Here is a 121,896-nt window from a genome sequence, read left to right on the forward strand (position 1 = left end):
TTTAAAAAAAAGAGGAAAAATAGCTGATAATTAATGGACATACAGCACACAAGATACACAGACTATTACATGATCTGCTTGATTTTTATCTGCGTATTTTGTTCTTCTAATGAATGAGTCTCCTGATGGTTTCCAAAATTCAATTTCGAATTCCATATTTCAACATCTTCTGGGAAGGCAGCACGTCACTCCCGACAGTTTATAGTTCTTTGGAAGACAATCTGGAGGAAGCACAGATGTGAGGTGCAGAATGCGGAAAAAGTCCTGAAAAGCGTAGGACATTTTCTGTTCTTGTGAATTGTTTTTCATCTCCCACATCCTAAGTTAACGACTAAGCAAATTAACGGTCCTGATGAATCTCGGTTATGAGGCTGTTTTATTGGTGATGAAGCAGGCGAGGTTTGCAACAAGGTCAGCAGCGGGGACATGTGAGTAACAGGACACTTCTTACCCGGGACAAGTCGTGGTGAATCACTACTATCTCATTCAGTAAGCACTTTTCTATTTAAGAGATCATGAACGTACACTCACCAGCCACCTTATTAGGTGCATCCGTGCAATCTCATGCAATCCAATACAGCAGCTCTGCCATAAAATCTACATTTCCAAAGCTTATTCACTTTTTGTTGACATAATCAGAAAGGTGATAATTCTACTTTATAGAGAGAGATGTTCTACTCGTTAACATACATGAAGGGGGCAAAATATGTACCTACACTTTACTTAATAAAGCGGCCGGTGAGTGTATATAAAACAGTAAATCAACTGATTTTGGCTTTGGGATTTCACATGAAAATACCTTCTTTGTTCCTGTAAGTATCACCGAGTTCTCTGGTAATCTGTTACTGTGTGATTCACAATGATGACAGTATTTCTGCTCAAGTTGACTGTTAAACAGAAGACAAAACAGATAACGATCCCAATGAATCTCATATATCCGAGTTTTTTTTTTTTGGTGAAGCAAGTGAGTGTTGCAACAAGGTCAGCAGTCGGGACATGTATGTAACAGTACACTTCACAGCCAAGTCATGTTGAATCACTACTATCTCATTCAGTAAGCATTGAGTGACTTATGATACTTTTTTTAGCAAACAGTTTGTGTACATAAATCAATGACACAGCTGAATTTAGGCTATGGAATTTTCCAGGAAAACACTTTGTTTGTGTCTGTACCTACCCCCGAGTTCACTGTTAATCTGTTGCTATGACTGCATGATTCACAACAACATGAGTGTATGTTTGTGTCAGTGTGAGTATTGTGAGGTCTGTGAACTGATGAATGATGGTTTTTTTTGTATTTATGAAGTTTAGGATTCTACTCGCAGGTGTTGCATCATGGCTAATGATGATTAAATAGACAAGAGTTGGTAAATGACTCTCCTAATCAGCTTTAGTAAATATGAAAATGTCAGTCATGACATTAAGGGGTCATTAAGTAATCTAGGATTTTTATCAGAGTCAATTAGCACCCAAGACTATTTTCACAACGGAAACAAGCAAGAGTGAGTGTTTTTTTTAGAGCAGACATCCAACAGGAACATGCAGTGAACCTCACAGTTTACAGGCCTCTCTGAGGTGCCTTAAGGCTGGTGGGGCGAAAGTCACCTTATTGCCCTCTGCTGGTCACATTCAGACCTGAGAGAAGGAGGTCTGACTGCACTTAAGGGCAGAAAAGGACATTAGCTAACATAACATTATAAATATATCCACAAATCTGGGTCACATTAGTCTCAATGCCAATTAGAAGCCTTTGTCAGAAACGTGAGGTTTTGAAGCAACGAGGGACAAAACAGCATCAAAGTCACCTGCACTCAAATGTTGCAGGTGCACCTGTCAGAAGTCCTGCAACATTTGTGTTGGGTGAAGTATTTAGATTCTTTACTGAAGGAAGAGTACACTAGTAGTATCAGTAAAATGTATGTCAAGTATTAATAGTACATGTAATAACTTTGCAGAATGGCCAGTGTTCAGTGGTTGGTGTTATATTATTATTTTACTGATGTCAGCAACATTTTAAGGTTGTAGCTTACTTAAACTATTTTTTTTATAAACTTTTTAAAATCATTTAAATCTATTTTATGACATGTAATGAATAGATTTGGTATGCAATTAAATATCTGAATCTGCAATATCTACAGTATAGCTGTGAAATAAATGTAAAAAGTATAATATTCCACTCTGAAATGCAGTGAAGTAGAAGTATACAGTAATATGAAATGGAAATATGAAGGTACAAGTATACATATGTGGATAAATGTATCACTGTATTTAATACACTAAACACAGACTTAAATGATAAAAAGGGAAATCTGTTGAAGTTGAAGCTAACCTTCAGTGATATGATGGATAAACTGTCCACAATTTAAATAGAGTGGAAAAAAAGCTAATTAGCAGCCTAATTTGACTCTCCTTTGTTGCAGCGTTTACCAAAATTAAATTAATTCTTCATTAAGTGTTTACATTATTTTGTCTACCCCCTGTGCTGGATATGATATTATATTTAATAAAGAGTGATTATTTTTTTTTTTTTTTAAAAAAACATCTCTCTTTACAGAGAGTATTTCATGGCAGCAGCTTGTAGCCGAGGCTTTAAGCGGCTTTACTGCAATGAAAGTAATTGCAGGTTATAATATTATGTTCATCTCATAACATCATGCTGGTACCTATTCAAAACCATCATTCATTTTCATGCAATTAATTATTCATGAAATTAATTTGCATTTGGCGCTGGGAAAAATGAATGTTATATTTTTTTCTTTCTTATTAGTAATCCACCAGCAGGGGCAATAATGGCTGCTTTCTCTGCCCGCTGCGGTCAGCTTTCACAGGGCATAAAACGCTCAATGTAGGTCAGCCATCCATCACTGCCCATTACTGGAACTAGACTGACCTCTACATGCAGGGCCGGTAAACATACTGAACACATGAACACATACTAGTTTTATTCCACTTCTTTAGTCCTCTAAGCTTTTTACAGATGTTACAGAGAAGATAAAGAAAAACAAAGCTCTCTTTGCTGAATGAGTGAGGTGCAGTTTAGTGTTAAAACCAGCTTTTCACAGAGGGACTCCGGGGTATTCAGTGGCCTCCGTTGGAGTAAACTCCGGGTCTAAGTGGGTGGTTTACCAACTGATCCCCCCTGCAGACGTCTCATCCTGTTTACTGTTATGTCTCGGAGTGTGTGTCTGTCTTGGCTCAGACCCCCAACTCTGTACATAAAAAGATTAACATCCGTCTCCTTGCGTAACTCTGATGTCACAGGAAGGATGATCAGGGTTTATGTAAATGTAGCATGTTTGATCATGTTTCTTCTGTGTTTGTGTGTGTCATGTTTTATCAACCAGACATCTTTCTGAACAGGTCCGGTGTGAGTCAGAGCTACTTTTATTTGTTTCCAGATAGACCACTAGAGGACATTATTGCAAAGAGCACTGTAGAAATCAAAGCCACCTTTGGCATGCACTCACTGATAATGGAGTGGAAATGGAAATTAATTGCTCTAACAGGGATGAAAAAGGAGCTGAGCCTCACTTCTCCATTGCAGGGGGGGGGGGGAGTAAGAGTGTTTTTATTTGAGGAAGCAGCTAAATGTTTGCTTTCTGTAACTGCCCCCCCCTCACCCCCCCGGATTTCTCTCGACAGGCAGGTCAGCGCTCTCCTCTCAACTCCCCAGGATAGCTCTGCAAGAGCGTTTCATAAAGTGTTTTTTTTTTCCCATTTCCTTGTATGAAGGAGCTGGGGTAACCATGGCAACCTGGCATTATAGGCTACAGGACAGAGCTGAGGAGGTTGAAACTGAGCTCTGCGTGGAGAGGAGAGTTATCAATCACTTTGGCATCAAGCATTGTCACACACACACACACAAACAAAGACATGCTTCAGGAATCTTGACATTTCCCTTTCCATCTAAAACCAGAAAAATCCACCGAGTTTCCGATGGATCTGGATGCATGAAACGCTGTCCCCGTACCACTGATACACACGTGACATTAAGGGGTAGATGTCAAAGATTTCAAAACCATGAATGCCAGTTTTGTCAGATTATAATTTATAATCATATTTCAGTCACACTAAAGAGCCCTCTGGAATCATCTAGGCCTAGTAGGAAGCTCCTTTAGGAGGCTAGATTAAGAAAACAGGACAAGAACAAAAATCAGAGATTAGACTTCCTAATCTGTGTTTTCTTTCTTTTTATCTTTATATGTTTGTTACAATTACACAACTAACTGAAAAACATCTGTGATCTCTGTGGATATTTACAGGCATTCAAGGAAGACATAAAAAAAATAATGATGTTTGACTTTTGGGTTATAATCCCAACTATGTGTTGAACCATATCCTGGTTGGTAGAGAAATGAGCGGCTGAGATGTTGAAGAATCACATGACACAACTGGACACAGATGATCAGAAACCTGGACGCTGTTAGTATCATTTCTAAAGGGAGGCGAGTAACCAAGTTTCTCATGTTCCATGTAAACGTCAGATCCAGAATCAGACTCAAAACCAGGATAGTCTTGTTGCATGTAAACAACACTCAGTTATTACAGGAATTAAGAACAAAAATGTTTATCTGTTCCACATATAGATGTATTTCAGAGTCACAAAAAAGGGCAACATTTCATCATTAGGATGGAGAATTATAAATATATTATTATTAATTATGATAACACTTTGACATAGTATTGCTCAATAACATATTACAATAATCATGATTTGCAAGTACTTGATTTAAGAATATGTTATTTCATGAGAATGCTAATTATTTGTTCACATTTTGAGGTAGACTTTTCAAATCTTAAGTGTCCAATTTAACTTTATGTTACAACTTGTATCTTATAATGTTGATATGTACATAAATGACCGAAAGAGACAAATATCAATCCAAGCCTACTTTCGAATTAACACAATATTCTACTTCTTTAGGCTCATTTTCCTGCATGTTATCTTGATGAACTTCATACATTTGTAGAATCAGCATGTATGCTTTTAATGTGTGACCCCTGATTTTGTTTTGTTTGAGTTTTTAAAAGGCTTCAGCCGACAGCTCAGGTGCTGTCAGCTGAATCTCTTAACAGAGTAGGAAACCTGCAGGGACACGAAGCCGAAGCTGTATTTAACCCGCTGAGGTTAAGTCGTTTTCCCAGAGCGGCTGAACTGTTCCAGTTCCTCGCTCTCTCTCCGCCGGTCTGCAAGAAGTGGCTCATAATGCACTTTTTAAAAGAACATATTCTTTGAAGCCTCAAAGGAGTATTGTCACAGTTTAAAGCTCTCAGTGTGCGAGCTACATCGTTATGTCTGTATGTCCCCCATTTATATTCTTTACCTGCTTTTTTTTCCTCCCTTTTCATTGTCAAGGGGGCACTGGAGCATATCCCAGCATACACTGGGTTGAAGCTAGGGAGACACCTCAGAGACAGGCTGCCATCAGTCCATCTATGAGTCTCCAATCCACACTGAGCTGCGAGCTGATGGAAAATGCACACCGGACACAGAGAAGTCTAAAAACTGAACACGATAACAACTTTGAATTGGGATTTTTTTTAAATACAAGATACAGAAAGGAACTTTTATGCAATTTTTAAATACAACACACACACACATGCAATTTGCACGCAGAATACCTTTAGACATGAGATGTAACAGAGGCATAAAGTGAAATCTAGGGCTGATGCATGTCCAGATGTTGAACAAAAGTAAATCTCAATTACCCCTCCCACCTCTGCTATAGTAATAATAAAAAAACCACCACAGCCGGAGCAGGAACAAGCACCGGAACAAGAGATGAATCAGGGACAGATTATTCAGGACACGGTCACGGGGGGATAGAGAGCTCGAGAGGAGAGGAAGAACTTGACCTTCTCTGAATATTCATGAAAGACAAGAGAGAGAGAGAGAAGAGAGAAATAAAGAGAGACCTGAAACCTTTGTGGATTCTAATAACTGGAGGCAGCTTTTGATTCAGTGCAAAAACAAATATATGTAGCAGGACTAACATCAGGATGCCTTGGCTGTCTGCCAGCCAGCCGGTAGGATCAATAGCCATTAACACCATCACGCATGCAGTCAGAGGACAGCAGGGATCTGTGGCTCTGCAGAGTATTTCATCATGATGGGAGGCGGGTTGGAGCTTTCGTTCCTCCTCGTGTGTTTTCACCGCTGCTGAGAGCGGCGATGCTTTCTGACTGACAATGTCATCAGTGTGCTGTGTATGTAAACACATCCAGCAGCCGGCCCTGGAGAATCTAGGTCATTTTCTGGCTGGGATGAGATGAAGAGCCGTCTGGAGACATGCCGAGCCGCAAATGTGTGCTGCGTTCATGTGTCAGAAGCCAGGCCGTAATCCACACACACACACACACACACACACACACACACACACACACACACAAACACCTCTTATCTGCTTCATGAATCAAGTGAACATGCCTCCAGTGGTGATGAAATCCTCATAGAAACACAGGTAGTGAAGCAGAGGGGAGGAGGAGGAGGAGGAGGAGGAGGGAGTGGTGAACGCTTGTAATTTCTTGCTCCAGTTCTCTTTGCTTTAGCACTGGGGACACATTGTTCATTAAAAATCCAAGCCCTTAGACTTCAGGAAACACAAAGCTCTGTGTCATGCAATATTGACATTGGCTTGCATAAACACCAGGAAACAATGCAACCATGTGGCAGGAATTACACACTAGATCTAGAACATCATGTGCTGCAGAGACTGTAGATATGTTGAGGCTGATTTTTTTTTTTTTTTTTTTTTGAGAGTGTGTCATTTCAAATCTGTCCTGAAAGCGCTCTGCAATCTGATTCAGACACAGTCAAAAAGATTTCTTTTGAGGGGCATTAAGTGTCAAATCCATTTAAAAATCAATTATTGCTTTTTAAAAATATATCAGAGAACAGCAGAGTGCTAAAGTAAAGACTGTCTGGTTTGGCTGATGAAAGGAAAATCAGTTGAGAGACAGGTCAAATAACTAGACAGGAATACTTCATCACACTGATGCAAAAATCATATAAAAACCCACAAATGCCACAGAATAAACATTATGGCAAAATCTGACTGCTGACACATTTACATCAACCTAAGGTATATATTATCATATCACCCATCTTTAATGAGGCATTTTATTGAGCTTATATCATGTCACACCTCTTGGTAACATAGGGTATGTAGCCACGAATCTCGGCTAATGTAAGAAAAACTAAATTCAGAGCATTTTAAAGTGATGAAGTCCATTGAGGGATTCCATTAGCAGCCTTTCAGAGACTTTTAAACAAAAGTTATCAAGCTCTTCATAATAAACTATACAGAAATGAAGGCGGGCATTTTCAGTCATAACATGGAGCGCTGCTCTGTATCTCCTTCATATCCTACTTCTCCAGGTGTTCAGATTTATCTACAGCGTCACTCCATCTTCTCTCCTGACTCTAACTAATGCCTTCAGATCCAGGTGATACAGAGGGTACAGGTTTATCGGTGTGTGATGTATTTTCGGCGAAACGGCCGGGGAAAGAGGACGATAAATTCCTTGCCTTTTGCCACCCTCTGTCATGTATGCCAGCGGCTCAGCCCGTCACAGTTTTTTCTCTCCTGTTCACTCAGTTCATTCTGTGATTTTCCATTCATTAAAGGATTACAAACTCGAATGATGCAAACCGTTCCGTCAAAATCCCACAAAAAAGCTATTAATAGCTCAAAACAATGTGATAAAGCATGAAAAATAACTAAAAACAACCAGACTTGTCTGTAAAAAAAAAAAAAAAAAAGAACTGCATGAGACAAGTTGCTCTCTGGCCAAGAGGGTAAGACCAGAAATTACAGTTATAAAAACAGGAATTTAACACTCAAGAGCTCAAAAAGTTAGAAATAAAAAGGCAATGCACCAAAACAAAATGGCATGTCCTTTAAGATAACCTCTTATAACAGCGGCTGAGATTCTGTTGCTATGAGCACGACGGGAACATGCATTAACATTCAAAATCAGTGGCACCACTACAGCACCTAATAAATGAGATATAATGAGAATATAATGAGGATCTAAGGCTCCAGACCAAACTCACCTGGTGATTACACACACCTTTTGTTCCTGGTAACAGCATGAACCAAACGTCTCGGACACCATATGCTGCTATTAAGGCTTTAATCGGCCAGGAGCAGGTGGGCAGATTGCGGGTGACATTACCGTCTGTCATGACGCCAGGAGGAGAGGCGACAGAGGTAGAAGTGCCAGTTTCCAGTTAACACTGGTCAGCAGCATAATGTTTACATCACTAGCAGCAGGTTTTCTGTAGCGGACATGTCTACTTATTTCACTTTTCCTGACAGTAATGAGGCCAGATTAAGAATTTCACTCTAAATGTTTATGTCCAACCATGTAATATAATCTGTTAATAACAGGTAAGCAAAGTGACCGTTCCCTACAGACAAGTTGATTTATCTTACACTTCACCTCTACAGCTCATTTATTACAGTGAGATTTACAAAACAAAGATAAATGAAGCCAACTTCTCTCTCACAGCAGATTAAGGACCACACATCTTGTACTGGAGACAAAGGGTTTCACTCCGATCATCCACCATGACCGCCTAATCCAATTAGCTCAACTACTGTATGTACAGTAAATCCACACCAACCAGTCTACTATCCATCCATCGTAAACGTAGAAACGTATCACAATAAAAATTAAGGCGACATTAAGATAAACCACACAAGGCTTTACGTGACTTAACTTCGACTTTTCGAAGGCCTCTGAGGATCGTCCTGAGTCTGCTGCAGTCAGTAATGACGACAACATTTCATTACTTTCAAAATCATGTTTATTAAATTTAGAAAACACCATTTTGTTAACAGTTTCTTAGCAATAGCAGGAAAGAACTGAAACTGTAAGAGAGACGTTGATGGGGCCTGGGCCAACCCCTGAGTTAAAAACCAGCTGTGTTTTTGGGGCTCGTCTGTCCCTACGCTTCTGCTCTCCCGGGTGGGGGGTGGGGGGGGTCACCTGCATCTAACATGGCATAGACTAGAAGAGAGAGTCAGTGTGGTAGTCTCAAGGTAGAACGACTAAAGAAACGAGACATAAGAAAAAACTTTGTCGACATCAGGTAGAAAAGTTGATTTGCAAAGTCACTTTTCAAGTCAAGGTATTTCCTGCCAAAATATACCGAGTATGCAACATAAACGTGTAATTAGGTTGCCAAACCGTATCGGTATGTAGGTTTAATCACTTAGGGAAGGGGTTTCTGCACAGCTTTAGGGGAGGTGGGTTTGGGGGATACTTGGGGATGCAGTACAGATGTTGTCCAAAGAGGAAGTGCAAACAATGTCTAGAAGGTGTGTTTGTTGAGGGGGTTGGGTGGTTGGGGGCGGGGGTTACGGGGGTATGAGCAAAACGGGGCTCCCCCCCTTTACTCATCAAGGTGCTGAGAGGGGCGACTCTCTGGAGGGCGAGCCCGAGATATCCTCAGGGGGGAAAACTGTGAGTGTGCACGCTCGGATGCCGCCCAGCGACTCGGGTAAGTCAAACACTTTGTGCCATTCGTCTTTCTCGGGGTCGTACTTCTGTACTATTTCCACCATGCACCGATTGTTCCACGAGTACCCGCCCACCACATAGATCTTATTCTCAAACACGGCCACACCCACGTCGCTCTGGCCGCGCAACATGGCGGCGATAGGTGTCCACAAGTCGAGGGCGGGGGAGTAGTATTCGCAGCTCAGCACGTCGTCGTAGTCGCTGGTGCCCCGGAAGTGATTTCCCCCGATCACGTAGAGGCGGTCGCCCACCGTGCACATGCAGTGGAGGCCGCGCACTGTGGTCATGGGTGCTTTCTGAGTCCATTTATCCGCATCTGGGTCAAAGCACATCAGCTCTTTCTGAAAAGTGTCATGAGTGATTCCCCCTGCAGCAAGAAAAAAAAAAAAAAAAAAAGGGAAAAAGAGAGAGAGCGCTAATTAGCCTTGACACTGATCATTTGGAGGAGGAAAACAGCTTTGTAGACTTGTCAATCACAACGATCAGTGACTGATTAAACCGTGTCAACCTACATTTTCATGTATGTAGGCCATGTAGAGCCCAAATCCACAACACTGGAAGCGGTCACATTTGCTTCAGTAGCATTATAAAGACAGAATCAGGATAAAGTCTGTACATCTTTGTATCCCCATTTCTCAAAGCTTGAATCAAACTCGGCAAACGATAAACAGGGTAAACCGTCATTTTACAAGCTAGAGCGACGTCAATATTCGTTCTTTTCTATAATGTGAAATAATACTGATGATGATCACTCACTTCAAAGATGAACACCATTACAAAGTGCTCATGTACATACACACAAACAGACTGTAGATGCCGGGACACAAAAAGCTGAGGGAAAGTGGGGAGGAAAAAAAAAAAAAAAAAAAAGAAAAACAGGACATGTCTACAGGGAAGGCTTAAAATAAAGAGGAACACAATCCCAGCATGCATTTGGGTGGAAGCAAGCCCATCCCTCCCCCCCCTAGGCAGAGTGACTAGGAGCAAATGCAGTGAAGATTTGCAGCGCATGCCGAATACAGGCTGAATCCCTCTTTTGCTGCTGCCCAGTGATCGTGCGCTCGGTTTATTGTTGAGGCCTAAGCTGTCTATTCAGCTGCCATGACTCAGATCTGTGATGCTGCACCTCCTTTAACTGATCACATCCAAAGATAGGCTGACTATCCATTTTCTTTATCCAAGTAGACCACGGGGCAAATCTGCTATTAAAACACTGACAAGCAAACAGTGCTGGAGTCGACGTAAAGTCCTTATAATTCCTCTCAAGAGGCCCTGCTGCTATTGGATTCAGATCAAGGGCTCTGGCCTTTCCCTGTCTGATCAGTATCCCAGGATCCTAATGTCTAATAAGTGCCATTAGTGAGACACTCAGAGAGATTGGTTAAAAGCTTTTGCCCTTCATAGACAGCACAAGAGAGACTGACTGGGTTATTGTTTGTATTTTCCGCTGCGTATGCCCACGGTTTACCATATAAACACATTTCCCCCCCGTTCAGCCTGAGTCCCCTTGTAAAGCCAGTGACCTGCTTGGTTGACTGGAATCAGTGCCGGCACAAGTGGGACCCAAAGAGAAGATGGAGAGCAGACACAGAGGTGAGGCAGAAAAAAAAAGCGGGGCTCAGCAGATTCTAAAAATACCCCACAATGATTAAGAGTGTCCAGACTTAAGCTCTGGTATAAATATCAACTTCTAACAATCTGTGCTCGTCTCAGAACAAAAAAAACCCCCAAAACAATAAAATCCCTCAAGGATGCACATCACTAAAGAAAAAAAAACAGGTTACAGTTAGAAGTAATTTGTTTTTCCATAGGAAAGCTAGGAACATATGGATCAACATTAACATATGGTGAGCTCTGTATTCTTAAGCAAGTTAAAATCATTTAAGTTAAAACTCACAGTGCTTTTTATTTATAGGCCCCATTCAGTTAAGAAATATTCATTAACCTGCAATTCTCCACTGAGCATGACGTCACTCCTGAAGTCAAATTGTCAGGTTTATTTTGTCAGACCTTTTGACATTTCAGTCTGGAAAATGAGATATGTGAGATCTTGCAATTGAACGGACTGCATCATTTGCAAAAGCAGCAGTTATGTCAATACCTACGATATTTCAAAAATGATCAAGTGTGGAAAATGCTTGCAGACATTACAGGTCAAAACCCTTTTCAGCATAAAATAATTTAATTAAGAACCGCTGTCATGAGCCCATTTTAAATGGCCTTGGCAAATCAGCTTAATTGCAAAAATGTTGACGTGCAACTTCCACCTTTCCACCCAAAGTGAGCTTACTCCCAGGCTGTATCACTCCCAACACTGATGAAATTCTCTGCAAATAACCTGTAACTTATAACTCAAAAAAAATATATATCACAACGAAAAAGCTGAATTTAAAATTTAAAATTTTACAAAAAATAATTGCAAAATAAGAACAAAAACATTGGTCTATGAAGCTTCAGTGATTGCAACAGCTAAGCCTAAATTACTCAGAGATCACTGTGCTCTTTTCGTAGAGGACCCTGTAAATAACTGAAAAAATGGTTTGAATCGTAAGACCACAGGATCTTCACACAGATCTTAATCTCTCAGATAAGACTGCAGTCCGGAGGCGGTGTGGCTGGCTCTGCGCTGGTTCAGTAGTCATGTCTGAACTCTGCCACACCACTTGAGCTGTGATGGTCTGTGGGCTGAGTGCATTTGTCAGGTTCATCCGGCTGACAGAATACCTTCAGACAGCTCAGCAGCGCAGCCGGAGAATGTGACCTGATCTGCTGTGACAGACGGACACAGAACTGCACTTCAGCATGGGTCACCTTGCACGGCAGGACTGTAAATGCCCCCCCCTCCTCCCCTCAAGACCAGGGGTGCTACAGGGGCCTTGGTGAAACAAAATCCCTCTAATTTGGTCATGCTCGTTTACCTGCATCTTTTGTATTAAAAGCACGACAATCTCCCGGCTCGTCCGACAGTGTAATGTGCACCCATTATGATCTGCTTGGCTATCGGTTGTGTTATGACCCGTATTCACAGAACTGCTTAACCAGCTCTATCCTGTTACACAAAAAAAACGCTCGTTTCTGCACACACGTAGTTTCAGCCGCTGCAGGTGCAAAGCATGACATCGTGTCACAGTTCGGCCAGCTGGTACAATGGTGATATCTGCCAGGCTGTTGGCCGGCTATTGAGTGCATCACTGCAACATGAAACCCAACAAAAAAGGAAACCATTAGAATATCATAAGGGTGAGCAATAAATACTGTGCGCTAGAGAGTGCCGCCTGAGGCAAAAATGACTGAAAAGCAGCTGGCTACCAGCAGATAAGCTCAGCCCGTGACTACTCTGTTATTCATCATTTCAGTTTATTTATTTTAAAAAGTGTAAATGTGGCTTTCATCGACGCTCCACTATAATATTAGGCTTGCCAAATCATGTGCAGCAGTTCTTGTTTTTGCCAAGTGCAATATTAACTAATTAGAAACATGTTTTAAATTTTTTTTTGTTAATATAAACAATGATAATAATTATGTATGCAGGGTTTTTTTTTTTCCTGTATTGCCTGTTTCCAGCAGAGTTGGCTCATATGAAGTGAAATTAAAAGGGCTACATGCACTGTTAACTTTTTCACATGCATGCACACAGTGACAATTCTTCCTGCAGCACTCCAATTATATTTTAAAAAAAAGGGACAAATCTTTAGCATGAGATCAAAAAAAACAAACAAAACAAGCAAATGCTTTTTAAAAAACAGTTGTGCAAATGACTGTAAGGAGCTGAAAACATAAAAAAACATGAAAGATAACTGAAACGGTAGGTAGTGTGTTTTGCAGGAATAATGAGATTTGTGGATTAGAAAATTAAATTCACTGGTTGTGTGCACAGTCATTAAAATCAGAGAGTGCATCAAATAAAATGGGGTGTAGGCAGGTCAGCATCTTAGATTGAAATTAAGCTTAATACTTTGCTTAATAGGTTTTCAATATTTTATTTTTAGTTGCCAGAAGCCTTCTGACTGGTAAGTACGGCATGTGACTAATGCAAAGACGTTAATGTATGTTCATTCACCAAGGCTAAAGAGACATCCCAAATACCAATATACCATCTCTTTAAATAGTCCATAGACACTCGTGTGCATGGGTTGACATTCTGACATTGTTACTTGTGATTGCTCCACTAGTCCACAGATTTTTATATAAACCAATTTCACTAGTTACATTTTTAAAATGAATGAAATGATCTGTATAAAGCACAATAACCGCTGACACTTTGTAAATGTGTTTAGAGATAATTTGGTCGTCATGTAACTGTTATTCAGTGATGCTATTCAGTGTATGGATGACAATAAACTCCCTCTTTCCCTTTAGTTCTTTTACTTCCCTACTACTGAGATGCCAAAAAATATACAGAAAAAAACCTACGCTGCTGGAAACCTTTTATGAACAATGTTTATGCTCATGTGTTGTGTTGTACAACGATGACGGTACCCACGGCCAGGAGGGATTAACACAGGCTCTTCTGTGTTACACCTCCTACACAGGCTTCAGTCCTCTACTTTGCTCCATCTCTCCCAATTTCCCATCCACCCCCCCCCCCCCCCCCCCCTCCCCCCCACCCCCTTCCTTTGTAGCATCGCTCTGGATTTGTCACACTAAGAAACTAGGGCTCATCTCCATAACGCGGGATTTGTTTTCAATCCTATGAAGTGAAGAAGTACTGAAATGACACTTAAAGAGCAAGTACTGACGGTCCAAAGGTCCAACCTCAGTGTCCACCCTATGCCCTAAACACTGACCCCCCCACAGACTTGAACTAAATTCACCTGCGTGCTCAGCATAGTTGAGTCAGTGTGTGAGGGCTCTGAATGATGATTGATTTGTAGAAGTGCTAAAAAGCACTCTTACTGAATCTCTGACAAGTATCTAACAAATCAAACTGGCACATCTGCGCCACACTTTATCTCACCAAATGCAGCAGGAGCTTATTTTAGCAACATCAAGTCGAATTTTATGATGCAGCAAGTTATACAAATACGTGCATTTGTATCTTGACATTTTTTCAGTTTCAATATTTCCACTGAACGTGATCAAAACACAGCAACACTGTTCTCTCAATGACTCATGGCATTACGCGCTGATAAATGCAGCGGAGCTTGGCGGAAAGGTATCAGACGAGGTAACTTCTGAATACATTTTATAGCCTTGAATGTTATGAGGTATAATCAGCTGTTTGCCGCCATGAAATGCGTGAGAAGAAAGGAAATATCTAATTGGAAATCACAACGCAATTATGACTGCCAGACATGAAATCTATTTTTAAACTGCCTACACGTTCGTACGCTGTTACAGAGGCTCTCAAAAACATAGCCCTCTTTATTTTGGCCAATTAAAAATGAACTTACTTACCTGAAATATACATATAACCGCCATACACTGTCCCAGCATGGCCATAATGTGGCTCATTCATTTTTGCAACATATGTCCATTCATTTGTCCTTGGGTTGTAGCACTCCACAGTAGCTTGAAGAAAAAGATGAGGGGAGAAAAAAAGAACATATTAGTAGAAAGTAGGTCAAGACACAACTAAGGAGGACAAACAGCAGCAAATGAGGCCTTGGAGGGTCTCGGCGTGGGAGCTAAAACACTGATTTAAATACCGAGTACACATCCCCACAACCCCACCAGCACTGACTGCACAGGAAACAGCGAAACCATCCTCAGGGGCTTGAAGATAAAGCATCTTACGATCTTACAATCTCCCGAAGTCTGGAATAGAGACACTGGGATACAAGAAGGATGCTTAAAAGGTGAGTAATTGGTGGCTTGGCGACCCCTTAACAAGCAGCCAGAGTCCATCAATTTGTGGGCTCCGTGTCTGCTTGGGAAAGGGTTGTGATTGGGCGGAAGCCTAGGCTTCGAGAACTTTACCTCGATGAAGATGAAATCCTCGATATTTAGAGATTACAGCAAGAGTTTGTGCTTTGCGCTTTTTAGCATCTGTATCAGACACCGTGGTGGAGAAGCACAAGTGTAGATTTTACCACAGCGTCACGGGGGCATAGATAAGTTGCGTTCTTGTTATCTTCTAATACGAGGAAAGTCATATAAGAGGATAAGGAGGACTGCATTTTTTGGTTGAATGTCACAAACAAGGGTGGAGATAAAGCACAAAATATGTAACCAATGGAAAAAAAAAAGTTGTTGGTGATAAACAGTGACTAAAGACAATAAGGAGTCTCAGCTGAACTCCAGGGATGAAACTGTGAAGCTTTTAAAAAGGCTTTGGTTAAATCAATGACTTGAAAATAAATGATGAAAAATAATCATACTGGTTCCAAAATACAGCAGTGATATCTGAGGACCACAAATGACTCTGAGCCATCCCTGGGCAAGGCTGCAGAAAAATCTCAGCGGGAAAAATGAGTGAATATCTCACTCTGCTTGCTCAACAACTACCATCAAAGTGACCTTGAGCAGTGCACGTAATCCTGCAGCCGCTCAGTGAAATAAGTACAAACATATCAGAAAACAACAGCTGTACTGAGCAGATCTAAACTGCAGAGCAGGGTTAGAAACTGAAATGCGAATGATCTCTAAATGCTGCTGATTTACCTACAGAGACCAGAGACCAATATCCTTCCATTGAACAAGTACACAGATTTAAACTGAACAACAGCTTATTTACTATCTGTAGTCACCTATAAAGGCTTCATTCATACAGAATGAACATCTCTACATGCAGGTTAGTGGTCAAACTGGTAGCTGTTGACATCCTGTAATAGTTACTATGCAGCATACAGTATTTCTCTGACATGGTTTTCTTAAAAGTGGTCCCCAACATGGCATCAGAACCCAGTAATCGGACCGAAAAAGAGACTGTAAATGATCTGTGGAGTCTGACTGGTCCCAATAATCTCAGAGGATTAAAAGGATAGGAGAAAAGAACATCTTTATTACCAAATTCAGTTCACTTAAGATATTTCTTTGTTTGAAAAGGCTGCAAATGACCTAGAGATCCTTTCTGACACGAACATTTTGCTTCTGTACAGCAGGTCATAAAAAGAGCCTATTCCAGCCTAAAACACTATTAAAACTGAACGCTTTCTGTTTTTTTTCTCTCATTGGCGTGACTGAGTTATACAATGTTGAAATGAATCTCTGATACTACTGTAAAATAGAATGATTTGTCTGCACACAAACTACCCCACCCGAAAATATATATTTTTTGTTGTGTTATTTTAAAAACAGGAGCAGCACAGTAGTAGGCGTATTGGGCGTTAAGATGGTAAGCCGCCTACTGTAAATACCCGTTTCACTTTGTTAAGCTTTTCTTTTACAATCCGTCCATTTCAGACAAACAACAAAACCACACCCTGTGACACTGCCAAGATTCAACAAATGTACTGCAGGGGCCGGGCACATCTAGAAAAACATCAGGGCTGAACCACATGCAGTGAAAGGGCAGTGAAACGTAAAGCAGAAAAAGGCAGTTGTGTGGACAGGCAGTGAACTGGGGCCGTGTTCTTTGGTCTAATTATAACCCAGAAGAGAAGACTGCTCGCACAGTGGCTGCCCTCTGTCCGCTGCAGTTACAGAGCTTAATTTAAGTATTGGGTGGCACCTCGCTGTGGTCCACAGTTACGGCTGCTGAGATTCCAGATTGGTTACTCAGCATCAACAATAAAACTACAGTGAACTGATATATGTTGTGTTATGTAAGGTTGAATTGTGAATCAAAATAAAAAAATAAAATAAAAAAAAATGTTTTGACTACAAACAGCAGATTACTGAGTCAAGATGCATTGATATGACCTCTTTACAATTACAGAGAATACAAGTGACAAATCATCTTGCATCTTAATCCTCTCTGGCATTACAGTTCATGTCCCGGCTTCAGCTGCGTCTCAGGATTTACAGTTCAGCGTTATCTGATACAGCGTTGCAACAAACACATCCATTGTACACTTTAATCTTTAGATATTTGTTGAGACTGTATCAGAAATGTTTTGCTTCCAGTCTACAGTAAGTTCTTAAGAGTACAGGTTGTGGTTTTGTTGTATTGAATTGCAATATATTGCAAAGTGAAAGAACATTGAAAGGCCTCACAATATTACCAACCCATCAAAATGTTGCCAAAATACAGCTTATAAAAAATGAATCAATCGTAGTGATGGAACAGAAAGTCTGTGACACAATGACAACTAACACTGAACATTCAGCTTTACAGAGGAAATACTGCATATGATGAAATGTCATTAGATTGTAGAGGTGTTCGTGATAATATGCACATCGTCTAAATTTGATTAAATTACACACATTATGTAAAGCGACATGTTGACACAGCAAATAATGTGTAGGCACAACACTTGATTACCAACATTAGTATATCTTATTAAACTGCACATTCTTTCTCCTACTACTCCTTGATATTTAAGTGTATAAACTCATACAATATTAATTAAAGGCTTCTGCTGTTGCAAGAGAGATAAAACAAACAAGCAGGGAAATAAACTCACCGAGCTCCCCGGCAGCATTCCTTCCACCGACAGCATAGAGGTGTCCCTTGAGTGCACTGAGGTGGAAGAAGGTACGTTTCTCATTAAGGCATGCCACCTGGATCCATTTGTTGTAGCGAGGGTCGTACCGGAACACGGTGTCCACTGCTGTCTTGCCTTTGGTGTCATAGTTGCTTTGGCCTCCCACCACGTAGAGGAAGTTGCCGATGACTGCAATGCCGTGCTGGTAGCGAGGTGCATCCATAGGTGCCAGTGCCTTCCACTCATGAGCCTTCTCATCAAACAGACGCAGCTCCTTACTAACAACTAGCTGCTGCCGCAGAACACCACCCAGCGTGACCAGGTGGGCACTGTCTGAGCGGATGGCTGTCCGTTCTGACTGCATAACTGGCTGCATGTAGGGCATCATTTGGTAGTTGCTAGCTTCCAGGAGGAGGTTGACACAGGTGTTGTCGGTGCGCATAAAGTCCACTGTCTGCACGTGATTGATGAGCTCCTGGGGGTTCATGAGGGGAAAGCGAATGTTCTTCATGAGCTTTGGGGCATAGTCCATACGACCGTCTTCGTAGCGTAGCCAGCGGCACGCAGCCTTGAACAGGTCCAACTCAGTGCAGTGTTTCAAGCTGTTGCTGGACAGTACAAAAGCCAACCTTTCAAATGGTAGCTTGACAAACTCTCCCGTGCCCAGCAGTGAGGGGAAGTTCTTCAGGATGAAGTTGTTGACATATTTGTCCACCTCTGTGAGGTTATATGTGTTGGCAATGCGCCCCACCTCTACACAGTTGTCGAGTGAAACCTGCAAGGAAGCAGAAATAAAAATCTTGGAAAGCTGAAACAAAGATGAAGACACATCTGAGGACATGAAAAACTGGGGTTTCCAAACTTATATGCACAAACTGGTACAAAATGATTTTGAATTACAAAATATCAGTGATTTAACACTGAGTGATGCTGCAGTCACAGACAAATTAACATCCAGTCTACACCTGTAACACAGAACATAAGCCGTTTACAAGAGGATTTGCTGCTTTTCTGTTTTATCACTTAATGTAATACCTTTTGTTTTTCAGACTGCTGGCAAGAGAAATAAGAAATAAGCAATAAGCAATGCTAAGACTTCAATATGGGCTCCAGCAATTTGTGATGAGCATAGGCAATTATTTACAAAAAAAAAAATCAATAATGAAAGTAATCATTAGTTGCAGCCCTAATGTGCACTCTAATTATTAACACAAAGTATTTTTTGTTACGTTTTATATACATACACACACACACACACACACACACACACACACACACACACAAACACAAGATCAAGTAAAATATATATTCAAAACTTAAAACAAGCACATACCTTCAGAACATGCCAAAATCAATATACATCATTATGGGCAATTCTTTGTATTTTGTACACATTTTCTATATAAAAAGGACATTTTTATACACACTGACTGCTGCTTTTTCCTATTGGTGCATTTAAAACTATTTACCTGCTGCCTTTTTCACAAATCAAATATTAAGTTAGTTGAATAATACACAAAAAACTGTTGTTTTTACTTAGTAGCAAAGTTGTCAAGACCAACTGTTAATTCTGCCTGGCAACTGGTCCTAAAACTGTCCAACTTAACCTCACCCTCTTCTTTACTGCCTGACACTAGTCCTTGTTGCTGTCAGTCACTGATAACTGCTCAGTTTCTACGTCTTGATCGGACAAGAATCAAATTAAGAGTTGATGAGAAATTATAATACAATATTTCTTCTCATTATTGCAGACACAAAAAGAACACAGATACACCGACACACAAACAATAACCCACACAAAATCCTTTGTGAAATATACTTTTATGCATGTGCCTCCTCCTCTAACCCACAGACACTCTTGCAGGACTTCTAGAGAAGTTTAAATTCAAAATATTTAATTAAACCTCAGCATTTATTCAAAATTATGTTTGGCTGAAATCACAAGATACTAGGATTTCAGCGACTTAACACATGTTCATTAGTGTCTCTGTTATGAGATAAAATTGAAAACAACAGCTAATTTACAACTCGTGAAGTAGATTGTGATGATGGTGTGATGTGCAGTTGTGGCTTGTGTGTCTGCTTCCTTACCCCAGATATGAGAAAGACCTTGCAGAAGTCCAGTACAGGAAGGATTTGTAAGAAGCTGGCTGCTTCAAGTGTGTCTTGCAGGTTCTCCATGTTGAGTGACAACTTGGCTGTGTAGATGAAGTCGATGATCTTCTTTAGGCCTATTCGGTTAACTCCATGAAGCTTGATACACATTAAATCCTGTTCTTTCATTCCACCTGCATCAGGAGAGAGAAGGGAATAAGAAAGAAAAGGAGATGCTTACACATGGTGCAACTTATACATAATCCTATTTGACTGACAGGTCTGTGAACAGCTGCATCTATTTGATTTTTCAGAATAACGCTTATATAACAGATAAGCTGAAATTTAAAAAAAACAAAAACAAAAATGCATCACTTCATTTTGATGCATATGCCATTTTGCGTAAATGGAAATGAAATGTATTCAGTGTCAAAGGACTACTGTTTACAGACAGGATTGAAGGTCTTAGGGAGAAACCTTTGCTCAGCATTTAAGCTCACACAGCTCCCTCGTCACTACTAAGCTACCCCTCACTCTACACTAAGTACAGTTTCTCCCTCATGCTACTTCAACAAGCTCTTCTATTCTCATTGCAGAACCTTCTTCATCTTAATCATATACTTTAAATGCCAAAACTCCAAACTTACTTCCATTACTGTCACAAAATGAGACCCAAAATTACCCTGACGGCTGCTCCTTTGGTTGCTCATTTATGTAATGCGTGTATGTAATATAAATGACTTAAGCCCTAAATTAATGATAAAAAGCTCTAGTCATGAGAAATTAAAACTTCATTTAAAGAGGCGACATATTAATACAAAACTAAGAGGGTGAACATGGTAAACGTTACACCTGCTAAACATTAGCACGTTCGCATTGTCAGTGTGAGAATGCTGACGTTAGCATTTAGCCTGCTAGCATAGCTGTAGATTCTGGTCTTGTTACAGTTAATCTGCTCCTCCTTAAAATACCCTTCACACAATATTTAAAAGTACTCAAGGTTCCTTCTTCCTCTGCATACAGTGCACCAAGGACAAGATACAGGCTAATAATTCACATTTACATTCATTACAAGTATAAATGACCACGAACATGGATGCATAACAATGACATGGTCAGGTTAGTAGTATAACATTGAAACCTTCATGAATTATAGATCCACACACAATACAGGGGGGATGTAGGCACAAGGTCATTCTGAGCGAATTCTCAGGTGGCAAAAATAACAGTGACATAACTGGGACCATGTTATAGCGTGGAAATGCTCATGAATAAAAAATGTTTTACAATAGGGTACGGTGCAGGAAGAAGGAAGATAAAAAGCAATCAAATGAATGAATCATAGCGACAGGAAGCACATGAAATACACATCAGCCTAACTGGAACCAGTAAAATGGTTAATGTTCTGGTCAGCGTGAGGCTATGTTGACCCACCTGTGAACATGGCTTTGAAATAGTCGGAGGAGGAGGCCATCATGGCACGGTGTACGGGGAAAGCTTCGTCGCCATCCCCAGCCACCAGCGTGACGTCACATAATAAACCCTCTATCCTCAGCTGGTCGAATCCCTACAAAGAGGAGAAAAGTGAGAGATGCATGTGAGAGATGATGTCAGTGAGTTACGTCAAGAAGACCTAAAGTATGCAGTGGTTTTACTGCAGAGAAGTGGACCTCGGTTTAGACTGCATAATTACTCTAACTCTCATCAATAAGGACACAGACGAAAACATAAACAAATCTATCTCAGCCAGCGTTTTTTCTTCCATGTTTCAGAGTAGATCAATCAAAATACCTCTCAGCCACAGCCTGTCAGACATGAGCTCATGGACCCAAAAGGGTATGTGACGGCCCTCTGGTCTAACTTAAGCCGTCCTGCTGATCGTGGTCTGCTTGTTTTCTTGACTGTCTTTGCATGTTAACTGCCAACTCTGGCTCACAATTATGTATTTGAAGCTACAGCTACATGATATTGTCTCTGTGTAGGCATACATAGGCAGCATGGAGGAATTAACTACACTACACACAGATAAATTCACTGCTGGGTTTGGTCTGGGAAACTGTTAATATTTAAAACAAATAATCCCATCCTTATCCTTAAAAAATACACTTATTGGTGACTTGAAAGGCTGTACTGATTATTTACATGTAGTCCACTATAGTGACTCTTCGGAGAGTCATATTTTGCACATGTTCACCGTTTAATCTGCTGCATACCTGAGGCTGTCCACACATGTGTGCTCTCAAACATCGTCACACCGTATTCTTCACACATGGTTTCACTTACCTACACACCTGACCTCACTGACTACCACTTCTACTGCTTTTTGCATTTTACTTCATTTTTGGAAAAAAAAAGAAGAAGAAAAAAGTTAAGTTACATTCATGACAGGTAGCACTAATGGGGTGAAAAGCAGAAAACATAAAGTACACATTGATAACATACTACTGCAGCTCAACAACCTCAGTAATCATCAGCGGCGAGTTTTTATGGGGGGGTTGCTTCCAAATGCATCAGCTAACTGAGACTAGCTGAGTCTACTAACTACTGTAACTGTGTGATACAGGGTGTGAGATAAGATAGCCGAGAAAAAAAATCATTATTTTGCCCTGACACCAATACATTAATGAGCGGCAAAAGCAGCCAGCAGCCATTCATTTTCAATGAGAGCTGGTGATGAAGGGCAGCCATTGCTGTGGCAACAGCGAACAGCACAATGCCAGCAGCCAATACAATAACTTCACGTTGAGCTTGGCGCAGATCAGTGGTGACATGCTTGAAAAGTCAGCAAATGCTGATTGGAAATTCATGCAGTAATACAGTATCTTACTTTGTACTTAAACTTGAAATCCATAAATCCATTTACGTTATTGATTTCTGATGCTGAGTCACACTGTTTTGCTGTGTATTTATCTTATTGCAGAATTTTTAATTGATTATCAATAGTTTCTCTTCCTGCTTGTCCTTGGTGCCATCATCTTTATGATGTTTATTCAGTTCTCTGCTACATGAGAGCTCTTTTCTTTGTCTTTCTTTTTTGTAAGCGTGGTAAGCATTAGGAAGATGAGCTATGAAGTGTGGCCACACTTCTATGAGAGGGTAGTTTAAGTTCTATGTCAACATGATGCCATGTGCTTCAACTGCATACAATAAAGTAGGTCAACTTCAAGAACTCATTCAAGTATATTAAAGCTTTTCTGTACATTCTTGATCAGCAATAGATCATAATATTCATGTTGTGCTCACTCAAAAACCACACAGATATTAAATTGTATCCAGCAATTCATACCAAAGGGCTCTTTAATGTAGTTATAGGTCAAGCTGCCAAATACCACTGTGACAGATGATAAGGAGCTCAAAAAGACAAACTGACGGTCTTATAAATGCTAACAGAGAAAATAATTTTTGACTGCTACTATACTATGATCTAAGTTATATTCAAAAAGTATTTTTCCAAAAATAAGTGTTGGAAAAGGGCGAGGTCGTCTTATAATCAGGGTTAGGAACCAATTATTTCATAACATCTGAGGTTTAATGTTCACCACAACGGTTTGAACGGCTTCGCTAATTTGTGTGGTAAGGAAAAAAATTAATACGCGGCAGCTCTATGTGGACAATTTCTAAGAAGGGGTGAAACTGCAAGTTCAGTAACAGTAAACGTTCCTGTTTCTAGTCTTGGGGTAAGCACAGATTAACTCGGAAAGGGCTTCATTTCATTTCAAAATTGATGCTAAAGAAATCTGAATCACTGTCTCACCAGCCTGCAAGCAGCAACATTTTACAGTCAGAGCTACAGTACACAGTCTACATGTCTTACAGGATCTCTAAAGGAAAAGGAAGGAAAAATGTGAACATCATTCGAGTGTACGTTCGCATATTTGTAAGACATTAACGTTACGTGTGTGAACTCTCACCTGAAGAACCACTGAGCTGTGTGTGTTGCTTGTGAAAAACCGCGTGTTTCCAGTCTTTGATGCCTGCAGGTGAGCAGAGATGCCCATATCACCATAGCCCAGAGCAACTTTCATGTGAGCGTCGTCGTCCTCCACGAGGGATCTATTAGGAAAAAGGAAAGAAAGTTTTTACTTCAGAAAAGGGTAACAAAAAAAAAAAAAAAAGAAAACACGTGTTTCCGTCTAATTTTAGGGAAAGTAGGACAGAGAAGTTTTCAAAGTGACACTACTTAAGGACATGTTGGGTGGTGGTAGCCTAATTGTTACAGAAAAATGTGACTGGAAGGTTCTGAAACGGCGGACCAGGTGGGAAAATTGTGGCGAGGGAAGTGAACAAGGTTGGTGGCTCCACCCTCCTCAAAGTACCTCAGCCTGCTCTACTCTGGCCACTCGGTGGTCTTAAATATGACGAGATGCTTCCACATTTGATTTTGTGTACCATTGTAAAGCTAAATCTACCCTGAGAAAAAAGCTCATGATCAATTAACTTTAGCTAGACATCTTGCTCCATAACATCAGTGCTGACTCTCATCAATCATATTTTCATTAAGAATTCAAATGTCTAGGTAATAAATAGTGAAATATCTAAGGCAAACACTGAATTAATCTACGGTACAGTCAAACAGTGCTGTATATTAGCAGTTATGTGGTGACATGTGTATACATATTATACAAATGCCTAAAAAGAGGTATAAACAACTTATTATTGTGTTGTGAAATCACACTGTGAAAATAATCTTTTATTTACAGCGAAATGATGATCAAACTGAATTCCTTAGTTGTATAAATAGGCGAGCTACAAGCAACACACACACATGCTCAGTATTCAATCCACTGTCTGCCACAACACCAGTAATAGCTAGGAACGTCAGTGTGTCCATTCAACTGTTTAGTCCAAAGCAAGATATGTCAACAACTGGTCAGCGTGTACTGAAATCTGCCATGGATATTTATGGTCCTCTGAAGATGACCATTACCAGTGTTTCCAGTAACCCCCTGACCTTTCTTCTGGTCAAAAACTATTTGCTGGATTGACATAATATTTGTTGTGGATATTCATTGTACTCAGTGAATGATTCATGGTATTTTAATGACACCCTGCCCATTCATTTAGTGCCATGATTGACTATTTCCACATGTACAAGAGATATCAAAATCTAAAACATTCATGCTCTTTGGCTGATGAACCCTTTCTATTTTGAAGATTTGCTGAGCATCCTCATACCCCCCAAAAAGATAGGCAGTTACGATTTTGATTTTTGATTTTCCATCCAACACTTCTGTACTGTGAGTTGTAATGAATAATGTGGCTTCTAGGGGCCATAAGCATGACTTCAGGACACAGGACATAAAAAGGTGCATCACAGAAAAACATCACTGAACAAAAGCATTTTTAAAAATGAGTAAAAAAGGTGAAAAACATTTTTGTTTAACCTATGTGATTTTAAAAAATTCCTACACTTAGCAACTTCAGACATACCTGAAGAAGGTCGTTGACACTGAAACGTTGTATATATTAAAGTATTTTTATTGAGCAAGTGAACACAGTGTGTGGGTGTCCCTTCTGTTTTTTTTTTTTTACTACGCTTAGGAACTGCAAGTAACCTTTGTGTAGAGGCTTGCTGGTAAACAGGCCATTATGTGATCTTTTAACATGTAGTGACACTGTGTTTTGGTTAAGGCAGGACACCGATGGGTGTGAAAGCTTTCTCCTTCAGTGAACCGCACAGTTATGTGATGCATCGTCTCTCTCTGAGTTAAATGAGGGCATGAAATGAAACAACTGGGCTGCACAGCATTAAAAAAGATTATTAGACTTTTAGAAACACAGTACTGTGACCATGAAATATGTAACCACAAAACATGTACAGACATTATATTTCTCTTTTTTTAAGCACTTGGGGAGGAAAACTATTTAGGAGACCAAACACTGCTAATGATGAATGAGGTAAATGAAAGACTTTGAAATATGTAATTGATTTTAGGGCTGTAGTTGGTCGATATGCTCTCGTCCGACTAAATTCTCATTGGTCGAATAATCTCCGTGTTATTTTCATAAGGAGAAAAGTGCTACATCAGTAGCTTTCCAGGAGTAATCCATTATTTCCTGCGGCGGGAGGGACAGATTAACAAATTACCTGTGAAAACGGGGGTGTATTCAAAACACCCCCGTTGTTTTCACAACTTTGAACTCGCCCAACCTAATGGAGACCACTGGGTTTAACTACACTCAACGTTTATTGAACGTACTGAATCTGTGTTTCTCCATAATGACACAACGAGAACCCCCACCAGGCCAAAAAAAATATTTTTTAATATTTGAAATTGATAGCGTTTGGGAGTCTCTGTGCAGCGCTGTTCCGGTATGTGAGTCAACCTCTGTCGTTGCCTGGGAAACTATTAGTGGCGTAGCTCCGTTAAAGAGTATGTTTGCGTAGCAAGTGGGAAAGAGCGAGGGGCAGAGAAGTGATGGTGGATGCGAGCGGAGCAGAGGGAAGGGTTAACGGTAAGTTGTCAGTCTGGCAGTAAATGTACAGTACAGACTACAGTGTGTCAGTTAATAAATGCTGAAAAGTCACGTCTGTTGTTTCCCCAAATGCTGGAAAAGTGAAGGGGGTTAGCTCCATAGTTAGCAACAATGGGTTAGCCTAACCTGAAGACACAAAACAGAAATACAGAACAGAGAAATGTGTGGCTGCCGAGTTTACTGTGTGCACTCTATCAACATCCCCCCCCCCCCCCCCTTCAACTAATCAATTAGTTGAAGATTATGTACGATTTTAGTCGACCAAGATTTTCTTTGGTTGACTACAGCCCTAATTGATTTATAATCCAAGGATTCTACACAGAACCCTGTCTGGATTCTTTAACAGCCTTAAATTAAGGAGCATTTTGTTATTTTAGCATTTTTCATAATCTGTAGAGTCCAGTTCTTTATGATATCCTTGTCCTACAAGTCTAACAACAATGTGTAAAAAAATTATACTAAAACTAGACCTCAACTTGTGATGTAACTCGGTGTAAAATTCTTAACTGATCCACACAGAATGAACGTGGAAAGATGGTAAGTGTGACTCAGAGACCCAAAGGAAATACTCTTGGGATACGGGGACATTTTGTGCTGACAAAACTGACATTAGAGAGTGAGGCTCATTTGGGTAAATTGTACAGTTTTTGGATAAACAAGAATCAGCTGAGCATTTGTCATCTGCTATCAAACAGCAAAACTGTCTCTAAAAGGTTATAAAATAAACAGTGTGGATGGCACTGCTTACACTTGGATGTCAAACTCCTGTGTACTTCCTTTTGAACATGATTATATTAAAAAGAAAAACGGTGGTGTGAAGAGTGTCATTTGAAGAAAAAAAAAAACAGCTATGAAACAACCCCTTCTCTTTAAGGAAAGTAAGAATAGTTAAGTAAGCTGATGAAGTTAATGTAACACCAAAAGAAATGACTTGTGACTGATAATAATGGGAGTGTAAAAAAAAAAAAACCCCAAAAAACCCCACAATGCCCTATAAAGATCTGCATTTCACGCACTGAATGAAAACGGGGCTTAAAATATTACAGCTATTCTCTGTGCAATAAATAGAGATGACAGAATAGTCAATGAATGTGGCATCTGAGAGTTTAAAGATGTTCATTTTCAGATGAAGATTGGCCTGGTTTTGATAAAATATTCTTTTACAAAAATGTCTGGCTCAGCATAGCAGTAAATTTGTGTCTTCAAACAGGCCTATGAGCAGGCAGCGCTTGTCAGATGTAGAAGACTAATGGTTTTTGGGTGGACTATTTATATAATGAAGCAATTCTAAGGCTTTGTGTAAATGAAGACTTGATTTTTTTTTGGGGGGGGGGGGGGGGGGGGGGGTTTACCATTTGCAAAAAGTGTCCCGAGTGCTTTGAGAGGATATTATTCAGCATTTTGGAATAAAGCAAAGCTTCTACAGGCTATTAAAATGTTTGGCACGCTACTGTCAGAGCAATACAGATCTTCCTCATGTTTGAAATGAACTCGTTCATTAATGTGGCAGATTTAGGCCGACAGCCTGATATTCAAAACTTATTTCACTTTAACTGAAAACAATCCTCTCTTCCAATGACAGTGACACAGAAATAGAACAAAGGACAAGATGTGCACATTTAATATTCTTTTCAGCTGCAGGATTAAGGACATACATACCAACAATAACCAACTCAAAATGTCTTTAATGTTTAGAAGCTCACAAAAACAACAACAACAACAAAATTAAATCAAGACTCACTATTTGAATGTAAAGCTTTAATTTGCATTTCCATATTAGGGTCTATAGCTGCTGGTGTCGTGCTTTTGTTTGTGAGGGAAAAGAACAAATGAGGTATAAACATCCAAAACTTTTGCTTTACTTTTGTTTATGAACAGAGAATGGAGGTGAAATGCCTACTACCATTTTGTCTTGGGTCTAGTGATGTATAAATTATAATAATATATAAAACAGCCCTCCTTTTAATAGTTATCTTTAAAGCAACTGCTCAGTGACTGATTACAGACTGATTGGAAATGCTGGGAGTTGTTCTCTATGCAGAGGTATGAAAACATACAAACAGTAAGAACATCATACTGGAAATACAAAAAAAAAAACTACATTTATTTGAAAAGTTGTGAGTCACAATTATCACATAAGGTCACTCGGAAGTGCATGATAATCACCTCACATGTAATCTAGTTAGAAAACTCATTGAGGTTCAGCAACAGAGAGCAATTTGACATATTTAGTCTTACTGAAAGAAAAAGTTACATTATCTGGGGAACGGTGGGATGAAAACTTTCCTTTTTTTCACCTCAAAGAAATTTCACTTCAGGGCTCTGATACTCCGAGCCGACCTCAAAGCTGACAAAGGCTGACTGATCAAACGCTTTGTGTCACCTCACGTCGTCACATCTTTGCACTCGAACGCACCGCGGAGACTTCAGCCGGCTACAGTCGACTGCCCTCTTTCTTCAAGACTTTAGCGATTAGACCAAAAGACATTTGGGGTACATGATGGATAAACATTAAGAGAAGGTCAGATCGAATCTAATTGTCATTCCTTTCACATGCTGTACAAGAGGTAGGAAGAACAATGAGGATTCATCAACGACAAAGACAAAATACACAAAAACATGGAGGTTTCTGATACCACAAGAGGTAAGGGAAACTAGGTGCAACTCTATGATCTAAGCTACACATGTTTAAGGTCTACTACAAACTGATTTTGATAATTAATACTTAGATATAGTACTATTTTTAAAATGAAGGATGGGATCAGTAATAAGGAACATTTTACAGGGAGACGATGATGAACAACTAGTAGGAATCTGTGAACATCATCACCGCTAAACGCTGAGAGATGGTTTAAACAGTGGTCACAATCACACTGACACACAGCACAGGCGATGTACTGGTACATTTACCCCATCAGGTGGTAAGTCGGACAGGCAGCGAGGAGAGAGTGGGTTGTCCAAACCACAAAGGAGTGTTGGTGGCTGCCGGAACGAAACAAAGAAGACAAACAGCTACAGCATCCCACATACTGTAAAAAGTTCTGCTCTTCCCAAAGACACCAGAGAACAGAGACTGAAGCTCTGGCTACATCTGTAACCAGTGAGTGTTTGAAGATTATTATGAATAAAGCATTAATGCTGCTCAGCACTGACCAATGCAAAAAAAAACAAAAAACCATCTATTTAAAACTGGAGAATATTTCACAAACTATTAGCCTGCCAAATGCCTGCTACTGATGCCAATCATGTGTTTATTTAAAGTCTGTTGTGTTTGTATCATGTTTCTGTTCTGACATAATGTTTAAAAAGATTCACACATTTCACCGTTTAATTTGACATATGACACTATCACAGTTCAACACAACAAAATAGTGACTGATGATGGGTCTTATGTTTCAAAGACTTATGTGTTTACGTTTCAAAATGATTGTGACACTAATCTTCATAAAAATTATACACAAGAGTTTGAAATTAGAGCTGCAACAAACAAATATTTTCATTATCGATTAATCGTTTAGTACATAAAAATGTCCGAAAATGGTGAAAAATGTTGATAACTGTTTCCAAAAGCTCAAGGTGATGTCCTAAAATATCTTGTTTTGTCCCGACCAACAGTCCACCACCCGAAGATATTCAGTTAATTGTTAGAGAAACCAGGAAATATTCAGATTAAAGAAGCAGGAATCAGAGAATTTGGACACTTTCTTCTTAAAAAAATGACTCAAAATGAGTAAATGATTATCAAAATAGTTTTTAATTGATCTAATAGTTGGTAACTAATCGATTAATTGTTGCAGCTCTAGTTTGGTCTTTTAAAATGTAAGAAATTTGAAATTAAAAAGAGTTTTGCCTGTCACATTCATTGTAGTTTCTCAGTAGTGTATGAAATATCAAAGCTGTGCATTTCAAGATGAGCTGACAAACAGGAGAATAAACCGACAGTGCTACATTGTTCAAACTTTTAACAAAATGAAGATTAACTTAATATATAAAACCTCACATCAGACAATGTATTATGATACATAATCATAATCTCCTAGAGAATAATCAGTATGTCAGAAGCCTAAAATGAGGGGCAATTAAAATGACCATAACAAGCTTCCAGTTTAATCAATTTTTTTCCCAAGTTATAAATTATAGATGAAGATAAAAGCTCTTTATCTTTGGGTTTAATAAAAAAAAAAAAAGACTAATCCTTGATCTTATGATTATACGTAATATCTCAGATTCCCAGTGTAATATTTACAATCTGGAAGCATCTCTGATCCCCAATCACATTAGCAGTTGGCTGCCAAATTCATAGCAACAATTAAATTACAGAAGAAGCATTGCTCATATGTATAGTTATGGTGTAGAAGACTGTTTTTGTTTTAAGGTTCTAACTTGAACAAATGTGAGGGTACGCTAGCATAAATATGCACATATACTATGAAAAAACAAGACCTGTTGCTCTCACAGCCTGGGAAAATACATTTTTAACAACAATGAAAAGGACAAATAACAGGAATGCTATGATATGGATGAGCAGCAAAGTTTAGTTTAGGTTTTGAGCACAGCTAGGAGAAAGAAGGGGGTCGAAGGAAAAAGTATGAAGCAGAGGGGAAAGTCAGAGGAACAAGAGTGTCAGTCTATCCAGTCCCTTTATGTCAGTGGAAAGCTTAAAAAACATCTTTCCACCAGTGACAGTTCAGGAAGCTAAAGTCAACTTGGCCTTTTTTTTCTCCCCTGGGATGACAGTGGAAGGGTCTTAAAAGATTTATGAGTATAGCTTTGCTGTCTTGTCATGCTTAGCCATGCATTGATAGAAATCTCATTAATCTCATCTATTTCAGGTTCTGCATGTCTGACAGACAATGTCATGGTTTGTAAAGCAAAACACCTAAGACTACCTCTACAAACATAACTCCGTCCCATTGACAAAAAGATCACAAGACTCCTACGGTCTGGCTGGTGTTCTCAGCACACACACACACACACACACAGGCAGCTGAATCCAAACCACTCACACACACACACACACACAAAAAAAAAACTTCAACACCATGAAAAAAAAACTTCTTATCAAGCAGTTGGTGCTCAAGTATCATCTATAGGAATGCTGAAACCCCAAAATAGTGTAAATGGCTGTGCAAATGAAGGACGTCTGGTAATACCATCACTGCCTGGTATGAAATCACGATCCAGATTCTCCTCATCTGTGGTTCTGTGATGGTGGAATTAGCTACGCAGCTCCATATGGTCTGTTGACTCCCTCGGTGCTTTCAAGAAACGCCTTCTGTGAACACTTCAACACTTGAGCCCCTTTAACCTTGTAGCACTTTGTCGATTGTTGCACTACTTTCTTGTTATTTATGGTGTTTCTTATGCACCTGTCTACTTTAAACTGTTTCTTACTTTATTATAAAAATTTAAAAAATACTTCTGTCACTGTCCTGTAATGCTTGATTGTCTTTCCTCGCTTGTAAGTGGCTTTGGATAAAAGCCTCTGCCAAATGACAAAATATAAATGTTAATGTCATACATTTCATTTTCATAAAACAGTGTTAAATTGATTGATTCAACTCTATTGCAATTTCTGAGGACATACTTTGTGGTATTGATGTATTTGATTTCAATAAATTGAACAGTAGTAAATTTAGTATTGTTTAAAATTACATTAAGTTTTTCATTAGTACATTTTAGAAACACCTTCCAACATAATGCAACACATGACATCAGTACCACAAACCAAGACCACAGCCTCAAAAATCACTATAGCAACGTTGCAACAACAACAACAACACAGTAGTGTCTCAGTTAGTCTGACTCATAGGATGTAGACTGCGGGTATAAGCCTGCCATTAGCCGACTATTTCAGTCGGCATTCTCCTCCCCTTCTGCTATCTGCATGTTACTGTCGCTACGTGAAACAACAACAACAACAACAACAACAACAACCTCCAAGTTAGCAACCTACACGCTGAAAATAGCGAGTTATGTTTGTCTTTTTTATCAGTAAAAGTCGTATAAAATAGTCAACGTACGTCAATGCCACGGCTAAATCAAGTCTCCCCCGCCCCTGACACTATTTTGCAAGGACGCTGTATCCTGAGCTAAGCGCCACCTAAGACGACTCTGATTGATTTAAAGACATACAAACAAGCCAGAGCATTTTTTCCCCCCTATATCAGAACTGATAGTGGGTGCAGAGATGTGAGATTATGTCTCAATAGCCTTACATACAGAAGCCCTGTTTGTAAATGTAGTCAGTGAAGTATCGCATGGATTTCTAATATTGCAAAATATCTTGTTATTCTCAATTAGTAGCATTATGAACACTTACATGGCCTTATGACTATTCAATGGGTTATAACATACTAGTATATGTACATTTTGTTCAAGCTTCTCTACCTTTAATGCAGCAACAGCATATTTCCTCCTTCAACTTAACTGAAAAATCCACAACTGAGAGGGAAAAAAAAAATGTAATTTCTCTGTTTCAGAGAACTGTGTGAAGCCCTTGTTTCCCTTTCACCACACACAGCAGGGCAAAGAAAAGGCAGCACTTGTACAGTCTTAAAATTCTTCTCTCATACGTCTCTATCTCCATCAAACAGACTTTAATGCATAAAAATGTGACAATGTAGCCGGTGGATGGATCGCAATATGAAAATGTGAAAATGTTCATCATTGTAATGAATATGGCCATTTTTAATCCATCAAAATTGCACAAATGAGCCACAATCTATTCAGTGGAGATATTCTTTTTCATCCATTCATAGAGTTACAGTAAAAAAAAAGGAAGCTATCACTTTTAGACTATTTCAAACATCTGTGTCCCATGTGTCTCACAAATGTTGTTTGCTTTGCCCATTCTGATGAAAATTGGCACTTTCCTTAATTAATGTTCTGCCTTCACCGACTGAACGGATAGCTGTAATTCACTATTCACAGACTAAACAGTTTCTCTTTTATAATGCTGGAAATCACACGTGAAATTCAGATTTAAAAAATGGAAACTGTAGGTTTTAATTGAACTGTTGTGGGGAAACTCAAAATACTGATTACAGGATGTGTAAAAGCGCAACAAAGAAAAATGTCCTAGAGTTTCAACAATTAGTCGATTAATTGAGTAGTCAAACGACAGCAAATTAATCACCATCTATTTTTATAATCAATTAATAATCAATTGCTTTGTGTAATTTTTTAAGAAAATTCCAGCATCTCATATGTGAATATTTTCTGATTTCTTTTGTCCTCCATGATAGTTAACTGAGTTGTGGACTGTTGGACTGGACAGAAAAATACATTTTAGGTTGCAACAACTATTCTATTAATTAAGAAAATAATATTTTGATAATGAAAATAATCCTTAGTTGCAGCTCTAAAATATCCACAAAATGATATATGCAAAATGTGAAAATAACCGTACAGGGTGTCACTAATTGTACACTGACAGATATGTGAATGTGTGTTGTTCTGTGTAGTGATGATGCTGCTTGACTGAGTTGCACTCGACTACAGTCCCCCTCACATTTTCCTCAGGTGAAACTGCAAAAGAAACTGTTCAGCATTAGCCCCGCTGCTATTTCCAAACTATTTCAGGCTCACTCTGTCTAGAACAAACTAGTCATAATCTCCAGATAATCACTCCAATCACTGCTAATAATCTTCAAAGATAATTGGTAGAATATCTACTTTGTGGCCATGGTGCGCTATAATCAGTCTGTAATTGCACTTCATAATCAAAGAGCACTTCAAGGTCAAGGCTTTTACATCAAAAAGAGCTGCAGGATTTATGAGTGTCTAAAATTAATACGGTTTCAACCTGCACCACAAGTAGTTCAGCCAAAAAAAGCTTCATAACGTGTTTTGCGTGTGGGTGGAGCAGACAATCTGTCAACATGTACCAAATGCTAAATCAACCTGAAGGATGCTGTGAGAAGAAACACGACCCAGCTGAGTATGTCTACACCAAAAAGGACAAAATACAGCCGGAATAATACTTTAAGAACACTTTTTTAGAAATAGCAATAAAATAGGCTGAACTGAACTGTCACTGCAGATCTGGGAAATTATTCAGCATTTGTAGGCTAAGCAGGGGTCGCGTGACTGAAGCCTGGACAAAGAGGCAAGAGATGTGTCAAAGCAAGAGGGAATAAGAGATGTCAGCATCATTTTTGCCTGGACTCAAATGAGCAGAGAGGCATAAAAAAAAATAAAAAAAAATATCTGTCATCATCTAACCAGGGATGAATGAGTAATTGCAGATCCTTTCACAATCCTGTAAGTCAGCCCTTCTGAACTTTATTTATATTTTTAATTAATCAGACTGTTCTCATGCGCTACACCTTCCATCACGTGTGGCGGTTACAGCTGCTGAATTCACAATATGCAGCTACGGCGAGTAAGCAGAACAAAAGGTCCTGGGGAGGGAGCTCTGACGGGAGTGAGTGACAGAAAAACCTCTTTGAAAAAGCAAAGCAACAAGGCGAGTAAAGTGGCTCCTGATCCTCTGATAGGGTCGGGATTAAGAATTTTCTACTAGATAGGAGTTTTGGGAACCTTCGCTGTAGACTGGATACAGATATGTTTTCTGACTCAGTCTTTAAATCTGCAATAACAGATTTTTTTTTTTTTTTTCCACCATGTGTCCCCTCAAGGCTCGACAGTAACCTTTGTCCACGTTTGTCTGCGTTTGTCTTTATTTTTCTGGATTCTGAAGAGTCTTTTCTGACCCCGATGTGATCCATCTGATGGGGGAATTCAATCAATTCTCAAACAAAAACTGGTCAAATGTGTTGTGTTACTCCACCCGACTTTATCTCAGTTCAGCTTTGAGTATACGTGTGTGGGAGTATGTGTGATGAGAACAGACATGACTGTTTCACCTGATGCTCTTCCAGCCAGACTGCCTGCGCCTCCCCTCTGGCCTTTCAATGAAAATAAAAGCTCCCTGGATGGCTGTTGCGTTTTATTCAAAATGGACACAAGTCAGCAGGAACTTAATGTACATTCCAATGAGCAGGTAAATTAAAAGCTCCTCCACATCTCTTTTTTTTTTTCCTTCTCTAGAAGCAGAGTGCATGAGCGTTTGTATTGTGTGTGTGTGTGTGTGTGTGTATGAATATGAATATCAAAACCATGACACGACAATACTGGCCTCATTTAAAAAACAGTGGCAGATGTTGCACTCAGGAATAGGGCATTCAATATCTTGTGGGTCTCAGGCAAACAATTAAGCAAGTTAATGATCGTATGTTGTTTCACATCACTGTGATCATCTTGCCGGGCCTTTAGAGAGCATATTAATCATTCACTGGTAATCTCCTTTAAGTGCAGTCTGCTGCAGCTGATTCTCCACCTTCCACACACACACACACACACACACACACACACACACACACACACAATAAGGCACAAACAAACAATACATCAATATGTTCTGACAGTAGCCCTAAAACACATATCCTGTATATTTAATATGTGCTGTTATTCATGCATAATGTGTGAATTTATGATCTAACTGTATTTGCAGTAATTTCAACATCTCTCTTCTGGAATATCATATCTGTCTGTGTTCAATTAACACATAAAGCACAGGGTGATACATCTCACACATCACTGTTGAGAATAACTTCACTGTTTTTATGTATTTTTAACCCATGCAAAACCTGTACTTTTTTAAAGTGGAAGTTGACACTGAAAGTAAAAGTATGATGTACGTTTGATATCAGCTGTCAATCATCTGTGTTTTGATTATTTTAGAACAAATAAATGTACAGTAGGTTGGTAATGAAGTAGGTTTCAAAGAAGCAATGTAAACTAATGGGCCGTTTGCCTCAGAGACTGCAAAAATCATCTCATACTGTAGCAGTAGCACATGGGATTCAGTGACAGCCGAAGGATTTGACAGCCACATGAGAAATGTGAAGCATCTACATTTGCAAAAAAAAAAATCTGTGCAACAGACTTTCAAAGCTTTCATTTTACCTACTCTATGCAATCTGTATGGAGTTGATTTTGGTCACACTGGCTCGAACTACAGTCTCAACACTTACTACACTAAAAATATTTCTAAAGACTGGGTGGCTTTGAGTAAAACCATTATACAAGCAGCCAACATGTTTAGAGAAGGCTGTGTTTTGAAAACCGCATTTCATTCAAACAAAAACAACATAAAACAGTGACAGATAGGTTGCACTTAGACTTGGATATGTTGTGCTAAACAAACATATGAAGGTCAATAGATGTGATTTCTAATTTATATTTTCTTCGAAGGATTATTTCTCTTTGTTTTTTTTTTTTTCCTTAATGTTGACGACGAGTGACAGGGAACATGGGGTGAGAGAAAAGGGGGATGACATGTGCTAAAGGTCCCTAACTGGAATCAAACAAGCGTTGCCGCAGTTGAGGCTGCTGGCTCACCATGACGCCTCCAAGAGATGATTACTAAAGACAGCAGTCACACATGTTAAGTGCTTAGTACTGAACGACTGTAAGATGAGGGATGACATTCATTCATTTCAAGGACTTTTTGTGGACTGAAAGATAAACCCCAATGAATTCTTACTGAACTGAAGATTATTCCACGGGCCATACTGGCAGTGAACGTAACCATTCCTTGCTAGCATGAAATCTGCACCACATGCGGTTCACCAGTCTATATATAGATTAGGGCGGTTTCAAAACAGGCATGCATACATGTGCAAACACATATTAATTCTTTATACATCATGATATTCCAAAACTCTCTCTCCCACATACTCAGTCATTCTGCTGCTGTGGACACACATATAAAGATTAACCTATCAGCATGCAAAGTTAAAAATGCCTCTAAAGCCAAAGGGACATAGGCTCCACTCAAAGGACCTATAAACAGTGACTTTTCCCTGACCACAGAGCAACCTATAATTGGGGGCCCAATATCAGCCTGCCTGAAAACACAGCTTACAATATACACGTTTCAAAATAGCAAGTGGTCTGGTGGGGTAGAGCCACACTAGGCGGAGTAAGGTGGAGCCTCCAGACTTGAATCTGCTTCACTCGTCAGTGTGTGCACTATCTCCTAAAAAGACACGCAAGCGCCTCAGCCACTTAAGCACACTTGATGCACTCTCGTCCTTGTGCTTTCAATGGGAGAGTTGTCACAGTCATCAGAGAGACATGTTGACATACCGGTGTCATCCTCCTCTTGCCTTTGAGCAATGTTAAATGTTGAAAATAAAGTAAATACCCTGCCTACACAATGAAAACTGTCTCTGACTTGGTATTTCCAGGGACTCACTATATAGTGACTTCTGACAAATTTACACAGAATGTTTTCTTTGAAGAAAGGTTGAGGAGGGTAGTTTTAGTTTTATAATATACCTATACCATAATATCTGTACAAGATTAAAAATCCTAAAACGAGGAAATAATGAAATAGAAGTGAGAACATCACAGAACAGCACACAGCTGGTCTATGACTATTAGTATACAAGTAGAAATTCAAAATTATACTATATAAATCCTTGCTGTCTTGCTACAGATGTAGTACAGGGACTCTGAATAAGTGATAAAAACATGACAGAACTACAACAAAGCATTAATAATACTTAACAACAAATAACTATTGGAAATATTTACAAGTGAGAAATACATTTTTTGCATTGGTGGTCCCACTTTTTAGTTAGCTTGCCTTGCGCTGCTTTATTTTAAAAGGAGCTTTATCACACAGATATACACAGAAATCTCAGTTCACTCTTCGCAAACCATATATTTTTGTTCAATCTAAAGTTAAAACTCATTTTATAGCTCATATGCCACAGTGTAAGCAATGAAACTAAAACAGGTAAAAAGTGAAGAGGTGGCCAGTTTGATCTTCAGTATAAATCTGGGTGGGGATGTAAAAAGCTAGTGTTTACACCTCAATCGCCAAACCACTGAGGCGCCCTTGAGCAAGGTCCTTAACCCCAAACTGCTCCAGTGGAGCAGCTCAGTGGCCAACATAAGACTGTTGCTGTACTGGGCTGCTTCCAGGTGTGATTATGTGGTACTATGTGTGTGTTTGAAGCAGGATGTTCCAGCTAAACTACCATGGTCAAATAAAGACTGAAAACACAATTACCAAGTCAATAGTGTCAATACTGAAGCACTCGTGTCCTTTTGTAAAGACCTTGCAAAGTGACACCATTTAGTCAACACTTCTGTAATGTTTAACGCTTTAGGAAGGTAAGGGCTATAAAAAAAAATGTACAGATATATCTTGTGCATTTAGAATTAGCCATGTTGCAGTTGTCACCCGTCTCACTTATGACATTTAAAGGGAAAGATGCAAAAACAGAGGTGAGGAGCACAGATTTCTCTTCCTGTGATGCAGTAATTTTCAAAAATAAATGTTTCTTTAAACTAACAAATTTAAGCTCTTAAGCTCATAAGTAAAGCTGCATGATAACTGGAGACTGCATAAATCCAATTTTGTAAAAATCCTTCCAAGTATAAGCCTATGTTAGCCTATGAAATTACCAGCTAGCCTAGCTTGCCTTTAAAACTGTGATTTCTTTTTCCAAGATTTTGGTTCTCGCTCTCTGTAGGCCAGAGCCATGTTACTGTTCAAAAGTCGAACAAGACACTTGTCCATTGCAGGAGAGCTCAGGAAAAAGGGCAGAGGAGAGAGGATGGCGAGAGGCTGTGTGAAGCACTTCCATTCTACCCTTCCCCCCTCCTGAACAGTAGCAGATGACAATAGCTTCTAAACCAGGGCACGCCAGACATCCTGACAAAGGCAGGCTCCTCCCAAGCTGCTGAGTCCCCGTTACCAAATAAACATAGCCACAGGCAGAGGGCAAGAGTTGGGGATGTGGTGCTTGCCATGTCCAGACAAGCGGCAAAATGAGTCCTTCTGCCCAAGAGCACAGCATTCTGCCAGCGAACCATAAAACGCATGCTGGACAAGGCAAATCTCCTGACACGGTACAACACTCAATTGCAGTCTGACTAATTAGTGCTGCAACAAAAAATAATGCTGTCAAATATTTACAATGATTTAAAAAATCTCCAAAACTGAAAAGCAAAACAAATCCATTTCCATATATATTACCACAATGGCATAATGTGAAAGCTATTTTGCTCTTACTCACATGTAGGCAGGCGAAAGCGGTGAGGACCTGGATGTCTTAAGAACTGGCACTGGGAATTTCCAGCTGACAGGAGAACCGCTTTTCCATTTTAACGGCATGTTGTTGTCACCAGAATGGTGCCAGAGCAATACCAACAGCAAAGACCATTTCCATGAAAAGGTTTCCAATGCAGTCTTCCATCCCACTCTGCCCACACCATTTAAGGGGGGAGGGAGAGCAGCAGCGGCAGCAACAGCAGCAACAGAAATACACTGGTACAGGCAGTGCGGGCTACAGTCAGGGTTGTGACTTTAGCGGCAGCACTGAGAAGCCAATAGATTGCATCCACCACGACTACTTGCCCTGCTGCATTCACGGTTGTCTCGTGGTAGGAGGGGGAAGAAGCCCTGCCTTCCCATCACCCTTTCAGGGTTTGCAAATAGACCAGTAGCTAAGCAACAGTGCCACCTTGTTAAAGCAGTTGTGATTACAGTTCTGGGCTTTCTATGGAAAGAAGTGGAGGGATGATAAAGGGGAAGGAGAAAGAGAACAAACTGTTATGATATTAATACAATTCATTTTCTTTGGACCAAATAAATCTGCTATCCTCTAGGGACCAATGTGTGATTTTGAGGAAGCCAAAAATTCAATTTAAGTCAGTGGTAATGCTGAACTAAGATAAACCAGATAAAACTGGAAGTATTTTACTATCCACAGATGCCAAATTATGACTTAAGGGATGAAGTGTGGGTTTTAAGGTTATCAATATGTCTCGAAAACAACAGCAGCACCATAGACTGTTGAAAACTTGTTGTTGTCAAATCCAACAGATTCAAAATATGTATTATCTTATCACCATATGTGTTGTCATCATGACATTACAAGTTTTGGGACTTGCTACGAAGGCAAATTAACTGATAATCTGGAAAACATGCTCACAAATTCCTCTACACAAGATATAGGCCACTAGGGGTGTCGCTAATTATTCAAAATTTGAACATTCATACAAATGTGGGAAAAAATTGGATATTCGAACTGTAATGACACGAATTCAAAATTTACAGTTTATAAGCGTAACAGACCATCTGAAGTAGTTTGCCTTGTGGTCCAGAAGAGGGCACTCCAAAAAAGCCATTCAGGAGACGAAAGCTCTCTCTGCAGACGGTAACCCATTGCTTTGGTGGAGAAACAAAGGAGATACAACTCTCAAAGCTGGCTCATAAATAACTGTGTATACCAGGAACCTCTGTACGCTCTGAGCGGTTGTTCTTGTCAGCGGGTAATATTGTAAATAAAAAGAGAGTCGCGCTTGATCCCGATCAAGTTGATAGACTTGTGTTTCTGGCTAGTAATATTTTTGGCTTGCCTATCACTTCTATGTTTTACCTCACTTGCTACATTTTTAGTTCAAAGCTATCTTAAATCTCTCCTGTTGTCTGTGATTTGACATGATACGTTAATACAGCTGTTGAAAAAAAGTTAACATTCAATTGCTGGAAGAATGTGATGTTAGGCTAGTGTCAAGTTATAAAATTAATGAAAATATAGTTGTTGTCATTCATTGTTAAAGTTAAACTGCATGTATTACACATTACATAGTACTGAATGGGGGAGGACGCGCATTCAAATTCATTCGATTGAATTGCATGTCATTTCAAATTCGTTCAAACTTGATCTGTGGAATAAGTGACAGCCCTACATGCCATACATTATTTCTGGACACTTTGTACACTGGCTAAATAAAACAGACAGGGTGATAAATGAGCATTATTCTGGAGCATTCAGGGCTGGAGCCGGCCATAATGCGGTCAATGTAAAGCAATAAAAGGTGGACCAGCACAGTTCAGCAAACACCTTGTATACTTAATGACTATTGCAAACTGCTAGGAAGTGCCAATACCAATTTCCCAAACTTCACACTCTTAAGCTGTACAATACATGTTTATACGACTAAATTTAGCAGCTTTTTAAATCTCAGAGCCAGGGTGGGAAATGAACTTTTTAAAAATGTGAACGTCTTCCAGCCACTGACAGATAAATGTTCAAAGTCACCAGCCACTCAATAGTAAATCATTATTTTGCGTCTTAAATCTACCAGCCACTTTCATATTTTACCAGCATTTGGCTGGCGGCTGGTGATGATTTCCCACCCTTGAGACAGCTGGGACTAATAGGCATAAATCTAGACCAGATACCTCTTTTTACAGACAGGAGCGTCACTGATTAGTCACTAACCCACAAAACATGTCCACATCTAGATTTGGACCAAGTTGTACTAAACATGGAATTAGCTCCGTCTCTTGCGGTTAACTAACATTTCCTGCAGCTGCTTCACAGTAGAAACCTTCCAGCCATCCAGAGGTATAGTCGATTCTCATTTTAAAAACCTTTTTCAAAAGCTTGTCTCGTGGATAATGTTATATTTTGTTATCTGGCCTACACACAATAGCAAAGAGAATAAATGCTGATGTTACCTCCGCCTACCTACAATCTCTCTAGTACATTCATGTAAAGGAAAGTATCAACAAATCATTACTGATTCTGCAGTAATGATTTGTTTAAAAAAAAAAAAATGGAAAAGGGTTTTAGCAGATGAGAGGATGCAACACTACCTAATGTGGGAACTGGAAAAGGAGTGAAAAATATCACATCTTACTGGAAACAGAAGTTGTCATGCAAATTTATCAAATCAGTTAGACATGTTGGATTATTGTGCAAGAGATTAAGAAACCGCAACTTCTGATGCAATTATTAATTTTACTGAAAATGCAAGTTCATCTATTATAAAAGTGAAGCTTTAATCCATATAAAAGCCCCAACTAGTAACTAATAAACAACACTCTTTCTGCTGCAACTGTCAGAGTTCACATCGTGGTTCCAGCACATGAAACCGATTATTACATTAAAAATCAGATCATCTACACTTAACAAGATGTATACAGGGGCAGATTCAGTCGTATCCTGTGTCCTGGTGATTAATTCACACAAAATATCGGTATCAGTATGAATAAAATGAGAGGCACTGGCACCCACAATAACACACATTGATACACACAAGTGCATATGCCAAGCAAAATATCAAAAACTGCTTTGAGAAAGAACACAGGTTCACAGGAGTTCAGAGTACAAGTCTTCTTTTTCCAAGTTATTTTATCTACTAATCAGGCCAGCAAAATAATTGGTTCACCCCAAACTCCGCTATCTGAACTGAACACCCGCTCAGTGTTCAGGAAAGCCACTCTGATCAAGCCAGACCCCTCTCACCCCCCTCCACCAATCCTTCCAGTTACTGCCATCAGGTCGATGCTACAGAGGCCCACTGGCCTGGAAAAACATCTACAAAAAATCTTTTATTCCCTCTGCAATCATCACCCTAAACAAACTAAAACAGGCACTGCACTCTGTCCTGTTTAATTTTGTTCTCTGTTAATTGTAGTTTTAACTGTATGTGTGTGTTTTAAATGTGCTTTAAATGTGTATTGTTGAGCCTTGTCAGGAAAATTTCTGTTACTTTGTGAGAGACAATATTATTATTATTATTATTAATATTATTATTATTAGGGCTGTAGTCAACCAAAGAAAATCTTGGTCGACTAAAATCTTACATATTCTTCAACTAATCGATTAGTCACGCGCGCGGGGGGGGGGGGGGGGGGCGGGGATGTAACGGGATAGAGTGCACAGTAAACTCGGCAGCCACACATTTCTCCGTTCTGTATTTCTCTGTTTTGTGTCTTCAGGTTATGCTAACCCATTGTTGCTAACTTTGGAGCTAACCCCCTTTATTTCCGCCGCAGGAAATAATTAATATAGATTACTCCTGGAAAGCTATTGATGTAGCACTTTTCTCCTTATGAAAATAACAAGGAGATTATTCGACCAATGAGAATTTAGTCAGACGAGAGCATATCAACCAACTAATCGACCAGCAGACTACAGCCCTAATTATTATTATTATTATTATTATTATTATTATTATTATTATCCCAACCAATTCACCATCGTTTTATTTACAGATTTTTTATGATTTCCACCTTTTTCTTCAAATCTCAACTACACTGCATGTAGTGAACATGTACAGTGTTTGTGGCCTTCACAAGCGTTGTGAATGGAAACCACTTCTTTTACGCTCAAGTCACTGTGGGAACAATGCGTGACTCGTTAAGTCGAGTCTGTAGGCAATAACTTTCAAATCTGCGGAGTTCGTTAACAAAGCTCCTGAGGAAGCCTGATTCCTTTACATCGTAGCCATGACACTTTACCCGTCTTCTACCGCCGGCAGCTCCATCCACATAACAACCTTGTCTTCACACTTTCTGGCCTTGGCCATTCTCCCTCCCAGCTTATACTGTAAATGGCGGAATGACCTTGCCGCCACAGCAAGGGCGGCAGTCATTCTCTCTCTTCTTTCAAAGCCTGAAAGCTCAGCGATACACCTGTTATCCTCAGTTCCACTGCTTCACTCTCTTCCAAAAATCGCTACCCCCCTCCCATCTGGATTACAAAAAGAAAAAAGGAAGCTATTTCACACTGGCTTTTACACTTTCACCACTCTATATAGTGCACAGAAATATTTGTGACTTTGGAAAGCCACTGTAACCTAAACCTTTGTTCATGTAATGTTTGTTAATTAATAAATTATTGATGATGAAAAATTATTAATAAATGTAAAGATGTCTATTTCTAATAATGTCTGTAGTAGCTGTGCAATAATCACATCCCAAACCTTTATAGTGAATGCAGTAGACACTACTCAGTACCCAATGGAGAAATAACTGATGCTTTCCTTTTCTTTCACTATTTAAAATAGCTAACAGGTTATTCTGAGAAGTGTCTGTTATTGACAGCTTGGGTTGTGGATAGACAGCCTGCACTCTGCCTCCACCTGCATTAATTACAGTACTTCATACTAAAAATTGTGCTCATCCAAATCTGCCCATTCATTTGGTGTTGTGTCTCATCCACCTCCGCACAGTCACAACCACAGTTGTTGATTCTCCTTTTAATCATGACCAGAACTGTGGTCATGATTAAAAGGAGAATCTTTTGCCAACAGATTGGTCCACACAGACAGAAACTAACAGGCAAGCTGCTTTCTCCAGTATTTCAAAGTGCAGGTCTAATTCCAAGATGTGTCTGTACGGTATGAAGCCAACTGGTACTGTCTATGGTAAGAAATAAAAAAGATGAATTCAGTAAAAGTCTGTAAATATGTAATTTCAGCTTTATTCTACACTCATTACATTTTCCAGCAGGCTAGGCTTCAACAGGCTGGCATCTGTGTCTTCAACTACATAGCTGGATGCAAGGCATAATGTCTATCTCAATACCTCTTTGGTTGTTGTCGCTCATGCAGATCTGGACCACAACTGTATTATACAAAATGCTGCTGAACCAGGTTTTTGATTTTCAGGTTAAAAAAAACTAAGTCACTGCAGTCTACACTAGTGTCTGTTTACACTAGAAATGTATCCCACCTAACATAAGATGTTCCTAATGTGAAATACTCACACATGATAACAAAGTCCAGAAAAACTTTGCCAAATTTGTCACCCCATCTGTAATTCTCTCTCATACTGGCAGTCATAGGTTGAGTATTAGCTAAAGCTATCCAGCGGTGAGGCTACAAAAGCTCAGAACTTATACATGGCTTGATTGGGTCAAAATGAGTTGAGTTGTCTAAACACAAGCAGCTGCACAAGAATTTTACCTAAATAATACAGTACAATAAAATCAGAAACTGTCTGAATAAGTACAGAAGTGCAGAAATCTGAGCAAGCATTTGACGCCAGCTCTTGATTTCTGGTCAGTACTAACATAGTATTGTGGTTTTACACCCAGCCTAGTCCCTCCACTAGAGCACAAATTTTCAACCAACAAGCATCTTGGCTAGTAAAACAGCTAGCTGATACAACATACTAAGTACTGTCTTAACCAGACAGACGAAAGAAAGTAGATACTGAAATATGAGGATATGGACAAAACTGGCTGCTCCAGAGCAGTTAAAAAGATTATCTAAAATTTCTTAAAGTACTAAACACTTGAGCAAAAATACAGTAACAACAAATACAAAACTCCCAAAAAGGTGCACAGTGCAATGAATTTGAGATAGTTAAGATTTGGTGCTCAGACACAGACAAGCAACGAATATGACTGAGGAATTAAATTTGGTAGCCATTGTGTTATATGTTTATGCTATTCACGGACTTTGTGTTATTTGTTCATATATTGCTCTGCTGGAACTTGAAAACAAAGTACATTGTCCACATTTTTTGTTTTGCAAAGTGTTTGTTGCTATAGAGCTCCCACATTAGGTCACGTCAAGTCACATTAGGTCATTTGACTGGTAAAGACGGGGTCAGCTCAGAAGAGATTTGCTTGTTGGCCAGCAACAACACTGGACCCAGTGGAAAACACCTATTTCAGTCCTCATACACCAGGGGCTGCAACAATACTGCTTGAGTGACAGACAATCTATACAGGCACTTCAGGCATGGAAGGCTGCCACAAGTGCATTAATGTATCAGAAACACTGTGAAACCTTTCAAGTTGCGACACTCTGATGAGACGTTTGGCACGTACCTCTATAGCAGTGTTTCCCCATTCTGGTCCTTGAATACCTAAACCCTACCGCTTTTCTTTCTTACAATCTAATCAGGAATTACCTGATTAACACATCTGAATCCAAGTGGATGCTTTTTCCTAGATGGTATGACAGATATATAGCGAGACTGAAGTCCTTAACAGGCCAGGACTAATAGCAGAACTGATGACTGTGTTCTCAAGACAACTGACAGTGTTAACAGCTCCTCACTTCTAGTCAAGGTTTGTGAGCTAAAAAATGAATTGTATCCAATTAAAGTGACACATCCATACACATATTCACAGTGGCGCCTGAAATAATGGAATATGACATATTGCACATTACCTGTCATGCAATCCGATGGGCATCGTCTCCCCTCTGTGCACAGGGTGCTCCATACCCTCGCCAAAACCACACCTCTGGAACAGAAACAGGGTGTTTTCAACATTTGTAATAAGTCTTTCTTCCAAACATTAAATCTCAGCCAAGAAATAAAAAAAATAAAATAAACAAAGCTGTTATACAGAGACTAGTTTTGTTTCAAAACTTTTTAGTCAGTTTTATTATACATCAGCACCTTTTTTCTCTAAATTTTACAGTCTACACTCCATTTTGGATACATGTATTTATTGCCTTATGACGACTAGATCCTCTTTTATAAATTAATCATGCATGTAAAACAAACTTGTTATTGTACTACAGATCACACGTAACAATGCCCTCCAGTTACACAGCTTTTAAATACACATTGAAATATTTATTTGGTGCATGCAACAAAATGGAAATACCAATTATAATTTAACCTGAATAAGTTTCAAAATTGTCTCAAAGCTTCATAATGACCTTAGACTTCAGTAATTATCTAAAGTTCATCCTGAAAAGAAACCTTTTAGTGTTTGACAACACAGTTTATGACTCAAGATTTCTTCTTAACAAGCAGTGACCATGTTACAAAGAAATGTTAATATATTTACATTCATGTTAATTTTATAAGTAAAAGAAGATCCTACATAAGTTGATGTCAATGTAAATGGGCGTTTCTTGACCCTCATCCCCATCTGAAATATGCCAGCTGCATCACATCTCTAACTTGTTGCTTTACACAGAACTGGGCTAATTGAAGCTAAAAATATCTGTCGTGTGTGTTGCTTGACAGAACAATCCTCTTCGTATGTTGAAATTCAGCTCACATTATGAACAAAAAAGGCGTACAAACATCAATCTCTGTTTTTTTTTTTTTTTAAAGAGTAGCAACTGGCACACACGCCCATTTAAGTTTCACTACTAGTTACTTCTTGTCTCCAGCTGTTATAATAACACGTTAAAGTGACATGACTGTAGTGACATAAAGCTGATGGGAGTTGACAGTTTGCCTCTGCATAGCGATGTATGGTGAGACCTCAGACACGAAGTCGAGAGAGGTTACTCATATTAAAGCTATGTAAGTGTGACACATGTAGGGAGAAAACAGCGAGGTAGCTGACTCGCTTGCTAGCAGAAGCTTAAGGGTATCACCGTTTACCGTGTCAGCGTTTATTAGCCGGGATAAACAGTGTATTGTCACAAGATGCAACGCTGTCTTATCGGAGCTTTGCTCATTTTCTGGCCATGTTGTCTGAACACTGTCGTAACATCTCCAGCGGGAACAAGCTAAGGCTAACTAGCTAAGCTAACCCATTAACGTTAACATTGGCTAGCTTGAAATACAACAGGACTATCAACTCTGTGGCTACCAAGTTGGTTGCCGTTAACCACCGCCCGCTAGCTATGTTAGCTTAACTAACAGCAGCGTAAACGACCGGAGTCTTAACGTGAGTTAGTTGGGTTAGTTATTACTTAGTCTGGTTGGTTGGTTGGCTTGTCTCGACCAATAAATGACTGTGACTGACTGTCAACCTGCTATTTGTTGTGTACAATATACTATATATGATATTTCAATCATTGTATGTATCTTAAATACACTCTGTAAACTTTTAAATAACAGATTCCATACCTTCAACAACGAGATAACGTTAACTAGCGTCCTTGTTTTCCTTCCCAAGCCCTCAAATCCACTTATCCCCCTGGATCCTCCTTCTTTGTTTTATCCAATACACTTGTCGCTTAGTGGGAGAGCTGGAGCATCCAAACTTTTCATTGGTGGAAGAGTATGGCAATCTTTTCTCATTGGCTCAAAACTTCCGTTACTAAATAAAGTGGTTCTAAAGAGGAGTGCTCCCATGGAGCATTTGTAGCCCGTAACAAATGTCTGTATTGCTTAACCATTAATTATAGAGAGTAAGAGTGCTGGACAAGAATGAACTGAACTTACAGGGAACGAAACTCGTTTTAAAATCACTGCAACAAGGACGGACACAGCGTTTTTGGTACAACCCTAGTGTTATGCATGTGGTAATTCTCACAATAGCAGGTGCACTCAGTTTTTGGGTGAAATATTTGGGTGATTAGATGAGGTAATTGGAGGCTATACTTGTTCAAACATGAAGATGCAGTGGGTGTGACCTCTGGCTACACTGCACAGCTGTAAGCAAGGAAATTTGTTATATCTCTTTTTGCATAATACCGGTAACGCTCTTTCCTTTCTTCTTGCTATTAACAGAGCAAGAGCAGACAAATTGTTTGCACACTAAATAGTATACTATAATGAAAGAAAAAAATTTACATATATATGGATATATATGTTAAAGTTACGGTTAGTGTTAGGGTAAGTCTCCGGGAAATGAATGTAAGTCTATGTAATGTGACCTAGGTAAATGTATGTGTGTGTGCGGTGAGATGTGAGAATTAAAGTGCGAGAAAGCCGCGGCCTATATACTGCCATAAAGCTGGGGGACAGGAGACGTGTGTGTGTGTGTGTGTGTGTGTGTGTGTGTGTGTGTGTGTGTGTGTGTCTGTGTGTGTGTGTCTGTGTGTGTGTGCGCGCGCGCGCGCGTGTCTCTGTGTGTGTGAATTTTATTCAAGTCAATACGCTGTCTTGGCATGACACATAATTTTAATATTATTCACAATATTATTATACTATTATTATAGGATTTTTTTTGTTTTGTTTTGTGTCATTTTTGTTATTCGTGATGGTTTAGTAAAATTTACTATGTATTTCTCTGCATAAACAATCTATAATTATAACCTGGTCAAATTTGACCCATAACACAACAGATAATTTTTAATAGGCATTTTTAAAAAAAGAAAATGATCAAAAAGTGTTTTGTATTCAGTAGGTCATTGTAGAGGATGTAATGAAGCCTCGTTTTGAACAGAAAAACTTAAAAGTATGTTTCACACATTTGAACTTGAAAACAGGTCAAATTTGACTGAAACGAAATAGGAGGGTTAAAGGGCTACCTTTCAGATTGTCTTGTAACATATGGCAAACATTAACAAACAGTTTTGTTTTGGGTTACAGAAATAATGTTTATTATAATATTCATATATTTTATAGTGGCAAATTTTTCCATTTAAATGTTATTTAATACTGAAGAAGTTTCAAGATCCTCAGACCTTTGACGCCCATTAAATCCCAGCATATTGTTATTGTTATTAATTTATAAGTTCACTTTTTTATACATACAAGATAGATCAAGAGACAACCCTATGCATTACCAATGAGAACAACTTTAAAACCTTCCAAAGTGACTTGTTTATTGTTCATTACCAAAGCCTATCCCTCGAAAAGCAACCCTATGATGGGGAACACAAATGTTAGCACCATTCAAACATGGCTGTGGATGAAAGTTATTATTTTTCCAATCAATATTTGATCCATGCATAATAACATTAACATGCAACAACAGTCTTCTATTACAATATGACCAGAACGTGAATGTGTGCATTCATTAAAATGCACAGAGGCTCTTTCAACAATCACTCCACTGCGACCGCCACCTTTTTATCCTCTCAAATCATCAGTTAAATTGCACACTTGTTATTAATCATCTGATGCATTGATCTGGAACAAAGAGTGCTTTGATTAAATAAAGAAACAGATTTCAAATTCAATGCTCGTGTTGATGCACTGTTGGCTGTTTTAAAGGGCTTCTAGTGCCTGCCTATGTTGTGTGAATGAGTGGGACCTGCAGCTGCTAATTTATGCGCATGTTTTACCAATCCATTATCGCCTTATGAGTTTCACTGGCAGTTACGTAGGAATCCAACTGTCATACAGAAGCATATAATATATATTTCTGGTATTTCTATTCACATTTTCAGCTTTGTTGTCCTTGTTTTGATTCCATGTCTATGTGTATCTCCTGAATTTTGTTGTGAGTACATTGAGAGCCACAAGAAACCGGAGTCGAATTTGTATATTCTTGTATGTATAGAAACATACTTAGCAGATAAAGCTGATTCTGATACTGATAATTAAAGTGTATGATTTAAGATTCCCAGTGTAAGCTGTGGAATCAGTTATTTCTGTATATTTTTCCATTTTTTCTAATTGTTTTGATGATTACTGTGAGTGAGCCTCATGTTACAAGGGTATAAGTCACGGGAAGAAGCAGAGGCTTGTACTGATAGAGGAGTGGCTGAATATTGTTACCGGGTTTTTCTAAATTCTCAAATATCTATATCAGTATCTGCCTCAAAAACTCAAAAACCCATTATGAGTCAAGCTCTCGACCAGGGCTGCAACTAAAGATTATTAGTTTTTATCGTTTCAATATGCAAGCACACAGTCCACCCCATCTACACATAAATGTAAATTACTGTCCCTTTCTTAATCTGTTATGTTTGTGTTTGTGTATGTGTTTATGTTTATGTTTACTGTTTAATGTTCATGTTTATTGCTTTTTCTGTTGACATCTGGATCAAATTGAATTCCTTGTACTTGCTTCTTAGCGAATAAATCTGATTTCTGATTCTGAACAGTCCACAACCCAAAGATATTCAGTTTACTGTTTACTAAAGAAACCAAAAAATATTCACATTTGAGAAGCTGAAATCAGATAATTTGGACATTTTTTCTTTAAAAAACTGATTTAAAAACAATGAATCGATTATCAAAATAGTTTTCAACTATTTCAATAGTTGACAACTAATCAATTAATCAGCTAATCATTGCAACTCTACTCTAGACTACACTGATTTTAGTGATTAGCTTTGCATCCTTCTGTCAGATGTTGACAAATAAATCAACTGTGTTGTCAGCACCAGCTTTTCCAATCTTTTTTCCATTGTTGGCCCTCAACTATGGAACAGTTTGCCTCTCGTTATTACTCTACCTCAATTAATATTTTTTAATACCTGTCTTAAGACCCATCTCTTTTCCTCAGCCTTTTAATTGTCATCAATATTACTTATTTGGTCCTCTGTGTAATGCTGTTGTTGTCTTTAGGATTTCAATCCCATTTTTATTTTATTCTACACTTTTATTAATTTTCTCATTGATCCTCATAACTATGTCTGTGTTTTCCTGTGTATATTTCTGAAGATTGTTGTGTTGTTATTCTGTGTAAGTACACTGAGAGCCACTAAACTGTGGTCAAATTCCTTGTATGCGTAAACATACATGGCTAATAAAAATGATTCTGATTCATTTGATTGTATTTCTCAGTCTCTTTAAAGCACTTTGGTCAACTTTTGTTGTTTTTAAATGTGCTCTATGAATAAATTGACTTTACTTTGAGAAATACTGTAGCTAGTGTAATAATAATAAAAATAACCTTTATTTATTCAACACCTTTCAAAACAGTCTTACAAAGTGCTTCACAAATAGTCCAAAATAATACAACCCCCAGCCCCCAGGACAGAATAAACACAAACAACAACAACAAAAAAACAGTCAAACATCATCAACAGTAAAAGATGATCAATTTAATGCAGAAAAGCAAGTTTATAAAAAATTGTATTTAATAGCAATTTAAAGGTCAAGAGTTCTCATTGATCAGAGACTGTTTTCGTTTAATCAATAGGAAAAGAGCTTATGTGACTGTCAACCAATTCGATTCATCAGCGCCTTTCCCTGCAAACCTGGCATAAAAACGATTAAAGCGATCAGGAGGCAGCAACTACATCCTCAACCAGCCTTAATAGTATATTTTCATTATCTTCACACTTAGGAAACATGGTATGAATTTTAAGATGTCTCATGAATTGATTAATCAGGTTTAAAGTTTTGACAATATGCTGTAGTGCATATCAATGCTAGTTTTCAATTTATTGAATTGGAATTGAACAGTTAGGTTAGCATTAACTGTCAAAATTTTACCTTCAATACCTTCAACTGTTTCATGGGGCAATAAATCAAGTTTCATATCGCATTTAATGATAAATTAGTAAATTAAGCGTAGCTTGATTGGGTTTCTTGCATTTTATGTGTTCATAATTAATGGAAAGACCCAGCATAATTAGAGTTTTAGCCAGTGGCCAGTTTTGAGATGCTGTCTATAGCCGTTGAAAGCATGGTGGACCTCGAAAATCCTCAACTGCTCTCATCAGATGGCGGGAGTGACGTAAGTAACGTTTCTTGTGTTGTCACTTCTTAGTTTAAAATAATTGGAGGTAACTAACTACTTTTGTATACTGTAGAATATGGTTATAAAGATGGCTCAATTATATTAATAAAATAGATAAATAAATATATAAATGATTGATAATTAAATAATTAAGTGATGACATAATAAGAAATTGAATTAATTAATATCAAATGAAAAATATAAATATCTTTCCCTGAACTGAATGAAATATATGGCCAAATAAACGCCTACTGGGAGCTTTACTGCTTTGAACATGGGATCCAGCCTGATGGGCAGATGCACAGTGACAAAACCATTGGAGAGAGGAGATGATTCCTTTAACAACGTCTTCAGTGAGACTGGAGCTGGAAGGCATGTCCCCTGAGCTGTTTTTGTGGACCTGGAGCCCATAGATACTATAGTTACTGCTTGATTTTGGTTAGTCAAACCCTTGAATAATATCTGATCGAACCTGTATCATCAGATGAGGTGCGAACTTGGACCTACTGCCAGCTCTTCCACCCTGAGCAGTTGATCACCGGCAAGGAGGATGCAGCTAACTACACCCGAGGAAACTACACCATTGGCATCATTGATCATTGACCTGGTGCTGGACGGGATCCACAAACTAGTGGGTAAATTCAGAGCAAAAGGAGTTTCTTCCCAATGAGACTGAGAACTTGGGGCAACCATTAATTCCAAATAACTGATGTATCAAGAAAGTGACAACAGTACATAGTGTATATGCTTTGTATCGTCTCAGACTCACATTATGCAGTTTACCTTTGCGCCACCAGATGGCACATTATCCATGACTACTAATAAAACCTCTAACCATTTTAAGTCAGATCCTATTGGTGTAAAGAGTCAGTTTATTTTCTCAGTTCTAGTGATATCAAACCATGCAGATAGTTTTGGTTTAAGTTGTCCAGATTTTTAGATGTGATATCCCAGACATCTCTTTGCAGAAACTGTGTTCCTGTTAGGGCTGGATTATGCTAGAAAAGAACTGGTTCATGCGATGTGCTGTCCGACCATGTTGTAAATAAAATGTGTTCATAGTTGTTCTGAACTGCCACACTTGAAGGTTGATTTAAAACCCAGCCATCATGGAGAAGGGGGAAACTCAGTGTTGCTAAATGTAGGGTTAACAGCGCACATTTTCAGACAGTCTCTCCTAGAAGACATTCTTAGTGTTTTACACTGTGGACACTGACAGAAATAGCTGTGTAAAGAACAAAAAAAGAGAGCTTGAGAGAGATGTTCAAACCATGCTTACTTCATCATAAATCAATTGGTCCCCACCCTACTTCCTTTTGTAGGTTTCAATCATCTAAATTACATTACTATGTTTCTCATATTTGATAAATGTCTGTTCCTCTGTCCTCAGGCTAACCAGTGCACTGGCCTTCAGGGTTTCCTGTTCTTCCACAGCTTCAGAGGTGGTACCAGCTCTGGTTTTACCTCCCTGCTGATGTGTGCCTTCATGCTGTCGTAGGAGCCTGGATATTAAGTGTCCTACCTACACCAACCTGAACAGGTTGATGAGTCAGATTGTGTCCTCCATCACTGCTTCTCTTTGTTTCGATGGTGCCCTTAGCGTTGATCTTGCGGAGTTCCAGACCAACCTGGTGCCATATCCCCATATCCACTTCCCTCTGGTGAGAAGGCTTACCATGAGCAATTAACAGTGACAGAAATTACAAACGCCTACTTTTAAGACCAAGCGCAACATCCATTTTGTGGACTGGTGCCCTACTAGTTTCAAGGTTGGTATCAACTACCAGCTGCCCACTGTAGTTTCTGGTGGAGACCTGGCCACAGTCCAGAGGGCTGTATGCATGCTGAGCAACACCACTGCTATTGCAGAGTCCTGGGCTCGACTTGACCACAAGTTTGACCTGATGTACGCCAAGTGTTCCTTTGTTCACTGGTATGTAGGGAGGGTATAAAGGAGGGAGAGTCTAATGAGGCCAGAGAGGACATGCAGCTCTGGAGAAGGATTATGAGGAGGTTGGACTTTACTCTGTTGAGGGTGAGGGAGAGGAGGAGGGTGAGGAGGTTTAAAAAGCAATAACAGCACTGCTTAAACAGAAATCAATTGATTTCAGTATGTTCCTAAATACATTCAAATTAAATGTATTAAAATATCTGTTTGGCTGTAGGTTATGATATGCAAAAATCTCTCACAAAATCATTGCCTTCCTTTGCTCCTATCGAAGGGGTTGTCAGACAAGCACAGGAGGAAGCAGGGAAGGAGGATGACAGAGTGAGCAGGACAGTGAGTCACTTGTTGATATAATTCTGCATTATACAGGTACTGCTCCTCTTTGAACAGGTCTTAGGCTGACAAATCTTGGCAAAACCCGGGACAGTAATGCTATTGTTGAGAACTGGTTTCGCACTACAAAAACAGTCATCTTTACATCGAAATTACACAGAAGAGCAGGAGATTTTCTGCATCTACAGCATGAGTTTGTTGTTGACAGATTAAAGGGAATGATATTCGTGACAAAACAAGTGCCTCCAATGAAAACAAACTCTAAAGACGCACGGAAACCTGAGGGCCCAGAGACACTTCCCCTATCACAAGAGGAGACATGGAGGAAACGCAATATAACTCAAAAGAGAAAATCAAAGTACTTCAGCTCCCCTCCTCCAGCGAAAAAGTTTCAAGTACTTCTGACAGAAAAAGGAGTGAGGAGGTTTAAAAAGCAATAACAGCACTGCTTAAACAGAAATCAGTTGATTTCAGTATGTTCCTAAATACATTCAAATGAAATGTTGCAATATTAAAATATCCTTTTGGCTGAAGGTCATGACATGCAAGAATCTCTCACAAAATCATTGCCTTTCTTTGCTCCTATTGAAGGGGTTGTCAGACAAGCACAGGAGAAAGCAGGGAAGGAGGATGAAGGAGCGAGCAGGACAGTGAGTCACTTGTTGATATAATTCTGCATTATACAGATACTGCTCCTCTTTGAACAGGTCTTAGGCTGACAAATCTTGGCAAAACCCGGGACAGTAATGCTATTGTTGAGAACTGGTTTCGCACTACAAAAACAGTCATCTTAACATCGAAATTACACAGAAGAGCAGGAGATTTTCTGCAGCTACAGCATGAGTTTGTTGTTGGCAGCCTAAAGGGAATGACATTCGTGACAAAACAGGTGCCTCCAATGCAAGAAAACTCCAAAGACACATAGAAACCTGAGGGCCACTTCGCCTATCACAAGAGGAGACATGGAGACATGGAGGAAGCAAAGTATAACTCGAAAGAGAAAATCAAAGTACTTCAGCTCCCCTCCTCCAGCGAAAAACGTTCAACTACTTGTGACAGAAGTAGAAGAAGGAGTGAGGAGGTTTAAAAAGCCATAAGAGCACTGTTTAAAAAGAAATCAGTTGACTTCAGTATGTTCCTGAATATGTTCAAATGAAATGTTGTTGTATTGAAATATCTGTTTGGCTGTTTTCTAAATAAAAAGCTGTATTCTAAAGTTCCTGTGACATGTGAAGCTGTGTCTGTTCATTTTTCTGTTGGTCTTGAAGAGGGGGGTGCAAGTGTTACCACTGGCATTGAAATATAATATTTTAATCTGATAATGCCTGAAATGAAAAGCTGATATGCCTTTATATTGAGGGTCAGTTCTGCTATTTTGGTTAATTTTACCCAAGGCGTTTACAGTATGTACCATGTTTCTAAATAGTCCAGGCATTAAACAAAGTTAGACCTTATTTCTAAGATCTGTAGTGTTTATGATTTATGGTACATGATGATAGATTTTTGCCTTGTTTTAATGTAACTTGACAACACGGCAAGGAGACTTGGAGACAGGATCTCGAGGACTCTCGAATATTCTGTCCAGACACTGCCAGAAAACCCTAAAATTATGAAATCACAAATTCTTTTTGTTTCCTTCTCCTAGCTGCTAAATTAGTCTCAAATTACCAATGTCACAGTTATTTTGCTGTGGCTGTGACAAACCCCACTTTAAACTCTTAATCTCAGGACCAACATGGTGCTGCTGACACTGTTCCACCACTATACTAGTGATCATATTTCTATTTTTACGCTCAACAAACATCACCTTCATTTGAACAATGAACCAAAGACGCAGTCCAAAAATAAATGAGTAGAAATTGTTGGTAAATGAGACAGTTATTGTGCCTGCAAATGGAAAGTGGAAACTTCTAATTCGCTTAAACAATCATGAATTTGCCCAGTTCTCTTCCTTTAGCTGCCCTCTCTATGGTATACACAATCCCAGTGACAGTAATACAGTACATGTACAGTACTATGTGTTATCTATCACATTATTGAACATCTAGAGTCCATCAGCTTGTTCTGAACCTTGAGTGACTGAGTATTATGCAAAATGTGCATGTGGCCCAGGACTTTACCATGGCTTAAGTCTATACATAGTGTGAGGAGATGTTGTTCAGTGTTGTATCAGAAAAATAATGCCATCTTTGTACCACTACATGCCAGACATGATGTATTCTACAGACAAAACTTATGGAAGTAACAAATACATGTGTTTTAAATTACTATTATTTATTCACTATCTGTAAATAACGTATTTAACAAAGAAGTGAAGTGTGTTTGTTTGCAGGGTTGGTGTCAGGCAGCTGGTTTCATGCAAAATATCTACATTGAGGGTGAGGAATGGTTGCGTGTGCAGAAACACACTTATGGGATCTGGCCAGTAAAACCAGTTTAGAACAGTTTAATGGCTGTTGCTGGAGGCCAGGGGGATGGCCAACAATCTCTATAAAGACCTCTGGTTGGTCTCTACCAACTCAGCATCCTATGACACATGTCAGCCTATCCCTGGTTTTTCTCTTGACTGCCATTCTTACATAAGTCCAGTAGAGGGCAGTAAAGTGACAACATGAGCAGTGTAGTAGAAGAAGAAGGCTCCTGTGCCCCGCCCTTTGACTCACCTCGTTTAGATGTATTTTTCTACTGGTTTGTTTATGACGCGGCTCGCTGACTCCGTTAGGCTGACAGCTGACCAAGTGTTTGTCGTTGTAAAGACGCGCTTTTTGGTGTCTACTTTCATGGAAGATACTTTTCTGTGAGCCAGACATCTTTAAAAGAGCGCAGAAAGCTAGTTAGCAGCAGTGAGTGTTGGCCAGTCATACGACCAGATAACGTTTGTTAGCCTAGCAGTAGGTTTAGCTTACTGTAACGTTATGGCGTGACAGGAAAAATGGTTGTTTGACGACGCCTGGGCCAAGCCTTTTTTTGATTATAACACTAATATCGAAAAGGCAGGAAATAGAGAGACGGACGCATGTGTCTAACACCTAACTCATTCGCGGGTTAGGCTTTTAGACAGCTGCCTGGCGTCTAACTTAGACTAGCTAGCGAGCTAAATTAACGTTAGCATGGCGTCAGATACAAGTGACACCGAGGAATTCTATGATGCTTCCGAGGACGTTAATTTTTCTCCATCTCCAAAAGTGTAAGGAAACACATGTTTATAATATTACGTTAGATATTAGAGACTAATGCAACACGCTTTTCTGCTCCTCAGCCATAAGTTTTAAGTATCTAGCCAACTTAGAAAAAGCTAAATGTGCAGAGTGCTCATTCTTACAGACAGCGAGCTGCTTCAAAGACAAGTCTAGAATCAGCTGCTAATTACTGTCCAATCAATTTAGTATATTTTAACATTTTAAAGTTGTTGTATAGTGTCATACTTTGATTCTCTAGCTGTTTAATGTTAGTACAGGGAGGGTCTAGCCTACCACACAAGTCACATGATGTTATTCCTGAGATCAGTAGGATAAGGTTTGTTTGCAGGAACAGGTTTCCTTTTGAAAGCTGCAACAAATATGCAAATCAGCAGTTTCCATTCTATAATATTGTTTGTTGTAACACCAAAATGATCTTAATGACTGTCATTATGGGAGCTTGGAGTTTTGGATTGTGGGTACAATGACTAACTGGAACAAACATCGCCATGTTTTGAAAATAATGTTAGGAAATACTACTATCATAGATTGATTAAAGACAATTTCACCAATAACAGGCTGTTACTGCCTAGTGGATTTGTTATTTTCCCTCATTCACTATGACAAGTGGCGACTAGAGAGTGTATATATATATATATGTATATATAAAATGTGGAGGCTACTCTGCAAATATCCATTTAGTACACTCACTCTATTTAACATGCATGGTATAAATCATATTAGTAAATGGACGACATTCGTGGACATTTTGGCAGGATTTAGTTGCATTTCTTTATTATTGATTGAAGTTATATGAAACAACATTAAGCACACAGAATCAAAGACCATTGTTGACTGTATCTTGCGTTCAGACTTCATTTGGTAGCAACCACAATCTGAAAGTTTTGTGTAATTACATAACGTCTGAAAATCAGTATTTCACATTTGGATTAAAAAAAACATTTTAAACACTCACTGAACAACTGTCCAAGAGGACAGTTAAAATAATTGTACATTTGATTTAAAATTAAATTTGTTCTAGGGTGTTATATTTTAGACATTGACTTTCATTACATTTTTGAGCTGTGTCCTTTTGTGTTTTTTTAGGTCACCCTCAAAGTCTCTCATTCCTTCGCCTCAGGTATGTTTATCTAAAGTCAGGCACTGTTGAAACAAAGCAGTATCTGCTGACTTGCTTGTAGAATGATTATTCCTACTTGAGTTTGAATGTTACCAGGGCTTGAAAATTAAGTAGAGGTACTTAATACATTGCTTGGGATTTAAATTAAATTGTATTATGTTTAAATCCTTTGGATTTTTTTATTGAATCTAATGAGGTAGTTTGTTACTTGTTTGTTTGGCAGATAGATTACATCATTTGTTAGTATTTGTTATTTAGTTTTGGTACTTTGCTCTTTACTAGTTAAAAAAAGGCTTGGACCATAATGAATCTGGGTATTTCACCAAATTCAGATAACAATGGCCCTTTGAACTCACCTCTACTAATACAGTATGCAGTTCTTTAATCTGTAATCTCACATTAAGTGTTATTGACCATCCAGAGGTGACTTCAGTGTTTATAGTAGTTCTCCTTAAAGTTTCACCTATGTTAAGAGACCTCAAGGTAATGTGTTGTTATTGTGTGTGAAAACATTGAAATAGCCTGTTAATTGATAAGTCACTGACTGCAGATATTCAACCCTTTACTATGATGACAAGATTCCAACAGTGGTTAGCCTGTGCTTCCTTCCTGACAGCTAGGAATATGGAAATGACATGGAAATTAATCGTCTGTCATTGTTGCTCAGCCTTTGCTTCCCACACAGACGTCTACAACTGAAATTTAAATAACATTTTCTCATGAGAGAGATAAATTGCAAATATGAACTGCTCTTTAACATTAACACAATACTGGAACTGACATTTAAATGGACCCAGCAGTGAAACCTTGCTTGCTGACAGACCAGCATTAGCCTCAAGCCCTTCAAAATTTGCTGAAAACATTGGTTTTGCTGCAAAAGGAAATTGCATCATGGAGCAGTGCTTCATGCATAGATAATTTCAGTGCTAAGACCCTGGAATTTACTTAAGAGTCAGTCACAGAGTTTACTCTCATGGCAAGCAGTGTGTCTCAAATGTGAAATGTCAATTTTAAAGAAGCGTACCGGTGCTCTATAAATAGGTTTCCCTCTGTCTGCATGTGTTTCAAGGGTTATTGCTTGCCTGCCTCGATATAAATTAAGTGTTATGTGCCTTTTGTAATTTCCTATGTGTATCTATTATAGGTAAACAGTATTTTTTTATTGTTTTCGGTACAGCTTTCACAGAGATCAGTAAATGCTGCACAAGATGTGAGCTGTGGAGTGGCCGCATCTGAGACTCAGCAAGATGATCCCCTACAGGTGTGGTTTTCTCTGTTATTGCTCAGTATCCCACACATGATGACTCTGATAAAATGGAAAGAGAAAAAGATTTTTTTTTATCATATTCTCATATTTTTATGTTGTATAAGAAAAGCAAAAGCAAAAATGTAATGTGGGTCTTATAGATGTGAGGGGCCAAATCGAGCCAACAGCTATTTTAGTATGTTTTAGAAATTGCATAGAGTGCTTCCTTTGCTACAACACTATGAGGTTAAATTTGTGTCATAACTGAATCATGTAACACCTGCCCACATGAGACCTTTGTGCCAGAACTGACACTGAAAAATTCTGAACTGAAACTGTTCAGCAGCGAAACTGAGAAATCAAACACAGAAAAAGCAGTGAAAAAAGTGACCACAAAAGTGAAATCCCGGTCAGTGACAGAAAAGTGAGAATATTGTAATCAAATATTTCATTCATGTATATTGTTATCTTACGTTTTGCATTTGAGGTCATTTTTTTGCTACAAGTTTATTTTTCACTTTCAGCTTAATTTTTTTGGTTTGATTCTTGGGAGATTTTGTTCAGTTATTATGACACAAGTGTAATCCCATATACCACCCAGCTTTTAACATAGGTATCATTCTAACTGTGAGCTTTTGTTCTGTGTTAACTGCTGTAAAAACAAAGGAAGACAAGGTACATCTGGAGACAATAACATGTTTATGTTGTAGTTAAGCTGGACATGGGATTTGCATTGTAGTCACTCCATTGTAAATGACCTTACTGATCTTTTCTCTTCCTCATAGATCATTGATAGCATCATTGAGGAGAGTCAAAAGGGAAATGTTGGTGAGGTGGCTCAGCTGTTAGATCAGCTTCATGTTGATGTAAGAGTGGAGCCGGAGCCAAAGGCAGAGAATAATGCTCAGGAAGTTCCCGTGGAGCTAGCAGCGCCAGCTGTTGAACCTCAGCTTGTTGAGAGGCCAGAGGAACAACCGGAAAGTGCAGCAGCAAACGGAGCATGCTCTATACCTGCCCCTGAACCCACCGATGTCCCAGGGCCATCAGTTGGAACACAAGAACGTGTTCAGCCCCCGGATATCACCAGCACCATAAGACAGGGTCAGCCTGATGGTGCACTTGTGGGTACAGAAGGGGAGCAGGAGCAGAGACCTGCAGACATCTTAGACCAGGTCCCTTTTACAGAAAGGCCAACTGACTCAGACTCATCTGGGCCTACCAAACCCCCACGGCAATTCACAGTGGAACCAGACATTGTAGCCAGCACCAAGAAGCCTCCTCCCTCACGACCGCCCCCTCCCAGCGGAGGTCCTCCACCAAGACCACCTCCACCGTCCTGGCAGAGTCTACCTTCCAAGAAGTCTCAGGAGTGTCTGAGGCCAAGTGGACTTGAAGGTAGGAAAAACAGTACACAGTTTGCAGTAAAGTTGATAAGCGTTCAATTGATCTGAAGAGTGTTTAGAAATGTTGAGCTTGACCTTGAAGACATCACTGCATTAGTAACTGTTTTAAAGGATCTGACAGTGCTGTAAAGTACAGTCTTTAGAGAAATATCCTTTTCCAAGTCCTTGTTTTGTGAGCATAATTCACCAAGTTTTGCTTGGCAAGAACGACAGTGAGTGACACTAAGTGTGAATAGTGTTTCAGGTAATGATGCATGATTTGAACCACAAAAATAGTTTATGGACAGAAAGAACCCAGGCTAAGACTTCTTCTCAGCTAAGAGTAAATATCTGCCACACATCGACCCCAACACTCACTGCTCTGATGTAAGGGGAGATGAACGATCCTGATCACTACTAGAAAAGTACTTGCAAATTATGCTGTCATTTCACTTCCCTTATATTAAACAACTTTTAATTAAATAGATGTATTTAATAACCCTAAAACAAGAGAAAATGGTTAAAGTGCTCAATGCCACCAGTAAACTGTAGGAATTTCCACAAATGTGTGTTTCAAAGAAACAATGTCAAACCACTGCACACAAACAAAGCAGAGAGATTTTTTTTCAGATGAAGTGTTGTGTTTGTCCAGTGTCTGCAGTCAGTGGTGATGCTCTAGAGCCCTCAGGCCTCGTGTCTCCTAGCAGCACAGTGAGGAGTCTAACCAAAGAGCTGCAGCATTCCTTGGATCTGGCCAGTGCCACCAGTGGGGACAAGGTGGTGACAGCACAGGTCAGTGAGGCTGCAGACCTTTTTGGTGCTCATGCAAAGCTGCTTAAAAATTAAACTTCATATGGTTTAGAAGTGTTCTTAAATGTGCTATTCATTTTTATTTTGCATCATTGCTTGTTTTTTTTTTTTTTTTTTAGGAGAATGAGGACGAACAGGCCTCATCTCAGAGTGGAGGACAAACTCCAGGCCCTCAGCGTCCACGCTCCAACTCTGGTAGAGAACTGACAGATGACGTAAGAGTCCCTATTTTTTGACTCCAATGATAACCTAATCTCTTGCACATTCCTTACACCCTCTATACACCAAATGCACACTTGTCTGTTATCATAAAACAGGAAATCCTGGCCAGTGTAATGATTAAGAATCTGGACACTGGGGAAGAGATCCCTCTAATCCAGGCAGAAGAGAAACTTCCTGCCGGGATTAACCCCCTCACTCTGCACATCATGAGGAGGACCAAGGAGTACATCACGTAAGCACAAAATGTGTTTTTCTGTATTAACAATATTGTTAAATGTGATTGGCGATATATCTTCTCACTGTTCTATACATTTGCCATTTTTTGAGAAACCTGTTAATTGCAATACCGAATATGACTCACACAATGAAAATTAGATGAAAATGAAAGTAATCTACACAAGTCAGCTCCAAGTCAGAGTAATTGAATTTCACATCCACTGACCATGTTCTCAGATCAGCAGGAACAAAAAGAGAGAAGAGCAGCTGTTAGTCATTTCAGTCAGTGAGACTATTGGCATTTTGGAGAAATGGCCTGTTTTGTGAGCACTGCTTACTCACATATTGTGGCAGCGTCATGTTTCATAAAAGATTATGGCTTCCGTGAGTTCTACAGGGCTCTCGCATGCTCATGCATCGGTCACAAGTATATTATTTGTTTTGATTAGTGAAATATCAAAATTAATGGGAGAAAAAAATGTTGCAAATTGCAGCTTGCATGTAAAATCCCAAAATAAGGGGATAGTCAAAGGTGGAGAGAAACATACTCAGTCAGACACTCGAGCTTCCACTCCATCTGGCAAGAAAAAGCTTTTTTCCTGGAAAGGGAGGAGGCTTGTTGCTGTGGGCTGCAAGAACACTGTTGGCAGTGTTCCTCTCTTTGGAGAGTTTGCACACTGTAAAACATTTTGCCACTGTGAAGTGCTTATTTAAGGCTAATCATGTAAAAACAAATGGTACATTTTCTAGGGGAAGTTGATCTGTTAATTTTTTTTCCTCTCAGGAATGATGCTGCACAGTCAGATGATGATGACAAGTCTCAGACTCCGCTTGCAGACACAGATGGAGGAAAACTGAAACAGAAAACGTAAGGATTCCTGACTTCTTGTAAACTGTCGCTGGAACTGCGTGTCTTCCCCCTCATACCACATGATCTTATAAAGAATCTAATAATTAATCATTCCTAATTACTCACCAGAACGCAGTTTAAAAAATTCCTGGGCAAGTCTGTGAAGAAGGCCAAACATCTCGCTGAAGAATATGGAGAGAAGGCAGTCAACAAAGTGAAAAGTGTACGTGATGAAGGTAAAAAAACACAGTCATTTTAAGTTTTTAAACTACTTAAAATATATTAGAAGGTGAAATTCCTGATAGCATAGTTAATAAGATTTATTATAGACATCCAACTTGCGTAAGATGTTTCACCCTTCCAAGTGAAAGCTAATGTTTATGAAATTTTCAGTTTTTTGTAATCTCGGTTGTGCTTTTTTTTTTGTGTGGGGCCCAGTTTTCCATACAGATCAGGATGATCCATCATCAAGTGATGATGAGGGGATGCCTTACACCAGGCCTGCCAAGTTCAAGGCAGCACACAGCTTCAAGGGTCCCTTTGACTTTGATCAGATTAAGGTTGTGCAGGACCTGAGTGGAGAGCACATGGTAAGAGAATCTGTTTTTTTTTTGTTTTGTTTTGTTTCCTTTTGGTTAATGTTTAAAAGAAGACGTACCAACGAATGCTGTTGAGAGTGTGCGTGTCTTGTCCTCAGGGGGCCGTTTGGACGATGAAGTTCTCTCACTGTGGGAGGCTGCTGGCAACCGCGGGTCAGGATAATGTGGTTCGCATCTGGGTCTTGAAGACTGCCTTTGACTACTTCAATAACATGAGATTAAAGTACAACACTGAAGGTAACCTCATCAGCGTGTCAGATCTTTTGTTGTGTGACGATTGATTATTTTAATTAAGTCATTTTGCTCTGGCTTCTCCAGGTCGAGTTTCGCCTTCTCCGTCTCAAGAAAGTTTATGCTCCTCTAAATCTGACACTGATGCTGCGGTGAGTGAAATTAAGAATGCTCTGATCGGTGGGTCGTCTGCTTTCACAGTTGCTGTTAATAGTATTAGTAGTGCAAGTATTGGAATGCTGTATATTTTATAGACTTGATACTAAATGTTTTCCCTAACAGACTGTATGTACCCTTATTGTAGGCAAGTTGTGCTCCAGAGGACCCAGATACAGAGGACAGGAATGCCCCTTTCCGTCAAGTCCCCTTCTGCAAGTACAAAGGTCATACAGCTGATCTGTTGGACTTGTCCTGGTCAAAGGTGATGTCTCACTGCCCTCTCTTTATCCTTTTATCCTTCCTCTGCACACATTTTAAATGCTCTCAGCACTGTTTTTATCTGTTGTCTCACTTAATCAATTTTTGTGTCAATCTAGAACTTTTTCCTGCTCTCCTCTTCCATGGATAAAACAGTCAGATTATGGCACATATCCAGGAGAGAGTGTCTCTGCTGCTTTCAGCACATTGATTTTGTCACGGCCATCGCTTTCCATCCCAGAGTAAGTTGAGTCACCTTGCATTACTTCTCTTGGCACAAATCATCCATCTACTTATTTTGGCTCCCAGACTGTATTGATAGTAACATTTCTTGTTTCTTGTCTTCCAGGATGACAGATACTTTCTAAGCGGCTCTCTGGATGGAAAGCTACGGCTCTGGAACATTCCGGACAAGAAGGTGGCACTTTGGAACGAGGTGGACGGCCAAACACGCCTCATCACTGCTGCCAACTTCTGCCAAAATGGGAAATATGCAGTAATTGGCACCTATGATGGCCGATGCATCTTCTATGACACAGAGGTAATACTCAAATGAAGGACTAGAGAACAGAATAGACGCATTCTTTGTTATCAGGTTGCTGTAAAAGTTTTGTAGACGTCATTTCAATGATGGTGTTTTTCCGTTTCTTACATTTCACAGCGTCTGAAATACCACACCCAAATACACGTGAGGTCCACCAGAGGCAGGAACAAAGTTGGACGAAAAATCACTGGTATTGAACCTTTACCTGGAGAGAATAAGGTAACATCTGATCTACACTATAAATACAACTAGGCATGTCAGTCAGACAGACAGTGACTAAATTCTCTCTTTTTTCCCTTCCATAGATTTTGGTGACCTCAAATGATTCCCGCATCCGCCTTTACGACCTGAGGGACTTGTCTCTATCCATGAAATACAAGGGTTACGTCAACAGCAGCAGCCAGATCAAGGCGAGCTTCAGGTGAGGATGGTTGCCTTTCATGAGGTTTTGGCTTAAGCATTTTTTAGAAGCATTTGTAACCACTGAGTAATAAACCTGTCTCCATGAACCGCACTTAGAAGTTAGTGTTATTGCCTTTTTGCTGCCTCTAGACTGCCTCTCATAAACTGCCCAGCCCCCATTAAGCACACTTAGTCTACACCTTTCACTCATAAAGACGGATTAATCATGCAACTATCTTCTTACAGCCATGACTACTCCTTCATAGTCAGTGGCTCGGAGGATAAGTACGTGTACATCTGGAGCACTTACCACGACTTGAGTAAATTCACATCTGTACGACGGGACCGCAATGACTTCTGGGAAGGGATTAAAGGTAACTGTGCTGTGTGTTGAATGACAAACAGCATTTTAGCTTGACTACCTGTCTAATTAATTTGTTTCCCTTGATTTAACTGTCACTAAAGCGCTCCTTATCTTTCAGCACACAATGCAGTGGTCACCTCAGCCATTTTTGCGCCCCACCCAGGCCTCATTGTTCCACAAGAGACAGGGGTAGAGAAACCAGAAGCAGAGTGCAAGAGCCTGGACTCCACAGACTCTGAAACAATACCCTCAGGTACATTTGTTTGAATTCATTCATGGATAAATATGGAAACATCAAGTAACTGTCATTTCAATGCTAAACAATTGAATTGTCCATTGCAGGTGCCCTAAAGACAGATCACACAGAGGTTCTACTCTCTGCTGACTTCACTGGAGCCATCAAGGTTTTCATCAATGTAAAAAAGTACTGAGCACCTCAGAGGTTGTCATCTCATCTCATTCAGGCCTGTCTGTCGGACATCAGTCCTAAAGATGAAGGACATTCAGTCAGGGGCCATCTAATCTCACCTGACTACCTAATGGTTATTGCTTTGAGACAAAGAGCTGTTTGCAGCTTTTTCGGGAGAACAGGGACCCTAAAATGGAAGATGAGGGAATAGATGGAAGACATGGACTGTACAAAGCAGACAGGGTGTGATTCCCTGTCATATTTCTATTTTTTATCTTTAATACCAAGCGACTGTGAATGGCTTGGCATTCATAGGAACCGGAAATGCCGAGTGTATGCGGACACTAAAACTGTTCGGATTTGTGTAAATTTACAGCTGTATGGTCAAGACTCATATAGTTAGAAAGCTACTTGTAATAGTATGAGCACCTTACTAGTTTCTTTTGCTCCCACATATCAGAAGTTAAGTCCTCAGAAGTGCAAGACACTGTCCTAACTGTAAGTCACAAATTTTATTGTGTCTTGTGTGTTAAGAGATGTAACCATTTGTCTGGAAAACAAGGTGATTTGAAATGTCATTTACCAATTATTTGTGCCTATAAAATCTAGATTCATTTTTCTAAATTCTTCAACTTCTCAAGATTTCCTCTAAAATATGAAACATTTCAGCTGATGACAGCAAACTGACGGTACAGGAAATCTGTATACGGTTACTAATGATTAGGGCTGGGTATCTTAACTTTTCTTTCAGAAACAATACTGACTCTTCAGTACTTTTGATACATTTCTCTGATCAATGAAAGCACATTTCATTCTATAAAAGGACTGTAAATTTACTGTGTAACATTGCATACTTACTGCTTTTGTAAACAGAACCAAATGATGCTATATTAATTTCCTCAATAAAAATGAATGCTTGTTTATAACCTTCTTTAACCTTGAAAAAAAATCTGACAACAACTTAGTAGAGTAGCAGTTAAAGTATGTTGATACCTAGCCCTACCGATCATGTGCTCCACCTCTTGGAGAGAAACAAACTCATTTATCACCAACAGTGATTTATTTAGTGTCTGAGCTTTGCAGCAACATTTCTGTTATCATTTTAAAAACAAACATTAAAACAAAAATATATATAATTAGTTACAGTGTTCAAACTTTATCATACAAAAGAGTGCTGAATCCTGCCTGGATACTTAAAGTTGGGACCAAGAAAACAAAGCACTGTAGGACAGAGAGGTGCATTGTGTAACCCATGGACAGCTGCAGGCTAATGCAGCACAGTAATGGATGACAAGATCCAGGGTTGAGAGTCAGTGTTTACTCTTCTTTGTCTTCTTGTGAGAGCGATGCGGTGACCGTGACCTGGACTTCCGTGCCTTCCGGTCTGGAGATGGTGATCGGGACCGTTTGGACCATTTGGGAGACTTTGTCCTGTTGAATGGGTAGAACATAGGACAACAGATTGACTTTGAGAATAACAATCAGGATCAATACACTTGCAGACTACAAAAACATCTCATGGCACTTGCTTTAAAGGAGAGATGCTCCTCGACTGTCGCGTCTGCTCATCAGAATCTCTACTCTGTCCTCGTCTTCGTTCCCCGTCCTCACTTCTTTTGCTCCTCTCTTTGTCCTTTCTGTCATCCTTTGACCTGTCTTTAGATTTCGATGTTGATCTCTCTTTCTTTTCTTCATCTTTTTCAAACTCCTGTGGTAGACAATAAAACATTCCAATGGACTGAGATGCAATACGCCGCTCGTTCATGCTTATTAGCCTGCAGGTTCTCCACAAGAGGGAGCTATTTGTTCATCGTCAGACCAGCTCTACACAACCTGTTCCACCTACAGTAATAGTAAAATAACAACAACAGGACTTCAGAGCTGCATATGTAGACATATCAATGTTAGGACCTACAGGCAAAGAACGTAGGTGTTGTTACTGAGTGTTTGGGCTGAAGTTTTTTTTATTTTTGATAGATGCTGTTTTCACTGTGTGGCCAAAAATATAACTGTCAAAAATGCAGCATCCTACGATAATTCATTTTAGTGAAACCACTATTTTAGCACCGTGCAGGTGTCCCCTCTAACCTACAAACCCCTCTGGGGTTTTTTTTTTTTGGACCAAATTCTCCAAACTAACAGTGAGGAAAGAACACACTGATACCTGGAGCAGTGTCACCTGTGTCCTCTGTGCTTCGGTTAACAAAACGTCAATTTTGCATATTCAAAATGTAAAATACAAACACACACACAGCTGCTGTAGGTGCCGCAGATTGGATGGAGTCTGCCAGTCTGAAACTGCTACCCCTGTGACTCTGTAGCTGCATATCAGCTGGGTCTGGTTCAGGGTGCTTTGCATCAGTTTCGCTTTTTTACTGTGCCAAATGACTACTGTCATAGACTAATTTTGATGTACTAATGAGAAGCACTTTTGTAATTGTTGCTCCCATACAGTTTGTGATTAAAGAAATATTTCTCCTACAGATCAGTGGTGGCTGCATTCTTGCTTTAGAGACTCCTCACTGCAGAATACATAGTGGGAAAACTGTAAATAACAACTGCTGTAATAACTCAGGGTAAAAGACAACATGCAGAACCCACCTTCTGTAACAGTTTGTTCCTGTAGTGTGCCACCTGTTGTTGTATACTCATCCCAGACTTCCTCTGCCTCTTTCCAGATTCCAGCTCATCTTGCAGCTTCATAACCTTCACCTGTGTCAGAGACATCTGATAAGTTTTGCATATTTGTTTTCAAATGGTTGAAGCTACCATAGGAATTTACATTTGACGCCATAGTTGGCGTCAAATCTAAATTGGTGTATGGTGATTGGGATATGCAAATACACTTGTGGCTCTAACTGTTCTATTTAAGACCTGGCGATAACATGATTTAAAATAATTAAAAATCACAAAATTACATTTTAAAAATGGATGGGTTAACCATAGTTAACCATAGTTTTTGTAAAAGCAAACACTTTTCAGAAAATCTACCGCACATAAAGATGTTTTTAAAAAATGTGCACGTACCTCCAGCTCTCTTAACCTTTTCCTTTTGCTCTCTGACATTTGAAAACTTCTGAGGGAGCTCTGGAAATCTGCGCTGTCGTATTTGGACGAACTGCAGGAGTCATCACTGCTGTCACTCTCTGAGTCCTCGTCTCCATCCTGTGAGTTGACACTGTCGCCAGGAGGGAGAAGAGAACTATGAATTCTATGACTTTTCATACAATTTGACAGTTAATGTCTACTGGGTATGCTTTTCACATTCCTTACCTTACATTCACTTCATCTTCACTGTCTGGCTCCACCACAGTGTCCCACTTAGACTCAGTTTTGGCTGAGAGAGAAAGGAGAAAGATGAGCAAGATTAGAGGTGGCAGAGTGTAATGAGGAAGGCATTGTAAACTGTGTAGTGCTGCAACAATTTATTATTTTCAATTAATCACTTGGTCTATAAAATGTCTGAAAACAGTGAAAAATGTCTGGCTTTTTCCCAAAAACCCAAGGTGACGTCCTCAACCTTAAGTCCATAACCCGAAGTTATTTAGTTTACTGTCATAGACGTCTAAATAAACCCTAAAATATTCACATTTGAGAAGCTGGAAGAATTTTTCTTAAAAAAATTACTCAAAACGATTATCAAAATAGTTAACTGAATGTCTAATATTTGCAGCTCTAAGCTGTGTCACCTTGAGGAAATGTTGCAGTATCACCCGTCTTCTCCCACTTAGACAAAGGCACTCTGGAGAGAGGAACGTTGCTGTCATCCACTGAAGGGAAAAAAAAAGACAGCTGGGTCAGGGCATCAATTAAATGCTGAGTCACACCATTTGTATCTTACTGACTTTTCAAATTATGGTTTAAGTTTGCCATTTAACGATGTTGATAACTTCTATCAATTCTTTATCTGGATGTTCTGTCCTCATGGAGATCAGAGTATTGATCTGAGACACTGCTAACGGGGACAGGAAACTGCAGCTTTGGCAAAACCCAGGAAGATGTCCCTTTGACTCACAGGGCATTCCGTCAATGTCGTCAATGGCGGCTCCTAAAGGAACACCGTCTATGTCGTCAACAGGGACTCCATCCAGAGGGTCCCAACCCAGGGGGCAGCCATCGAGATCCTCCGCAGAAGCTCTGTCCAAAGGTAACCCATCTATAAGTGAGCTGTCCATTGGCGCACCATCGATATCAGAGGACACTTCCTACAAGAAGACAGGCAAGTGCAGATATGTTAGTGTCGTAGCATGCCTGAACGTCAACTTCTTCATGTTCAAATGATTTTTAACACAAACAGGTGTCCAATTCGTTAAAATGCCACTGGAAAAAAGGGAATTATGTCTGTAATAAGATGACATATATTCAGCTCGCCTCTGCTGCCTCTATTGACTCCTCCCCTGCTTTGGCAAAACCCAGGAAGATGTTTTGAAGGTGGATTAGATAAGGCTCCGGGTATATGGCCCAGTCCTCCCATGCTCTAAAACAACTCATGACCTTTTGCTGAGGAGATAAGACATGAAAATGTAAACATTTTTTTGTTGCTCTATTTTTTGGATGGGAAATATCCTTGTGTGAGGAGGTGATGAAAGACGTGTTTACCTTAAACTGCTCGGCCTGCAGCCTGGCTTGTATGTTTTTATGCGCTGCATTAAGATCTCCAAATATCTGTGTTAGCTTTGTTTCAAAACTGAGGAGAAAGACAAACAGACACTCAAATGGAGAATAAATAAAACATGGTAAAAGTGTTCAAGCTGAATTGAGGGATGGTGTCTTACTATTTACGATAATACGATGCACCGGCTACTTTGGCACACGAGTTGTGTAGGATGTCTGACACGAGGTACAATCTGGCAATCTACAGGAAGTGAATTATGAAGTGAGTGAATCACTCAATGCTTTACATAGACATAGTGTGAAACTTTATTAATATAAAGACTTACCTTCTTCTGCAGGGGCGTCTGTAGCAAGGAAAAAGACTCAGTGATGTGTGCCACTACTTCCTCTGCTGCATCTGCTCGCTCAAGACAGAACAGCATGGCGTTGGCGATATCTTCTCTGCTTGGAGTGAGCTCTTTAAGCAGTGTTTCCAGTCTCTGTCTGTGCCTGAATGGTGTTTACAGAAGAATAACAGGGGTTCTCGTTTAATTCATATAAAGTTACAAACATATATGTCACTATGTTAGACAAACTTACTCGGCTCTGAGCTGCCCTTTCTTCACCTCCTCCTCAGGGGAAGCATCCTCCTCCACTTCTGCCCTCTCTTCGCCTCTCTGTGAGTAGTTGTTTAGGACAGGGGGTCTCCATATGGAGCCTCCCCGGAACATGCGAAAGTCGGTGGTCCTCCACTCCGTCAAGGACTCTCCCTGTGGTGGGGGTGAAGGCCAAGCGCATGGAAAATCACATAAGGTACACTACTGTTTCATTTTCATCTATCGTGAAAGAGTTAAATCAGTGTGACCTCAACAGTGCTTCCCCATTTAGTAAAGACATACCTGGAGGATAGAAAATAGTTTCCAGCGATAGTACACGTGATCTTGACTTTTGTTGTCAAAAAGGAACCTGAGACAGTAAAGAATGAGCAAATGAATACAGTATGTACCCGTCAAGGTCACTTGCGAGAGCAACACACAACCAGGTACAACAATACAGTACGTACCTGTAATCGGGGTTGTTTTTTTCCTTGTTCATTATTATGGCTTCAAACACGGGCCCTTCACGCACCACAAACTCTATCATTCTGTGAATGAGGAATAATAAATTCCTGCGGGGAAAGAGAGTATATCAGACCAGCGTTCGTGTCAAAACCCCTTAATGCACTCTTCTCTCTGTCTGTCAGTTACAGTGTGAGATCTCTTAATACCTCTTTGCACTGAACTAGTGGCCCGTACAAACTGCAGACTCACTGTTAGACTGAATGCAGCTGACTGTGTTAGGTTGGCCCTGGTCCAGATGAAGGCTGAGACTTGGCCTGTTTACTGTAACAGTGTCACTCCATGTCTGAGCGTTCACTGTTGAACATAATAAGGTGACAGGCTATAGCGGACAACACCTTATTCATGGGACAGACACTGTGACAGCATACTTAAATATTCCTGGTTCACTGTGCATGTGAAAGGGGTAAAAGGAGTCACACTGCAACAAGAGGCAAAATCCATTCATGAGCACTCAACAGTTGCAAAGCCCCAATCCAAAGTGTAAGTTTGGCGATTTTACCTCGTTTGATTGTTGAGAAGATTGAAACTACAGAACTCACAGATTTAACCAAATTTAAAGTCCAGTTTTTATTTAGGCTTTTAAAGACTTTTGTGATAACAGCCACCAATTGTAACACATTTTCTTCAGATGTGTTCAAATTCATTCAATAATTGGAACAATATATAATCCATGTATACTAAATCAGAATTTATAGTTGCAGTGAATTGGGGCTTCATGCCTGAAACCTCTCTCAACTACATTTCCATGCAGTGTTACTGATTAAGAGTCAGATCTGCCACTGCTGTTACATTTCTATATTCCTCACTACTCTAGCCCCAGGAACTACTTCTGACATCATCTGGCTTGGGTTAACATTACATCTATCTGCCTTCTAGCTGTATCGGTCTGCAGTGTCTCAGCCAACCCACGGGAAACCCTGGGTTCAAAGATGTTGGTATAAATCAATGGCTCTAACAGTAATATACAAAGTATTGCTATTCACTTTTCACAATCACACTGCCTTAATATTATGACGGAAACAGCATTAATATTCTGTATGTAAGCAAACAGGAGGGAGAAAATACATGTATCTACAATAGTAATAGTAACTGCATTCACTGTATGTAAATTAGAGACCATTTACATTCATTACATTGGCTTTTATGTTTGGTTATCATATTTCTTTAATGCAGTTACAGTTCTTAGGACTGGGACTTCCTGCCTGAATATCTTATCTGCATGGACACAAGAACAGTGCACCACAGCCTCCGTCCTATAACACTTGTGTTATAACAGCTGGTCAGTTGTAGTAAGAAGAGTGTGTGTACCTTTCGGTTGGGATAACCACTTTGACTACGGCTTCGGACAGAGTCTGTTTGTGAAGTCAAATCAAATAGTGAAAATATTAAAAAAGTGAGTATTTGTACAGATGAAACACTGCAGGATACATACAGCATAGAAAACGACGATAGCATTCATAGTCAGTGAAATGGGGGGAGGGAGGGGTGACACAGCTTACTCCAGCAAATGATCTTAAAATGCTAAACCATCTAAACTACTGAAGCTAATTCATCTAAAAGATTGAAGAGATTAAAATGTGCATTATCATTTTAAATACAAACTGTTCTGTTACTTTAATTTGTGCTTTGCCATACTCCTTCATTCTGTAATATGGCACTACACAGACAACGTGATGAATCAAGTGAATGAACAAACATGCAACATAATCAGTGATTCTCAGTTTTTTTTTTTACAATGACAGATGACAAAATGACAGTTTTGCTTGTAGAACATGGATTAAAGCTGCCATGTGGAGTTTTCTGTCAACAAACAAAAGTTATGTGTATTTAATTACTCACCAAAACGCATTGTGTATCTTTGAGGTCTGACAAATGTGTCCTATGCATTTCCTTCCTCATAAAGCATTTGCACAGTTTTATTTGATTTAATTCATAATTTTAAACCCTGCATTGTTTACATCTGTGTTTACTAGCTTGCTATCCTCTTCTTCACTGCCTTTGCTGGCAAACTGCTGCATTTCTTAGCACATTACAGCCACCTGTAGATCAGTGGAATAGTGTGAAATCATAGATACACAGTAACAGTCAAAAGTTTGGACACACCTTCCCATTCAAGGGAATGGGAAGGTGTGTCCAAACTTGTGATTGGACTGTAAATACTTAGATATCACATCTGGGCTGTGGTAGCCTTATTATAAAAAGACAGGAAATACTTCTAAAATAATTACAAAACATAGGCTCAATTTTAATTCATTGCAGTAATATTAGCCTACCGTTACTTTGCATTAAACAGAAGTATTTTAGTATGAAAACCATCATTTTTTTCAACAAATTATTCTGTACTACACATAAATGTCTAGTATTTTGTCACAACGCAACCTCCTGGAAAACAGATTGATTGACAAATCAGTGAGTTATGATAACTGTAAGAATGGATAGACCTCTTCCCACAATATACTTGTATATACAGTATATCTATGTGTGGCAGGACTGTTTCATGTCCTCCACGTACACGTGTATGAACCCATTCAAAACTTCATCAGGACTACTAGAGGTCAGAAACTCCACAAGGTACCTTTAATTCTTGATTACAATTCCTGAATCAGTCTCAACCCTGCTGCAGTTTGAAATGATTGAACAAAAAGGCCAAATTCCACTGTGCACTTTTCTAAAAATATGAGTATATGGAAAACTTTCTCTAAAGGTTCTTTTACTGACTGTAAGTCTTGCTCTTGTACACCAACTTCACCAGCCCAGAACACTCAACACCCATTACTTGTCACTAAAATATACAAGCATACAAAAAAATGGTCATGCAGACACTCCAGAGAACAGAGGCAATGTTACCTTGTCAAGCTCCCCCTTTGACATGCCCAGCGGCTTGGTGAAGTCATTGCGGAAGCGATCCCTTGGCTGAGCATTGAAAGGCAGACCAGATGGGGGTGGCGGTGTGGCCCTCACCCCCACCGGTGTGTAGAGAGGCTGAGGTGGAATGCGAGCTGGTTTACCCCATCCCAGCTTCATTTCAAACCCCATAATCACTTTACCTATGATACAAAACACAATCCCACAATCACAGTCAGTATGGAAGCATATAATAAGAGCAATTTATAAGATAAACCTTCTACTGCAGCCTGTAAATGGAGCCTGTAGAGTCAACTGTACCATCAAGTGCTGCCAAGGCTCTCTCTGCGTCTTTCCGTGTCATGAAAGCCACAAAGGCTCTGTTGGAAGTCCGGCAGCGCTCCTCGTCTGTTCGGGGCCACATTATCTTCACACTGGCCAGAGGACCATACTTACCAAACTCTTTGCAAAGCAACTCCTCGTTCATCTGAAAAATAATTAAAAAATGAACAGTGACTAAATGTACATCTATGCAGTGCTGAGCCAATCAAAGTCAATGTGCGACATTACCTTTGGGCTAATGCAGCTAATGTAGAGGTTAGTGGTGGTTGGCACTGTTAAGTCATCATATAATGCTGTAGGAAGAAACAGGATTGAGGTTAGCATGACTCAGAGTAGCCGTTTAGCAAAATTTTCAAGCCTTGAGGAGCAAAGCTGGGCAGTGATTGTTTTATTGTCTTTTAAACTCTTCATCGCCATTAAATTATCCAAAGGCATCTATAAACACTGAAACATTCATTTAAATGTGTTAAATTATGGCTTCTCCATGCAAGGAAAATGTAAATACTAGGCCTAATGAGGGATTAGGATGTAGTCCAGCTGATGATTCAAATATTTTACTGTGTTCAAACCTTCAGTAAAAAAACAGATGTTGAACAGGGACTCTTACTTGATCGTCCTGATAATGGTATGTCCACATCTCCATATCCTCCTCCTCCAACAGGGTCATTTTTCTTCCTTTTGTGTCTTTCCTCTCGCTCTTCTTGTATTCTGCGTTTTTTTTTTTCACACATTAAAAAAAAAAAAAAAAAAAAAAAAAAAAAAAAGTTATCAAGAGCCTGAATTGAAACATGATATCAGGCACTTTTGCAAAAAATACTTACAGCTTAAGCTCCTCTTTGAAGAGTTCGAGGTTACTCTTCTTCTTTTCTTCTGTCTTTCTTTTAAAACTCTGTTAATCAAACAGGCTTCCATTGTAGTTATTCTTACGACTGACTGACTGTACATGTAATTCATAGAGTTTGCACATTTAAAGATGGTACTTTATAGTAAGTGTAAAAGGTAAGTTTGCATTTTTACTCAATTCAGTAATTTTGCCATCACACAAACATTATAGTACAAACTTACAGACTTTTTGCTTTCAGCAGACGATGCTGGTGAGACATGCTGGGACACGGGGACAAACTTTGACGCGGGTCGATACAGCTTATTTTTCTTGACCTCTGCTGCTTCCTCCTCTGCAAAAAGTAGAGCAAACCCTTAACACCGACAATCCAACAACTGATGAGGAATGCTAACTATAATTCATGTGATAGTAATTTAAGACAGACTGGCCTCAGGTCAAGGAGCAACTGATATGAATTAGTTGAGTCTCAGTTCTATTGCTGTGTTTGCAGTTAAGACTTAAAGGACAGGGATGTCTTTCTGTGTAACACTAATTTTAAGATCTATTCAGTATTGGAAGAGATATTAAAGAGATAATAAAGGACTGCTGAGTACGGATCCCCTGAGTGGACGTATTTTATTAAACCATTCAAACAATATGGCCGCTGAAAAATTAAGATGGTGAACTATTTCACTGCTGAGCCAGCCTGATGTTCCCTAATACTTATTTTTAGATCTCCAAACACGTCCAGGTCACTCAGCTTAACATTATTGGAACTGACAACTCATAATTAATTTTTTGTCCAGACATTCCATGCCAAAAACGGGAGTGCAAAAGATGAAGTCTCAGCTGCTGACCTTTAGTTGCATTCACGATACCCCCACGGACAAAAGTTTTCACTCCGCTTTTCTCACTCGTCTCGAATGATGCCAAGAATTCTTCAAAAACTTCTGCTGCTTTTTCTTCCTCCTGGAAAGTCATGAAGAAACACATACACATGTTCAGTATATATTTTATCCCTTTGCTTTGTTCACTGTTGATCAAATTCAAAATTTTGAGATTGGTGAATACTATTATACATTTATTTCAAACATATACTTTATTTGGAAAATGATGTATCCTCATACTACAAAGTGCAGTTTTATAGTCCATCTTAGACTGCTAGATTCTTTAACTACAATGTAATTATTAAACAAATCCAAAAATAGCTAAAATCATATCCAAAAGTAGAACATCCAAAACCTTCTTACCTTCTTCTTAAGCTCTTCTTGTTCTTTTTTTGTTAGTGTTTTGATTGGAGTGACAGGTTTTCCCTTTCTGTCTGCCATGCTCAAACTGCAAAAAAAAAAAAAAAAAGAGAAGGAAAGTTAAATGTCAAAATTTTAATTAGAATATAATTTACAATTAAATATCTTTTAAATGAATGACAAACAGTGACATCACTGTTCAATCTATGACATTATCCCCCCCTTTTCATTATTTTACCTCAAACAGCCTTATTATTATTCCATCAACACAATATGATCTAATCCTACAATGGCTGCCCTCATACCTTTAAACTGAACCTTTTTGCCAATTTGATGTTCAAATTACTGTAATCCTGTTACTCATATTCTACATCTTTGTCTCAAAAAAAGTCATCCTTTATGTAGGGTGCACAAACTGTACATCACTTTCAGGGTTGAGGGAGAACAATAAAGAATAGGGCACCTCCCTCCTCTTCTGAGGCACAGGGCAGGGCCCATACATAGGCAATACAGCACACATCTGTCACAGGGGTTTTCTACAAAGCAATCTTTACTTATTTGTAGAGCTGCAACAATTAGTCGATTACTCGATCAACAGAAAATTAATTGTTTTGAGTCATTTTTTCAAGAAAAAAAAAGCCCAAATTCTGTGGATCCAGCTTCTTAAATATGAATATTTTCTGGTTTCTTTAGTCTTCTTTGACAGTAAATTGATTATCTTTGGGTTGTGGACTGGTGGTCAGGACAAAACAAGACATTTTAGGTTGCACCTTGGGCTTTGGGAAACAATGATCGACATTTTTCGCCATTGACTGGCATTTAATAGAACAAATAACTAATTAATCGACAGATTAATCGATGAAGAAAATAATCGTTAGTTGCAGCCCTACTTATTTCCATCACTTTATGGCATCCCATTTTCATCCAGATGATACAGTATATCCAGGCAATGTGTGAAAGAATCAAACTGACAGTGTGAAACACAAAAGATCAGCTCACAAGCTCAGTTTGGGTAGATAACTGGATGATCCAAAACACCAGCATATGTTATGAAATACTGTCACAAAAGTTCCCTTGTTGTTTTTCGAGATGTGGATGAATGAAAGCATCTGGTCTGAAAATGTGAAAACATTAGGGACTAACCAAACTCACATTTGAACACCACAAAGCAAAATCTGGTACTATTCATAGCTGGCATACACTGCAAACTGTTGAAACAGATGGAGCTGAACTGGTGATGGTAATAACTTCAAGTTAGCTAACTAACAGCGAAACAGATGAGCTCCAACACATAATGCAGCGCTTTTACCTTGATAATATCACTTGGAGAGTATCCTGAATTCCCTGCACTGCAAAGGTAACAAACAAACAGTTTTAGTCCCTGTCCAGCACAGATAGTGTTTAAAGGGCCTGCTGTTAACCTCAACTATCACCTCACTTTGCTAACATTAGCTAACATTAATGTTTAGCTTAGCTGACTGTCTATTGGTAAACTAACCCAGCATTAACCTTTAGCTGTTGAATACACATTTCTCCATCAAATATAATCCTGATAATCTCCCATACAGATGCAAAAAGCTAACTAACATAGCTAACTATGGTTGTCATACAGTGAATTCAAGTCTCAGCTAGCTAACGTTTTCTTTTGCAACGCCACAAACAAAGCACCGACTGGCCGCACAGGAGAGCATTAAACCACACTGCATGCACACAGCTTCGTACCTTAGCCAAAGCTGTAACTTACAATGTGTGTAAGTGCTATTGCTTCAGCATTTTGGTTGCGACGACAACTGATTTCTATCACAACATCAGAAGCGATATATGCGACTGGAGCTCAGTGGGCAGCTTCTTCTTCTTCGTCTTCTTCGACGTTGGATTCGGCAGACTAGACGCTACAATAGCGAATTGCTGCCCTCTACAGTTTGTTATTGATGCTCCTTTTGCCAGTTATTTATATTTGTTATATAGTCAAATACTGTACAGAGTCTGTCTCTCTATGGGCTCATACATATTCATGAAGGAGACATCCGCTTTCATGGAAATTTTGACTTTTTCTGTCGTAAAGTCTTCATACTGTCATAGCTGAATTAGTGCTCCCTTATATTCACATGTGTGTTGTGGTCACTTGGCTATGGTTTTCTTAAACGCAGCTATTATTACAGTTGACCTTTGAGGTTTAAATAGGTCTCGTGGTGGACAGAAAAACATGTGTGTAGGCTGCTTGACTCTTATATCCAGAAGCTTCTTTCAGGTCCTTACACCCTTAGAAATGTTCATATTTTAAGTGCAGAGTGGACTGAAGTGACTTTCAGGGAAAAAGCAGCTGGAGTTCTAAACAAACAAACCAAAGACGAGCCCTAAATGTTGCCTTTGTTCCTCAAATTACCCTCATCATCAATCATTTGACTGGTGACAGAAACAATCTAGTGGAAAATACCTCCTTATAATTCTTTTTTTAAACTATGCCACAAAATTATGGACTTTTCTACCAAGACATATCACAGAGGCCAACTTGGTAGCAATTTAAAACAAACAAACAAACAAATAAACAAAAAACAGGTACAAACATATTTGTACAACTTGGCACTCTGGCAGCTCCCTCCCTTACTGTAACCCATCCTCTGTTCTTAATTACCTTTTATTGTTTTACCCACATCTTATTCTTATTCTTATTAGCAGTATATTAATATTATTAATGTGATACAATAACAATTAATGTGACAAATGACAATATTAAAACTATTAGAACTGCAAGAATTGGTCAATCAACAGAAAATTTGTCACTAACTCTTTTTTTTAAAGAAAAAATGCCCAAATTCTTTTGTTCCGGCTTCACAAATGTGAATATTTTCTGGCGTCTTTTGTTCTCTGTGATAGTAAACTGAATATATTTAGGGTGTGGACTGTTGCATCTTGGGCTTTGGGAAACGGCAATCAACATATTAACAATTTTCTGACATTTTATAGACCAAACAACTAATTGATTTGAGAAAATATTCAACAGAAAAATCAATAATGAAAATAATCATCAGTTGCAGCCCTAAAAACTATGATGCAGGAAATATTTTCAACATAAGCTTTGTAGTGATGAAATAAACTCATACAGAGAATTTTGAAAAATTTGGAAATAAAAATGCAGAATGAAGGTTATATTCATCCCCATCATATCCAACCATGACTATATTAAAACATGAACAAAAATGAGCACACAGAGCACCATCTTAGAGAGAGTTTTGGCCGCAGAGAAAACTGTTTCAACCAATCAAATGTAAGTTAACGGAAGCAGCAGTGTTTTACTGTGGAGGTGTTCAGTGCTTGAGTTAAGGAACTGCCAGAGGTGTCTTTTAATTATCATAGGGATGAATGACCTGAGGGGCAGTTAACTGTGTCTACCAGAGATGCATATAATTTTGGAAACATGGGCTGGCTAGAGGAGCACAGGATGACTTGGTGCATTTGGACCAACCAAAGAACCATTTTGGCAGATGAGGGGTGTTTGGGCTGACCAGAGGGGCATTTAAGCTACTTTAGTGCTCCTCAGCTGTTGCATAAGTGTAATAAATTAAATGTTCCTTTGTGACAAAGACATATCCTGCCCAAATGAAGCTGCTGTGGAAGTAACAGTGAAGATCTGTATAATCATGTTTGTTTCATATAGCTTCCACTCTTCAGTAGCTTATCTCTCATCAGCAGTAGCAGTAAGCACAAGATGATAAATCATAATTGATACCCAGTGAAAAAAGGTCAGAATGACCCTAAGGGTGCTGCACATTTTTTAAATATCATATTTTATCTAATGCATTATGTTTGGTTGTATTATATAGGCATAGCACCACGTGGCACTTATTTTAATATCCGACAGTGTCTCTGGATTTGATATTTATCATAGTGATTAATCATAGCTGGTTAAATTGCTCAATAACCATCCGCTGCCCTGCAGGCAAGGAAATCTGAATATAGGATTGCATGAAGGGCCCCTGCTCCCTGTGCGCTGCACTGGGGCCCCTGCTGGGATTTGGTATATTAGCAGGTGGAGGAAGAGTAAAAGCCTAAAATGGCCACCATACCCTCCTCACCATCACCATCATCACCACCACCACCAGCACCAGCAGCAGCAGCAGAAGCAGCAGCAGCAGCAGCACTACCTCGGAAGCCCATCCCCTAGCGTCCGTCCGGGGAAAGTACCCTGCATGCGCATGGGCGGAGAGTCTGCCGCTGTGCGCTGTTATTATTGTAAGAGTAATTTCTTTTTCTTTTTCTTTTTTTTTTTTTGTACGAAAATGGCGTCTAGTCAGGGAGGTGTGGGAGCTGTCACTGCTCTACAAAGCCATCACTACTCTAGCGGACCTCACTGGAGCCCGGGCATCAGCCAGTACCAGCACCAGCAGCAGCACCACACGGCCCGCAGCCTGGACCGGGCTCTGGAGGATGCCGTGTGCTCGGGGATACTGAACCTGAGCGGGAGGAAGCTGAGGGAGTACCCGGGGATGAGCTACGATCTGACCGATACAACACAAGCAGGTGGGTTTTTTGCTGTGCATACTCAGACTATAAGAAACCACGAGTCAGTCTCAGTGTGCTTCAAATAAAAATCAACTCTCAGAATAATGTGAATGTTATTCCCGCATTGGATTTTTGTTTGGTTTATTATAGCGGCGAATGAACGTGTAGGTGACAATATTTTAAAGGGCTATACCGTCCACTGAGCCGGCTGCTGTAAATGGACAAAAAAAAACCCTGATTGTAATCACCGTCTACTCGGGTTCATTTATGACACCAGTTTATTGCACAAGGGTCTCTGCTGCTGTTGTTTAGTTGTTTTGGTCGACGCCAGTAGCTTTTACTGCTTCCCCCAAACCCCCCCCCCCTGAGACACATGAATGAGACGGCAGGCGCACCCATGAAGGAAGGAAGGCAGGCAGGCAGGCAGGCGCTGTGCAGCGGTTCGCACACCGAGCTGCAGTCTGCTGGAACAGAATATGAATGAACCGAGAGGCCAGTAGTAAAGTCGTGCTCGCTCAGTATCATTTGTGCTGAACATGTGATACACTTACATACAATTTTTTTTTCTCATTTTCCTCACATCCAGACAAAAGATGCAGGGTACTTGCAGCCCCCCCCCCCTCCTCCTCCTCCTCCTCCTCCTCCTCCTTCCCTGCCTGCATGGGTGCATATGCCCATACAGCTCCCATAATCTGTCAGAGAGGAGGAAGATATTGGTGTGCTTTTGGTTTCATATGTAGGCTAGATGTGTATCTTGTATTTCAATGGGTTTCTTCAAGGGGTATCCTTATTCTGTATTGTTTCATATACTCATGTCAGTCAGTAGGTCAGTATTAGGCTCACGTTTTCTGGATTCTGTTATCAGGTTCATGTCTTACATACTAATTTGTATCTCGGTTAAGAAAAGGGCTTGTCTACCTTTTCACACCTGAAGCTCTATTGTGAAACTGATTCATTTTCATTCCAAGGAATTGAGTGTTGTGGTGGTTAGTGTGAAATACAGGTTTTTATCCAAACAGTTCATTCATCATTCTAGGGAGCTTCTGAGTCATTTTCACGGGTAGTTACTGTAGGAGATGCTCGATCTCAGCTTAATAGTCGTCTCCTCTGAGATGTCCATATACCATATGGTGCTTCTCTTTGTCATGTCAAGCTCATGGCAGGGGCACCGATTTGTTGGAGAGTCTTTACCCCGAGGGATTTATGTTTTCTGCTTAAAGATTTTGCTACCTCTCCATATTCAGTTTTTCCAACCATGTGGCATATTAAGAGAAAATCTTTACCTAATTATGACATTTGTTATTCCAATACTAACCTATAGACCAACTCATGAGTTTTAATAGGTGTTATTATTAATCATTTACTTAGTAGCATCACGCCCTGTGTTGATTGTCATGGACCAGTGTTCTAGACACTAGACATATTTTCTTTTTAAATTGCGTATATGTGAACAATGTGAAAACTAGCCTTGATGAGCTGAGTCTGTAAATATTTTGCATGAGTTGCTTTTCAGGGGTGAGACAGACACACCAGGAAGCTATTGTGCACTATTTATGGACTACCAGGCTGAGTGTGCACACTTGTTACAATGTACTGTCAAGATTATCAGCTTGTCTCTATCAGAAGCGAAACTGTCTAGACATTTCTTGATTGCTCCATATAGGTTTTTGAAATAACTGCTGTTCATGAGTGCATGTTATATACAACACTGGTAGTAATCAAAAGAGGACATGAGAGTATACATTTCTGTCACATCTTTGTTCTCACTCTTTCACTGAGACTAATCCAGTGACTGTGGATGCTGCAGCCTTTTCACTTTGTGTTTCACGTCTTCATTTCGATGCCTTGAGTAAAAGCTGCGACGGTGGGAAGTCTCACTTTCAAATGTGCAAAGAGAGATCAACACCTCACAACACCACGCTTCACATCAACTACAGCGCAATCACTGCAGTGAAATGAAACAACATAGAGTACAGCTTTTACGTTTCTGTGGAGGCCTGCAGGATCAATCACATCAGGAGCCTTTCAAACGGAATAAAAAGCAAGCTCATTCAGATTTAATCAGGCAATGACTCCTGAGATGAAGACGCATTTAAGAATTTAAACCATTTCTTTCTTAGTGTGTTATTATAATATCCATCAATCCCATTGCTGGTTTAAGAAGTGAAATAGGGTTTTTACACCGAGCAGGATCTATCTGAGTGGCCTCCATCTAACTAAAGAGCAGCAGAAGGCTTCAGTTTGTGTATAGAAAGAGAAAGAGAGAGGCCCGCTCACACAAGAGTGTCTGTTTGCAGTGTGCTACTGGCAGTTTGTCTCCAGTCAGTTTGTTTTCCCATGGGAAAGCACAACGGCTGTGAGCTGATGCCCTGACCTTGGAGAGGGGCTGGGGAGCAGTGCATCAACCTGGGCAGATGTTCAGGTTCATATCCCAGCATGCTCCTGCCTGCCATTACCCTACCCTCGAGGGGACAAACCCACGCACACGTCATACAGTGTGAGGTGCCTCCACTGCAGCACCATGCAGCATGTCTTTACACGCGTGCATTATTCTCAAACATACAACTCAGTGTGGACAGCGAGAGGATCAGATGCTGTACTGTATGTGTGGTATCTCAGGGGAATCTTTTTAAACATATTTTGTAGATTTTTAAACTAGCAAGTTTATGTGGTTTCTTAGAAAACATAATGATTTATTTAGAGTATACTTTGGAATATGGGTCATGCTGGAGATTGTGGTTTTAGTTTATTTTCACTTTTTTATGACTTAGCCACACAGTTGAAGACTACACAGACTCTGTCATCACACAACAAATCTCTCTCCTTCTTGGATCCTCCATGAAGGGTTTGGTGTTATATTTGACAGCCAAATAGAGCTCTGGAAAGAACGTGAGGTGAAAGAAAGATAAAGACATGTGAAGTTTGCCTGCCAGTTGAGGATGCATTCAATAGTGATTTGACAGCCAAGAACAAACCACAAGCTGAAAGATTTGTTGTCTATGTCCGAACTGCTATAAAATTGTCTCTAGTCCAGAGCTGGTTTGAACAGGTGGTAAAATGAATATTGCTCATTTTATTTGAGTGTGCGTGACTTGCAAACAGAATATCTCACACTGTAAAAATGCTTCTTTGTTGTCACATTCCTGAGAAGTTTGGTCCTCTGAGACAGCTTGTGAAGGACAGTCTCCACAAGGACACAAGTCTCAACCATTTAATAATCAACCAGTGTACACACTGTAGTCGTCACGGCCCATTACAGCACAAGCTCATTGCAGTCAGCTGATTCACAAGGACATAGGCTTGGCGGTTTAAAACACAACACAGCGCTACACTGTGCTACTCATACTTGGTGAGCTGCCTCGCTGAAAATCAAATTAAATATTCCTGGTGTCATTATAAACCTTGTCTTGTCGTTGCTTTTGTCATGTGTAGTCATTGAAGGATAGCAGACGTTGCTGGGTTGCTACTCAAAAAAAAAAAAACTGTCCCCCAAAAAACTTTTTCATTTGGGAGATACAGTATAGATTCAAATGATCGTAGCCATGTAAGTGTAGTCTGAAACATCCGGGGAAGAAAAAAAAAAATCAAAATTCCACTTTAGTGTTTCTTCCCTCAGGGCTCCTTCTAGTGAATGTGCCTCTGCATGTCTAGACAAGACATATGCATACCTGTCAGCAGGAACGCAATGCCTTATCACATCAGTGTCTCCACAGTTAAATATTTGGATGGTAAAACTGAACTTAAAAGAGAAATAATGATTGTGAATAAGATAAGTCTTCTGATGACACTTGTTATGATATGCATGGCCTGTGATGAAAATGAATTGTCTGCTTTTTTGCTTGAGGTTCTGACCACACGATATATGCTTAATTATTTACTTTCTGTTGCTTACTAGAGATTATTCCCTACAGTAGCAACTTTTTTGATGAATCAAGCAATATTTTAGTCTATATAATGTCAAAAAATAAGCATAAATGCTCATGACAATGATATTACTTATTTTGTCTGAACAACAATTAGAAAACCCCCCAAAGTATTAACGTTAGAAACATATAAAACAGATAAACTGCAACATAACAATGAATCAAACTCACGGGTAGTCTATATTCACTAAGTTATAATCTATATAAAAAGCCTCCAAATGAAATGACGTTTGTAGTGACATCTTGCATACAGTATGTGACGTTGTTAATCAGAGGTTAGTTATGGTGTCAAACTAAGTGTACAGCCACAGCTTTGGTTTCTTTTGATGCAGAATATGAGTGAAATGTTTGATTTCTGATCTCATTCCCTTCAGTCAGCACGTGTACGAGTGAAAGACGAACTATATTATTAATATATTGGAAACAAATATACTGTCGAAATATTTACCCGCCAAAGCCACCAACTTTCATAGTAATTTGTAGTTTACACTCTGCTCTTCACTTTGCTCTCACATAACAAACCCCCACAAAGTAACTGAACAAATACAGCTGATCCAGTGACTGCCCATCACCCCAGGCCACACCTCACACAGAGCAGTCCACCCATTCACTCGATCACCGTCCGCCAGCTCACCCGCAGGCTGCGCGCACACCCCTGGTATGATCCCCGCCCAAACAGATTGATGCCAGTGATTAGATGACAGTCAGAACAGACTCCACAAATCCTCAGCCCTCCAAGACACCAGTCTCAGTCGTGAACACTCCAAAAAAGGAATCATTGACCCTCTTATAATTACATAAATGGCTCATCCAAACTTGATGAGGAATCCCAGCAAGGCATGACTGCATTTGATCAACCTGAATCCACACCTAGACAAAGCACAAACACACCCGCAGAGTGTGCCTAACTGCTCTTAACATCCAGCAGATGCCCAAGCCAGACACTGTGGTCGCGTCTGCAGCGGGGTGAAATTAATTAACCTCAATTAATCATGTTTTTATTTTCCTTGTTTTCATTAAATTAAACCTTGTAACAAAGCTGTCAAAGAGCTAAAGTAAAGATCTTAATTTGCAGTAAAATATGGTGCAGTGTTTGCAGTTTCTACACTTGATGCTGGGATGTATTATAGACAATAAGTGATGCGTTTGCCCTCGTTGATGGCAGGTTGGATTTTTCAATAGTCTTAAAACAAATATTTCTTGTTCCAAATCCCTATGCAGCAACTGGCAGTACAGAGAGAGACATTATTCTCTTATTTGCATCAGCACTCAGCAGGATATCTATTAGTATAGAGTTTGCTGTGTCACAGAGAGATGGAGCCAGACATCATCTGCACAACCAACATAAATGAATGGATGGATTGCTGATTTAGCGGGAGGGTGCAGTGGAGTGGAGCCTTGGTGAAGTCTGCCTGGCGGGCCCCGTCCTGCGGGAGTTCTGGCCAACCGGCAGGTTGGATAAAAGGCCCACTGTGGGCCGCAGATGGCTCATGGAGAAGGAGGGAGAAGGGGATGGAGATGGACAGGCTCACAAAGACTGCCCCCCCCCCCCCCCCCCCCCATCCCCCTCCATCAACCATCGACCCACATGATTCCACTGCTACAGAAGAATCCCCAGTTGTGGGGCTGCAGGGAGGTATACAGCTGGGTTACAGCATCAAGCCTCAGGGAAAGGCTGAATTTACTCTTAATGGAAAACGAGTATACCCCGTGACCTCAGCTTTGGTCTTTCCCCACGTGGTAATTTCTGTTTCCCTTAACCTCTGGACTTATTTTCCCTGTGTGCTACTGACTGTCTCATGGTCTGCTTCTCACTTCTGCTTATTGGCCGCTGTCAGAGTTCAGACCACAGCTACAGAGCAAGAGCTTGTCTGGTCTGGTCTGTTGGTTATTTAAGGCTTGTCAGAAATGAGAGTCTGTTTAAATGCACAGACACAAAGCACACAGAGTTATCATGTCGTGTAACCTCAGGGGAGTGGGGTTATGGTATCTGCATAGATATGTTAAAATGTTATATTTGAATAAAAGCTACTGGAATGACGTTTTGTATGTTCCTTATGCTAATCCGCCCACACACTCCTCTTACCAGGTGGTCAGAGAGTGCTTGCTTTCACATCACATATAGCTTAATTCTTTAATTAAGGGTGGTAGCTATATGTAATTGCACGTATTAAGAGGATGGAGGTGCAGTAGTGTTTGCTTTTCCAGCAGTATGGATGAGGTAATTCAGTTAGGTAGGACAGAATAATTGAAAGCTCCATGTGTTTATCTGGTGCTGTGCAGCTCCTCACATAGGTCTCTAATTATCGTGTCACCCACAGATAATTCAGGAGACAGGATCCTCCACATACACACATACACACACACACACACACACACACACACACACACACACACACCAATTTGCAGCTGCTGGATCAATATGTGTCTGAAGGTGAATTCTATACAATGCAAGGTAGTCTTTACATGTATTCTTCTCACAGGCCTCCATGTATCTGCATGTTTCCTGTTCAAATACCGTCTGTGTCATGGTTTATTTAATAGAACACACAGAGAGAAACAGATAGACAGTGTGTGCATGCATGTGTGTGTGCATGAAAAAGTCTTGAGCTGTGTGACTGATTCATCAACCCTAAGGGAGAATGTGTCCTAACTCAGTCTCTGCATGATCCAAAGACACACAGATAAGGTGAACCTCCAGAGAGCATGGGTCTGGCTGATGACATAGATTGTAATTTAGTGCATTATGTATATATCATGCATTAGGCCAAACCTTTCATTTGTACACAAGACATAGGATGAGTCCTTCTCATTTTGATGATTTTTTCACCAAAATATCCATATATTTGATTTTACTGATCCCATGGTCAATCCTCTGGTATCACCCTTAAGGAAAAACTTGACATTTGCTGTCTCACTGCATCTAAGAGTTGCAAAATCATCAATATGTTACTTGCTCTTTCTGGATCCATCTAAATGTTTGCTGGAAGTAATGGGCCCTAAAGCATAGCTAGACTTTAGACTAGGGGTAGATGTATTTTATGACACAACTGTAAATTACTTCAAAATTTGTCTTGGTCGTGTAAGTGGGAAAATGTTGAATGAGAACAGACAGCTGAGTAAGTCCAGAGTGTCCTCTTCTTCTTTGACTGTCGTGAGCAAGAAAGCTGGCATCTAAATATTTTACCATAAGAGGCAGATGCGGATAGGAGGCTGTGCTCATCTTCATTGAGTGGAACAGGGTTTTCATTTATATTCTTGTTGAGGAATAGAAGCAGCTACACATGAGATATAGTCAGGTCTGTACTAATTGTCAGACACCTTTAATTACAGTTTGTCCTTTGTTGATTCAGCATGGAACAATTGTACCTCTTTCATAAAACCAAAACACAATCAACATATTGGAAAATATAATAGGGATATCTTAACAGAAGGATTCCACATTTTACAACACATGTCAATACTCCCCATCTTTTCTAATTATTAGTTTTTCACAGAATAGAACAAAAATACACTAACTGTATCTGAGTTATATCTCCTAAATCCCAATATCTATGGAACATTGTGGTAATGCTTTTTAGCCATGATAGCTTAGCAGCATGGCTAGGTTTGTCAATGTTGTTTTGTTGGTTTGCTAGTCTGTTTGTTGGTCCATCACTTTGATACAGTTTGAAATATCTCACAGATGTTCATGTCCCACTGATGATGAATTTTAATGACTTTTCCGATCTCATAATTCTTCCTCCTGTACCTTCATCAGGTCTGAATTCCAGTTTGTCCAATACTTTGGTTTATGCTCAAATACTTAACAAAATTCATGAAATGCATATAAAAATAATTCATAATGATTAAGCTCAGAAAAATAAATCATATCAAAGAAAGAGCTAGTTATTTTTCATGAATTATCCCAAACTATCCAGCGACATAGAACACACAACTCTTCTGTACAAAAAACAGCCCAACTCTCCCTTCTTTGGTGGTTGTCTTCTGTTACTTGCAACTGATCTTTCAACAAAAAGAAAAGATGAGTGAGTTCAAACACTTTCCACCCATTAATACAAATCTAAATCCATTACTGTGCCACTTCCAGTGAGATCAATAATGTTAATACTGAGATATTACACTGCCAGTAGCACTCAAACTATTGAGGTGGTGTAATCTTAGACCAGTGTTGGATGAAGAGGTGCGCTGCCTACCTCTCCATCACAGAGACATATTGATCAGTCTCAAGCCTAAAGCAAACAAAACAGGCAGTGCCCAGATCTAAAAAAAATGTCACGTGTCTATCCAAAGTGCATATATTTAATCAACTTCTGTTTTTTGCAGATCTCTCCAAGAACCGTCTCACAGAAATCCCTCCAGAAGTGTGTCTGTTCGCCCCCCTCGAGTCGCTCAACCTCTACCACAACTGCATCAAGTGCATCCCAGAAGCCATTATCAATCTGCAGATGCTGACTTATCTCGATATCAGGTGGGCCACTGCTCACACCACACTTTCAGTTTTGCCTTTCCACAAAAACTGTGTTCAGTCTTATATCAAGAAGTGCTTGTTCCCCTTTCATTACACTGACAGGGCGAAAATGCTCACATGAGAGGGATTTCCTCTTTTGCCGAAGCTCAATTCCCAATCACTAGATGCTCACCGTTACATGCACACTATGTGACACAGAAAAGACATCACAGAGTGTAATATTTGTATGCTGTTCTCAATGTAGGTTAATATTTTGTCTTTCTCTACAGCCGAAATCTCTTATCAGTTTTGCCAAAATACCTGTTCAACCTCCCCCTCAAAGTTCTGCTTGTGAGCAACAACAAGCTTGTGTCCATCCCTGAGGAGATCGGCAAGGCCAGAGAGTTGATGGAACTGGTAAGCAGTGTGTATGTGTGTCACTTCATATAAACTTCTGTGGATTTTATTGCCCTAGTAATCCCATCTTTTACACTGTGTCTCCCCCTGCAGGACGTGAGCTGTAATGAGATCCAGGTGCTGCCAGCTCAGGTGGGGAGGCTTGTAGCCTTACGAGAACTCAACATCAGGAAGAATTGTCTTCACATGCTGCCTGAGGGTCAGTGCACAATCTGCGTTACAAACTGAGCATAGAGTTTGGAGGATAAAGCTATTGCAAAACATTGCATTATGGGAAATGTAGGATCTAGTGTTGTTGGAGCTTGATCCATAGTGCGGACTAAAAGTCAGTGTATCTACTGCTTTTTATTTTAATCACTTTTTAACCTGTCTATTATGAGTTAAAATACAGCATATAAAGGCATTTACTGTGTTCCCCATTACATGTTCAAAGTATAAATGTACCACATTTAACAAAAGCTATTTATGAAACTCTTCTCTTTTTCTGTATTTGCAGAATTGGCTGACCTGCCTCTCATTAGACTTGACTTCTCCTGCAATAAGATCACAGAGATTCCTCCAGCCTACAGGAAACTCAGGCAACTGCAGCACATCATCCTAGACAACAATCCTATGCAGTCTCCACCCGCACAGGTATGTCCATGCATTTATTACATGTCATTTGAACCTGGTACAATTGCGCCCTCTAGTGGGTGGATGAATACATCTCTCTTTCGAGTGGTTACAAGAAATTCCTTGTGTGTATTTGTATGTTTCAGATTTGTCTTAAGGGCAAAGTGCACATATTCAAGTACCTGAACATCCAGGCATGTAGGATGGATAAGAAACCAGACACCCTGGACCTCCCCTCCCTCGGCAAACGTTGCCTTCCACAGCCGCTTACAGATAGGTACTAACACATTTCCCAAATATTGTTTGATCATGAAGTGACACATAATGCATATATTTATCACTTCCTTTCCTTTAAATATATTGTTTTAAATTGTTCTTACTCTGCATGCATTTGCTCATGTATCACATCTACACATCAACTTTATGTTAGTATATTCATTACGTAATGCATACATCAGTGTTTCCCCTATATGCTTTCAACAGTGGTGCTGCTAAATGGTGAACGCCGCTGCTGAAATTTCATATTTTGCATAATAACCAGCAGCTGACTGGACCTAGTTGGGAGAGAATGGGAATTGGTGTCATTGCTGCAGCCTCTCATTTGCTTCCTGTGTCAGTGTTTGACTGAGGGCGGGGCTCAGCTCCTCCACACGCACACACACACACACACAGAGCAGACAGCAGCAGAGAGGTGGAGACAGTGAACCAGGTGAAATGAAAGTTTTACTCGAGTTAACGACAACTACGCTCGTTACTGTAAGTGTAGTAAAACCTTCGCAAGGGAAAAGCCAATATGTATTTTATCAAACCACCTGTTCAACAAGCATAAACATAAAAAAAAGCGAAATGCAAGATTTTAAACTGCTTTGCCCGCAGTCTCCCCACACTCTAAAATGAAAGCTGTCTGTATGTAGCCTAAACGTTTAGCTTAGTTTGCCACATATCTTAAAATCTGGCAAATGCTTGTAAACTTAGCTGCTGGCTGAGACAAACCAGCCTCTCTTCTCTGTACCAGCGGTACCTGTATCAGTGAATCACATTAGCAGCAGAGGGAGGGGGACAGGAGGAAAGACTGATGGTGAATGTCTGTGTTTTTCAGTCTTTCTAAACTTCACTCAGTATTTTGAATGAATTGAAGAAATATTATTTAATTATTTTATTGACATGTTATTTTTGTTTCCAGTAAGATATTATTGAGTTTACATAGGGATTTTACTGTTATAAACATTACTGTTGCTGCTCTGGAGACAATATTTAGTTGTATTTCAAATATAAATCAACTCTAATCCTGTGTTGAATTGGGATTACTTCAGGACATAGTGTTTACTTCATCAGTAAACATATTTGTTTCACTTTTCTCCTTGCTAATGTCTGAGTGTACTGTGAAAAAATACAACCAGTGTTGTTTTTTTAATATAAGGTAAGGTCCAAAATGATGTGAAAATGCATAGTTTTTAGTCAAATAACATCACATTTTCTTGAGGGAGAACCCCCAAACCCACCACATGTGTTGAGGCATTTAATTCTTTGACATGTATTACAACTATAGCTATCTGGGCCTCCAGAGTCCTTTTGGTGTCAAAAGCTCCTATATATTAATAAAATCATAGCTCGATGAACATGAATAAACCAATCTGACACAAATCTTAAGTAGGTACTTGAAGTTATTTCACTTGTGGTGTGCACAGATAGGAGTCCTGTCAATATGGGCCGCTCAGCAGCACCACTGCTGAAAAAAATCCAAGGGGAAACACTCCACATGGTATGCTCACATTTCTACAGCCTTAATCAGCTCTTTGTTTTGCATATTTCCAGCATGGAAGATTTTTATCCCAGTAAGAACCATGGGCCTGACTCTGGAATCGGTAGTGATAATGGTGACAAGAGGCTGTCTACAACAGAGGTAAGACGTCAAACACACATTAACTGATGGCCTTTCAAAATACGTGCTAATACAGGTGATATGGGATAAGCGTGTTAACGTGTTTTACTACTTATGAGAATGCAATATTTTGAGATAAACAACGTTAAATTTTATTTGTTTTTGGGTACACTGTTAAGCAACGTTAATTTACTATTGCTAGTCATAAAGTATTACTTGGTCAGCTAAAACAAACTCTTTTGGGTTCAGGCTCGGGCTATGGCGCACACAAGCTGCCTCTTGAGAGAAAGCAGTCGAGGATAAAACAGACTTTATGCAGTCGAAATTCAGGCTTGTGGTCTGCAAAAGAGGAGCCAAGTACAGCAAACAAATCTGAAAGAGCCAAAGCAAGCAGGCAGTGGTAACAGTCAAAAGAATGTCTGAAAGCCATAACTCATTTTATTTGCTAGGCATGCAAAGTATTGCATAAGAAGGGAACATCATAATTCAACTCTCAAACCTCAGCTTTATATTAAGGCAGTGACATGGTTAGTAAGACAATGAGACACAGCTGAAACAGACGAAGTGGAGGGTGAATGAGGTGAAACTGTGATGCAGAGTCGATGGAGATAAAATAGATTTATTTATTTTATTTGCACAAAGGTTACAATAAACATATTACACAGTAAAAAAAGTTGTATTAAATTGTGCAGGAGAAGAAGGAAGCCCAGAGGGCTTATACAAAGTCCTCCCCTTCATTTCAACAAGTCATAAAACATACTGAGTCATAAAACAATATAACATCAAATAGACAAAGAAATGTGTATAACAAAAAACAAGAGAAAAAGAAAGAAAAGAAAAAATCATTTGAACACTTTAAATGTGCAAGAGGTGTAATACAGACCCAGTCACACAAAATTCTATTTAGATAAAAGATATTTTTTTAAATGTGTTTTAAATGTTATTAAAGAAGATGACGACTTCAAAGTTGTACTTAATGAATTTCAGAGATGAGGACCTCTAAATTTGATAAAACATTGATGCTTGGAAGTGCGACAATAAGGTAAACAAAAGTCCTTTGATCGCCTCATTGAATCAGAGTGAATGTCTGACGGTAAAAGGAAAAAATTATGAAATGTATCTGGAAGGTTTTGCCTGTGATATATGAATTTGAACATAAACACACATGTTGGAAGAATATTTACAGAATAAACAAAGGTGCAGATGGCTCTTGGCTAGTGGAGTTTGAAGTCATTCTTAAAAGCCTTTTTTTGATTAAAGACTCTAATCCAGAGTTAAATAAGAGGAAGGATGAATCAGAGAACAAACTTTCCTCAATATTCGAATCATTTTCATTGACCTTTTCCAAATATGTTCAATATGTTTTTTCCAAGTTAGTCTTTCATCCACAATAACTCCTAAGAATTTAGTAAATGGGACTTGAAACAGTAAGATTAGATTGAGAGTGAGTTTGTTCATCCGAAACCATTTGAAAATGAAGGACATTCCATTGTTTGCATGCTGGATTAGTGCTTTGAAATCATCATGAGTAACTAGTATCATCAGCAAATAAAATAAGAAAAAAATCTTTGCAAACCACGGGCAAGTCATTAATGTAAATCAAGAATAGAAGTGGACCAAGGATAGAACCTTGGGGTAATCCACAAAGTCATTTTAATCTATTTGAGATGCAACAGTTTATGGATACAAATCGTTCTCTATTGTTTAAATAACTGACTACCCATTTGAGTGCAATATCCTGTAATCCATATTTGTTAAGCTTGGAAATAAGAATATTGTGGTTAACTGTGTCAAACGCTTTGGATAAGTCTAAAAAGATGTCGAGTGTTTATTTTTTTTCTTCCAAGGCAGAAGAAATCTTGTTGACAAGCTGTAACAGTGCCAATTCTGTTGAGTATTTTTTTTGAAAACCATATTGATGTTTGTATAGGATGTTGTTCTCAACTAAGTGCTTTGAGAGTCTTGCATTAATGAGATGCTCCAGAATTTTTGAAAAACAAGGTGATATAGAGATTGGATGATAATTTGTGAAAGTATCATGATCACCTGATTTGTAAAGGGGTATAACTTTAGAAACTTTGAGATCATGTGGCACAACACCTGTTTGTTAGGATAAGGAGATAATATGGGTAAGAGGATCAATGACTGAATTAATAAGTTCTTTTATCAAGTTACTTCTGATTCCATCATGTCTCTCAGCAGAATCCTTTAACTTCATAATAATACTATGTATTTCTTTAGCAGTGGGTGGCTCAAAATTGCAAAGTGAGGAAAATTATAAAATAGCAATTATACGCTTATTTCTATTTAGATATTTAAAATAAAAATACTAAAATGCAGGTACACAGACCAGTATTAGTACATTTCAACAAAACCCAGAATTCACTGCTTGTTCTCTTTCTCCCACAGCCTTCAGATGATGACACGGTCAGCCTTCACTCTCAGGTTTCAGAGACAGCCCGTGCTGATGCCCTCTCACTCCTCTCCAAAATGGACTCGTGCAAAGGTTACCGAAAATAAGTATCACATTATCCCTTTGAAAGCAATAACAGAGACACGGCGGTTGTTGAATGAAGTGCCTAAAATATGCCAGTTTATGTGATCAACGCGGATGCTTCCTCCCTCTATCAGATCAGGATCTCTATGACTTTATAGAGCCCAACCCACACGAGGTTCCTGCTCTGTCAGAGTGTGATGGGCAGCAGAGCACTCATGTGTCTTGTATAAAGGTATGAATTCAGCTATTTATATTATCTCTATATAGCTATATATTAATTTTGGATTGTAAAAAAGGAATATCATGCTATTGAAGATCACAGTGGATAAGAGCAGATATGTATGTGAAACACAGACAGTAAAACATGGTTGAATCCGCAAATTTTATCGTATAAACAGTACCAGTCGAAAGTTTGGACACACAGGAAAGTGTGTCTGAACTTTTGACTGGTACTGTATGTGTTTGCACGCACACATATGCGTGCACAATATATTTAGTCATCATATCTGGTCGGGAATTTGAAATACTTTGAGAAAAGAATGATGACAAACATCAAGAAAATCTATTTAAAGGACAATAAATGTCTATTTATAGGTCCCTGACATGGTGTGTCTGTTTCTGTGTTTCAGGAACTGGAAAAAGTTCTTAACATGTCTCACCAAAGCAAAGATAAAGATAGCTGGAAAGAGGAGTCAGGGTGAGTGTGTTATTCAATATAGCAATCTTATCTTGAGATTTGATGGCACACATTGTACCTCTGATGCATGAGTGGGTTTTTTTGTTGAAGTCATTTTAAATGGGTTTCCTGATACCGGTTACATGCAAAGAGTCATCCTGCAGCTGCAAATGTAAAATTTTGTGAATGATTGAAAAATGATGATGAAAATGATGAAAAATGTGTGTAGCTACATGAGCAAAGGTTTCCTACAAGAAACTGTTGTAAATCAGGAGATGCAGGTTGAAAACATGGTTCATAATGAGTTGACTAATTCAGACAGTGCCTGCTAGTGGTTACAGTAGGTGAATACTTAACTAATGTGGCTGGCAGACCTGTGCATTGCCTGGTCTATTTGATGGACAGATCTAGCTCATGTGCGGATAGCTCATGCAGTCGGATAGGGATAGCAGCTATTCTGAAAGGCCAGTTTAAAACATCTGCAAATATTTTGGGAAGTTTATACCGCAAAATCCTAGGAAATCATACACACCCTTGATTTACCGCGCTTAGCCTCGACAACAAATTGAAATCAGGTGGTCAAAATGATTAGTTTAGTTTTACGTAGTATTTAGTTATATACACACAATTATGTCAAAGAGGTTTTTACTGTTTTTACAGCTGCGTTGAGGCTCTCTGAATGCATTGTCTTGGTGATGTGGAGCGCACACATCTATTTCCAAACCGCTTGAGAATTTGGGCCACATGATGTTTTTTTTGTAGTGTTTAAACTGGTGATATAAAAATGATTTTTACAACTTTCATCGTGAACTTGTTTCAGTTCCGACAAGGAGCAGCTAGTTGAGGAAGAGGATGATGAGCTGAAGGAAGTGCTGGATCTGAGGAAGATTGCTGTTCAACTTTTGCAGCAGGAGCAGCAGAATAGGTTTGTGGGTCTCCACCTCTCATCACGAAAACCATGTCCTGCAATGTTCTGTGTTAGTTTAGATATCCATCTTGAACATACAGTATTTCTCTTACTTTCTCTTCATGCCTCATTAACATGCATGCCTATCCCATCAGTCTAGCTAATAGCTTAGAGGCAGGATTATCTCCTAACATTTGATATTTATTGCCTTCATGGATTTTGGTCCAACAGCACTTATGTCTGAAAACAATAAGTGATTATTACTCTGAGTTATAAATCTACTAAAAAAATCCTCTTTGTTGTTGCTGGATTAATTCTCTGTCTCACGAATTCACACAAGTTTCTTTGTAGGAAAATTTCATCATTGTTTGTTTGTTTCACATTTGCTAAATGCTAACAAATCAAATTCTTAACAAATTCTTTTTCTCCTTTTGTTCCTGCCTTTCCTTGATCATCTCCCTGCTGCACATTCGATGTGTGTCTTCCAGACGACGGTCCTTAATTTGCAGAGCAGAGAGTCTTATTCACCGACGGAGAGTGACCGGCCGAGCTCACAGGTAGAACGACTTCTTTTATCATCATCTACAGACAGTTTGTGTGTCACATCAAAAAAAAAAAAAAAAAAGAAACAGCATATCTCCGGTGTGTTTCTGTGCCTATTTGAATAAATACAGTACATCATTTAAATACTACTATTAACAACATACATTCCATACCAGCTTAATGTAACGAGTGAACACGAGGAAATCTAAGTCTGAGCTGTTTCCATGCTGGAAAGTATGAAAATGTTCCCACTTTAGAACAGGAATAAGCTCACTTTTTCTGCATGCTTGTATGTAATATGTAAATTATAACTATTGTTAAAAGGAAAGGCTAGCTTACAAACTGGGGTTCTCCATTTAGTTTTAAACAGAGATTACCAACTTCTGGCCTCTAATAGCCGATTTAGAGTCCCTCAATTTAAACGCAACAGGCTGAAGAATTCTTTTACACATGTTTGATTGTCATGACTATTTGGTGTTTTGTACGTCTATGAAAAGTGTCATATGTGAAATTGTAGGTTTAATCTCTGCGTAAATCTCTTGAATGAAAATGCCTTAAGGACGCAAAATGAATTTCACTGTAAATTGACAATAAAGTTGTGTCCTTTGTTGCTCAATTGCTGAAATTCCTGTTGAATTTGACGCCAGATTCCTAATTTTGTCTGCAGGTTCCTAAGTCACTCTGGAAGCTCCAGCAGCAAACCGAGGCCCCCGCCTCAGACAGCTCGAAGGTACGTTACTGTGCCACATGTTCAGTCCTGCTGATCAGAAGCGCGCGTTTACAGTGAAAGGCGATATCTTAATATTCCAAGTGCAAAAACACAAAGATATGAAATTTTAAATGATATGAAACAGCAGATTCTTACAATTAGAAGCCGAAACCAGCACCTGTCTGGATTGAAACTAATCATCAAGACTAATCATTTCAGCATCAATGGTTTACTTGTTTTTAGGAAACATGCTCAGATTGAACATAGAGCACTTCTGTATTGTTTAACTTCTGATTCTAACTGGACCTGAAGACTCCAAAAGGGAAAAACAATTGTTTGACTTAAGAATTATAATGCCCTAATTAGTATAACTTTTTGTGAAAAGTCTCCCTGGCTGGTGTTCATCCTTCTCCAGCAGGACAGTTGCTTCATCTTTTTAGCTCTCTCTCTCTCTCTATATATATATATATATCAGCATAATAAACCTTTACATTACATCCCACAAATGACAAGTGTAATTTATATATTTATTTATTATTAAAGAGCCAAACATGAAGCAATCTTTTATTGTGCTTCAGTTAGCGTGGTGCGCTATCCCCCCTTTCAGGTGTGTGCACATTGAAAGTCAATGATTAAAGTTTAGAATAAAGTTGTTTTTTTATACTAAGTAAAAGTGACACAATTACTTTTCATGACATAGCTTAGTTATGGCTGTATTGGGTAATTTTACTTACTATCAGAATACAAAAAGGTTCTTGTACAATGTTATCTGAATGTAAAACAACAGATATAGTCATCTGATGGTACTTGTGTCTTTATCTTAGTGCTTCTCTGGATGAGGGAAGCAGTGGAGCATCAGTGCTGAGTGGACAGGTACGAACTCTTTCACTTCAGAGCCAACATACGTGTGATATGCCAAATTCCTTGTGTCTATCAGTCCCATTCCTTATGTGATGTTTTGTCTGTGGAGGATGCAGATCTCTGAAAAGCCAGTGGTTTTAATTATTTTAACTGTGTGCTTTTACAGCCTTCATCCTCCTGCTCCTTTGACGGCAGCCTGAAGACAGATCAGTCAGATTCAGAGCCAAAGTGGCCTGAAGTCCCCCCTGTCCTTAATCAGAATGAAGATCGGCGGAGGAATAAGTACCTGAGAAAGGATTATCTGAAGGTACGAGCGAGCCCACTTGTTGCCTCAGGTGGAATTCTCACCTGTGGATGATTACTTGTGTATTTCATTCCCTTGTCGGTATCAAGCCATGAAGAAAATTTTGCAAATTTAGGGGTGCAACGGATCACAAAACCCACGGTTCGGATCATATCACTGAGTCACAGATCGAATTACTTTTTTGATCAGCAAAAAAAAAAAAAAAAGGGGGGGGGGGCAAAACTTTGTATTCCATATATTCTGTAAATCACTTACAGCATGGAACTTTTGCCCATGGTCTTAAATGAAAACAACATTCAAGATGTCCAATGTTTAAATAAAATCTTAAAATATGTAAAATATTCAAAGCTCAATTGGTGGTGAATGAAACAGCCTGTGTCCACATCATCAAAACTTGATGACAACTTACAAATATGAACACACGTCTTGTCCTGCAGCTTAGTTTGTTTAACGAGCCACCAAACAAACATTCCGTGGTGAAAAGTGCACCACTTACGTCTGTTAGCAGCTACGTAGCTAATTAGCTGCACAGCTGCAGCACATCGAACAGCATGTAAACATAGCTGCAGATGTCACTACGGACCCCTTAGATGCTGGTTTGGTCGTTGCTCTTCAAAATCCCTATTAGCGACGTGCTGTCTGTCCATGACTTGTACTTACAGCAGTTTGTTTACTTTATTTTAAATGAGATATTAAATTTTGCATTAACCCGCGGTTCACATGCGTGCGAACCGTGGGGGGGGCGATTTGTACGGATCACGGATCAACTACGATCCATTACACCACTAGTTTCAAGATATCCATCTCTTCCTGTTGCCGATGAATGTTGGGAATTAATGGATTTTTGTTTGTGGTGCTCACAGGAAAGTTATATTTGAAAAACTATTCAGAAACAATTTTCCCATTCATCTGAAGTTCTTACTGTGGACAGTCTTATCTCTTTGTTTCTTCCAAGAAAAACACAGTTTTCACAATCAAGTCTGTTTCCAGAGAAACTGAGACATTGTTTCATGAAAATACACATTGTTCATCACAATTTCTGGTCTCCTCCTTTGTATGGAGTTCACAGCAATAGTTTCCAAGGCAGATATCTCAAAATCTGGGCAAGTAAAACCACAACTTTCTGCATAGTTGAATACCATTACTGGTGTGATTTGGATGAACTGAGCCTTTAAGAATGATGAAGAAGAATGAAGCAGTGTGCTGGTACTGCAGCACAGGAGGTGTTATAAATGTATCAAGTCTATGACAACAAACACCTACGAAGGTGTTTGTCTCATATACCTACAAAGGTCTATAAGAAAGTCCCTGCTTTTTTCAAGAAAGTTAGATGTTACAGTTGTTTTGATTAAAGATAACATTGTGAAAGAATGTATGATGAACATTATGTCATGCTCCTGTCATTATCATCCCAAGCACGGTAAGTAAATTGCTATGAAATCCACAAAAAGAGACCGGAGACCATGAATAGAAAAAAGCCTGAAAAGTAGTGTCAAATCATAAAAAGAATTTGTTTATCGCTTCCTTACAGTACAAATGTCAGAGTTCTCGGAAAAACTCCAGCGGGAATGACGACTGCGAGGTGAGTGTGAGAAACATCCTGTGTGGATAACAATCAAAATGTGATCATTGTGAACATTGTATTATTCTGATTTTAATGTTTGTTTTGTCTCCAGGAGGGCTTACGCAATGCTGATTTCAGCACCACCTTGACAGTATTTGGACTAAAGCCTAGATCAGGTAATGAACAAATGTGTGTTGTATTACAGGTGTTGTGTTAAAGGTTGAATGTGTAAGAATTGGCCAGAATTTTAGTTTAAAACATTAAAAAAACTAAAATTATCAACAGAATGTGAAGAAATAACAATTTTGACATTATGCCAAAGACCTATATGTATGGTGTTGCAGAGATATCTACTGAAGTTAGCATGCTAACCAGCTAGCTCTGGCCCTGTGTGGCCTGTCCTGTCTCGTAATACCACTTTGGACCTCAACGGTGATAGGGAGTCACTGTAGCGTCCAGTCTGCCCTCAGTCCAACATGAGAAGCTGGAGGAGACATCAGCTGGTCATATCAGCTGATCTGACAAACTGCACTGGGTTGCAACAGCTATGTGGAAGCTGGCCATTTGGCATCATAGCACTTCGTAGTAAGCAGGATCGATACTGAAATATCAAATCAATAAATTGGGTCTCTACTGGATTTCTGGTTGTAAAATGGCATGCAGTTAATCAAAAAAAGCTGCTGCATTACCATTGACATTTTATGATTTACACCTATCCCAGAGGCATGTGTGTAACCGTTAAGTCATTACTTAGAGTTATGTCATAACTTATCTCTGTGGTGCAAGTGTTGTCTGACCTGTGCAGCTCTTTTGTAATTTACCACTAGCTGTAATGTCTCCTAGCATTTTGATATCTTGACAACACCGTAGCACAGATTCACTGGAAACAGTAAGCTTTACGCTATATTCAATGAGCAATAATGGTGGAGGGTGATGCATTTGGGTGGGACCAACAGATTGAACCTTTAACATTTTGGCTTAGTGTTTTTTCTTTTCACTAAAATGACAATCATGGAACTTGAGGTTGAAAAAGGCCACAGGGTCATCATCTTTTAAACGTGTGATGGAAAAGCTTGATGCCAACTATGCGTGTACGTGAGGAAATTAGCAACAAGTATGACGGCAGTCCATGTCAGTCCCAATCACCTATTCTGTAAAGATTCCTTAAGATAATAATGAAATACTACAAAATGATATAAAGCCTGATGACTGTCCAGATCTAAAACAAAAAAATGAAAACATATTTTAAAAGTACATTTAATTTGGGAAAACTAAATGTTTTGCCCCATGTATTTGTCACATCAATGAGTAGAAAACAGTTTATTTTACTTAAAGCACTTTCAAATCAATTGGATTAGCTGAATGAGCCTTGATGCAGTTAGCTTGCACTAATAGAAAACATCAGCATTTGGACTGCATGAACTTTGAGGCTGTGCTCTACCGTAACCCAAGGCTCAGGTCTGTGATGATGTGAAACATTTGATCTTGACAGGAAGCCAAAATATTTTTTTAGGTGGAGTCTCAGCGTCTTTCTCTGGAAGTGAGAAGAGTTTCTGAGGAATTGTTTATCTGTTCTATTAGTAGTCAAGGACAAGGCACAACAGGATTATTGTGCTTAACTTTGTTGACCTATTAATAGTACATTAAAATGAATTATTTACTCACATTATTAATTTATTGCTGTCTGTAAACACAGTTGCATGTGATCATGCATATTGCAATCCAAAATCAAAAATCCGGTCATCAGCAGATCAAATGACCAGTAGTAACTAGCCTGCTTTCATTGTTAGACACAACGCCAAATAAAACTATGATTAATGAAATGTAAGATGATTCCACCATTTCATCATCTCTGTAAAAAGACACTGGAGTGTAGTTTTTACTTGTCAGAGATTTTGCAACTCTGGTCATGATTTAAATCATCATTTTACTTAAAGAATGTAAAGGTGTTATTACTACACTGTTGAGTTTGAGTTTTTTTTATTTACATAGGCTAAAATCAAACACAGGCATGCAAATAACAATTAAAAAATTAATATGCAGACGGAGGGGGAAAAGACAGAAAGGGCTTATTGATTGATTGACCATTTAGAAAATGCACAATGTTAAGTTAACATCTTCTTATGTCTTGTTTTGACTGACTAACAGTCTGAAACCCAAGGATCAGTTGTATGACAAAGAAAATCATTAAATCATCACATTTGAAAAGCTAACACTAGCTAGTGTTTGGCATTTTTGCTTAAAAAATGATTAGAACAATTATTCGATTGTCAAAATTGTTGCTGGTCAATTTTCTGTCTATGGACAGAATCATTGCTGCTCTAGTAAAAACTTTATCTCTTTGGGATTGATTATCTTTGCATTAATATCATAAATTGTAAGAAACTGAGTAACCAGAAAGAAAGTAGCCGACAGGGTGAAAGGATTTTTTAAGATAAGAAATTTTTCATGAGAAGTAAAATGTAATCGCCCACACTATGTTGCAGCATGAGAAGTAACGATAAAAACTGACGCCAGAAGGTGCAATATAGTATTTTATCATCTTGGCGTGATGTTTTCTTCATCTGATAAAACAGATAATATCCAGATTTCATGCTTGGAGAATCATCTGAGGTGCAGACCAAATGAAGAGCGTTGATTTTCGGCCTTAAAAGATTACGCTTTATTTGGCAGACTTTCCCTGGATAGTAGGAGTGCAATGTGTGTATCTGGTATCCTACTGACCTGAAGTAGACCTGGCCCGACTCTGACTGCTTGGATAGTCAGTATAGTTGTTTCTAGGATTTTTTGTTTGTTTTTCCTCATTGTTTCTTTCTTGGAACTTGTACTTCATTTATTATTTCAGCCTTCACCAGAGGAAGCCGTCAGGAGTACAGCTCAACAGACCCCAGTTTCACTATGCGGAGGAAGATGGAGCACTTGAGAGAGGAAATGGAACAGATAGGACTCTTACGACAGGTCAGATGTTTCCCAGCTTGTTTATGCTTTAGTGCTTTAAACTGGAGCACTGAGTTATTCACAGGTCAAAGCCTGTCAGATCCTACTCTGGGGGATTGTGAGTTCCCCATTCAATGATATCATAACTGTACTTGATTTATAACTTCAGTCATACTGTAACACTGCAACACTGTATCTACCATGTCATTGACTCTGCCATTACAGTAGCATATAAGTCAACTTTTCTCAACACTCATTTACATCACCATGTGGCTGTTACTAATTTCTCAAGTAGAAATCTGTGTTGATTGATGTATATTGCCAGAGCACACACTGAAGAAGGGCGTCTTGCTTGAAACATCCGTGTGGCAATTAAAAAACAAGTAAACTAAGTGTGCTGTCCTAGCCCCTTTTTATTCATTTTTTTATTCAAGTAGAAAGCTGCCATTGAAAATGACCAACTTCCTGTCTCAATTTTTGTAGTAGTGGTGCCACATTGTAGTATTAGTGCTTTTAAGAAGTAAGGCCATTCGTTTTTTAGTAGTAATAGGAGTAGTTTTAGCAGTAATGCCACAGTTTAGTTGTAGTAGTTGATGTACTGCACTAAACTCTTTCATTATGAGAAGGTTTTATGCCTTGTTAGGCTGCCAAGTCTCCTTATAAATAGCTGCCACTTTCAGACAGTGTGCAGGCACAAATAATACGATGATAAACATGTTACATAAACAAGATACTTGTTCTTGCATGAACATGCACAATTCATTTTCCAATGTGTCGCCTGGGAATATTTTTCCTTCAGAGGTTTAATTGCTTGCATTCAATAAATGCACAAATCTATATTTTCACAGTTGGAATGCGTTCAACTGAGTATGTGCTTTCTCTTGTCTGCAGTTCCTCATAACAACTGAGTCACCACTGTAATGCCCTTCAGCTGTAGTATATTTTTTTTGGCTTCAAAGTATTATCATGATGATGATATTATTATTGACTGATTGCAAATACTTTGTGTTCAAGCCAGACCTCTGTGATTGATTAGTTGGTTAAAGTTTAAAGTAGTAAGATTAGACATATACAGAAGTTAGCATTTTAATGTTATGTTGTATCTCACTAAAATGATGTCAGTTATTTGTCTCTCGATCGGACCATGACATATCTCTTTTTCAGGAACAGTGAATAATATTGTGTTGTATTTTCAGGTATATGTACAGAGATAAGAATGCAAAAATTGGACCCAAAGATAGAAAGTCTGAACAAACAATGTGCAGCCAAATAAGTAGCAGTCTTGGCACTGGTGGTACCATCTTCTCCTACAAGGCCAAAGAAAACATTACATGGATGATGGAAGAATTGCCAAACTGAGTGCCTCGTTATTAACAGCATATAGTCCTGTCCTGTACCCTGGTGCTAATGCCTCAGTGATCACTGTTAATGTAAAAGTCAGTCTTCTTGTAAGCTCAGATGGTCACACCATAAAAACAACAGTGAAGGTAAGTAAACATCTCAAAGAGAAGTACCTGAAGAAAAACACAGCACAGAGTGCCCTTGGCCTAAAACCAAAGGTAACCAAAGAAGATAGGGGAAGGAAAGCAGCTTAAATATAAAATGTGAGCCAGATAGTCTGGAAGAACAAGGATAGAGATGTGAGGTCATGGGCGGATTGAAACAAAAGAATTCTTTTGGGCATTTGTTAATTACGCAGAGAAGCATGGAGACCTCATCCATGAAATAATTGAGTTAACGGCAGGAACTACACCCTGTTCTCACTTGTCACAGGGTCAAATGATTGCATCATCACATCTGAAATACAAAAGACTGTCCAGTAGGGCAAAACACAAAAAAAATGTGCTCAACCCACCTGATTCTGAAAACCAGATAATATCACAAAAACAGCAACAAAAAGAAATGCAGGGGTTTAAGTTCTCAGGCACCATCCATGAGAACAGTTTTAAATTCATGCAATACTTAATTAAATACATTGTACACATTTCCTCCTGGACAACTTTTCAGGCTTACAAATTTGTTCTTGCTTTAATCAGTGGAAATGCAAGGGCATGCACAGGCACAATACGTTCCATACTGAGAAGAGTAGAGGAAGCATTCCCTTTACTGGCAAACCCGCCACTGATAATAAAAGAATTGCTCACAAAACATTTGCACCACAAGGTGCATTCAGTGGCTGTGTTGGAGCATTTGATCTTATCTTCCTCAGCAGGAGTTAGCCTAGTTGTTATGGAAAATTTCCCTTTTCTCTGAGCACTTCAAGCACTTCTTATCCATGTTGGCTTACAATGTTGACACTTAAAGTTCATTCTTGACCTTGTAAACAGTAGTTGGCTGTTTCTCTGGTGAATAATGAACTTTCAATCTCAATAAAATAATCAATAAAATGGTGAGAAAATACACTACCTTCTAGTCCCAAGAAAGTGCTCTGGATGGAAACTATTTGAGATCAGACAGATGCAGGTGGTTTTTCAGGAAAGAAAGAGCATGTTGGACCACAGTGTTAGATTCAGAAAATACTATTGGGCAAGCAGAACAACACCTTGTTCATCAACTAATGGAGAAAACAAGAAAACATTTGGTAGTCCCTCCAAAATCTTACCATCAATACCAGGAACAGTGACTGCATTGAATTTATTGTAATAATCAACAATAGTTTCACCAAGTGGTTCCCTGTCAAATCCTGCATGAGGCCAGAATGTATCATGTCTCACGTTCCTTTCCTTCTCATTGATGGGATCAGGATGACAAACACACTATCAGATAAACCGAGATGCATTCACTGGACCCAGGGCCTCATTTATAAAACTGCTGAGGATTCACGGTTGCATATGGATGAAACACAGAGAGTACTTACATACAAAAATATTCTGATTTATAACACAGTGTGCATGCACATCCCACGTCGAATTACCTTTATAAATCACAATCAACTCGAAATTTGTGCACTTGAGTGAGCTTCTTGTCCCACCCTTTTAATGCCCATAGTTGCCTACAAATAGTCATTGAGATGCCCCTAATTAATATTAATCCATACTGTCTGCATGAAGACAATGATGGCAAATTCTGACAGAAAAGATAAAAAAAAAAAAAGAAATTTCACCCAGTGGAAATTGAAGTTCTTGTTAAGGAGGTTGAAGCAAGAAAGAAGATATTCTTTGGTGGACATTTTTGGCATTACAAATGCCAAAAAGGCTTTAGATTGGCAGCATGTGGCGGATGCAATGAATGCTGCTGACCAACACAACCAACAGCGTGAGGACATAAAGCCACATTCTTTACCCACGCCACATTATGTAGCACAGCACACACCCTCACAATTTCACAAACCTTTTCAGGCCTCTTTAAAAGTTTTCCGTCCGTAGAATCAAGGAAATGCCATTGGCCCTTCAGAAGCCAGATGGTGCGCTCCCAAAACAGTGCGTGTCTGGCAATGGCACAAATTGTAGTTTCTCTCCTCTGCACTCTGTGGTTTGGAGAAAGGGATGAGCAGCCACCGATTGAGGGCATATCCACTGTCGACCTGAGACCCAGGTCACCGAGCCACTACATTAGTAAGTACCGTGTCCACATCACACATGATTTGGACATTATTCGAATTATTAAAAACAATTAATTATCATGAAAGTTAATTAATTTAATTAATCAAAACAAATTTATTGCCAAACGTGTGATCTGTAGAGATGCATCAAACTAATTGTACCTCCTAACAAATCTGGCACAGCTAAAGGTTGGCTAAGAGATCCCTGACCTGTCAGACAATTCTCTTTGAAAAGTGCTAGTTGCCAGAAATCCGAGGGTTGTCAGGACTTGAAGTGGGACTGGCACAGCTTGGTTTCTGCAGCTGCTTTTCTGTAAAGCTGGGCCCAATTTAGCACAGTGATTCAAGAGAATCGCTCTTGGGAATTGGAACCAGCCCATAACCCACTCATCATCATGGGCCATTTAATCTTGCTGGTTTCTGAAAATTTGCTCTCTCCGAAGTCTTCCATTTGCCAAGTCTTCCAACAGTGCCAAAGCAGCCATTGTATATCATTATACATTTTAATTGCATGTCTTTTTAAACACACCCTTTTGGTTGTATTTGAGAAACTACCCAATGGTGTAACACCCTCAGGTGTTTACCTTCACCCTGATTGTAATTGGCAATGAAAAGGCCATAATCTCATCAACAGCTCTGCTTAACCAACATGTGAACACGTTTAAGTGTAATTTGTCCTGCTGTTCACCTTATTATTTCTGAGAATAAATTTCAAAACATACAAGTAGCCATTACAGATCCAGATTAAACTGTACAACATATTCAAGGGGCTCTTTTGCAAAAAGAGATATCTCTATTTGTATTTATTATCCTAAATCATGTTTTTTTGTGTGCACTCAGGGAATATCAATCAAACAGGTGTTTGTTTATTCATTTTAACAATGGCTTTCATCAAGTTTTGCAAATGAACTCTTCATATGTAATATGTGAGAGGTAATATTTCGATTTATTGTTCAGCACGAGATGATTGAAGTGGAGGACAGCAGTGCAACTCAGAGTGACTGTGTTTCCTGCTTTGAGCTCTGACGCTCTCAGCTCTGGTGTTAAATACAGCAAAGTCAGCTAAACCCCTGTTTAAACAGACACATACCAGCGTCAGTACTGTCTCCTCCTCTATTGTCAAGTGTGTTCGACTCTCTGGCTGACAGCACTGTCAGCAGTCAGCAGGAGAGACGCTCAGCAGTGCATTTGGATTTCATAACTGAACTAATACCAGGACGCAAACTTTTTATTTCTCTGATGTTTTCACATCACAAACGATGAACAACAGCATTAAAACACAAGTCTTGCAGGTAAGACATGTGACTCATGTAGCTGTTATATCAGTTTAGTGTGGGGCGGCTGCTCTGCAGGTGCGGACTGTAACTGTAGTAACCAGGTTGAGATAAGCCTCCTGAATTTGCACCCAAAATGCTTTCAAAACTTTCATGTACAATTTCCACCACAGCCTCCATGATCAGTGACCGGGAAAGAGGCAGAAAAAAGACACGTAGAGGCATGAGGGAGAGCGCACTGTTAAAGCACCCCAGATAACCATCACTCTGACAAAACACTCAATGCAGAGTGAAAAACGAAAGACATCTGCAGAGTGAAACAGATGAAAGAGCAGGGGGAGTTAACAAGTAATTAGAATAATTATAATTACAATTAAAATAAGTTCTCTTTCAAATCAAACATCCCAAGATATGAGTGGAAAGTATTGTTCTTGCAAATATTACAAATATTATTGGGACCATTACAGAAAATTGCAGATGAACATTTAATATCAAGGAATTCACACTATAGACATGACCACTGACTATCGCTGTAACAAACTGGCCACAATTTTCCACATTGACCATACATGGTCCTGCCATATACTAGGTTTTGACCTAGTCTTGTTTATAAATCCCAAAGTTTGCTTAGGAAGTGATGTATGCATTCGTCTGTGCCTATGCAATATTTATGAATGAGGCCCCTGGACTTTACTGACAACAGTGCTCACCGACCGTCATTTACTGTACAAGAACAAACAGGTTTGCTTTTAGTCACAGATGTGCACAGTTCCATATATCATATCTTAAAAGACCTACCCTGATAGATGACACTGTGGGATGTATGACTTCAACTACCTGACAGAAAGAACCTTTGATCATTATAAGATTTCAAGACACAATCAGCTAAATTCAGTGCCAGTGCCAATAGTAGCCAAGGCCTCACACGGTATTTAGAGTTGTGGTGTTATTTCGTAAACATGCCCAAGTGTGACTCATGCAGTGCAGGTCTGGACACTCCTCCCAGAAAAAAGCATTGGAAGCTAAATCACGAAAGTATAGTTCCCCAGAGGAGACAGATCTCACTGTGATTAAAACAAATAAGTCAACTTTCTGTTTCAACCATAGCAACAAGTATTGCATAATAGAAGCCAGTGATGTTATTAGGTTTTTGTGCATGTGTTGTGCAGAACATCGAGTCCAGACTGAAGGTGTTGCTCCCAGATGATGTTGGAGCTGCTCTGATGGATGGGGTTGTCCTTTGCCATTTGGCCAATCACATTTGTCCTCGGTCTGTCGCCAGCATCCACGTACCATCACCTGCAGTGGTAAGCACACTGAAACTCCAAAACAGTATCTTTTTATTTTAAATCACAAATGGAGCAGAGTTATAACTTCTTGAAATATACTACTTTAACCGTACAGCTTCATGACATGTTATTGTTTATTCTGCTTTTGATTGCTAACATTATTGATGTTCTGGCTTCCAGCCAAAGCTTAGCATGGCTAAATGTCGTAGGAATGTGGAGAACTTCTTGGATGCCTGTAAGAAGCTGGGTGTCCCACAGGTAATAATATTCCCAATTCATCACGCTCATTCGTTACTTGCAATATGTTTTGAAATCTAGCTCAGCTTTACACTGTTCAGGCTTCCCTTTCATTTTTTTATTTTTAAGATTTATGATATCAGAGCTCTTGAGCATAATTAAGAATTTAACTATGAACATAATTATGAATTAAAGGGTTAGTCCACCCAAATTACATGAGACATAATTTTTTTACTTCCCTTGAGTGGTATAGACATACACAGATAGCTGTCACTGAGATTTCTGACTTCACGGTATACAGTGGAGGTCGATGGCATTTCATTTATGAGGCTGGTGCAGACATTTCAGACAAAACTATCTCTGTGGCAGTTATGATACGTCAGAAATGATTGTACAGTAGTAAGACAGAAATAATGAACTGACCCTTTCAAGAGTGATAATATGTAAAATCTGTATTATAGAGAATACAGATGTGTGCAGGGGTTCTCATACTCTAAATATGCTTCAGTCAACCACAAAGATTCTTGAGAAAGTCCCATATTTTCCCAAGAAAAACTGTGAATAGTATTACAGTAATATTACAGTTACTATAATTAGAATCTACTTGTAAGCCACTGCTGTCTGGGTTGTTGGGTGTAACTGACAGAAGACATCTCTCTGCCAACTCAGGACAAGCTGTGTCTGCCACATCATATCCTGGAAGAGCGCGGTTTGGTGAAGGTGGGTGTGACTGTCCAGGCTCTGCTGGATCTGCCTACATCAAAGCCCACACAACTGTCTGCTGTGTGACACAAGCCTGAGTGTGTCATCCAGCCTGCAGTCATCCAGCCCTCACCATCTGTTCCCTAGCCCCTAACCCACACCCCATCGCCAGGGACCAGAGAGCCCCTCAGGGCGAGGACCCAGTGGCCTGTGGGTCTTTGGGAGTTCTCTGCCTGACTGAAACAGGAGACAGGATGGTGAAATACCTCCATCTCCTTATATGATGTCAGCCGCTATCCACTTCCTGTCCATGGCATTTTCACTTGTATCCTGTTCCTAGTTACTGGGGTCATCCTGTTTGTGTGTGGACCACCTATATGACTGTGTGTTTCCTGAGCTTCACAGTTTGGACTTGCTGAAAAGAGACGGACAAGACAATGGGTCTTGTAGGAAAACCTGTACATCCCTCTAACTACGTTCAGTGATTATTGAGCCTGCAAGTGCCAATACTGATAAAAAATTCCCATGCTGGTTTTGAAGACATTGGCGGTAAGGAGATGTAGACATGTAACTCACTCTTTCACTGGTGAGAATTAAGCTGCGTACTGATCTCTCAGCCACAAACCACTGACTAACCTCAAGGGGCTGAGTTTCTCTTTCTTGTTTGTGAAATTTATTTTTCTCATGAAACTTAATTTTTTTTTTTAATGGCTTGCATCAGGTCCCTACTGTGTCTTCTTTTCAGCAGCCAAACCCTATTAATATGTAGTGTTAACTTATTTGTCAAGTATTGCATTTGAGCAACCACAGCTCCACTGCAATTTAAGGAAAAATGCAAGGATTGCTCTCTGAAAAGCATGAAAGGTAGAATTGAATTTGATGTTGTCTTTGGGGAAGTCATGCTACCATAAGCAACCTCCATTTTCCCTCGAACTCTGGTATGGTTGCTACATCTGTAAACTACTGTACAAATCATGCACAATTCCATTCTTACTCAATACAAACCTGTGTGAACAAGGGGAGGTGACCACTGTGATAACGTACTTGGCCCTGGCCAAAAGCGTGATGATTCTGTTTCGTAGCATTTTCCATTGCACATGCAAGCCCTTACTTTACTTGCAATTTTCTACTGCTTTTATACTTTCCTCCCAGTCATTGCTGATTATCGCATGCCATTTTTTTGTAGTTGATGTTAGAGACAAAGCAGATTTTATTGCTTTGCGGAACCTTGGAGGAAACATGCTCATACAGTACGCGTTGTGAGAGGAGTGAGGGGCCTCTGGATCAGAAAAGTCTTCTGCACTGCTCAGAGGCAATCGCTCCTTCAAATCAGCCATGACACAATCTTATCTTACTGCCAGGCCACTCTGCTGCATGTGGTTTATGATGCAATTCACCATTTCACAGAAATTAAATTATTTATGTACTGTATTTATTCATTTATTTTATATTTATGTCTCATTGCTTTGTGCGTCTTAACGGTGACCATCTGTTTAGGTGTGGTACAGTTGACCTTTGAGATCAACATATGTTTTTCTCTTTGCACCGTGTCAACTTATGACTCTGTAACCAGAAATTAGAAAATGACTGAAAGCAGCTGGACGTATAGCTATACTGTACCTCTATTCATTGTTTCAAATTATGAATTACTGACTGCTGTCACTTGTTGTTTCATACTGGTTGACACTGGTGTAACATGAAAATCACTCAGTGTGTAAGTCTAAATGCACATATTTTCACACCATGTCTCAGGAGAGCTAACAACAGTGCTGAGAGCATGAAATGCACCCGCATAACAGAGACTTGATTCTGTGGCAATCATGCAACAGTTGAAGCCAACTTAAGGAATTATGTGTCTGTATAACAGAAGCACACCTTGTTTTATGTTTTAAATTGATGTGCCTCTTATTCATGCATTGGTATTTCTGTGGGGCAATATTAATTTGCTTGTCATGTGGTTGGCATGTTGGCTTTGGCTATGCTGGATAAGATAGAATTCCCTCAGGCAGATTTACTGCACCACTCATTTTAAAATTAGCTCTCCAACATGTGAAGACAAGGAATTGAGGTAAAGCACATTATAGGTTAATTATAAATATCATAAATCAACTTAAGAACTTTGACTATGAATTCATTATATGTAAAAATGGTGATGATGCTGGCCAAAAGGCTTATCTATCAAAAGTCTCTAAAATGTGGTACAGATCAAAGTTTTTATTCACTTTTCATGATCAAGTAAAAAGATAAAACTTTTCTCTGGCTTCATGACCTGTATTGACTATCTAATCTATCAGTGACATAAAGTTAAAGCAGATGTGGATGTCTAGTGAAGACGTAGTGAGTCATAATGCAGAAACTGTTTATGGGTTTTTCTTTTTTTTGCTTTGTAGGTTTAGTAGCTGAAACATCTTGGAGGACATCAATACTTAATGCCACTTCAACACCTTGAAAGTCCACAAATATCATGTTTAACAAACAGCACTGTAACATCTGAAAACATGACATATTGTGCCTTAAAGGACGGGTATCTTTTCTGCAGTCTTCTGCACTATTAAGTTTGTGATATGTCCCTGTATTTTTTGATCTAGAAATCTATGAGTTAAAATCACTGCCACATACTTCTCTTTTGTCCTACAAGTGAACAGCATCCTATAGATTTAGTTTAACATAGGCAGCTCCTCGACCGATGAGCTACAGCTCTATATTGGAGGAGAGTTACATTAGAGCTCAGTGGACAGTACATAGATATCCAATATTTCTGAGATTTGTACTTGAGGGTTAATTCACTGACTCAGTGGCTAGCATGAATCAGCATTTCACTTGTATTGCTTTGCACACCAGAGTTCAAATACTGTGTCACCTGTCACATGGTCTGATGCTCCACTTTGAATTACTGTTCCTGAGAACCTCTGCTTCTTCCTCTGAATGCGCTGTAATGTCTGACTTTGTGCCAACATATTCCATAGAACAGAAACCACAGAGATACAAAATGATACAGGGCTTCCAGTTAATAATGCCTCCGTGTGAGTGTAAATTATGCACAGATAATGACAGAGTCTCATCTCACACCTGTTCCTTACAAAGAAAATCTCTGAGCTCAAAAACAGTCTGCCTCCAGAAATACCCCTGTCCATTACACTCTTTTCTAACACTGCAGACAGGTCATCCTTCATGCTCCCTGCTGCCATATGTTTATCAAACAAGCAACTTTTTAAGGAATAGACATTGCAACTACAGCTTACATCTGCATCATCTGCATCTTGGAGCAGCATTTATCACCATGTAAAATGACTGTTTATTATGAAACACTAGCAGATGTAAGAATCTGAAAAATAATACCTTCACGACTGCAGTACACAGTACTTGCCATGTTAACATTACAGAAGCTGGTGCGCTATATCTGAACTACAAAAGTCACACAGCCAAGATAGTATCACTGATGAAACCAATGTGTAACCTACCTCAGGTTTGACATGTCAAATGCTTCGGTTTTAGTATTACATCGATTTTACATGTTAAAGATAAATGCCTGGATGTTTTGAATTTTGATAGATTCAGATACTTTTCTGATCAGAAGTTAAAAATGGATTCAGATGCTCAGAATGATGTATTAAGACTCAAGTCAATGATGTCTGGCCATAACATAGTGTATGTTTGCCACTGCCACAAGTTTGAGGTTGGCTTTCAATTCCATTTCATTTTCACAATACTGTGACTGGCTGAGTTGAGGCATGAAAGAGGCAGGAATTCACACCACTAAGAGGATTTTTTTGTGGTTTGATCACATGTGGTTACTGCTGTGGTTTTTAATGGGAATAAAGTAGATTTTCAGATATATGTGAATTGTTTGGCAAGGGAGAATGTCACAAACAACCTCAAATGCCCTCTCCTTCCCTGAGAAGAGAGGCTGAATCATTCCAAGTTTTGCCATTTGTTGAAATGAGAATGACTATAAACCTAAATGCAGCTGGTGTTGTCTTTTTAGTTAAAAAGACTAAAAAAGACTAGTAAGTAAAAAAAGACTTCCTGCTTTTTCCACAGCAATAATGAATTCCATTCAAACCGTCACACACTCTAAAGGCTTTTTGTCCTAATCGTACAGTTCACAGCTTCCTTTTGCTGTATGGCTGTAGGACACTGTTGAAAGTTCTAGATGTGACTCAACCCATTTTTCTTTTTCTTTTTTTTTCTTTTTTTCTTTTGTTATGTTCATTGTAACAAACCCTGTATGCCTGGGACAGTTACATGTTTCCATTTAAGCAAATTACGTCCAGCTTCTTTCCTTTCTGATCCTGTGTTTATTTGTTGAAATTGCCATTTATTCCGTCATTAATTCACACACATGCTGGTACATGAATGCTGGAGCTGATCATGTGTTACCAGTGGTGGACGAAGTACCTGAAAGCCACACTTAAGTAAAAGTATCTTCAGATATGAGTTGAGATATCCTACCCAGAAAATGACTTTGGTAAAAGTTAAAGTCACCTAATAGAATATATACAGTATCTGATATGAACTGGACTTAAGTATGAAAAGTAATTTTCTGATATAAAATGTAATTGAAAGTAAAAGTACAAAAAAAAGCAAGCAGTCAGAATTTTGAGAATTATGAAGTTTATTCTTTTAAGCATGTACACCAACTTAAAAATGGAGCCCACATGACACCTGAAGAAAAACAAGGGCTTCACAACTTAACAGAATTTAAAGAACAAAAACCCAGTTTTTACCTCCCTCCTTCCTCTATTCCTTCTCCACAGTAACAATCCAGTTATTGCTTGAAACTGAAAAATTTGCTGTTCATCTTTAAAAGTAGTTGGTTTTCAGAATTCAGTCCTGCTCTTCTTGGGCTGAGGACAAGTCCTGCAATACTAAATAGCCTTTCACAGACCGCTGAGGCAAGTAGAGACGTGTTCAGCTTCACAGACAACTTGCACAAAGCTGGAAAGGATTTCAGCAAGTCCATGTGATCTGTTGAACAGGCCAAGTATCCCTCCAATTGTCTCATGCTTGAGACGACCGCAGGACATAGAAAAGTCATCTTTATCAGATTAACTGGACCTGGTGGTATCACCCAGCTGCAGGGAGGGTTCTTCCATGTGCTGCTTGATGTAGTCAATTCCTGAACTAAAGTGAGGATGAAAATATAAATGATAGGTTTAATACAACTTTCTAACATGTCATGACGCCAACCTGAGGTTTTGTACTAAATAGTGTGTTTTAATTTGAGGTTCATGCACTGTCCATGCATTCATAGTTGATTTGTGAGCTTGTCAATATTACAGTGTCAAAATGTATTCCCATGCACTTATTTTTCACTATCCCCACTCTCAACTGCAATCAATTCACGGTCTCCTGACATATGGCCAAATCAATTCCTTATCCGACCTGTAAAGCATCTACCAGAGGCTTGCAGTACTTCAATGGCAACTTGACTCGGTCAAGTTTGATGGTCAGCCAGTTGATTGATTGTTTTTATTTGCTTCTGCTTGCAAGATGTTGGTTGCCTGGGCTCATGGTGTGGCATGAGGAATGTGAGTTCAGCTGGATTAAATATCTGATGAAAGCAAAAACAACACTACTGTTTTATATAACTATAACCATTTTACTGGATTCAACAAAATAAGTATTTTTAACAGTTTCAGCTGCAAGTGTGGATCCTCCACATTTGTTCCAAAGTGCATTATACTTGCCAAATGTTGAATAGTACACTTTCTTGTACACCTCATTGGATTTTGCTTTCATGGCATCAATGGTAACTATTAAGTTGAATAGGTGACAGTGCTGATGCTTTGGGAGCTGGAACTCAAAACTGTCATCTTCATTCAGAGGCATTGACACATCAACAAAAACTTGGAAAGCTTTTATGAAGTTAGAGCCGTTGTCTGTTGTTCTTCTCAGAATCTGCCCCTGAATTTCAAACTTGGAATGGATGTCATTTGGGGCACTTGTCAACACAATGTGTGCAAACCCCTGTGCTTGTTTAAAGGCTGCTGAGCATTTTTTGAGACTGTCAGGCTCAATCCAGTGGGCAGTAACACCAATAAAGCTCCACCTTCTGACAGACCAGAAATCAGTGGTGGTGGTGATATGGTCAACTCCCTTCATGGCCTTCACTCCCTTGGAGACATCATCAATCATGGAGCGCAGGGTCCTGCCGTGACATAATTTTTGCATTAGGCAGCAGTTCCTTCACAAAATCTCTAGCCTACAACCACCTAATTTTGATGGAATTGAAAGTAAAACCTAAGAGAGTTTAAAGGCCAATATTTCAGTATCTTTGGATAAACATAAGAGACATTTCATCCGGTACGAAGACCCTTTCACTCCAATATGATAAAACATTTCTTGCAAATATGGCCACAGGTGTTTGTCTTCGGCACCACCGTTGTTTGTCACAGCTTAACCATGGCTTTGAGAGCACTTGTTTGCCCATTAACGTGATTAACCAATGATCTAACTTGCAAGCTAGGAACACTGATTCACTAAACCTGCTTGCTTGCAGTCCGTGTTCCAACATCATTATGGCCCTTTCAGACACAATGTGATTTGAGCTGGGCTTGCCACTGGGTTCCATGTGCATCTGTGTTCGGGGGAAGTTTTGGAGGACAGAGCAAAATAGGCAGAGTTTTCAAATCTTCTAGCAGGATTACGTCATTTTGTTGTTGCCAGCAACAAAGACACATCTGGTTGGAAACATGTTTCCAAGATAGGGCTTTCCTCCCGAGGTCTTGATATAAGAGTAAACTTGTGTTGTACAATTCAGGGAATTCAGACACACACAATATTAGCTTTTCCTCCATTTTGCCTTCCATGCCTGGCTGGCTGCCTTGTTTCTATTGGTCATGCAGGTATTTGTCACAACATGCAGCACTCAGGCGCTACCCCTCCATGAGCTCGTCGAGCAAGGCGCGGGTGTAGCACAGCGCGCAGCTCGATGCAGTGACACACTACCGTGGTACGGTGCAAGCCATTGGAAATGGGTTTCAGAGCACAGTGGTGCAGTTGTCTGAAAGGGCCTTTAGATTACCAAATTTCCTCCAATTTGATTTTGTAGTTATCAAGTAATGAAGATGTTTAAAGAAAATGTATCGGAGTAAAAGTACACATTTTATTTAGGAAATGAAGTGGAGTAAAAGTAAAAGTTGACAGAAATATAAAAACTCAAGTAAGTACAGATGCTCCTAAAAAATACTTAAGTACTGTATTGAAGTATTATTACTTTGTTACGTTACACCACTGCATGTTACAATGCAAATTAATATGTAATGTTTTAGTTGCACACACTTATGTGCAACTCTGATGCAATGAGTGTGACTTTGCGCTCCCTCTTTTGATATCTGTATAGTTCAGTTGTTGCAGACAGATATTGACATGAAAAAGGAATTTCCTGTGTTTCCTAATGCTGTATTTTTGGAAGATATGCACTTGATTTGGCAAACTGAGACTGATTTAAGCCTCATATCAGCTTTGGTTAACTTGAAAGATAGAGTACTGGATTTTGTGCCCCATCTCTAACTGTGGAATCCTATCAAAAAAAGATATCATCAGGGCCAGTATGGACTGGAGGAATTATTGTACCGACTGATAACTCTCTTCTATTGGTGAAAAGTAACAGCTGATTGTGATTTTCAGACATTAATGTGTGTGTTAGCACCTGTGAGCACGCTGTCATACACCAAGAACAGTTCTACCCAGTTCTTCATCATTCTGTTGTTCAGTAGTACAGATCAGATTAATCAATATCCTGTATGGAAAGTATTTTAAGAGGCCTGGAAGCAGGTTTGTATGTTGCTGAGCAAGAGCAAAGCACAGAATGTTCTTCATTTTGCTTTTTAGTGATGATCATGGAGAGTCAAACTGGCAGATAATTTTCTACAGATGCTGTAGTGGTGCTGATCCACATTTTGTTAATCCACTGCAATTATCCTCTGCGTACATGCATTTTTTTTTTGCCTTACAGCCTACCCATCTCTGTAACTGGTCACAACTGCTGTATGGATGTTTGTTTTTACTCTGTTGTGTTGTTTTTAACGGTTCTCATCTCATCCCCAAAAAAAAAAAAAAAATTGAAACAGTGAGTCATGCCTAAGTACTACACTGCCGAGAAAATTCTTCATGTATATAAGCGTTTTGTATTTTAAAACAAGTCAAATGCATGCAAGAACACAGAATGACCGGAGCTGAACCTTTGTACATATCATCTGTATAAATTCCAGGGATTTCTTAAAAAAACAAACGTGGTCAATATAAAATAAAGACGAATTGTTTGTTTGTCAGTCTGTTCTATCTTTATTGCATGCGCCACCTAAGGCTTCATCTTCTGCTGCTCTGGTAATTAACGGTGGGAATGCAGCTGTTCATAAAGTCATAAAATGACTGGAATTAATGACTATCCCAAAACAGGCTTTCTTGGAAGTATCAGGTCAACATGCAAGACAAAACAGATTGTAGGAATGTTTTTTATTTTGTTTGAACAGGTGTGAGGTAGAGGTTTGAATAGGACTCCTTTTGTTTTAGTCCATACAATTGTCTTCAATAAACACACAAGCACACACATGCTCATAATCCTGGGTTCCTGCTGATATTTTTCTTTATCAAGGGCGTAGGTTTGGTTTTAACTTTGGTTGGGAGATTTTTTGTCAGGCAGCCAAAATAATAGTGTATGTGCACTTGTTATCTATCTATTTGGCTTTCATATGCAGGTATGTGCAAACATTAAGAGTCTAACTCAGCAAAATGTTTACTTTACTTTACTATGTATTTGCTGACTTGCCTGAAACCGGACGTGTATCACAAATTTTTCCCTTATTTTTTCCATTTTATTCTACCTAACCACTCAACAATAGAAGTCAGGTATCCGCCCATATCCTGCTCTTTCACTCTTTATCACAATAGTGCTTTTTTTTTTTTTTTTTTTTTTTTTTTTTACAGAAAACACACACACCTGGCAACTCTGCACTCTTTCCGTGGATGATTCAGCAACACCTTAATATTGGTAAGGACAGGTCCCAAATCTCTGCTCACACCCTTTGTCTATTTTTCATTTTATCTTGTTTGTTCCTTCTTACCCCGTGTAGTCTGTTTCTTCCTCAACCTGTAGTTCCTCCTCCAAGTCCAGACCTCCTGCATTCATCCCCTCTCAGCCAGAGTCCAAGTTTTCCAAGTGTGATTTTTATGTGTTTTTGTTGAGACATATCCAACTTCTTTCTTCTGGGTTTCCCCTCCCGAATCATTCCCTGGCCTCCAGGCTGTTCTAAGCATCTCTATAGCTGCTGAGATGTGATCCCGTGCAGTCAAACCTGTCTGTAACTCAAACTGTTTCTTCTAACTCATGGCTTCCTTCCCAAGTGGTCCAGTCTCTCTAAACTCCTGACAAACTTCCTGAGCAGTCCTGTCTGCTTGTAGTCAATGCCATTTGTACTTGCTTACTTGTTCTGCCTTACAGTATGCTGCCAACTGCCTGTTATTTGACCACTGACCTAATGAACAGTGACTGAATCATATCTGCTTATTTGGTTACTGCTGTCCACAGTTACCTGAACTGTGACATTTTGAATTATCTTTACGCTTGACCACACCCTCATACTGTATGTGCTTTACCAACATTATGTTTGATTTCACACTTTATGCTGAGGAAATAGAAAAACACGCTGTCTTTTTCAGCAGCGTCAGCAGCTCTTAGCCTAATGCTGTAGCACATTCATTACATTATGATCAGAATGAATCACTGTCTTAAAAGCAGGCTTTAAATACCGAACATCTTGATACTTAAACAGCAATCCTAACAAGATATCAGACTGAATACAAACTGCTGAAACAGGACCAGATGGATTTGAACCCTTGATTTACCATATTTATATAAACAAACTTGTGGTTTGGAGTCAGTGTTCAGGCCTTATTCATCACTCACTGTTGCACATTATTTGATTAGGGTGGCTTTTTGATGCAGAAAAAGTTTCAAACTTCAGTTGTTTCTCATTTTTCCTTCAAGTAAATATCAGCATATTGTCAATATTAACTTATGCAGATGAATACTTATTTTCTTTTTGATAATATCAAAATAT

At 39.3% G+C, this 121,896-nt stretch overlaps 4 protein-coding genes and 1 pseudogene across 9 annotated transcripts; 3 read left to right on the forward strand and 2 right to left on the reverse strand.

Annotated features, from left to right (window-relative positions):
- Positions 1 to 8,789: 8,789 nt before the first annotated feature.
- klhl13 (kelch-like family member 13) lies at positions 8,790 to 48,447 on the reverse strand. 2 transcript variants are annotated; one of them, XM_067607916.1, is made up of 8 exons: positions 48,283 to 48,447; positions 46,635 to 46,708; positions 24,062 to 24,203; positions 21,585 to 21,717; positions 20,148 to 20,344; positions 18,036 to 18,831; positions 14,926 to 15,039; positions 8,790 to 9,895 (listed from the first exon to the last, which is right to left on the reverse strand). In XM_067607916.1, the coding sequence occupies exons 2-8, from the start codon at positions 46,685 to 46,687 to the stop codon at positions 9,408 to 9,410; spliced, it is 1,923 nt and encodes a 640-aa protein (XP_067464017.1). In that variant the 5' UTR covers positions 46,688 to 46,708; positions 48,283 to 48,447; the 3' UTR covers positions 8,790 to 9,407. The 2 variants fall into 2 exon arrangements, with proteins under 2 accessions (XP_067464017.1, XP_067464018.1); XM_067607917.1 differs by lacking the exons at positions 46,635 to 46,708; positions 48,283 to 48,447 and adding an exon at positions 39,728 to 39,947.
- A 4,576-nt stretch (positions 48,448 to 53,023) lies between these two features.
- On the forward strand, positions 53,024 to 54,821 carry LOC137195004 (tubulin alpha chain-like; annotated as a pseudogene).
- A 2,855-nt stretch (positions 54,822 to 57,676) lies between these two features.
- wdr44 (WD repeat domain 44) lies at positions 57,677 to 67,960 on the forward strand. The gene is made up of 20 exons (XM_067607918.1): positions 57,677 to 58,209; positions 59,309 to 59,342; positions 60,520 to 60,603; positions 61,374 to 61,983; positions 62,623 to 62,762; positions 62,900 to 62,995; positions 63,098 to 63,234; positions 64,003 to 64,086; positions 64,198 to 64,304; positions 64,507 to 64,658; positions 64,766 to 64,904; positions 64,986 to 65,050; positions 65,203 to 65,319; positions 65,435 to 65,557; positions 65,665 to 65,856; positions 65,977 to 66,078; positions 66,165 to 66,280; positions 66,508 to 66,635; positions 66,744 to 66,878; positions 66,968 to 67,960. The coding sequence occupies exons 1-20, from the start codon at positions 58,133 to 58,135 to the stop codon at positions 67,054 to 67,056; spliced, it is 2,727 nt and encodes a 908-aa protein (XP_067464019.1). The 5' UTR covers positions 57,677 to 58,132; the 3' UTR covers positions 67,057 to 67,960.
- A 115-nt stretch (positions 67,961 to 68,075) lies between these two features.
- On the reverse strand, positions 68,076 to 79,890 carry zgc:163098 (uncharacterized protein LOC100037380 homolog). Of its 4 annotated transcripts, none has more exons than XM_067607920.1 (25): positions 79,727 to 79,881; positions 79,314 to 79,353; positions 78,008 to 78,092; positions 77,615 to 77,726; positions 77,000 to 77,109; positions 76,756 to 76,823; positions 76,542 to 76,642; positions 76,163 to 76,227; positions 75,914 to 76,079; positions 75,596 to 75,795; positions 74,057 to 74,100; positions 72,691 to 72,795; positions 72,527 to 72,593; positions 72,228 to 72,397; positions 71,975 to 72,137; positions 71,810 to 71,889; positions 71,634 to 71,721; positions 71,406 to 71,534; positions 71,050 to 71,239; positions 70,724 to 70,804; positions 70,308 to 70,371; positions 70,062 to 70,212; positions 69,636 to 69,746; positions 68,564 to 68,742; positions 68,076 to 68,465 (listed from the first exon to the last, which is right to left on the reverse strand). In XM_067607920.1, exons 3-25 carry the CDS (start codon positions 78,083 to 78,085, stop codon positions 68,345 to 68,347), a joined length of 2,643 nt encoding a protein of 880 aa, XP_067464021.1. In that variant the 5' UTR covers positions 78,086 to 78,092; positions 79,314 to 79,353; positions 79,727 to 79,881; the 3' UTR covers positions 68,076 to 68,344. The 4 variants fall into 4 exon arrangements, with proteins under 4 accessions (XP_067464021.1, XP_067464023.1, XP_067464024.1 ...); XM_067607922.1 differs by having other exon boundaries at positions 79,749 to 79,879; XM_067607923.1 differs by lacking the exon at positions 79,314 to 79,353 and having other exon boundaries at positions 79,749 to 79,890.
- Positions 79,891 to 81,986: 2,096 nt separating this feature from the next.
- lrch2 (leucine-rich repeats and calponin homology (CH) domain containing 2) lies at positions 81,987 to 120,108 on the forward strand. Of its 2 annotated transcripts, XM_067607924.1 has the most exons (21): positions 81,989 to 82,525; positions 90,757 to 90,901; positions 91,171 to 91,297; positions 91,391 to 91,496; positions 91,794 to 91,930; positions 92,056 to 92,186; positions 93,725 to 93,812; positions 96,201 to 96,297; positions 96,423 to 96,520; positions 96,918 to 96,985; positions 97,785 to 97,889; positions 98,360 to 98,428; positions 99,082 to 99,144; positions 99,948 to 99,996; positions 100,151 to 100,291; positions 101,820 to 101,870; positions 101,965 to 102,028; positions 104,698 to 104,810; positions 110,774 to 110,911; positions 111,074 to 111,151; positions 111,800 to 120,108. In XM_067607924.1, exons 1-21 carry the CDS (start codon positions 82,195 to 82,197, stop codon positions 111,917 to 111,919), a joined length of 2,319 nt encoding a protein of 772 aa, XP_067464025.1. In that variant the 5' UTR covers positions 81,989 to 82,194; the 3' UTR covers positions 111,920 to 120,108. The 2 variants fall into 2 exon arrangements, 1 of the variants encoding a protein (XP_067464025.1); XR_010931123.1 differs by lacking the exons at positions 111,074 to 111,151; positions 111,800 to 120,108 and having other exon boundaries at positions 81,987 to 82,525; positions 104,698 to 109,622; positions 110,774 to 110,893.
- Positions 120,109 to 121,896: the final 1,788 nt, after the last annotated feature.

This window comes from Thunnus thynnus, chromosome 13 (assembly GCF_963924715.1).
Source record: "Thunnus thynnus chromosome 13, fThuThy2.1, whole genome shotgun sequence".
Lineage (NCBI taxonomy): Eukaryota > Metazoa > Chordata > Actinopteri > Scombriformes > Scombridae > Thunnus > Thunnus thynnus.

Coding starts and splice junctions, on each gene's coding strand:
- wdr44 (XM_067607918.1), top strand. CDS start 58,133: ATGGCGTCAGATACAAGTGACACCGAGGAATTCTATGATGCTTCCGAG. Junction 64,087..64,197: donor GGAAAACTGAAACAGAAAAC/GTAAGGATTCCT, acceptor ATTACTCACCAG/AACGCAGTTTAAAAAATTCC. Junction 64,905..64,985: donor ATTAAAGTACAACACTGAAG/GTAACCTCATCA, acceptor TGGCTTCTCCAG/GTCGAGTTTCGCCTTCTCCG.
- lrch2 (XM_067607924.1), top strand. CDS start 82,195: ATGCGCATGGGCGGAGAGTCTGCCGCTGTGCGCTGTTATTATTGTAAG. Junction 91,298..91,390: donor CCAGAGAGTTGATGGAACTG/GTAAGCAGTGTG, acceptor CTCCCCCTGCAG/GACGTGAGCTGTAATGAGAT. Junction 91,931..92,055: donor TGCAGTCTCCACCCGCACAG/GTATGTCCATGC, acceptor TGTATGTTTCAG/ATTTGTCTTAAGGGCAAAGT.
- klhl13 (XM_067607917.1), bottom strand. CDS start 39,825: ATGCCGTTAAAATGGAAAAGCGGTTCTCCTGTCAGCTGGAAATTCCCA. Junction 21,718..24,061: donor ACAGCTCAGTGGTTCTTCAG/GTGAGAGTTCAC, acceptor TCCTCTTTGTAG/GGATTCGACCAGCTGAGGAT. Junction 15,040..18,035: donor GAATGCTGCCGGGGAGCTCG/GTGAGTTTATTT, acceptor TTTTTCTTCAAG/CTACTGTGGAGTGCTACAAC.
- zgc:163098 (XM_067607923.1), bottom strand. CDS start 78,085: ATGGCAGACAGAAAGGGAAAACCTGTCACTCCAATCAAAACACTAACA. Junction 77,727..78,007: donor AAGAAGAGCTTAAGAAGAAG/GTAAGAAGGTTT, acceptor ATGACTTTCCAG/GAGGAAGAAAAAGCAGCAGA. Junction 76,643..76,755: donor TTCAAAGAGGAGCTTAAGCT/GTAAGTATTTTT, acceptor AAAAAAACGCAG/AATACAAGAAGAGCGAGAGG.